Source organism: Mercurialis annua, linkage group LG3 (assembly GCF_937616625.2).
Source record: "Mercurialis annua linkage group LG3, ddMerAnnu1.2, whole genome shotgun sequence".
In the NCBI taxonomy this organism is placed as follows: Eukaryota; Viridiplantae; Streptophyta; class Magnoliopsida; order Malpighiales; family Euphorbiaceae; genus Mercurialis; species Mercurialis annua.
In genome coordinates this window covers 12,334,140-12,475,412 of record NC_065572.1, presented here as the reverse complement: position 1 = coordinate 12,475,412, position 141,273 = coordinate 12,334,140, and the positions used below count along the sequence as shown (strand labels likewise).

The following is a 141,273-nucleotide window of genomic DNA, read 5'->3' as shown; positions in this document are numbered from 1 at the left end:
CATCAGAAAGCTCCAACTTCTCCTCAGACTCTATGGGGTCCTTCACGCCTTCATTAATAATATCCGCTGGAAGGACTGGAGAAACAGGCGACCCGGCCTTCTTGGCAGCAACTTTGTCCGCAACCCTTTGACCCAAAGCTCGAAGATCGATTGATAGAAACTTGTTGATATCATAATCAGGGTAGTCTTCACGAACTATCTTAATCACTGAAGCGCAAAAGTCGGTTAAGAAGCCACTCATGTACACATTGGCATCTCGCTTATTGTTATGTTGCTCTTGGTTTAACTTCTCACAAGAAGCTTGGAGTTGCAACATAGCACCTTCACGATCAGTAACTTTTTTCTCCAAAATTTTGACTCGGTCCATGGCAGTCTTGTTCAGCTTGCATAAATTGACCCTCTCTGCAGACGTAGTCTCCCGAAGATTAGCCATCTCTTTCTCATGCTTTTGGGTCATAGACACCGTCTCCTCCAGTTGGCGACGAACCAGAGCATTTCCTTGCACAAGTTGGCGAAGACACAAGATAAGAAAATAAAAATTATAACAAAGTAGCATAAAGAAGTCACAGAGCAGAGTCTTGAAACACAAACCTGTAATAGAGTCGAATCAATTTTGTCGCAGACACTTGCACCCAAATAACTATCCCAAACCTCCATGTCTTTTGGAAATTGGACGAACTGGGAAAACAAAGAAGAAACCTCCGGAGAAGCAACAGACAACCCTTCCATAGTTTGCTCCAACCAATCTCTTCGATTGGGACAAGAGTCCAAATTCTTCTTGAGACGTTTGGCAGACCCCTGCCTAGTCCGTACACGGACATCCCGTGCTTTCTTCCCAGAAGAGGGAGGCAACATCACATCAGAAGACTTCTCAGTTTTGATAATTGGCTTACGAGGCAAAGACAACAACGCATGCTTGGACCCAGTAATCACGGCAACATCATCATCTAAGGTAAGGGTCAACTCATCAAGAAAATCGTCACCCATTCCTACAAAAAAGAAGAGGACAAATAAGGAAATGAACAAACGAAATACAACTCGCAAGAATAATAAACAAGAATCATACCCTGAGAAGCATCAGTCAAGTCTACAAAAGAGAGAGGTGGAGATGTATGGCAGGACTGTGACAGCGTACCATCACTTTCAAGAGGCCCCTCAGTCATAGTATGAGGAGGCAACTCAATATTTGGAAACTTACAACAGAGGTAATTATCCACTAAATCATAGCAATTGTACAATCGAGTTTTAGCATTATCTACTAAAGAATCTAGTACCTTTGAATCAGTGGTACAAAGAGGGGAAAAGGATAAAGACGCAGAATAATCAACCCACTCGGAGGCAAAACCAGCGAAAGCACTCTCATGACTCACAACAAAGAAAGATCGTTGCCAACATTTAGTATTCTTTGGGAGACCATCTATTAAACGTCTACACCGGTGAGCAGCCAAACGATGGTAAAACTCATTACTCCTACGAGTAATAAAATAAAGTTCATTAAGAAGACCTAACGAAGGCACTAAACCCCTATCACAGGCTAACTCGATAAGGCAACACAAGACACGGATCACATTGGGATGTATCTGACCCAAAGGAATCCCATAATACATGACGAAGGACTCAATTAGAGGGTCCAACGGAAAGCGCAATCCGCAGCGAAATTGTTCCTTGTAAACAACTACTTTTCCAATACCAACATTAGCATTAGCGGCCACACGGGAACCAAAAACAGAAAGGAAGTAAGAAATAGGAATGACATAATCATAACAGAGTTCATTTAACAAATCCCTATCAACATTAGTTGTTAAAGAACCTAAGGAATTGCGATAATCTACGGCATCGCCATAAGAAGGAAGCGACACAGGGGACCTAGTACGGGCCATAATCAAAACTAAAGATCAAGAAAAAAGAACAATAGAATTACCAGGAAAAGCACGAAGGAGAGGAAATCCAAAAGATACAAAGAATAGTTAAAATAAGTAAAGAGAGTGAGAATGATCAAGTAAAGAAAACTAAAAAAGGAAGAGAGAAGATGATATTTAAGAGAAAAGTCTAGAAAACCGTCCAGCGGTTACCAATTAGATACGTAGCACACGTCCAGGGGCACAGTTTAATGGAAGTTTAAATTGTGAAAAAAGAAGGAACCGAAGAGGCAACAAGTATCAACAGACACAAAGTAAGAAAAGAAAAGCAGGCTAGGCCCAATGTAAACCCAATAAGCAAACATAAATGCTTGATAGACATAATTTCGTTGGGAGGGACTAATGATGGATACTACACCGAAAGTAATACCAGGAGATGATAAGAAGACGCAAGTCACTGACTTAAAGACTAACCAGCATGTCCCTGACCCAATACCCAGTAATAACCGTATGAGTATAAAAGATTAGCTCGTTATCCCAAGAAATCAGGGATAACAACGAAAGATAACCCATCTTAACAAGAATATGACTTCAAAACGAGAAGGAGACTTCTAACACGTTACAATGACTACTGATATATATACAAATGGACCAAAGTCAGGTAAACTTTAACTTTACTCATATTCATTAAATTGATCATCAATCCAATCTATCTGACTTAGGCATCGGAGGGCGTTCGAGCCAACACCAGCTCGAATCCTTCTAACCTATTTTTCCTTGTAGGTTGGATCAGACTCAGACCGACAGTTCAAGAACCATTAGGTCTTGTGTACTATTTTGGAGCTGTATCCATCATTAGTCCCTCCCAATAAAAATATTCCTATCAATCATTTATGTTTGTTTCATTATTTCTATGGATTGTGTTTGTGACCTTTTGTCTTGTATTTTGAAATGTTGCTCCCCTCGTACTGTGTCTTCTTATCGAGCTTTCTTTGGGCTCGGCCCACTTTATTTCTTTGTTTTGTTCTTCATGTTACATTTTGTTTGCTTGATTTCTTACTTGTTTTCTCCTTTATTGCAGAGATGGGTGATGATTTTCTTGATGACTTGACTCTCTTTTTTATTTTTGTTTCTCATTATGTGTTTTCGCCAACATATGCAAGGAAATGCTCTGGTTCGTCGCAAAAGGGTGGAAATGAAGTCCGTGATTCAGAAGCACGAGAAGGAGGTGGCTAATCTTTGGGAGAATGCGTCTGCGGAGAGAGTCAAGTTATCAAAGCTAAAGCAGACCGCTATGGATCGAATCAAGATTTTGGAGAAGAAGGTTGCTGATCGCAAAAATGCTATGTTGCAGCTCAAATCTTCATGCGAGAAATTATCTCAAGTACTAAAGAACAATAAACGAGACACCAATGTATATGTGAGCGGCTACTTAACTGACTTCTGCTCTATTGTGATCAAGATCGTTCATGAGGACTACCCCAATTATGACATTAACAAGTTTTTGTCGATTGATCTCCGTGCTCTAGGTTAGGGGGTTATGACAAAGGTTGCATCTAAGAAAGTTTGCCTATTTCTCCGGTTTTCACTTCGGACGTTGCTAATGATGGCGTGAAGGACGCCATAAATCTTAGGAGGACAAAGAGCTTGCTGATACTATTGCCAAAGATGACAAGGAACTTTTGTCTCCTTTGGGACTATTGACGATGTTCGAGACAATTTCAACTATTATTAAAGATATGCAAGACTCGGAGGCTGGAACTTCGGAGGTTCCCAAGCATGATTCTGTTTTCCTCGACTCAGTCGAGGAATTTGCTAAGGAGAAAGATTCAGGTGGTCCAAAGGAGAGAGCGACCCATCCAGAGGAAAAAGTGTAGGCCATATGTTTGGCCTGTAGCTAGCTTTCTTTTGCTTTGTTTTGGTGCTACCTTGTGATGTAGTACTTCTTTTGTTTTTACTTTTCTTTAGGTGGGTCTTTGTGGTAGACTCCCCCTTTTTGGATTTCTGAACAATTACGTGCTTTTTATGAATGTGTGTTGCTTTTTCTTTATCTACAAAGAATCATACTATTGACTATTTCATGCATCTGTGTCATAGGTCTGCGACTAGCTTCTACTAGAGGCATCAAACCAAAAAATGACAAAGTTTGAAGATTCTCCTGATGAAGAGAAACTCAGTGTGTTTGATGTTGTCAGTCCAAAGAAGGGAGAAAAGGAGAACATCGTCTTGGCTCGTAGCCATTTTACTTCGTGTTTGTTTTGTTGTTGTCCCTTGGGACAATCGTTTGCTTGTTCATACCTTTTCTGGGTTGACGATTTGGCCTTCTCATTTCTGAACAATTTGTTTTGTTTTATATTCCATAATTTCTTGCGGTGAAATGCTTTGTTTATTTTGTGGATGTTTTACAATCCAAATTGATCCTGTGTAGAGATCTGTATCTGCCATACTTCGAGTAAGATGGTCTTTTTGGTGGAGTTTTTTCTAGTAGAATAGTCTTCAAATGGGATGGTTCTTTTAATGGAGCAATCCTTCAGATGGGGTGGTCCTTCAGGTGGAACCGTTCTTCTAGTAGAATAGTCCTTCAAATGGGACGGTTCTTTTGATGGACCTTCAGGTGGGATGGTCCTTCAAGTGGAACCGTTCTTTTAGTAGAATAGTCCTTCAAGTGGGACGGTTCTTTCGATGGATCAATCCTTCAATGGATCGGGTATTGTGGTACTTAGTCGTTTGCCTTCGATGTGCTTTGGTTTCGATCTTCATATGGTGCCTTTAATTGTCATGCTTAGATATCTGCCTCTGGTACACTATGACTCTGAGGAATGTCTTTTGCTTGAAACTGTCCTAAAACTTGCTTGGGCGAGTTGTGGATTTTTGATTTCCACTTATGTTGCTGCATGTTCGTTAGTATTCTTCTATATAAAGTTTCATTTTTAATTGAAAGAATAGCCTATATACCTTTAACGTCTTTTGCAGCTCGTACTTGACACCATGTTCTACTAATTGAATAGGTCAACCTCCATGATGTCTCACGGTGATGTAGTGCTTTCTTGTATGGCTTTTAATGTCTTCGGCGAGCTTTCTTTCCTCTTATATCACTGATGTATCGTCTGGGCAGACATTCAGCTTGTGGAATCTTATTATCCTAATAATACTTGTGGTGTTAGCTTTCATGACTCTTTTGATCTCTTCTCCTTATGTCAAGGTGGGCTTCTATTCTTTTGCGGCAATGATGTTGTTCTTTCTTTCGCGAGTAGAGATGAAGCCTTTTCTTCGTGTTCAATTGTTTTTCTTTTGTTTGGCTACTTCTCGGGCGACCCAATTCAGTGGTCTTGAAAATTATTGGTACTCTTCATCATCGCCTTATAATAAAGCGGTGGTAATTGGGGCTCATTCAAATATATATATATATATATATATATATATATATATATATATATGTTGGAGTTATAGGCGTAATTGTTCCCTCCGTGTCTAGGATCATTCGCACTCCTAGTGTTTACATTTGTGTCTAGGATCGGTCGTCGTCCCGACGATTCCACTATGCATCTGAGTCGATAGTACTCATCCATCAGTTGTTTCCATGAAACCTCTATGTCTGCGTCTGGGATTACTCGTCCATCTACGTCTGGGACTGTTTGTCCATTGGTTGTTCATTGATGTGCATTTCTATCTAGGACCGTTATTTTTATTGTTGTACGTCTTTGTCTCGAATTGTTCGTTGCTAGGTTTTTTCTACAACACCTTTGCGTTTGGGACCATTCGTCCTCTAGTTCTACGTCTGGAATTGTTTGTCCTCCAGTTTTTATCCCAGCATTTATGCACCTGGGTTGTTCTTCCTCCGGTCATTGTTTTCCCAGCACCTCTGCGTCTGGGTTGTTCTTCCTCCGGTCGTTGTTTTCCCAGCACCTCTGCGTCTGGATTATTCGTCCTCCATTCGTTGTTGTCCCAGCACCTCTGCATTTTGATTGTTCGTCCTCCGGTCATTGTTTTCCCATCACCTCTGCACCAGGATTGTTTGTCCTCCAGTCGTTCTTGTCCCAGCACCTCTCCGTTTGGGTTGTTCGTCCTCCCATCGTTGTTGTCCCAGCACCTCTGCGTCTGGATTGTTCGTCCTCCATTCGTTGTTGTCCCAGCACCTCTGCATCTAGGTTATTCGTCCTCCGGTCGTTGTTGTCCCAGTACCTTTGCCTCTGGATTGTTCGTCCTCTGGTCATTGTTGTCCCAACACCTATGCGTCTGGGTTGTTCGTCTTTCGGTCGTTTTCTATTTCACCATTGATTTTGTTTGTCATTTGTTTATTTCTACAGTACCTCTGCTACCATGGTTTCTCTACTTACTGGTACAATAGTTGTTCTATTGAATGGTACAACAGTTTCTTCTCCGAAACTCTATAACGCAGCCTTTCAATCGTTGCAAGCTTCAATAAAAATGATTCAGCCAGTAAAATTTAATATTGCTTCAATAAAGTAATGTTTTCTTTCAATTCGATATTTCAATTTTTATTATTCAGTATATCTATAATATTACTATGACTAATCGTGATTTTACAAGTGTAATATGACGACCACTCTGAATCATAGTGATATAAAATAAGAAACTTATCTGTTTTTCTCAAAGTCGTATTGTTGCTTGGTGGGATGGTACAGCCACAGTAATCTTTCCTTCATAGCCGCTTCTACTATTTTTCGTCAATTTGCCCCTGTGACATTTTGGATCTCATGTCCCATCAAAAGAATCAAAGTTTGGTAATTAAAATCGTGAAGGAAATATTACCAATTGCATTTCTGTTTTGAGGGGAGAATTTTCGTCCTCTTCCTTTCATTCCTTTCAAAACTTCTTCGTGGCATTGTTGTTTTTCTCATCAATATAGATTTGCTCCTCTGCTTCTTTCCTTATGTTATAGGAGTGGCTCTTTGTATCTTTTTTCTGGGTTTTCTTCTTTTTTTTTCCTCCTGAAGAGACTCCTTTGGATTCTTTCCCATCGTCAATATGGATCCGATTGCTTTTCGGAATTTCTGTGTCTGTACCCTTCTCTCTGGCCTCTAGAGCATTGTTCTTTCATGGTAGAGGGGCGGTTCCAGTAGCTTTGTCTAGTGCGTTATTCTTTCTCCGGGGTGTAGGCTCGGACTGGCCTTTCGTGGAGGTTCATCTCCGGTTTTCTTTTTTTGCCCTAGAGCCTCTTGTCTACATCTGTCTTCCAAGTCTTTGTTATGCGTCTATCTTCCAAATGTATACGGCACTCCGGTTGTTGCAAGTGGTACGATGTTGGTTCCTGGTTCAGCCGCTCTGATTACACTGGCGAGGGATGCATGTGAGGGGATTGGACCGTTGTTCGGGGGTAATGCTCCCGTTGTTGCGACCCCTCTTGGTGGCAGTGGTTCTTCCTCATTATTCATTCTGGCCACGAAACCAAAATTGAACTTTTATATCAGAAAGCGAATTAATCGTTTCCCACAGATGGCGCCAAATGCTGGTTCTTGACGTGGCCGTTCTGAGTTTGATCTTCAACCTACACAAAAAGATAGGTTAGAAGGATTCGAGACGGTGTTGGCTCGAACACCCTCCGATATCTAAGTCAGATAGATTGAACTGATAAGGGTTTTGAGTGAGTATGAGTAAAAGTGTCCTTTACCTGACCTAGGTCCATCAATATATAATTGATAGTCATTGTGTTGTAGTATGAGTCTTGTTAGTGATTTGAGTTCATCTTCTTGTTGAGCTAAGTTAAAATTCATCCTTATCCCTGATTTCACGGAATAATGACACTATCTGATCTTCTATATGTTTATGCGGTTATGCATTCTAAGTTAGGGACTCATAAGTTTGTCTTTGAGTCAGTGACCAACACCACCTGTGTGGGTCTTGTGTACTATTTTGGTGATGTATCCATCACATCCTAAAAAAAGTATTTACAATAGAAAGTATATCATTATTACTAGGGCAAATTACGCTAAAGTCTTTAAGATATAGCATAATTAACAGTTTGATACCCTTTATTTTAAAAGTCTATTTAATGGTCCTCCGGTTTCAATTTCATTAACTATTAAGTCCCTCCATTAATTTCGACACTTACTTTCAAACGTTTTGGTACTCTACCTTTAATTTTGTGAACGATTTGGTCCCTCACTTTTAATCTTATCAAACGATTTAATTCTTTACTTTTAAATAATTTGATATCTCACTTTCAATTTCGTTAAACGATTTGGTCCCCTTAATTAATGGAAGGACCTTTCAGTTATCAAAATTAAAATTAAAAAATTATTAAATAAATTTTTAAAATAAAAAAATAACAAATTGTTAATTATAATATATGTTAGTAACTTCAGCATAATTTGCTCCGATTACTATCAACTGTAACATTTATCACCTTAATAATTCACTCATTTTCTCCCAGCTAGCAATGCAATTTTTGGTCTAACAAACATATTTCTTACATTGACTTTTTAGGCAAAAGTTTATATTCATGTGAAATAATTCAACCACTTTTTAAATATTTTTAATGCCTATTGGCGCAAAACAATTCAAAAATTTATATATTATTGCATTATAAACCAAACTTTGTGATTTTTTTAATATTATTATAATTTGCAATTCTATTTGATATTTTTTAATCAATATCTTAATTTTCAGCTAAATTTATATACTAATTCCATAATTATCAAAAAAAAAAAATTATTTTTAATATAAAAAATAAAATAACGTTAAAATCTAATTTTAAACTTCCAATTTTTTATTTTTTATTTTGAAACTAAAAAAAAGTAAAAAGAAAATTTAAATAACGTGACCTGGTACTATACTAAGATAAAAGATTGATGAAACAAACGGGTCGTTCTAGAGTACCACTTAAGTTTAGATACTAATGAGATTTTAAACGATTAGATTATTTTGATTTAATTGAGACCATTGATTATTCTACTTATTACTTGTTTAGCCGGTAAAATATATAAGTAGTGAATTCCAAACTTATTTTGACAAAAAAAATCTCTAAATTTATTGCCACAGCATCACACCCAATTCTACATTACATCAATGGTGTTGTGGGTTTAAAAGCAATATTACTACAACAAACAATGATGAGTTATTCTAAAAAGAAAGAACAACTTAAAACACAAATTCAAATAGATATTTTTAAATTTTAGGGGGTTGATTTTCTTTTTTATTTTATTGAAGAAATTAGGGGTTTGATTTCTGCATCTGCATTTCAACAGTAAACCTTTTCACGAACAGTTAATTTTTAATGGAATAAACAGAGTAGAATCAAGTGGATTGGGTGTGAGCTTGGACAATTCAGAATAAACTCATGAAATTCGTTCTTCCAAGACCCAACCAGAGGTACTAATTTTCTTTCTTTTTCCCTTTTTTGTTGTCTTTTTCAATTTTTCAAATTCTGGGTTTTGTTGGGTTTCAAATTTTAAGAATTGGGTGTGGTTTGTTTACTTGTTCTGATTATGTTTATCTTGAGCCAAGAATTACTGTTGGTAAATTGCTTAATATCAAAAGTTTCATGGTTTGCTCTGATTATGGTTTGTTTATTTGTCGTCACTATGTTTATTTTAGAACGACAATTCCGGTGAACCTTTTTAAAAAAATTAAGCGGATGGAAATTAGATTGTGATTCTTACTGTGTTGAGGAGTGTTTCATTTTAATTATTTTTTATTAGAAGTCTTTTGTATTAATGAGAATGATAGGATTTTTTTGGTTTAAAATTGCTTCATAAATTGCTATGTTGTGTAAAAGCTAAACTTGAAATTTGTTTCTTTAATCTGTTCTTCTTTGAGTACAACTTTTGTGTATTTCTTTAATTCCGGTATTGTTTCTTAACATATTTTTTCTCTTTCTCTCGCGAAGAAGTTGTTTGGATAGTGAGAAAACTCAAAGGAAAATACAAATATTTTTTTCTTTGTTTAAGTTAGCGGTGGAAATGGCCTTTAATAATTGCCATTGCTACGGCTACTGGAAATGAGAAAATATTTTATAATCTCTTTTTTGAAACATTTTCCTGCATTTTCTCCGGAAATAAACCGACAATTTAGACTAATGTTCCTTAAAAATTAAAAAATGATACTACATTGCACGATCGAATTTTTAATACAATTAATAACACTTTTTATCCAAGCCCTAGCATTTTTTTTTCCTTATTCTTCTTGACCTTTTTTTTGTTTTCAGCTAACTTTAAGCATCATGATCAATAATTCAGAAGCTTTAAGTATAGCTGATCAAGTGATGAGTTCTTCAATATCTTCAGGTACTAAACTGAAATTTTTTCCATTACCACAGTTCATTTTTAAAGCTCTTTTAATATTTTTGGACTAACAATTTAAATTTATAGAAGATTCGGGATCTGAAAAGAAATTTTACATTGTACTCATGATTGTGATGCTTACAATAGTTTTGGGTGTAATAGTGGCTCTGCTTGTTCTCAATGGGAAAAAAGGTATTATAAACAAACTTAAAAATTCCCACAAAAAACCTATAATTTTTTAACTATTAGCATATGTTACTATAAATTGTATATGTTACAATTTTAATTGTAGGTTCATCGTATCACGGCGGAAATGACTGCTATGATGCTTGCACGTATGCGTGCCGGGGTGAAGCAACTTTATGTTCTATTGATTGCATATGTAAATGTTGCTTTAAAAATTGCAGTCCAGATTGTCCATAAATTAATGAAAAATATTTAAATGCAATTTAATTATCATATGAATTGGTTCTATTTTCTAGTAATTTTGACATTTTGTTTTCTATAGAATTTTTGTCATCTTAATTACTCGTTGATATCCAATTTTTAACATCGATAATTTTATCGATTTGTTTTTGAGTTGTTTAACTAATAGTCAAATAAATAAAAGAGAAAACTAAACAAAAAAAATACATTCAAGGGACTAAACTAAATAAATTGTTGAGTTGTTCAATCATTTTTTAAACCTCAGGGATCAAACCAAACTTTTACTAAAGGGGAAAATCCGCCATTTCTTTTAACTTCAGGGACTAAACAGGATTTAGCTGAGGAATCGCTCTAGTATCTTCTTTTATCAGGGCTAAATTGACAGCATTTCTTCTACAGGGACCCAATTGGACTGTGTATAAAATAGAAGGATTAAAATGGATCATTTTACAATTTTTTTTGTGGCACTATTTACTGCAAGCTAAAGCATGTTTATGGATTGCAAAATCTGTTTAAAATTATAAAATCAATCTTACGTCTAATTAAATCATATTAAGCATAATTAATCACATTTTTTTTATTTACAAAATTTCCAGTGTCAGTGCTATACAGTCCCCATTTCATTGGAAAATAACCACTCGAGAAAATACATAGCAATATGCCCATAAATTCTCTCTAATCACTTCCTAAAGTTATCTTTAACAATTAGGATGCCCATTGTCATTCAATTTCACACCATTATTTTGTCAATAATCTTTTATCACCATTTAACAAATCCCTTATTCTTTTACCAAATTGCCATTTAATTTGTCCATTCAGTTCTTTTTTTCTCCTTCCAAATATACCACTTTCGAATTACGCGGATTTTAATCTCGTTTATTGTGTATGTAGGCCTCTCGGTATATTAAATTCTGAGATCAAATCACCTATCCAAATTTTTATAAATAGTCATATTCGATATTTCTTGTTTCGTAATCTATATATTTGGGAGTAAGGTATGCAAGTATTGAAATTAAATATCAAAACCAAATATAAATAATTTTAATATTTTATTAAATTTCCCTTATACAAATATTGTTTAATTTACTTATTTATCTCGTCCAAAATCCAAAGTTTTGATTCTACTATCGTCCTTTCCGATTCTCTGTCATTTTGTCTTTCTTTTTCAAGTCTAAATTTTGAACTACGCAGACTTTAATTCCATCTATAAGGTACGTTGTCCTCTCGGTGCAACGAGTCACGAGATCGACTTCACCAATTTAAATTTTTATAAATAGTTACCTTTGACATATTCCATTTTGCACTCCATATACCTAGGGTTGAGGTATATACGTGTCAAAATTAAATCTTGAAGACAAATAAATAATTTTAATATTTCTATTAATTTTCGCATCCAACTAGTATTCAATATACCACTTTCGAACTTCCTCTCAAAAACAAATATACCACTTTCAAACTATGCGGGCTTCGGTTCTATTTATTAGATAAGTAGGCCTCTCAATGTATCTGTTATTGAAGAACAACTGTGAATCTGTTCTAGAAGAACAGACTCAGAACAGATCTGAACTTGTTCTTAAAGAACAAAGGGTTTTCAGAGATGACAACCGACGGCAGGCGGCGGCGACGATGGTAGTTGACCAGATGGTTTGGTTGGATTTAGTGTGGTTAGGTGGGTTGTTTAATTAGATTAAGTTTGGTTTGATTTTGGTTTGGTAAAATGTTTTTAAGGATGTCTTGGATTTTTTTAAATATTTTTGGATTTATAATAATATGGCATCGTCAAATTATTTTTTTGCGCTGCTAGCCTACACTATTTTTCTTTCCCTTTCTTCCACATTATTAGTTGTTTGTAATTATTGTTACTAAAGATATGAATATTTAATAAAATTTTAAATATAAAAACTATATATATTTTTATCTATACAATATTAAAAAAATTAAAATTATTGTTATAATTATTGTAAAATTAATATTTCTTCTAATATTTATATAATACCTTATTTTTTCAGAAAATAATTACAACAACATTGTATTGTAGGCTACTCTTTTACAATTTCTTTCGCTACCCGTTTTAGTAAGTTAACTTCAAAAACGACCTTACAATTTTGAAAACTCTCAGATTTATTCCAAAATATTGCTTGAAATTTGAGAATCTAGATTGGGTTTTCAAGAGGAGAATGGTGAATCTCATTTCAAAGAAGGGAACTTGGCGTTCATTGCGGTGGTTGTGGTGGTTGTTGCTCTGATGGAGGCCGGAGAAAAGAGGCTGCGGGAGGTGGAGAGTGTCGAAACGTCTGTCTTTGTCCGCCGCGGTGGTTGTCGGTTTTTCTAAATCGACGATAAAAAAACTCCAATTCTTTATTTTACGATGTGTTTGAGCTGACTTAATCTTGTCCTAATGGAAGTTTGAGTTGTTAAATTTAAGTTTCTAAAATTGTTTAATTGCAGGTAGCTTTAAATGCCAAAGTTCATGTTTGGGATGACTTTATCTTGCTGGGTTAATTGTTTGATGTTGTGTTGTTATCTTGGTTCTCAGTAGCTTCCAATGCGTGTTCAAGGTATTTCGATTTAGTGTTTGATAATTTATTAAAGTGGAACTGTAGAAATCTTATTGTGTTCTAAGTTGAACTATGAATTTGTGTTAGAAGAAGGTAAATTTGGTATTACATTCGGTTTAATTTTGATATACTTTCAGTTTAATTTTGATATTTTTTGGTATAATTTGGGTTTAAATTTGGAATACTTTCGGTTTAATTTTGATATATTTTCGGTTTATTAATGGAATATCAGGTCATTGCTGGATGTTTTTCATGGCAGAAAATGCAATGTGAGCAGGAGTTCCAGCTCTATATCATGTCTTGTTGTATTTGCATTCATTTAGAGGCAACTAAACTCTTTGTTGAACATTTCGGCCTAGTAATTTCTTTATTTCCTTGTCTGTGTTCTCACTGTTGACTCTCTGGTCCACCTGGCATGCAAATTTAAGATGTTTTCTTTGTGTTTCATTTATTTAAATAACATGTCAAGTTATTCTTTTGCTTTTCATGAAAATTTCATGCTAATGAAATTTTTCATTTTAGTTCTTCTTCTTTCAGTCTAGTAACATTCAGTTTCTTCATTCTAATTTTTGGTTTAAGTTGGTTGATCAACTCTTTTTTTTTGTATTTGCCTATGATGTTATTTTCTTTTTTCAGTTGGTGATCTTTATTTTACATGTAGCTTCAAATCTTGTGTGGCTTATAATTGGATTGAAAATTACAAAAGTTAATTGAAACGACTGTAATTGTTGAGTATGAATAGCACTGCTCCAATATCTTAATATGTGAATTACAAATCCACAAATGCCAAAAGAAAATTTAATTACGAAACATATGCAATAGAAGCTTTTGACTGGCAGAAGAAGTATAGGGCTGAATGTATTGTATTTGAGATTCTCAATAACTTAGTTTGCATCTATGCATATCTTTTTAAGATTACTTCTTGCTTGAGTTTCTTACATACTTATGAATGCAGGAGTTTATAATTCTTCATGTTGAATCATCTTCATTCAAAGAGGCCATGAAGATGGTTTCTGAAGTATACCATCATTGAAGGTTGGTGATTTCTCACTTTGCTTGACCTCTTTATTGACATTTTGCTAGCTTTTTGTTTCTTTCATGATATTTTGTTGATGCCGATTCAATTCAACAACAAGATGAAATCATTAAAATTATCCATGGCGTTTTATCAAAAATTAATTACTAGTTGTACTTAGGACTATGGCCTTTAGACAATGAATCTTGTTGTGCTATACGTTCCTTTTCTGTGTTTTTTTGGTGTTCCTTAGGTGTATTTTTTGTGTTTCTTACGTGCATTATCAAATTTTATTAATGTTAGATGAGTCTAATACACAACTGAGCTTCATGCATGCTACATATTACATATTATATATTATATATGATTTTTGATTTTTGATTTTTCCCTTTTTGCTTAGAACAGCTTATAAATGTTCAAGGGAAGTCTAGAACAGCAAAGGTTAGAAGGTTGTGGTTTAGTGCTGTAGTGTATCACATTTGGTATGCTAGAAATGAGCTAATTTTCAATCAGAAGTCCATTACTGCTGATCAAGTGTTCATTAGAATAAGTATAGCAATAGATGCTAAGCTTGGGAGATAGCTGATGGGTTGTTGCTTGGACTAGTGCTTTAGCTGTTTTCTGCTTTTGCTTTGTTTCTGTGTTTTGCTTTTCTGGCCTGTGTGCTAGTCTTTGAGATTGTGGATCTGGCCTGAGTGCTAGTCTTTGAGGTTGTGGGGCTTGCCCCTTTGTATTGTTGGGTCTCTTTTCTAGCAACATATTGCTTGCTTTTGGTGATTTGACCAAAAAAAAAAAGCTTATAGATGTTCATGTTTAGATCGATGGACATTGAGGACTAGTTTATTTTAACGGTATCATGGATGAAGGGCTGGGCGATAACATGGATGCGGCCAAGGGAGCTCACCTCAGTAGTAAAGAGAATGAATGAATATTCCCTTAAACTACTTGGAAGTTCGAACAAGTTGGAATCTCATGAGATGATTACATACAGTCAAGGTGCGTATACTTAGAGTTCATTTCATGTACTTGGAGATATTTTGGATGCTAAGAATGTAAATGAGTGGGATTCTTGTAGATGCATCTGAACAGCCGTGCGTTAGCCCTCGGTTTATGGATGATGGCGGGAATATAATGGAAGAATTGACAGTGAGGAATTATGATAGTTCAAACTTAGCTATAGTTGGAAACTCAGCTGACACTCTTTCATAGTATGGAGCTTGACAATACTGGATTTTGAAACTCGAGTCTTGAATAAATAGTTTAATGAAGATGCATATTGTTTTCAGTTTTGGTATATTTTTGGTGTATTTGTGGTGTTCTGTTTAGCGTTTTCGGTGTTTTATGAGTGTTTTTATGTGTATTTTAAGAGTTTTTTCAGTTTCATGAGTGTTTTTTAAAGTGTTTTTTTAGGTGTATTTTAAGTGTATCAAAATCAAGCTAATGGATGTCATTATGCATACACACAAGAACTAGAGGAATCAGCAGGAAGTCATAAATCACCGAAGAATTAAATGATATCAGTCGGTCTAAATTAGGTTTATAGGGAAGTGGTCTTATTTACGGTTGTCACTTGTTACGCGGAAACAGAAACGCTCAAACATAAAACAGTTAAATCGAAAACGTACAAACTATATCTTTTACAAGAATATATTATAAATACAAAACTTTATGTGCAAAGGTACAACACAGAATCCCTCTTTATATACTACTTTGTCATACATTATACTGAAGAATATTACGGGAACAAAATATATAACTGCTAGAAAGCTGTAAAAGCAAAGAAAGCTTTTGGTTGCATGCTTGTGCTCCTTATCAAGGGACAAAAAATTACTAGCTAGTAAAACGTGACTTTGAAGGTTATCACAATTTGCATTTTTGATTTAGAGATGATGTATTTAATGAGTGACTATATATCAATTTTGTTACTATGTTTGATTGTGAAATAGTATCAGTTACTACAAGAGTAATGAGAAAATTCCCAATGATAGGTAGTAAATTTACTGCAATTTTAAGTGGGTAACAGTTGACATTGCCGAGAGTTTTGAGTTCAAGTTAAGTTAGTGAGTAATGGCTTGATGATTTTGTATTGTATATAAGTTTCTCTTTTTATGATAGACCAGTTGGCTTTTTGTTAGTGATTCATGGATGAAAATTTGAAGGTTAATGATATTGTTTGTATTATAAATGTATTTTTGGTGTATTTTTTAGGTGTATTATAAATGTATTTTTATGTGTATCAAAATCAAGCTAATGGAAGGTTGTACTGATTATGCATATTAGGATAATGCTTGTGCTGATAGTGTTTTCAACTAAACTTGGAACTAGGTTTAAGAGCATTTATATTTAAGAGCTTCAATAACGTATAATCTTTGTGCCTTGTTGCAGTGCATGGATTGTGAAACCATTGCAACACAGAATGGAAAATCATTGATTGTTTTCAATGAGACTGATCTTGCACCCAAAGCGCTCAGTATCAAGTGAAAATTGCACGTTCAGATCTACCACCCTTGTAAGAAGTGACTCTGGATGTTTCTTTTTCTTTATATCATAATAGTAATAAGTGTTAATTTTCGTTTTTTAGTTTTTTTTTCTTTCAAAAGTAGACCATTTTAATTTTGATTTACATTTTAGTCTCTTTCCTGTATCTTTACTGAAAGTGGCGATTCACGTGCCATGTTGTAATCTTTTTCTCAATTTACGAAGTTTTTTCCGATCGATTATGGCTGGACTCATCAGAAAATTCTTTCTGATATTTCTCTTATAAATTTCAGCAAAACTTCTCTGCATCCAGCTACGAGAAAGATTCTATACAATCTAAATTTTCAGAGACCCTACATGGTGTTTTCATGAAGGCAAGCGCTGGGATGTTAGAAAAGTTGCAAAATGTGTAGCCGTATGTTACATTTCGGTAGGATAGAGAAAATTACACATCTTACTCCTTTTTGTACATTCGTTACAAACACACCTTCTTATATGTTTTATTATCAAGCGTACCTATTTTTAACTTTTTCATCTCAAAATTACGCTTTTTCTCAAACCCATATATATGTCCTTTTATTTATTTATTAGCTGAAATTGTTAAAAGTAATTTCTTCTCATTTTATGCTTCCACTAAATTTAGTTTGTCAATTTATTTTAATTTTGTCAAACCAATGTGCTGCTTGTCTTTTCTGTGCTAATTTTTTTATTTATTATAAATGTTTATAATTCTTAATTTTATTTTTGTCAAATCATTTTTTTATTATATTTATTTTCTTATTAATATATATCTTTTTATCTTTTGTTTGCTAGTAATTTTTTATCCTTATTTTTTTTTTTTTATATAATTTCAATTTTCATATTTTTGTTTATTTTTTTATTTTGTATCGACATGATAAATATGTAATTTGATTCATCCTTAATAAATTTAAATTAAGTAAATTGTTACATGATTAATAATATTAAATTTTAAATTTTATCGTTGTAAACATATTTTTTTATAGTTAAATATTATTTAATCTTTTTTTTTTGCGAAAGTTAGAGTTATATAATTAGACTAACTCGTTAGGATTCTACTATTTACAACGACTATTAATTACAAATTACAATTATAGCGTCGACTTGCAATTACATCACTTCACGGATACACGTCACTTTGACAGAATGATGCTTGCGTCCGACAACCAATCTCAAACTATCTTTGTTCTTTGTGACCTTCTGTCTTCAATTTTTAAGTGTATAGGTAGGGCTTGAAATTTCCTACACGACACGACACGAAGTTAAGCGGATTCAGGTTGAGTTTCAATAAGTTTGGGTCATAAACGGGTTAATTCATTATGACACAGTTAAATAGCGGATTAAATTGGTAAAACCTGCCTAACCTGTCTAAGCCTTCTTTTGTTAGGGTTTCATTTGCTTGCAGGATTTGCAGCTGGTTTAGAACCTTTAATGTCATATTTCTCTTTTGGTTGCTTTCGACAAGGTTCTTTCTTTTTGGCAAACTTGGGATACATACATATATATATATATATATATATATATATATATATATATATGTTATATGTAATTAAAAATGATTAATTTTCATAAGTGGTTGTTAAACAAGAACGAAACAAATGATTTACGGTGAAGATGAATAAAGAGCGGCTAATGATCAACCAACAAACAACTAACGAGTAATAAGAACACACGATATATAGATGTTATAGACTTAGGAAATCAAGATGGTAATACTATTATAAAATACGTGTTATCTATTGAAGGTAAAAAGATTACTTATGGTAAAAAAATACCACTACTATCTGGATTTGAGAGCGATGTATTTTCTGCAAATTTACATCTTTGAAAGTTTACAAACAAATATGTTGTCTGGTTGATATAGCACAAGCAGGTGCACAATGTTGAATACGCGTGCTATTGCTTTTTTGATATGAGTGTTGGTACTACATTGTATGTTATAAGGAAGGTTAGCTACGGGTGTTGGTACTACATTACCCATGCCCTAGCGCCGGTCACGATTCATGAAAATGGGTCGTGACATTATGCCAAACGTTACGAAACAAATCCAAACGTTTCCCTTTTCTAGTGAATTAAGCCAAACGTTTACAAACGTTATGAAACAAAACCAAATGTTTAAAAAGTTACGAAACAAATCCAAACGTTTCACATTTTTAGCGATTTAAGCCAAACCTTTACAAACTTTACGAAACAAAACCAAGTGTTTCACCTTTTTAGCAATTTATGCCAAACATTTATAAACGTTACGAAAAAAATCCAAGCGTTTCACCTTTTTAGCAATTTAAGCCAAATATTTACAAACATTCCGAAACATATCCAAGCGTTTCACCTTGTTAGAAATTTAAGCGAAACGTTTACAAACTTAGGAGACAAATCCAAGCGTTTCACCTTTTTTGCAATTTAAGCCAAACGTTTACAAACGTTACAAAACAAATCCAAACATTTCAGTTTTTTAGCAATTTAAGCCAAATGCAATCAATAGACAATCTGGCTACCTCCCCTCTCTAATGCAATCAATAGACAATCTCTTAGTAATCAATAGGCTTATATGACTACACATTGTTCCAATTATATTAATTGATAACAACAATTTTATCATTATAAATGTTAAAGATGTATTATCCAATATTTGCTTACGTGATATATTTGGTGAGTGCTTACATGCTGTATTACTGCAATATTTCCAGTATAAACAAAAATAGTTGGAATTCAGCTTCTTTACTTATCACGTTGCTTTCATTAAAATTTGTGCATTGTGTTCAAGTATAAATATCAGTCGGTCATAGAAATAAAAATAACATACAAAAAGTAATCAGCGAGCAACTAACGAGCAACCAACAAGAAACCATCGAGCAAGCAACGAGAAACCAACAAGCAACTAATGAGTAATTAAAAATGAAATAAAATCAAATTTATTGCAGACTCTTTTTCACTTATTATTTAAATATGTATCCCATAAACCGTTACTTTTGAAATAATTTATAAATTTTATCTTTTAGTTGATCTATTTTTTTAATTTATATCCTATAAACTGTTACTTTTGAAATAATTTATAATTTTATCTTTTAGTTTATCTATAGATATTTAGTTATACTAAGATTTTTTTTAAACTACATGCATTCATAATAGAGTTAGTATTCATTCATAATATATACAAAATTCAATTTCAAGATATTTTCATTCTAGTAATACTACTACTGAAAATAGAAAAAATAAAAAATATTTTTTTAATGATCCAAGTTTTTTTTATTACTCTCTTGTTTTAATTTTTAAATTGTTATTTTTTAAGTAAAAAATTATATTTTCAATTTTGAAAAATAATAGATGATTTGAAACAAGTTGAAAATTGAAGAAGAAGAAATAATATGAAAACTTAAAAAGTAAAGGCTAAAAGAAGAAGAATATAGAATTTTAAAATAACTAAACTTATAGTTGTAAAAATTTAAAAGAAAAATAAATATACCAAAGACAAACCAACTTTAGCTTTGTTAATGGCAAGAAAAATCCAAACCTTTACGACTTGTTGCAATTATATCCAAATCTTTTAATTTTTATAATAATATCCAAATTGCATTATTTTATTGTAATAATATCCAAATTGCACTTTTTATGTGATTTTTTTTTGAGTTTTTTGCCATTTTTTGAGACTTTTACTATATTATTATACAATAAAACATAATAATAACCTAATATCTTAATTGAAAACAACAATTTTAGCCATCAATTTGGCTATTATTGCTACAAAAAATGCAATTTGGATATTATTGCAACAAAAAAAATACAATTTAGATATTATTGTAAAAATTAAAAGATTTAGATATAATTACAACAAATTGTAAAGGTTTGGGTTTTTTTTATCATTAAACCTTGTTAAAAGAAGTGAAGCTTTCTAAAAAAAAAGAAAAGAAGTGAAGCATATTTGAAAATACAAATTACCAAAAAGCGGATATTTGCTAATTGTTATCTGATAGAATATAATTATAAGGCTTATCCCCTTAAAATCCCTCCATCTTTTACCCTCAATTCATTTGCACCCTCACGTTGTAAAACCACCAAATATACACAAATTACGACCTTTCACTTTCAATTGCACCCTCAAATATTAAATTGACCTCTTTTCACTTAAAAATATTCAAATTAATACTTTAAATTTTAGCATATATTTTAAAATAGGACTTAATATTTTATTTAAAACAAAAATAAACCTATTTTTTCAAGTGAAAAGAGATCAATTTAATGTTTAAGGGTGCAATTGAAAGTGAAAGGTCGTAATTTAGGTATATTTGGTGGTTTTGCAATGTGAGGGTACAAACGAATTGGGGGTAAAAGGTGAGGTGTTTTTAAGGGGATAAGCCTAATTACAAAGTTCTAATCAAAATCAAGTATATGTGAAAGAAGCTCTTATATTTTCACAACTTTAACGTATAACAAGCCTAAATTTTATCTATCATGGTAAGAAAGTTTTAGAAAGAGAAATCCTAAATGATTTAAGGATCGATTCCTCCCTTATAATAGGAAAAAAAGATGCAAAATCTTAATGAAATTTCATGGAGCCCATAGCACTTAGAAAAAAGAGCGAACGAACCTTTATCTATACTCGTATTGTAACCTTCTAAAATAATAGATTTTTTTAAAAAAAAAACCACTGGTAAACTCATCCTAACCGAAGTGACAATAGTCACATTAAACCCTCGAATATGTTAAGAGTGTGTTTGGATACATGGATTTGAATTTGAAATTTGGATTTCAAATTTTACATTTCAAATCCTACATTTCAAATCCATAAATTTTAAATTTATTGTTTGGATAAACAAAAAAATTTGAACTCTCAATATATGTAATATTTAACTAATAATTAATTTTCTATTTCCTATTTTAAAAATAAATAAATATTTTTTTAAATAATAATTCAAAAAATATATCTTTTTTTTACATCGAACCAAACCAATAGAATCAAAATTTTGAAAGTAATAATTTTTTTCAACAAATCTTGAACCGGTTAATTTTTTTATTTTCGTTTATATTATAATGTAACTAAATTTTGTATGTTCAAAATCGAACCAAAAAATAAATTTTTTATAAAATTAAATTTATCCGAACAATTCTGTTTCCATTTTTTTAAAATAAAACAAAACCAAAATTTTGAAAGAAATAATTTTTCAACACGAAAATATTCCAATTTTTTAAATTATTTTTAAATATTTTTTAAAATTAATCTGAATAATTTAAAGTTTAATAAAATTTCAAAAAAAAAAATTTCCCGAAAAAAGGAGCTTGCTCCTCCTCTTCAAAGGTATTTTCCGCCGCCCTCCGACGAAATCTTTTTTCCTCAAGAGGAACCTGATCCTTCTCTTCCGAGGTATTCGCCGCTGTCCTCTAACGGATTTTTTTTTTCAAAAATTTTGTAATTACTTTTTAGAAAAAATTATAAAAATAAAAAATTTGTGCCGGGGGATGGCGGCGGATATCTCAAAATCTCCTCCTCTAAAAACAATTTCGTCCGACGGCTGCAATAGGTACCTCAAAAGAGGAGCAGCCAAATCCTCTGGGAAAAAAAATTCAGAAACAATCTGTGGATTAAAAAATTTCGGAAAAAAATTTTAGTCCGATGGCGACAGCGGATACCTCGAAATAGGAGTCTAATCCTCAAGAAAAAAAATTCGTTGAAAAATTTGTCGAAAAAAAATTTCTGTCGAACGGCCATAGTGGGTACCTCGGAAGAGAAGGAGCCTGATCCTTTGAAGAAAAAAAGATCGGAAATTTTTTTTCCAAAAAATATGTGGATTAAAAAAATTGTCGAAAAACAATTTCTGGTCGGACGCCGACAACGGGTACCTCGGAAGAGGAGGAGTCTGATCCTAAAAAAATCAGAAAAAAAATTTCAGAAAAATATGTGGATTAAAAAAATGGAAAACAATTGTCGGAAAAAAAATTTCGTCGAACGCCGGCAGCGGTTATCTCGAAAGAGGAGGAACCTAATCTTTAACAAAAATCGGAAAAAAATTACCGTCGAAAACGTTTTTCGAAAAAATCGATAAAAAATTCCAGAAATAATATAGCGATTTCGGAAAAAATTTCCGCCAGACGGCAGCGGCGGGTACCTCGAAAGAGAATGAGCCTGATCCTTTAGAAGAAAAAAATTCCGGAAAAAATTACTGTCGGACAGCGGCGGCAGGTATCTCGGAAAAGTAGAAACGTGCTCTTTCTCCAGGATAATTTTTTTTTTGAAAAAATAATTCGAAAAAAATATTGACCGTATAAAAATTTCTACTTTTTCTTCATTCGAATCGGGTTATAGTCGATTTTCGACTGAATTAAATTCAATCGATTAATTTTAATATAATAAAGATTATGAGATTATTTGAAATCCATAGGTTATAGTAATTATTTCAAATCCTCAATTCTGTATGTGTTGAAATTAATTTGGATTTGACTCAAATCTAAATCCAACAAATTTTCCAATCCAAACAGAGGTTTTGGCTCAAATTCAAATTCAAATCCAAATCCACCCTTATCCAGACACACCCTAAAGAAATTCAAAATGATCTTCAGGTAGAATTCACAAAACTTCATTTCCATCTAAAATTGAATGAAGATTTTAGTGTTTAATTGCGAATAAATGATCCGTTCACCCTCTCAACTTGGTACGAAATATCAAAAAAGTCATTTTGCACATTTTTGAATCAAACAGCCCCGCAACTTGCGTTTTTCGGTCAAAAAACCCCTTCCCCACTCTCAGCTAAGCAAGTGTGTTACATTTTCCGGAAAAAAAATGGATTTTTTTTTAAAAAAACCCTCAATATTTTATTTATCACTTAAAAAAATACTTAATAATTTTAATTTTCAATTACATCTTTTAATTTTTAATAATTTAATAAGTAATTTAATTTTTAATAAAAAAAATAAAAGGATATTTTCATACTTTTTTCCTTCTCCTTCCTTTCCCCCTTTTTGTTTCTTCTTCTTCTTCCCTTCTTCTTTCCGACCACTGTCCGCTTCCGTACCCCACCACCTCCTCAGGCAACTTAATCCCCTATCATCTCTCACCTCCTCGCCCAAGGAGCAGCAAATCTGCTCCTAAGAGCAGATCTGCAATTTATGGCAAGGAGCAGAGCTCCTCGCTGTTGTTCCTCATTTTCGAGGAGCAGATCTGTTCATGCTGTGACAAGGTGGGGTTAGGCAGTTTCAGGTTAGAATTTTAATTGTGTTTAATTAAGGTTGTAATTGTGATTTATTAGAATTATTTAGTTTAATTAGCAATCTCACTCTCCTTTAGCTGTGTTTTTGTGTCAGATGGGCTGATTTGAGCCAAAAACACAAGTTGTGGGCCTATCTGACCTAAAAACATCTAAAATGACTCATTTGATATTTTATATTAAGTTGAGGGGGTGAATTGATCCTTTGTTTGTTTAATTGCAGGAATTGAATTTGATTGTTGGCCAGCGGTGGTTACAAACCTTTCCGTGTTGCTCTAATTGGTAAATGCATAAAACGGATCGCTCTAATTGATCCTTTGCTCAGATTAAAAATGAAATGCCCCTTTTGTTCATTTGTTGTTATCAAACAAAACATCATTTCACCTCCTCAACTTAGGATAAAATATCAAATAAGTATAAATTTGCAAAAGTTGATCAATTCAAACTAGAACTATGCCAAATAGTTTAAAATATCTATTTCATTTTTCAATTAGCATTTAATAATTTTTAAATATCAGTTTAATCCTTATTATCGTAAAAGTTCATATCATATTAAATTATAGAATAAAATTATACTACATTAGCTCTTATTTAACAGAAAATACCAATGATTTTTTGAAAATTGATTAAAGAAAGTAAAATATCAATTTTATGGTATTTTTCTCTTTTGTTTCAGCAGGTATACTGAAACTTTGTTGTTATATTACCAAATGACCAGAGATCATGCTAACTTATTTTAATTATAGCTGGGAAAATTCATGGGACACTGAAAAAGTCTGATCTTTACAGTCTCACAGTCTCATACTAATTGGATCTTAATTTTCTTCAAAATAATTTAATTTGACAAATCTGTTCTTTACAGTCTCACAGTAAAACACTCTATTAAAAATAGTAAACAGTATAAAATATCAATTTATAAATTATTTAAATATTCACTATCACTAAGAATTTTTCTTCACTTTTTCTATAATCAAATTTTAGAATTTCTAATTGGAATCTTAGTTTTCTTCAAAATAATTTAACTTACAAAATACAAAAACATAAATTTAAAAAAAAATTAGGTTGCCTCAGAATTGCAGAATTAACAGCAAGGCCCATGGGCCATTCAGTCCCGAAAGATGGTAATTGGTGTATGATTGATTTCCTCATTGGCAACGAAAAAAAGATTAAAATAGAATTGGATGTAGGTACTCATGGCCAGTCCCAAATTGTAATTGCAGCAACGCCGCTACACAAGGCAATGGAATATGAGACCTTTCCGTTAAGTAACGGACGGAGACCGAAGCCTCGACGCCCATCACAAGGAATTGATTTCTGACGTTTTACTTTTTGGATTATACAAACATTTCAAACGTTTGCTCCAATTCTTAGAGTTAGGGATTTTGGTTGAACCCCCGTCAGATTTAAGAAAACGCATTAAAATCAAAAAATAAAAAATTTGTTTCAAATTTCGAATTTAATTTTTTAAAGGAAAATTTAGAAGAAGAAAAAAAGTGAAATGGAATTAGTTGAAGGTGAGAAGATTATATAGAGTAAGAAGGGGGCGGCTAGAGAAAAGTAGAAGAGGGGGACAATGAAAATTAGGGTTGGCGTGTTAGGTTTTATTATTGGATTGGGCTTTTCTAGTCTAATGGGCGGGTTATGTTTTGTATTTTCTTGAGGAATCTACACTCTCTACGCTTATTTGTTATTTTTTGTCAAAAGAACTCTCTCAAAGATTATATCGGCAAGCGTACTTTCTTTTTAATTGTTTCTTTTCAAATATACTCCTTTTTCCATGCTGTGTGACCCTGCCGTGGTCAACACAATTAATTTGTTACCGACTATTACTTGTAAGAGGTAATATCTCTTATTACTCATGCACCCACTAAATATATTTTCTTCTTATTCATTTTAATTTTGTCTTTTTCTTCACACACTAAAATTCATTTTAATTTTGTCAAATCAACTTTTATTTTCTTTCTAAATTTTTTATTTATTATAAATGTTTGTTATTCTTAATTATCATTTTTATCAAATTAATATTTTCATTTTTTATTTTCAGTTTGTTGTTTATATATTTCTATGCTATTTTATTAGTAGTACTTTTATTTTTTCTATTTTCTAGTTTTTTTATTTTAATCACTGGTTTTTATTTCATTTTATTCTACAAATTTTAATTTTAAATTTTTAAATGCATCTATTTATTATTTATTTTTTATGAATATGATAGATATTTAAAAAATTATGCTTGATAAATTTATATTAACAAATTGTTATATGATTAATGATTAATGATAGTAATTATATCTTAGTATTGTACATATATCTTTAACAATTAAATATATTTTTTATTTGGACACTTGTTATCTAATGTTAGACACATGTCTTTAAAAGTTAAACATGTGTGCTTTCAATTGTTCTTAATTTAGACATTTCTTTCCTATAGTTGAACTTATTATTTTTATTTTTTATTTTATTAATTTAGATACTTTATTTTTAAAATTTGTATATTTGATATTTCGTTAATTCGGTGACACCCAAAAGGAATAAAATTCCGCCGGTGCAAATTCCAACGGTCATAATTTCAGGGATGTCAAATTTCTGCACTGTTTGATTTAGCCACAGTTGCAATTGATTTCATGGGTTGAACTGGCATTGAGACGCTGTAGATAGCATTGATGATAATATTGTATATATGCCGGTGAAGATCAAGCCATAAACAAGTTGAGATGATTGGCTAGTGTTGATGCTAATTATATGGCTAAGTGCCTAAATTTCCCATTGCGCCATTCAACTTTACCCATTTTGACATGAAGGTTAAATTTTGTTTTAATTTATGATATTTGTTGTGGAGTTTTAGAGGTGTTATTTGTAGGTGGAGCTGAAAAACTTTTTAATATTAGCAAGTGTATGACTCATTTTTATTTTCACTAATTTGTTCTTTTTTTTATTGATGTAGGTTGTTTTTCGTCGTTGATTGCTTTTTGGTTGCTCTTGAGTTGCTCGATGCTCGTTGGTTTCTTTATGATTGTTCGTTGGTTGCTTTATGATTGCTCGTTGGTTGTTTTATGATAGCTCGTTGTATAAGTATTAGTTGCTATTACTAACTAACATTATAAGTCCATTTAAATGATAAATGAAAATATTATTTTTATTATTTTTATTTGATAAAAATATCTAAATAAATAAAACAGATAATATTTAAAAATAAAAAATACTATATTATGACAAGTGTAGGATTAATGGCTTAATAAAATATGATAAATAGTAAATAGTAAAAAATTAAAAAAATTAAAATGACAGGTGTTTAAATATAAAAGACAAATATTTGAATGTAAGAGACAAGTTTTTAATATAAAAGACAAGTGTTCACATATAAAATAAATTTAATATTCAAAATAAACAAGTATCATAATATAGTTATGGTGTATTTTTATAAAATAAATAATACAAAAAACATAAAAGCATTAATATAAAATTCATATACAATACACTATCTACATTCAAATTATATATGAGTAATTAATTACAGCAGTAAAGTGATAGTGCGTGAGTTGGTCAATACAAAAAGAGTAACTTTGTAAGGTTAATAATCTAAAAGGCGTACGCTTGCAATTATTTCTTTAATAATTTATGAATGATAATACTTTCACCAGATCAAGCATATTTGTATAAATCATTACGTACTATAAAAGTAATAAAATATAAAAGAGACTATTTTATTGACAAGTGTAATATTAGATGAAAAGTGACAATATATAATAATTTAATAAACTAATGACAAAATATTGATTAGAGAAAAGTTGAAAAATTTAAACGACAAAAATTCAAATGTATAAAATAAATGTTTGTATATAAAAAATCAAATATTAAAAAATAAACAGATATCATATAACTATAAGTAAATTTATTAGTTATTTAGTACGTCATTAATAGCATAAATGATATAATAATGGTGTGTTTGAAACAAATTGGAAAATCAAAGACTATGTTCAGTGGAATGAGTGGACCAATACAAATGAAAAAGCGCAGCTTTGCAAGGTTTATAATACAAAAAGCGTAAAAATGTTAATGTTTTATTCAGAGAGTATAAATGCATAAGAGTTGACTAAAAAGAGTAATCATGCAAGAAGCCCTATTTTCTTAAGAGAAAATTAGCCCTTTTACTGTGTTGAGCAAACTTAATTTGAAATTTACGGTCATCAAATTTATTTTATATTTTTACCGTTAACATTTTTTTTTGAAATAACAACTTTTCAATTACACAAATATATTTTTTTAAATTAAACAAATACTATGCCGTTATTTTTGATAACTCCCACAATCTGCATGCATATCTCTTTTCAAATATATCTTCTCTAAATTCTCTCCTTCAATCTTTAACTCCTATCATTAAGAAAATATTCCAAATTTGAATATAAATTAGGCTGTATTTTTCTCTAGAAAATTGCAAAAACAGGGGCTACTAACACACAACCACCGAGGCACCGACCGAGAAATCTCAAACAAAGAAAAACATACGATGGCGGTCGTGGAAGAGATGGAAGATTCGATGGCGGACGTGGAGGTCGGCGGGAGATCGTGGCGGTGGTAGGTTATTTTTCTTCTTCTACAATTTATTTTTAAGAATCCTTACTTTTTTTAAACCACTATATATTACTATTTATTTTACCGTTTTTATTGTGAAAAAATAAATTAGAACCCTAACCTACGTGTAATTATTAAGATTCCATACCCCGTTACAAAATTAAATACACTCATTATTCTTAATTCAATAATAAAATTTAATATTCATTATTATTTTTTTGAGATACCTTTATATGTCATCATTATGATATATACTCTTACTTTCATTCCTTTTTCAGTAGGTTTCTTATTTTCTTATCTTGTTTACTATAAAAAAACACAATTTTTAAAATGTTCTAATGTGTTCTTTTTTATTCTATTATTAAAATATTAGACTTTAATTCATCATTTTTATGCAGATATTAAAAAGACTTACTTAATATGAAGGGTAAAATCATGAGGTTTATCACTAGATTTCTTTCTCATGCTCCAAAATTTTAATTTTTATTTTTTGTTCTGATTAAGTTATAAAATTATCAATTTATAATTACAAATTTACATATCTCTAATTAATAACTTATTTGTAACTATAAATAGAGGTGAGTATCAGTGGGTTCGGTTCGGTTCCAGAATTCCCATAACCAGTCTTACCGAAAATAACTTAACTAGGCACCTAACCGTTTAGTTTTTGACCAATAACCGAAATATTTTTTACTTGAAAAAGTCGGTCGGTTCGGTATCGGTTATAAAAATCGGTTTGGGCCTTGAAAAAAGCCCATCAAATTCAAGGGCCAATTTTGTTAAAAACCTTCAAAAAAAAATTGAATGCATAAATAATAGAAGCATTCATTCTCATTCATCCATAAATTGAAGGCACACATACAAGTATAAATATATAAAGTTACAATTCAAAGTGATCTAAGCAAACTAATAAATAAATTACAGACCCTTCAAATTTTTCTAAACACAAACTGAAACAGAAATATTACAACTTACAAGGCAAATTACAGATCCTTGAATCAATAACTAAACATTTATATATTACAATCATCCAATTTTGAATTTAATAAAAAAACTAAGTTAAAGATTACATTCATCCAAAAATCAAATTAATGTTTAAAAGTTAGCAAAAATGTATAACTAAAAAATTGTGCCACTGCCAATTATAACTTTCAAAAAAGAGCCATTTGCAGCAGATTGGGAGCATTAATGATGAATCACAGAATTCATAATCGTTTCCTGAATTGAAACCAATTTAAAGTAATTGGAAAACTGAAAGTTGAAGCAGTGTAATTAACAAACTTGAACTTTTAAAATACAGCAAGTAAAGTATCATTTTAAAGTCGGAAAATGATTTTGTTAAAAAAACAAGGGCTCAGATTTAATGTTTTTAAATTTTTATAAGGCGATGTAATCCGTACGGTGGCTAACAAAGAGCCTCATCATGCAAATATGTCAAGGCATTATGTTTCAGATTTTTGAAGTGGTGAAAGCTTCATCATAGCCCAAAAACGCAAACTTTAAAGCAAATAAAAAGTTGAAACCAAAACAGTCAGTTTATCATCATATTGAAATGTTAAAAACCTTTAAATGGATAGTTTTGAAGCAATGTACAAGTTAAACAACAAAGTAAAACATTTTGATGTTAGAAAGCAATTTAAATTTCAAACTAAAACACTGCAATACTGGTTAAAATGAATGTAAATGTCAAAGTTAAGTCAAAACCTTTATGCTTCCACCACCATGTTTTTCTGGTTAGAGACAGGGACAGTCCAGGCAACATTAGGCATTTAGCAACAGGCAGCACTAGGCAACAGACATCATTAAGCAACATCAGCAAAATTTGGCTTCTACACCATGTTGCCACATAAAAGCAAAAAGCAGTAAGAGTCCAACTTCTTAGTGGGGAAACTCTGTAGTAAGAACAAACACAACATATATTATTATTAGATAGTTTGAAATATAGAAAGAAAACATGTGAATTAAAGAAAAAAGCAAAGTTGAAGCACATAACCTTGCTCAAATGGTTCCAATTCATCCAGGCACTCTTGAATCACCAAAGGGCAAGATTCTGCTCTAAGCCAATCCTGAGTGCACACCAGCGCTTCCACCAATCTTGAAGTTAAAGAACTCCTAAAGCAGTCTAGTACTCTTCCAGAAGTACTAAAAGCTGATTCAGAGGCAACAGTAGAGATAGGGACAACAAGAATATCTCGAGCCATCCTCGAAAGGATTGGAAATCGCCTTGAGTTTAGCTTCCACCACTTCTAAATATTGAATGCATCATCATTCTCAACCGTAGCTTCACTCAGGTACACTTCCAGCTCAGATTTCCTACTGCCACTTTCCATACCCTTATTCTGAATATCAAATTTGGCCTTCGTAAGGGACATATGCTTCTTTGCATGTGGTGGAAGGTTTGGTGTTTGAGCAGAAACATCCTCTGCAGATTGACTAAGACTAACATAGGCAGATGAAGTAGCATTCACAGAGGCCATTTGATACTCAACAAATAGACTTGTTAACTTATCATTCACAGTTTCAAACAATTCGGACCTTGATCAGAACCAAATAAACTAGATAGAGCAAACAACATATGTTTCATTTTGTTGTAGGATCAAAGACATGTGAAAAAAATCAAAACATTCATCTTCTGAGGATCACCCCAGTATTTGTTAAACTTATCCCTCATTTTTCTTCCCATTTGCAGAATTCCTATGTCCTCATTAACAAGCATTTCATCCAACATAATAGAAAGGTTACAAATTTCTTGAAAATGCATGTTGGATGTGACATATAAAGAACCAGAAATTCTTAGAGTTGTGACATAGAAATAGGAAAGACAAGTAGCAAATTTCTTAACAGTTTCCCAATCAAAAAAATTAGGAATGCTTTCAATCATATCAGACCTAAAATTCTCATCAGATGCTTCATAACTCTAAAAAACAGACTGAAATAAGCAAGCAGTGTCAAGCATAAAGTAAGTGGAGTTCCACTTGGTTGCCACATCAAGACAGAGGGACTTTTTGGTGCCAAGTTTAGCATCAGCAATAAGGTCTTTAAATTTCTTAAGTCTAGATGGACTGTTCCTAATGTAACAGACACAATCTCTAACTTTCTTAACAGAGCTACTCATTTCTTTCAAGCCATCAGATACAACCAAATTAATGACATGTGCAGTACATCTCATATGCAAATATTCACATCTTGACACATCAGTCCCCCAAGACATCAGTTTTTTCTTAAATGCAGCAATTGCAGTGTTATTATTACCAGCATTATCCATAGTGACTGTAAAAATATTTTTAAGACCCCAACCTAGCAAGCAATTCTCAAGTGTTTTACTTATGTAGTCCCCTTTATGCCCACAAACAAGTACAAGATTAATGATTCTTTTATGAAGCAGCCAGTCATTATCTATCCAATGGCTGGTTACACACATATAATTAACACATTGAATACTAGTCCATGTGTCTGTTGTGATACTAACTCTTTGGCTTCCACTTTTCAAAGTATTTTTCAAATTCAACCTTTCATTAAGAAACATTTGATAGCAGTCTCTATTAACAGTCCATCTAGAAGGAATATGAAACCTAGGGCATGCAACACTCATTAGTTTCTTAAACCCCATACCCTCAAAAAACTTAAAAGGTAGCTCATCCATGATTAGCATATAAGACAATGCTTTCTTAATGTCTTCCTGATTAAATTTCTAAGTCCCCAATTGTCCCTTTCCCTCATTTTCAGCAGGACATGCAGCAACCGGTTGTAGAGTTAAAAAGGCCTGTCTAGTATCTTTACTATGATGGTTCTTAAGACATGAAAGAATATGGAATCTAAGGGTAGAAGTCCCATTAATTTTAGTATCAGAGTTATAAGTCTTTGCACAATACAAACATTTAGACAAAATCAATTTTCCATTTTCATCAACTATGCGCTCAAAATGATCCCAAACTTTAGATCTAGCATTAACTTGCTTACGTTTTTTATCGACTGGTTTAGCTCCAGTAGCATCAGCATCAACAACTTCTTGTTGCTGCTGAGAAGGCTCAGATGAGCCCTCACCAGCAGCAAACCAGCAGCAACAAGTTGCTGCTGTTGAGTTGAAGGGGGTAACTCAGGATTTGAGCCAACAACCCCCTCAACACCAACACCAGCAACTTATTGTTGGTCAAGGTTCAACATCTGTGTGGGCAAAGGATGACATTTAATCAATAAATCAGTTACACAATTAGAGTGCAAACAAATAGCTTTGAAACCACTTTAAAGTTTCAAGTTTTTAGCATTTGATTCATCAAATAATCATTTACAGTGAGGCACATAACCATACATTGGCATTTAATCTATACAGAGGCATCAAGAAACAGGCAACAACATGCTAAATAGCTTCCAAACCACTTTATAGTTTTAGGTTTTTACCATTTGATTCATCAAATAATCATTTACAGTGAGGCATAGCACCAAAGATTGCCATTTCATCCATAGATAGGCATCAAGAAACAGGCAACAAAATGCATAAAAAAAGCTCCCAAACCAAGCATACAAACCAACATATTCAAATTCAGATTACAAAACATTTCACCAAATCAATCCATAATAACCAATCCAACATGCATATACAAACCAAACCAACCAATTTGCCTTAAATAAAAAGAACAAATGAAGAACATACTCGCAGATGAAAACCACACAGCATGTAAGCAAATTAGGTTATAAATTTTGGATCAGTTAAGTCTCAGTCTCAGATTGGATCACTCATTCACTTAGTGAGTGATTCAAGGGTCCAGACTCCAGGGGCTTCCACCACAAAAGATTCACTCATTCACTAAGTGAGTGAATCTTTTAAATTGTCCAGAAACATGCTATGAAGACAAAACAACAGAAATAATTTATCAGTTTACATTCAGATAGTAAGAACATAAAACATAACAACAAGATTAAAAATTAAAACTCTAAAATGTAATTACCTGTTCTTGTAAAATCAAAGCCAAAGCCGAAAGCCAAAAGAGTTTTCAGAAATCCCCAGTTTAGGACATGGATGGAAGAAAGAAATACACCAATCAGTTACAGTATAACGAAGAAATCATAACAAACAGTAAGAACAAGAATAAAATGAAAAAGGGATATGTATTATTTATCTGATAATCGCATGCAAATCGATAAATCCCACGTTTTGAACATGAAAAAGGAAAAAACGATTATCAAATAGGGCAGAAATCAAAACCCTAAAAATTAAAAATTGAAATTAAACCTCTAAAACAGAGGATAATCGAAGATATACTCACGTAATCATTGATAAACTCAGTGAGATACTGAGACTTTAAGAGATTATCAGATTAATCGAATCGAAGGTTCAAATCCTTCATTTCCTTCGATTCAAATCACAAAATAGTTGATGAATATAGATTAGGACTAAACGAAGATTGTATTGTGTAAGACCTAAGTTTCAATCGGTGAGAAACTAAGAGAATAAGAGATAATTTGAGATTTAGGGTTAGGGTTTTCAGGGGAACTTGAGAGAGTTTTAGAGAGAGAGAGCAAGTTTGAGTGAGAGAGAGGGCTGCGCAGCAAATGAGGGAATCAGAGAGTATTAGGGTTAGAAATTTTTGAAGGGTAGTTTATATATGCTGACCCATGCGCTGCCGTTTTAGGGGAGAATGGGGGGGAGTAAAACGACGTAGTTTAGGGAAATTCGGTTGGATCGGTTATTCGATCGGTTCGGTTTTTGAAACCCTCAAACCAAATCATTAACCGAAATCCAAACTTCCCCTCTTTTAAAACCAAACCAATCCGAAATGACCAAACAACCGAGAACCACACTGAATTTCGGTTCGGTTTGGTCCGGTTTTCCGGTTTGGTTCGGTTTTTGCTCACCCCTAATTGGACCTTTAATTTGTTGTTAAAAAATTTAAATTAAAGAATTTGAAAATTTTTAAAAAATTATTCAAAAATGCTCTTATTTAGTTTGATCAAACGTTATAGGAAAAAATTTATACTTTTGAAAATGTAAGGAGATTTAGTTATTTTAACCTTGACTTTTCATAATTCTCTCTTTCATTAATTATTCACTAGCCTTAGAAGTTGGTTAATCTCATGATCATTATTTAATGTCTTACTTGCTGAATTAGGGCAGAGTTGCCATCAAGCATTCATGCTTGCTGTGATAAACTATAATTTCTATTTCTTAGCAGAATCACTCCTCTTTACCATGATTGAATAGCATCAATCATTGTTTAGTTACAGAATTGTTTCTGTACATACTTTAAAATGTTTCCTTTGCTTCTAAGACAGAATTGCTTTGTAGCAATCTATTATAAACTAAGTAGCAATTGGTGTGAAATTGAATTGAGCAGATAGAAGAGAGCATAACGCGAAGGCCACGAATGCTAGGAATGACAATATCACAGATGATTTTGCCATTGATGGAAACTTGTCTTTACCCCAGTTGGATTCCCAGTCTTCAACTCGGAAAGCAGCCGATGAAGAGGCCGATAGGAGAAGATATGTCAATACCTGCAACATCAAATTATTCCACATTATGTGATTGGATAACAAAGAAAAACTGTAAAAAAAAATAAGCATTCTCGAACACACCCTCTCTGGCCGCTCCATCGTCAAATTGCAAAATTTAAGAGGGAAGGCTTTTAAGCATCTTATCCTATTTTGCACGGATATTTACTGAATCTTATGTTTTGGCATTTCGTTCGCATTTTTAGAAAGGCTTCTCAAACTCAGAAACTACTTACACTCTATTTTTATAAAAAGAACAGTTTCTCCGTTTTCCGTTTCAGCGTTTTTGTTTCTGTACTACGTAGCATATCACACCTTAAAATGCAGATATTAAAATGCTCTAGAGTTTTGGTACTAATTCATTTTAGTACATATTTTATGCTGTAATCCAGGCATTATAGTGAATCAGTAAAAGATAACTTTATTCCTCACTTTACTTTAGTTGCATCAACATTGCTTGCACATTACGCAACTTATCGCCTCAAACTAGTGACAATGATAGTGATACAGTAAACATAAATGTTGAAATAGGAAACCTTGAAAATGGAAATGTTACGGAGTTTTAAATATAAAGTTTTGGGGGTTTAGAAGTCTTACCGGAAACGAATATGCATACAAGAATCTTTTAAATTGGAAAAGTTTTGGAGTTTTAAAAATATAGTTTTAGAGTTTTAAAAGTCTTTATGGAATCCGATACATGACTCTTTTAAACCAAAAACATTTTGGACTTTAAACTTTTAAATATATAATTTTAAGGTTCTAGAAGTATATCCGAAACAAAAAAAGTTGCCGAAATGTATATCTCGATACGTTTCCGTGCAATATACTAACACTCACTAGCAAAAAGGCCCAACTCACAATATCAATACTAGCCACTCATAGTAGAAATCCAGAAAGTAAAAGGAAGCATCATTCTGGGAAAAAGTAGATGAAAAGTTGCAAAAATAGTCCACCATCCATGATAACACAACACATAGTTGGCCCCAATAGCAAATTCTAACCTAAGCAACTCAATCAATATGCAGCAATGACCCACAAAACAGAACACCTAAATTTGATTAGAAAACATGACATGAGCTAATAGAGGCTAATCCACCATCCATGGCCCCTAATAGTATAATTTGTGGTCCCTATGGTTAGGTAGATCAATTAGTGAATCAGTGACACAAAGAAAAAGACTTCTATAAATTGAGTTTTTTTTTAATCAATTTAACTCATTTTAACATACTAATAACTAGTATTATCCGAGGTGAGCAACATGAACCAAATAGATATAAAAATAGGATAAATTGATTAATTAAAGCCAAAGTTTACAAATAGATTGACCATATATGCATTTATGACCATCGTTTCAAAGTTGATTGATCAAATTGCCACTTTAATCATACATTTAGTTTTTTTTTTTAATCGATTTGACTCATTTTTCACATAATAATTATTATCAAAGATGAGCAACACGAACCAAATCAGACGTAAAACTGAAATAAACTGATTAATTAAAGCCAAAAATTTAGGACTAAATTTTTATACGAATTGTCCATCGCTTAAAAGTTAAGGGGGCAAATTGTGACTTAAGTCGAAACGAAAATGAAGACTTGCCTGATCGAGAGTGAAATCGACTAAACACCGGAAGTTAGCCGGAATAAATCTTCCGGTGACCAGAGAAAAGGCAAGACTACATGCTTGCAGACCTGAGTAGACAAAACAAATAACATTCACCGACAAACAATACCTGCAACCACATAAAATCAAGAATCAAACCCAACACTAATAGAAAAAATTCAAGATTTTAAACAAATGAAACAATAAAGAAACAAACCTAAACTCTTTGTATTGATAGAATGAGTCAATAGCCCAACCTTGATTCTTATCAGCAGCCATAACAGAAAAAGAAACCAAACAACAAATGAACCCAAGAATTCTACAACCCAGTAATGTTTTTCTCTTTAAAGCCTCATTATTTCTCCCAAGAACTGATCTTTTCTTGATTCCCGCTTCTGGGTCTTGATTTTTAGACCCGGGTTTGGAAGCGGGTATAGATGGCGGCGGCGGCGGTGATGGTGGCTTGGCTGATTTGATATTATCCGGCGAAGAAGGGGAGTAAACATAAGAGTGATCTGGTGGAGGCGATTGATAAGTTGTTGAGTGGTTAAGTGCTTCAGGTGGAGAGAATACATAGCCGTGAGAAGAAGTAGAGCTCATGGTTATGGTGTGATTATGCTGCTGTTCTTGATTTTCATGTAATTCTTGTTTGTGGGTATTTTGTGGTTCTTGAATGTGTTGTTGGGGGTCATTTTCTTGTTCTTGAATGCGTTGGGGTTGCTGTGTAAGGTCATTTTCTTGATTATTTATGTGTTTTTGCTGGTCGTTTTTCATGGTTGGTGTCTGATTTGGGTTCAGTTCAGTGGTTTAAATTTTTAGTTTATAAAAGGAGGGAAAAATCTTGGAGGAAGAGATGAAATGTTGAAGATTGAAGAGGGGTTTTTTCTTGAAATTTTTTATTTTATTTGATTGAAAATGGAGAATTCTATTCTTTTAGTCGACGAAAATGGAGAATTATTGAAGCTAGACGCCAGGAAAAAGTGGCATTTTTCAGTGTTCAAGAGATTTTTCGAACTATTTGTGGTGTTGTGTTGGTAAAGAAGTTGACGTTTTTTTAAATAATTTTTTTTTCATTTATTAATTTTAATTAATAGAAGATACTTTGATTCAAATTTTATTATATAATACAATGTACTATTTTGGATATACATTTAAAAAGTTGAAAAAATATATATAGTTTTTAAATCAATCAATTAATTATAATAAAATATGATGCAAAAAGCTAAAAATAAAATAAAAAATTAAGAGTGTCAATAGGCCTAAAAGCCCGAATTAGGTCAAATTCGAAATGGGTTTAAATGTGTTATATAAGTTTGAAGTTTGAACCCTAATTTGAACTCAAGTGGGCAAGTTCGAACAATATCTGAACTATCTCAACTACTCAAGCCATATTCGAATTCAATAAAATAAAATTAATTATTAACAAATCATCATACTTGAGTATAATTAAACCAATTAATATAATATACTTCTACATTTATAGATATTAAAAAACTAATTTAATAATAAAAATATCATTATGCTATGTGTCAGAGACCCGTTTAGGCTTTTAGGAGCTTCTTTAATCCATACTCGAGCTAACTCGAGATAAAACTTAAGCAGCTCGAGCTTTAAACTTTTGAGCCAAGCTTAAATTTTTTCAAAAACTCACAAACAACCTAAATCAGCCTAACTCGCTTACACCCTGACTGTAATCAGTTCAACATTGGAGAAACACTTCTAATTGAGCTCTAAATTAGGTTTTTCATAATGGAAAGTTTCAGCAAGGTCACAACTTTTCTGCAGGCAGCTAGGGCTAGCCATTTGACAATACTCTGCCCATGTTCACTTGCCAGATACGAACAGAAAAAATTTCATTTTCACATACCATTCATCAGTCTCCACTAAAATTGATAAAGAAGCATAGGAAAATGGCAACAAGGAGTATGCATTATACAAATCAAATACAACAGTACTCCGTTAGCTATATTCTATAGTTTTTGACAGATGAAATTTCAGTGTTATCAGAAGGCATTACACTAACTTTACTAATGTGCTACGACTGAGAAAAGAATTCATGCGCTTCCTCGTACTGTTGTATAACCACATTGTATATAGGATGGGTGGGTTCCAACAGATTGGAGTAAGGACCCAAAACCGCCCTTGGTGGAGGCGGAGAGTTCTCGTCCCTAGACCAGCTATATTGACTTACCGAGAGACCACTTAGACAATAACATGTGTGATAGAAATCCCTCCCCTTCCCAGGCTTGTCTCTAAATCCGCCATCTTGTTCCTGCATGCATTAAGCACCAAGACATTGAAAATGTCGGCATATTTTATATATTACAAGCAAAAACAAATCTGAATAAAAACATATTACTTTTTTTTTCTCAGTTAAGAACATTTTTTTCTTTTTTGCTCATTAAAGTTTATTTCCGTCATTCCGTGCAATCAAATTAAAACTATGGGCTATTCCAAAACAAACTCTAAAGTAATAAGTGATCAAGCAAACAAAGCAAGTTTAATAAGAAAGATCTTTCGTTTTTGGATACAGAAGTAACTTTCTAATTATACCTGTGAGCATAGAATGATGTATTGCTGCAAGGCCGAGCTATGAAAAAGAGGTACCGTCTCTTTGTGACCTGCTGAAAAGAAGCCACAAAAAATGTAAAAACAGACCCTTTGATGTATTGTGGTTGTAGCCATATTACAAAAGAGCAGAAATGATCAACAGCAATGTCTATGGGTGTGCAAAAATTGAACATAATCAAATAACCAAACTGAACCAATAATTCGGTTCAGTTTGACATTACAAAAAGATTTGATTTTAGCTTTGATTTTAGTTTCTGAAGGTAAAAAAATTCAGTTCACTTTTGATACAAACCAAACAAAAACATTTCAGTTTGGTTTTGAAAAAAATTATTTAGTTCCCTTCGAAGCGAAACCCCATCAAAATCTCATATTAGATGAAAATGGGAACAATACCCTAACCCTTTCAAAATCAACTTACCTCCCTGCTTAAAATGGCAAGTTACATCGACATCAGATGAATCTTCATCTGTGCCTTCTTCAGATTCAGAATTGCTCTCAATAGCACTATGTACCGCTTCCTTATCAGAATTCACTGCGTGTTCACCATCAATTAAATGGTATCTTTGTAATAGTGCAAATACTCCTCCCTGATCAAATCCATTTCTTATCAAATATCATAAATAAGAAGAACAGCAACTACCAGTATATAGGAAATAATATCACCTGCCAGAAGGAGTAACAACCATCAACCAATTTGTTTGTTCTCCCCTGAAATCCACACTCTACTCCTTGTCGAAATACTACCCAATTCTAATACAAAATCCAACAATCAAAGTTCCCGTATGAGACATTCATGGAATAATTACAGCAAAAAAAATAATATTCCAACTTATGAAATCATCACAGTGAAAAAAAAGAAAATCAGATCTTAGGTTATATTCAATAAGTGAAAGCAAGAGAACATTTAATTTGTAAGTGATTAGACAAGTAAAAATATTTTCCTTACAAGTAAATTGGACAAGTCCAAACGGTTGACCTCATCGATCAAAATCATGGTAGCCAATCCACAAAAGGTGTATCTGATGACCAAAAATCAAGTACTTAAGGCTTTGCATCAGAAAAGGAACACAATCCTTCATTGAAGTCCACATGGTTATGGGAAAAGAAAACTAGAGAAACTTACCCACCATGAGCTTCAGAACCAGGTTCTCCTGCAATGCCGCCTTCATAAGTTTGGCAGCTGCAATGTGATTATCAGACATGGAAATTTTTAGTTGCCAACATATGAAACAGGCAACTCCTAACAGCTTGCCAAATAAAAGGCAACACATACCAAGGTAAAATGCATCATTTTACTGATAAGAATACCTACAGAATATAGTAACTCATAAAAATACAAACTACCTTTAAAAATGCATGTCTGACTATATTATACCAAGTGCAGAACTTATTGCATAAGCCATTGTCACTTGTTGATCCCAAAAAAATAACTCAAAGAATTATTTAACATGTCTCTTCCGGTCAAGTACAAAGAAGGTTGCCTCACAAATATTTCAAGCATCTGCATGTCACTTAACCAGAGCTATGGCAAAGTGACATGTTCCTCATGAACTATCTATCCACGGCCAATTTTGTTTGAAGCAGTACTTTACTAATTCTATTTATTTATAATCTTATCTTTTTGTGTGGTATCTTCCCTTGTGTGTTGATCTTTCAACAGTCCAATAAAGCTAATATTGTTAAAGCTGGTCAACACAGCAGCATGCCAGATAATTTATAGTTTTCTGGATAGTGACCAACAATCATGGCAAAGAGTTGCAGGTAGTTTCGAATGTTGACATTTTGAAAGCTAATGTAATCAAATCTCAATGATAACAAAACAATAAACATCGTCCAAAGTTCAGCCCTTCCCTAACTGCCACTGAGGTGGAGGATGAGATGACTGAACATTGTCCACAAGCATTCTAGTGAATTTAAGCAGCCCATAAGCATATGAATCACTCAAATTCATGGAAACACAAGATGAACCTTTCAATTAATTTTTTCCTCAGCAGGACCAAGCTAAATGTTCCAAAAAAATATCCTTGGGAGCTATGACCAACCCATTCAATACTTTCTGCTTCTAAAGAAAAAGAAGAGCCACCAATTTTGCAGCAAAGAGCACACGAGAATCAAAAGCAAACCCAAAACCGAGAGGCTGAGTAAGATTCTTTTCTTTTTTCACAATGAGACAAAACAACTTGATGACCAAATTGGACAGTAGCTTTACCATAGAAAACAAAGGGCAAGATGCATGATAAGAAAAAACAACATAGTAACAGTAACGCTCTTTAAGACACTATAGGAGCAACAAAAGCAGTATTGAGAAAACCAATGGAAATAAGCACATACTATAGAAGCAAAAACAATTTTTCTTCTCTTATTCCTTTCACAATAATAACAATGTAACTTCAAATCAGACATTTGGATGTCAGGTTTTATGCTACCATCAGTATACGGAAAAGACTCCATAATCAAGTTTGAACATGCATGTTGGAGTGTTTAGATTACAAACATTTAATACTATTACAGTTTGTGACCATGGCGCTTTTGTGCATCTAAAAAATTTAATCTACACATTAACTCTGGCCCAAAAATCTCTCATTGTGACAAAATATGACGCAGGCCCAAGAAGATAAACTAAACAAGTGTAAAATAAAAAGAACACAAATGAAATACGAATGCTTCCACAATAAATACAGAGACGGAGAGACCAACCTTAAAATGTAATTACCAACATCCTTAATCAGCTCATCATCCAAAATGTTGAGGATACTCGCAACCTGGTTGGAAAATTTTGCATAATGCAAAATTTTAAGCAGAGTGCAGAAGACAAAATAAAATAAAACTGAAAAAACAGAGAGAAAGAGAGAGATATAGAGAGGGCTTAAAAGCGAAACTAATGAACTTTCATAAAATTTATTCATGCCTAGTGTCTACTCTAGCTACGGCACAAATACAACACTTTCAAGCAGGCAACTTATGCAAAGCATTAGAAGATCAGCAAAGCAAACTGAAGAATAGAGGAGAATCATAAAGTTCTTAGACATCTCAGATAAACAGATTGCATTATGGATAGCCCTTTTTCGAGTAATGCAAATAAACCAAATGCTACCTTCAATATTAACTAAAGTACTTTAAATAGTATAACAGATTTCAAGAATCAGCCTACAGTACAAAATGTTAGAGATAAAGGAATCAAGGGCATTACTCTTACTTATGACCAACAATTTACAGCATATGTGCATGATGCATTCCTATGAACATAGTTAGAGAAAATTGACTTACTGAAATAGCTGTGTAGCAAGCCCGCACATCGATTTCCCCAGCATCATGCATCCTGTGATTAAAAGAAGGGCGGATTTAGGTTTACCATAAACAAATATTCCCAATTCATTTGACAGAAAGTTACACAAATCATCAAAAGAAAATATTCATATGAAGAAAAATGTAAACTGTGAGATCTGTAAATAACAGCTTTTGAGATTAACACAAACAAAGATAGTGGAGTATGGAAAAGGACATCAATCTATAATGGATTCACAGTTTAATCATATCAAATTTCCCTGGTTTTACACATAAGTAGGATGCCTCAGGCATGCATGCAAGTTTGTACATAGTAGATGCAAAGGCAGTTGAAACTGCAGAAAGGTAAAGTATACCTGAATGCCCCGCTTGAATCTTTCATTCGCCTTAAAAACGCGTACAGCTTACCTCTGAAATAAACAATAAAATCAATTTTGAAAAGTATAAATCATATTACTAAGAAAACTGAACAAATTACTTGGAAGCTTAAAAAACTGACCACCTATTGATAGATGATAATGCTCTCTGTCCCCCCAAAGTAACAAGAGAGTTAACTGCAGCATAAGTAGTTGCAAGATGAGGCAACTGAGACAGAAACACTTAGATGTTAATCCTGACAGGACAGCAGATTTTTTTTTTTAATGGAAATAACGATCAATTTCAAAAGGAAAATAGAATGAGAAGTGATCCTAAAGAACTTTCTGATATAAGAAACAATTACTGGTAGACCAATGAAAATTCAAGAAGGCTACTAAGATACATTTAGTAAAATTGCATCAAGAGAGAATATTGTCTATGACAGTCCGAAAGCAGCCTGACAGGATTAAAGCTTGCCCATAATTTTCAGAAAAACACATGGACAATGTTGATGAAAGTTATAATGGAAATAGCTATGTATGAAATTCCATAGGCTACATGGTCTTTCGTACTATGTTAGTCACATTTCATATTACTACTAGTCACAATTTGGAACGAGAAAACAGACGAGAGCAGAGAAGGTAGCACATTCATGGTTCAAGTTATCTAACTACAGTATACATTTAACTATTACAATATAAAGAAAATATCCAAAAACATAATAAGATGCGAGCCACTTGCCTGTCCAGGTCCACCACAGTATCCGCCATTAGGATCCTGTCAGCAACAAACACAAATCATAACAAAAAGAATTTATTAGCTCAATTAAGCCACAACACTCTGCACAATAAATAAATAAATAAAAAAGATAGTAGAGAAATTAATTAGACTATGTCAGCTGATATATAAATAAATGTTCAAATCCTAAAAGTAAGCTTGAAGTTCAAAGATGCAAAACAAAAGGCGATTTTGCATTGTTTTCACAAGCCCATAGTATAGAGTATGGCAATGCAAACATCTAGAAAGAAACATTTTTTTTCTGAACCAACGCAAAGATACATATATGCTATTATAATTATTATGAAAATGTTTAGTGCAACTTAATATTGGCAACACTTGAACTTGAGTTTTTAATGGTAGTATTAACTAATGCAAACTCTAAATATAATCAATTAAAACTCAATACCTGGCAACGGTTAAGAAAATCGATTGCATTATATTCAAGCTCGTAATCAACAGACTCTCCCAATAAAGCAATTGAGTGAAAGATCCAGTAGCAAAGCCAAGGTCGACTGCACCGAGCAATTAAAACTTAATACTGAACCCATAAAGTGATAGTAAGCCTACTTGCTAGAACTATTGGCTATAATCAGCAGAATTTTCATATTGAATCTGTGATTCGCCTTATTTCGAACAAAAATATTTGCATAAATTCAATTAAACCTATTCTGCATGATAAATTTGCAAAACAAATTGCAGAAATAAAGAGACTTACTTAGCATCCAACACAACAAATGAAGAACCTAATTGATGGAGTCCATTAGTTAAGTACTCCATATGCTTGTCACGCTGAAGCTCTAACCTATAACAAATTGAAATAAAAATGCCATAAAATTAACTTCAAACTGCATAACAAAGAAAAAAAAAATTGTAAATTTAATTATTAAAAGTTACTATTACATTAGGGTTTGAGCCTTGTGAGGAATATTAGCAAAGAGATCATAGATTTGGAACACACGAGATTGGACAGTCCATTGCTCATGCTGACTCACTGTCGCTCGAGGTCGACTCGACGATTCCACCGAGTCCATGTCTTCTGGTAATAATTTTGTTCAAAACAAACTACTTGAGTCTTAATGACTCAAAAATTAAAAATAAGCTAAAATTGAAGATCTTTCATTTTTGAGTCATTAAAGTTAAAACTACACTAATAATGTGGAGTGTTGAGGCTTAATGACTCAAAAATGAAAGATCTTCAATTTTAGCTTATTTTTAATTTTTCACTTTCAGTTAAAACCAATTATCTAATTGAAAAAAAAATTCAAATTTGTTAATTCATATTATTTAAATTTACATTTTTATTTTAATAAATTTTAAATATAAAATATATGAGAAATTTTATTTGAAATTTTTTTCCACTCCAATTTAAATCATTAGCTACAATTGAAAGTGAAAATTAAAAAATAGTAAAAATTGAAGATTTTAAAAGATGTAGTTATAACCAAAAAATTGCAAAAAAAATACGATATTTTTGAGTAATTATACCTATTCTAAAGCTAAATTTTTACATTGTTAAAATAGTGTTTTTTTTTACCGTTCATTTGGTAATGAATAGTGTATATAGGGGTGAGTAAGGACCGAACCAGATCGAAAAATTGAATCAAAATGAATTGCTTCATTTATTCGGTGAAAATGGTTGGTTCGATTTCTATTTTAGGTAAAATTTGGTGTTGGGTGTTCAGTTTGATTTGAGTGTTTTGAAAATTGAAAAACCAAATAAACTGAATGAACCGAGTTTTAATATAAAATATATAACTTTTTAGAGAATAAAATACTTATACATACATATTTATATATATTTTTTGTCTTTATTTCTTAATGATTGTTTGATATATGAATTAATAATTTTTATACTACATATGTAGAAGTATGTTAAATTTTAATTTTTAAATTAATTTTAATAAAAAAATAAAAAAATAATTAAATTCCATTTTAATCAAACTAAACTGTACCGAACCAAAATTTTTGGTTCAGTACGATTTGGAAATTTTTCAAATTCCGGTTGATTGGTTTTGAAAAATTCCAAAACAAACCGACCGAACCAAACTGATGCTCAGCTTTAAATGTATATTCATTAACCCTCAAGTTAAAATGAATTAGACGAAATTCCAGCCCTATAAAATATATTTCAAATTTTTTTATTTATAATTAATATTTTGATAATTATATAATACCTACTAATTACTTTTAATACTGAGATATTTTACAAACTTGTCAAATACAATTAAGCTAATGTATATCCAATACTTTAATTAAAAAATAACGAGTTCAGAAAATAGAAGGCGAAGAGAAGTTGGCCACGTCATTGAATCCAGTATAAAATAAGGTCTTGTCATAGAGAATTAGTACACATAAAAAACAAAGCAAAGCAGCTCCAAATTTCACTTCCTTTCTTGAAAAATAACGCCTCTGTATGCTTCATCTTCTTCTTAATTTACTCAAACAATGGCGATGAAGAGAGCTTCTACCTCCGCAATTCGAGCTCTTGCTGCTTCTTCTTCTTCAACTTTCTTCCGACACCTCCATGTAAGCTACCAAATCGCTTTCTTACGGCTAACACGGATACTTCATTCAATTAACGAGTCTCGTTTAAACTACCGAAAATCACTTTCTTTTCAGTTAACACGGAAAATTCATTCAATCAACGTGTTTTATGTCAAAAACATTTCGAACATGAAATTTCGTATTTCTTACTTTTTTTACAAAAATAACACAGTTTCGCCATGTCGGTGTTGAGTATTCCATTTTTTTGTGCGCGTCCACCTCGATCATGTGTAATCATCTCTGCTGATCATTGATTCATCTTGATAACTTGTTGATCACTGTTTTTTTAATTCATTAAATCGAATATGAAATAGTTACATTTTAAAAAATTCGAAATAATTTAAAAATAAAATCTAATGATCTAACATATAACAGATAACATACTTTCTGATTCGCAGATCACAGATTCTATTTGTTATTTTGTGATCATTGTTATTTTTCTCACAATTTAAACGGTGTGGATGGAGTGTTAAATTAAATTGATTTTAATATTTGATGAACAGTGTAGTAATAAGTGGGTGGATAGAGCGACACCTTCACGTGAGAAACGGACGGGTATCATGTTTTATTGTTTGTGGTCCCCACTCACTCATCCAACGGTGACGAGAGAGTCCTCGATTATTAGATAATTTGTGATTTTTATATCGGTTACATAATTTAGGATTATCTGAACTTTATTAAACATGCCAAAACTTTTGTCAACCACTGAAATGTACTTTTTGGTCATGACAAGTTTGAGATTAGATAAGCAAGAACTCAATTTTTTTAATTCTTTATTGTAAAAAGTGAAGGAATTGTTAATTTTTACAATTGATTTTCTATGTGAAATTCTTTTATAATGAATTTTTTTTGTTGGGGTTTGTGAACCGAATAGAACCCATGACCTAGCAGATTGCGTAACGCTTATACCATCATTTGCTGAAACATAACAAAATTATGGCAATTAATTGTGTAATGCAGTGTATTAGATAAGCTCCTGGGTATTCTTTTTCTTTTATTTTTGATTGAAAGCTCCTGAGTATTCTAATTGTTTTCAATAGTTGCAAACTTGAAAGTAATAAATAGATAAACATAAGCATGGAAGTTTAATAAGTATATTAATGCCATATGTGATAGTTTGATGTCATATATATGTTTGTGTGGTGATATAGGCTTCTCCAGAGAGCAAAAAGATAGTTGGAGTGTTCTACAAGGCAAATGAGTATGCTTCAATGAATCCCAACTTTGTGGGATGTGCAGAGGGAGCTTTGGGCATTCGCGACTGGCTCGAATCACAAGGCCACCAATACATTGTCACTGATGATAAAGAAGGACCTCATTGTGGTATGTGATGAGCTTTTATGTATGTATGTGACCCTTTATGCATATGTGTCAAAGAAGTGCATTTGATGGCTTGTGTGATTGCTTCTACATTAGAAAATAGTTTATTCTCTGTTATGTAAATAAAGTAACACTGATTTTCGTAATGCCGTTAATTGATGTATTAGACTTCGATGCGAATTAAGGTTAAAATATCTGAATTCTGTTTTAATAAATCTGATATGGATTCATTGACCTATTTATGGCACAAATCTGTTTATATCAAACTCAAATCCGCTTAACTTTATGTCGTGTCGTTTATTTGTGTGGTGTCGGAGATTGGTAGGTGTATGTGCCAATATGCTTATCTTGATTTTCTATCGGTTGAAATGGGTTTGTATTTTTAGCAGATGTACCAAAGATACTAATGGCAAGACTAGTTTTGATTTTTCTCTTGCTTTTCGTAACTTCTTGTTGCAGAACTTGAGAAGCATATATCTGATCTCCATGTCCTCATAACAACCCCCTTCCACCCAGCTTATGTTACGGCGGAAAGAATTAAAAAGGCCAAAAACCTGCAATTGCTTCTTACAGCTGGAATTGGCTCTGACCATATAGATTTAACGGCTGCAGCTGAAGCCGGGTTGACTGTTGCAGAAGTTACAGGAAGCAATGTTGTGTCGGTTGCTGAAGATGAACTTATGAGAATTCTTATTCTTGTCCGAAATTTCTTACCTGGATACCATCAGGTTATTAATGGGGATTGGAATGTAGCAGGTATTGCATATAGAGCCTATGATCTTGAAGATAAGACAGTGGGAACTGTCGGAGCTGGGCGCATTGGTAAGCTTTTGCTCCAACGTTTGAAACCTTTCAATTGTAATCTTCTCTATCATGACCGGCTTAAGATGGATCCCGAGTTGGAGAATGAGATTGGGGCAAAATATGAGGAGGATCTTGATGCAATGCTTCCAAAATGTGACATAGTTGTCATCAACACCCCTCTTACAGAGAAAACAAGGTATATTATTTATCACCTTATATAATTCTAGAGTAGTGGTGTAATCAAGACGAGTCGAATTACTGTCAAACTCGAGCTCGACTCTGGTCGACTTGATTATCATATTGAGATTCAAGCTCGACAATATTTAGACCGTGTAGCATATGTTGGTATTTTAGATTTGCAAATGATTTCAATCTCATCAGATAATTTGCCATTTTGTTTAAGGGGACTGTTTAACAAAGATCGAATAGCAAAGTTGAAGAAAGGAGTGCTTATTGTTAACAATGCTCGAGGAGCAATCATGGATACCCAGGCAGTTGTTGATGCTTGCTCCAGTGGACATATTGCAGGTAACAAAACAGTTAGCCAAATCTCATAGCCAGCAAATAGGATAACCGAACGGAATCAAAAAATTTAGCTCGATTTGGTTCCATACTAGAATTTTTATTAATATTTCTGTTCGGTTTTATAATTAAAAAAGGTTCAGTTCAGTTTGGAATAAACTGAACCAGAAAAACAACCAGACCGATTAATGTATTTCAGATTGAAAGATTTTAAATATTTATAAATTCGGTGCAGTTTGGTTTGGACCCAATGCACACCCTAATTGAAACTTCCCTCGAAAAAAAACAATGTGGGAACCAGTTCGTGTTTCCAATTTTCGACGTTGTGTGGCTGAAAAAGAAAACGTTTAATTTGATATGTAATTGTAATGCAGGTTACAGTGGGGATGTTTGGAATCCGCAGCCAGCTCCAAAGGACCATCCATGGCGATATATGCCAAATCAAGCAATGACCCCTCATATTTCTGGAACCACCATTGATGCACAAGTAAGTTTTTGCTTTTTAATTGCCGTGACTTCAGTGAACTTTTTCTTTTTTTATAATTCACACTGAATGTAAATGATGCAGTTGCGTTACGCTGCGGGAGTTAAGGACATGCTTGAGAGATACTTTAAGGGAGAAGAATTTCCATTACAGCATTACATTGTCAGGGAAGGCAAACTTGCAAGTCAATACCAATGAGTGCCTGTAAGTGCACATGTAACCTTACTGTGGTTATATTCTATCTATAACCTTATGAGCTATATATGTAATGTGACGGTCTATTATGATATTGTATCCTATGTTAAATGTTGCTGTTGAAATAAAAATGCTGTTTGTGCTTCTTTGTCAAGTTTTTCTTCTTGCACCATAAAGCTGCTCGTTTATGTGGATTTCATTTTTTTTTTGTACGAGTGAATCCTTGTTATGATAGCTGTAAGCTGCCATAATATATTCCTATATCTTAGCTTAAATTAAATATTTAATTAGTAAATAAATATAAGTCTTAGACTTATTTAGAAAGTAGTTTAATTTATTTCTTATCTAGTAGTAGTATATGTTTTATTATTAGAATAGGATTCTTTTAGATACGTATTCTAATTAGGAATCTTTTAGATTACCTATTGTAATCACGAAAGGATTCTTCTCTATTTAAAGAGAAGGAATTTAAAATAATAAATCAATCAATAATTTCAGTTAAAATTTGAAAAGAGAAAGTCTCTTGTTCATTAGAAATAGGTCGCTCGAATAAAGGAGGAAACAAAGGAAATCTAGCAGATTTCCCGGCGAACAGACCCGTGACGAGATCCAATTTGCGGGACCATAACAATTTGGTATCAGAGCCGGTCGTCATGGCTGATTAGAACCAATTAGCAAGCAAAGTGAAAGATTTAGAACAGAGAGTGAGTCAGGAGATTCGCGAATTACGCGAGAGTGTCAAGGCAATACAACAGATGTTGGAGTTACAATTTTCAGTCAAAGAAAAGGGGCAGATTAGTGAGGCTGGGTCAGGTTGCAATATCCAAAAGATAAGTGGAGAAGAACAGCCAGCAAATCACTGTGGAACAACAATTGTTCCAAAATACTCCAAGCTGGAATTTCCTTCAGATAATGGAGCAGATAAACCTTTGATTTATGTGAAGATACAAGATCCCCCAAATCTGGTTGTGGCTGTGAATTTAGCGCGAGCTAGTGAAAGAAAAATACAATTCAACTATGGAAGCATCAGTGTAGCGCGATCTCCAATCGCATGGGCAGCCCCATCTTCATCAACTTGCCAAGAAAAAAAAACACAAGGCGAGAATTTTGAATCAGCTCCCAACATAGGAAGTGAGATTGTTACTCCACCAATTAAGCTTTTGACGAAAGTTGAGATGTCAAATCGAAGAGCAAGAGGACGATGTTTTAAATGTGATGCACTTTACTCTTCAGGAAACATTTTTACCTTTTATTATACGACCCGGAGGAAGAGGAAACCACCTGATTGGTTAGATCAGAGCTTGAGGACAAGCTCTTAGTCCAAGAAGGGAGTAATGTTATGATAGCTGTAAGCTGCCATAATATATTCCTATATCTTAGCTTAAATTAAATATTTAATTAGTAAATAAATATAAGTTTTAGACTTATTCAGGAAGTAGTTTAATTTATTTCTTATCTAGTAGTAGTATATGTTTTATTATTAGAATAGGATTCTTTTAGATACGTATTCTAATTAGGACTCTTTTAGATTACCTATTGTAACCACGAAAGGATTCTTCTCTATTTAAAGAGAAGGAATTTAGAATAATAAATCAATCAATAATTTCAGTTAAAGTTTGAAAAGAGAAAGTCTCTTGTTCATTAGAAATAGGTCGCTCGAAGAAAGGAGGAAACAAAGGAAATCTAGCAGATTTCCCGGCGAACAGACCCGTGACGAGATCCTATTTGCGGGACCATAACAATCCTCTGATGTATTTCTCTCATTGCATGTAATATGGGATAAGCGATTCTAGAAGTTCGTAAAATGGATAAAAGTTGATAATTAATTGTTAAATTAAATAAATAAAACGGACTAAATCAGAAATGGCTTGATAGTTTGTCTTCAAAGGTCAGTAAATGGAAATTCCTTTTGATGATTAGCTCAGACAGATAAAACTCATAAACAGAAAGGAAAAGAACAAACCTAGCATTTAATTTACAAATAGAAATAACTCGAGTAAGAAGAAAACGAAAAGATGATTCTATTAGTTATATCAGCAGTGTAACAAGAATGCTCCAGGAGAAGAAGCAAAAAGAAAAAGAATCGATTGTCGAACTTCTTTTTGAGAAAATTATCCTTTGTCATGTCCTGACAATGGTAATGAGGTTTACGACGCCTCTTTTCACACCCTTTCTGAGTAGTACAGCATACGATATGGCATTTAAGGCGACATAAGTAACAAAACTCCAGGCACTCATCGGTAGGCACTCACCCAGAAGTTACAGCAGCTGTATTACCAATTATGTTTTTCATTTTAGGTATCTCTATTTTGTTGAAGGAATTCTAGGTCTTTCCTTTGCATCTTTGCAGCGTCTTTTGGCAAGTTCCTCGGCTCAGGAACATTTATTTCATCAGTACCTTCAGCCACTTTCTTTGCCTTGTCTTCTACCATCCTTTTTATTTCTGGCTGCTCGACCGATGGGAAAACAGCACACAGCATTTGAAATAACAACCTCTCATCTTCCTTTTCTATAAGGTCCTTTCCGAAGCAGCAGATGTGAATTGCCTCAAGCGCCTTTTGGGCTCGTGCCACCATCGGGATAGTAGGGGCCGCAACATTTAGTTTTGCCCGTTTCTAAAGTTTGAATACATCGTCAGCAAGACTCTCCTTGATAACAACTCAAAATGCCTTACAAGTAAATCATGTCCACTTTCAAGCATAGATGAAAATGGTGAATAACAGTAAATTGGTCGGAATTAAATTCCTTAAAAATCGGTAGCAAATAACACAAACTCTTCTCATACCCTAAGTACTCGATAAGAATAAAATTTAATCTATCACATGAAATCTGCAACCAACTATATTCGATCATTTTAGGTACTTTTATGTAGTTATTTTCTAATCAAATATTGTCGAAATTTAATCAATCTAAATGCAACTATTACCTCCTTGTTAGTTTAAACTGTTTGAAGTGGGTACTCATGCACGTAATTTATGATCATAATGCATCAATTGATGTAAAAGTCATGCATCCGTATAGATACAAGTTACCAATACTAATTTCAAACAGCCATTTGTACCGTGCATGGAAGTTCAATCTTTGACAAGTGCTTCCGAGATTCTAATTTCTAAATATTTAATAGTTATAACTTAAGGCTTGTATAGGTTAGTTATTTGATTAAGCATGTAACATGGGAATCTCAGTATCAAGTATACTTTACCAAAATGAATGAAATATTAACAATATAGGATTAAAGAAGATAGGCCAACCTTTTTTGCCTCGTTCATCGCTTGAATAAAATTCTGTTCTTCGAACTCAATATCATCTGATAATCGAAGCCTTGCTACCCCTTCCAAAATTTCTTCAGATTTGAGGAGACCAGCACCAGTAGCTGCTAGCCAACAGCATAGTAGAACATACAGAGGATCCCCTGCCTACCCACAAACAAATTTTCAATAGCTTATCAAATATGCTAAAACACACAACATTCTATGGCCACGTTTAGTATGTAATTGATAATAAATAGAATAGCTATCCTTTGCTTTGGCTCACATTTTAAATGAAAAGTAGTAATTGTATTCCACATATACTCTATTCCGCGAACCAAATATGGTCCAAAGTTCTTATAAATTAAAAAGGGATATAATAGTAGGAAAATGTGACACAGCACCACTTTTAACTTGGTAATAATCAAGTAAACACTACATCCTGAAGAAAAAAAATAACAGATTAAAAACAACAAATGTAGTCACTAACAAGACCAATTTCAACAATTTAAGGTTGATTAGAACATTCTTACAAGTTATGCACTAAATTCAATTTCACAAAATCATGATTCACATGAACAAGACCAATTTCATTAGTTTAAGGTAATCAGAAAATCCTTCAAAGTTAAGCCTGAACCAGAAAACAGCAAAATGGATTCTTGTACAAGAAATGATTATAACATGAAGTTTTCCCAAGTTTCATAAGCATTTCCGAAAAATGAAAACTAGAACTCCAAACACCGGACTTGGCAAGTTTCCGTGCAACATAGTTCTCCAATAAATTAAATTTCACAAAACCATGATTGACACATATAAAAAAGGCTTAATTGCTTTAAAAATCGCGAACTTTAGCGTCTTTTACAAATTTAACACGAACTTCTAATTTTTACAATGTCGGCCACCATCTTTCAAATTTCCGCAATTTGAAACATCGAGCAATTTTCCATACACCGGAACAGTGTATATTCCGGTGGCCACATCATCATTTTTTTACGGAAAATTACTCAATTTAAATTACCAAAATTAAAAATTCGTGTTAAAATTGCAAAACACGTCAAAGTTCGTGAATTTTTAAAGCAACTAAGCCTAAAACAAACAAAGACAATGCAAGATAAATCAAATTACCTTGCCTCTCCTATCTTGGAACTCATAAAAAGCACTAGACTCATTAATAGTACACTGTTTGCCAACTCTTCTCCTAAACTCAGCAAAATCAATAGTATCCCCACCAACACCACCCTCATCACTAAAAATTCTAGCAAACAGCCCAACAACAGGGAGTGAACCAACTATTTTGTTTGCCAAATTGGCAATGGAATTTGGTTCCTCCATGTAAGCTGAAATTGACAGGTACCCATTAGAGCTATGCAGCTTTGGATTAGTGGGTACTTTGTAATTAGTGTAGAATTGGTGGAAATGTTTGAGAATTGGTGAAATTGAATTGCAGGAAGTTAGGGTTTGAGGTAGTGCTGTTACCACTACCATGGCTGGTAGTTAATTAGTTAATGTCTGTTTTTGGATATCAACCTCACATTTATATATGTTATCTTGCTGGGTTTTGATTCCCTGCTTCGTCTTGTATGCTAAAAATGGTGTTCTCTAAATTCTTTTTCTAATTGTTTATGTTTTAGGAGAAAATAGATTTCAATAGATCCAATCATAAGTAGTCACAAAACTCAGAAAAATAACTAAAAGACTCCTGAAATAGAACGAATATTTTGTGTTATAACATACGCGGTCTGGTTCGCACACAAAAAAATATGAACAAAGGGTCAACGCGCCTTCTAAACTTGTGTCACGGGGTCACCTAATCCAATTTATATTTTTTTGAGCAACTAACCCTAAAACTCTTCATTTTCGGATCAAGTAACCCCATAATTGTATTTTCAAAACGCGTAAAATACAAATCGGAGGTGAGAGATGCAAAAATATAATTAGATACTTCTCTTATTATTGCGATATAATTATCCTAAATTTGTTTTTTAAAATAAAAATATAAATTATAAGGTCAAACCCAAAAGTGAAGAGTTTTGGGGTTAGTTGCTCAAAAAAGTATAAATTGAGTAAGATGATTCCGTGTCACAAGTTTAGGAGGCGCGTTGACCCTTTGTTAAAAAAAATATCAATATTATAAAACTGGTTAGCTAAAAATAAACAGTTTTCCACCAACATCTCCGGCTTCATAAGATTAGAATTGCGAAGCTCCAAAATGAATCGAGTTAGAATCGCATGCCACTTACTGAATTTTTTTTATAGCTTAATATTTCAAATTTGTCTTAAAAAGCCCTTGGATCATCAAAAGTCTAAATTTAAAGGCTGAACAAACAAACAAAATAGTCTTGAATAATTCAATTTAACACATGTAATCTAAATTTAAACTAAAAAACTATCACATCAAACTAAAATAAACTTCAGACTAAAGAAGAATTATTGAAGAAAATAAGATACAAAAATAGAACACTATATAATAATGCTGACGGATAGATAGATGTAGCTTTTTATTTAAACTTCGAGCATCTAAATAAAAAATATGTTTAAAAATAAAGTGAGAGCAAATTTTTGAAAAAGAGCCTTTCTTCTTGCCATATGCTAGTAACTTGTAAAAAAATGATACAATCTGATTCCATATATATGATCAAATACAAACTTTCAGATTTACTTAATCCTAACAAAATATTTTCTCCTAATCATGAATCGTATATTATTGGTAGATCCAATCGACAAAAGTTCATACTTCATTCATGTATCCGATTCCAATTGAACAAAACAAAGATATCTTATAAATTATTATTTTTCTTTACTTAAACGGACTAGCATGTCTAAATTATTTGCGGGGTAAACCAACTCATATGATCTGGAAAGTCGACAGTAGGAAAACACCGTGTAATCCGGCCATCATCGTCGAGACAGCAAATGCCGGAGTCATGAGTTACAAATGGAAGAATCTTGCTACTCGGATCGGCACAATGATCATCCAAAAAGTAAATATAATTTCCTTTTACCCCTTCTTTAAAATACTTTACAGATAGAGATGGTGCTCCTCCGTCCAAGAATATAATTTGATCATTTTTCAACTTACACTCATCACTACTAATTCTACCATCCTTTATCTTATAAATCACAAATTTTGTTGTTTTCATATAATCAAATGATGCATCATCGTCATCGTCATCTTCATCATCATCGTCGTCATCTTGCGTAAAAATATCAAAAATCCTATCAACCCTAAACAGTTCGCCATCACATTGTACCAAATAGACAGACATGGCAGTTTGTTTAAAAACATTAAACCCATTGGCTTCAACTACTTCAACGGCTAACCTATGGCGAAAAAGATAATCATCAATTGGTTTAATAGTAATTCCACAAAATTCTGATAATTCTAAACTAACAGGCAAAACCATGTCGTCGTCTTCTTCCTCGTCGTTACCGTAAAAAATACGTAAAACATAGAGGATCCCGTCGAAAAAACAAAAGTCGTCGTAAATGAAGACCCCGTCTTCGGCTTCAGAAACCGTAGTCCAATCCTCGTCCCCAGCTCGACAAATTGCCAAGATCTTATTGTTAAAAATTGCTGAAACTATACAATCATCTTCAGATAAGAAAAACAGTTCTAATCCAGTGACACATTCTCTGACAGAACTGAACGAAGCCTCGAATTCGTCGATAGGAGGAAGTTCAATGATTTGTCCTGAAACTGGATTCAACATGGAAATTTCAGGTCCATCATTATATTTTTCTTTAGTAGCAATCAATAGCCAGCCTTTTGAAGAACCGAAACACCATCCTTTTCTTCGAACAATAGATTTAGGAAGATTATATCGGTACATTAAAGATCGACAGGCGTCGAAGAATCGAATATGTGTGCAATTAATGTGATGAGGGAGCATCAACAATGGAAATTGATGGACTGGAATGTTTTTCTGCATGGCAAGCCGACTCCATGACTTGCATACTCCGGACAACATCATACGATCAGTTACATCCAACCGTTTAATGATTTCGATCATCAAATCATTCGGAAGCTTACGCCAATCAACCCGTTCATCGTTGGCTTCATCGGAAAATATAGCACCGGCTTTCTCATCTTCGTCGGCAGGAACAGAAAATCTAGCACCCATCAGAAAGATGTGCCAGCAGTTAAACAGTATTTAGTGTTGTTAAAAGAGTAATTATCTATAGCGCTCTCAATAATTCTCATCAAATAGAACATTCTCATTAGTTCCCATCTTTTTTAAAACTCATTTTAATTTTAAATTTATAGAATATGATTCCTAAATTAAATCAACTTCCTCAAAACAAGTAATCTTAATTGAATTTTTTACATCATCTTTCTCTCTTCTCCAATCCATAACATATTGGTTATTTCTTCGAATAATTGAGTTTCTTTAACAACAACTTCCTAATTACAATTAACCTCATTCCTTTTCTACTGTTTCATCAATTTTTTAATCTAATTACAAACAAAAAGTTTCTTGATCTGTTTCTATTATGGCACCATGTACAAGGACTATAATCTCAACAAATCCAGGTGAGAGTTAATGAATGTCTACTATTTTATGTTAAGCAAACAACCAAACTATTTGTTCTTTGATCTTTGCCCGTGATAAATGGAAATAATCAACTGATATAATTTAGACGAGTTTATGTAAATGGAAACCAAATGAAACTCAGGGAGACAATAATAGATTCAATGGATTAGAGCTCTCTAATTTGGACAATTTCTTTAAATTTATATTTTGACTAAATTAAAATACAATGTATTTGTTTTTCAATTGAATTAGTTTGTTGTATCATTTTTATATTACATTAACCGACTAAAATGATTATACAATTATATACTTTAAAAACCTTAATCATTCGTTTATTGTCGGTTTGTTATTGTTCGAATTTAATTAGGTCAATTTTAATGTATAGAAAAATCATATTACTATGTCTAATTGCACCAGAATACAAGTGCCAACAGTTTTCTAATGTCACTAAACTACTTATATTCATAACGAATGCTTATTTTTATAGTTTTAACTTTTTTAAATCTCAATTTATAGATAAAGAACTTGCAAGTTGTAAGGAAAATATCAGTTGACATAACAAGGGAAAAGTTGAAAAATACTTGATTTTATTAAAATAATCTCAAAAATATTTATGTTCGTTTTTATTTGCGGACAATACTTACAAAAGAAAATAAATTGCACCTATCACTTGATTTAATAAAAACATTAAACCTAACACTTAAAATCTTATTTCTCTAAACCCTAAACCCTAAATCATAATAAACTCTAAACCCTAAAACATGCTAAACCCTAAAACATGCTAAATCCTAAACCCTAAATTCTAAATCTTAAACCCTAAACCCTAAATCATGCTAAACTCTAAACCCTAAATCATGCTAAACCCTGTATCCTAAATCTTAAACCCTAAATCTTAAATCATGCTAAACCCTAAATCATGCTAAACCCTAACCCTAAAATCATAAACCCTAAACCCCTAAAATCCTAAAATCTAATTTCTAAGTCTTAAAAAAATGGAGTTAAATGTTGGATGAATAAAAAAATGAAGTTAAATGTTGGACGAAATAAAAAAGTTGGGTTAAGTGTTGGATGAAATAAAAAGGTGAAATCAAGTGCTGGATGAAATAAAAAGGTGGAATCAAGTGCTAGATGAAATAAAAAGGTGGGATCAAGTGTTGACAGAAAAAAAAAAGATGCTCAAGTATTTTTGGAATTATTTTTGATAATCAAATGCTGAGTCTAATTTCCTCTAAAAACAATTCTAATGAAAAAAAGGGATACGCGCATAGCCAGTAAATAATATAGGTAAGATCTTGAACTATTTATGTATTGTAAATGTGTGTATATATGTATATTATTCATTTGCATAACTTGCTCTATTAGGCTTTTTATATTTTTCTCGCACATTTATCTGCAATTACTTTTTATATTGGTACTTCATATATTTTTATACCAAAATTAAAAGTTTGTCTTAAATACCAAAAACACGCGATTGTTCGTGATTTTTGGAGCATTTAAGTCAATTTTTAAAAATAATTATAAATAGGTGACTTTCATTAGTTTTTAAAATTGTATAAAGCATCTGTTTATCATTTCATAAATTTTAAAATATCAACTTTTAACTATTATTTGTAAAAAAATATTTTTAAAATATGATTATTAATTAGATTCCGTGCAAATGCACGGGTTTACGACTAGTATATAGAAATTGGAGAAGAGTTAAATAAGTAATCATGATAGGTATTGGATTATGGTTTTGTTGCGGATTATAATAAATCCTTTGATTAATATTAATAACTTTATATCAAGATATTTGGATTTTCAATTTGTTTTTTAGGTTTTTAAATGATATACAAATTAAACTCGTTAAAACGTTTAAATCTCTGATGACGTGGCTTTTCTCTCTGAAATTCTCTCGGCGCCAGTTAGTCTTTTCAAGTTAACGTACGCCGTTTCTCTGCAATGGGGAAGAAAGTGAAGAAGGGGAACAATCTTCAGAGTAAGAAAGTTTTAAATCTGAAATTACAATTAATTGATGAGGTTCTTGAGAAGGAAGTACAAGAAGAGGATGACATAGGGACAGCTTTAGAGGCAGATCCAGTTTCTGAAGAGGTGACTGAGTTGAATAACGCAGTTAGGGCAGGAATGATTGAAAATGGAATTGATAGAACGGGATATGATTCTGGTAGAGAAGGGGTTGAGAGTGTTAAATCGGTGGTGAGTGAAAGGAGTATGGGTAGTGCTCCTAAGATTCTTGCAACAAGAGTGAGTAATGAGGAAACCCTAGTTTTAACTGAGGAGGAGGATGAAGTTCCGACAGTGGGAGGTGAGAACAAAAGTTGGAGATCATTGTTTGCTACGAATAGATCTAAAGATAGTGGGACAAAGCTGCAATACCAACCTCCCTCTCTGAGCGATGGTGTTAGAGTGGTCAAGTTTCATTCATCTGAGATGAAGGAAGAGGAGAACAAGTGGAGGTATGCCTTGATATGCTCTGTGGTAGGTCTTGAACCACGATTCTATAGATTGCAGGGATATGTTATGAGTAGATGGAGTAGCTGTGGGTTACTTGAAGTCATACAGATTAATCCGAAGATGTTTCTTCTGAATTTCCAAGATGATGAAGGGAAGATGAAAGCTCTGGCAGAAGGACCTCTGTTCTTTGATAAGAGACCCATGATTTTTAAAGAATGGCAGAAGAGGATGACCTTTGAAATGGATGAATTCATGAAGATTCCAATCTGGGTGCATTTTCCTAAGCTGCCATGGGAGTTCTGGTCAGCTGTGATGCTGGGGAGGATAGCTAGTATGTGTGGTCGTCCCATGTACACTGATCAGTGCACTAGTGATTTGTCAAGATTAGCATATGCAAGGGTTCTAGTGGAGATGGAGATCTTTGGGGACTTTCCTGAAGAGATAATATTAGAAGATGAAAACAATGTGAAGTTTAAGCAGAAGGTGGTTTATGAATGGAGACCCCCAGCATGTACCAAGTGTAAAACTATGGGGCATATAGCTCAATATTGCAAAGTAGTGGATCAAAAAGCATGGGTGCCAAAGAGCAAACCTGCTGAAGGAAAGGAGGATGCAGAAGAAAAAGGAGAAGATAGTAGAGAGGTGGAAGGAAGTGGCCAGTCTGAGAAAACGCCTTACAAAGCTACTAACAAGGTGGTTGATGTTCAGAAGCAAACTAAAGTAGTAGGGAGCACCATGGGAGCTGTAGTGCCCAAAGGAAAAGGTAAGATACCTTCTAACTCTGCACAACTTATTGTTGGTGGGGATAGAAATGATATTGCTGGTAGCTCTAGAGTTGGGATCATTGGTGATAAGAGGGTGAAGAAGGCAAGCATACCCCCTGATAGGGGTAAATGATCGGAGTGTGGAATATTAGGGGTCTGAATGACCCTATTAAGCATTCAGAGGTGAGGAAGTGGATTGTTAATCATAAACTATCTCTGATTGCTATTGTAGAAACTAGAGTGAGGAATATAAATATTGATAAAGTTTGGAGAAGTCTGAATTTGAAGGGATGGAAAATGATAAGTAACTATGAGTTTAATGAGTTGGGGAGAATTTGGGTTGTTTTTAAGATTGATGTTATGGTAAATTGCTTGATAAAATCCAGTCAACTGATGCATTGTGAGATTTCTGGAGAAGGGAGAACTTTTAAAGTGACCTTTATTTATGGTATGAATGACTCTGGAAGTAGAAAGGAGATGTGGAAAGACATTCTGAGCATTGCTAATACTACAAATGAGCCTTGGGTAGTTTTAGGAGACTTTAATGCCATTTTAAAGGATTCTGAAAGATGTGGAGGTAATGTTGCAAACCAGAGTGACTGTCTGGAGTTTCAGGAGTGTCTAGATGCTGCAAAACTCTCTGAACTGAAGTGGAAGGGTAATTTATACACATGGACTAATAATCAACATGGAGAGAGTAGAGTGTGGAGAAGAATTGATAGAGTTCTGGTCTCTGAGAGGTGGATTCATTCTATTGATGCTGAAGCATTAGTATTGAATCAGGGGATTTCAGACCATTCTCCCCTTGTGGTTATCTTTAATGAGACTGTAAAAGTGAACTATAAGCCTTTTAGATTTTTTAACATTTGGACTGAAAGTCCAAAGTTTATGGAGATAGTGGAAAACAACTGGAGCATACCAGTGGAGGGTTTTAAGATGTATCAAGTCAGTCAAAAGCTAACCAGGCTTAAAAGAGTGCTTAGAGATCTGAACAGAGAGAGTTTCCATGATATATCAAGGCAAGTGGAAGACACTAGAAAAATGTTAGACAGAATCCAGGGTCAAATTCAGAATGATCTTATGAATCCTGAGCTGCTACAAGAAGAACATGACACAGTTATCAAGTTGAAGGAATTACTGAGATGGGAAGAGAACTTTTACAGACAAAAATCAAGAGTTCAGTGGATTGATTTAGGAGACCTCAACACAAGATTCTTTCATAATTCTTTGAAGCAGAGACAAGCTAGAAATAGAATATCCCACTTGAAGGTGAATGGTGCATTGATTAGTGACCAGAATATGATAACCAACAACATAATTCAATACTATCAAAACTTATTTGGGAAGAAGAAGATCAGAGAGAGTAGTGTTGATTATGAAGTGTTGGCTAGAGGGGAATATGTGTCTGAAGAGGATAAGATAAAACTATGCTTGCCTGTTACTGATAGTGAGATAAAGAAGGCCATGTTTGATATAGGATCTGATAAAGCCCCTGGTGCTGATGGGTATGGGAGCTTATTTTTTAAGAAGAGCTGGCCAATTGTTGGATATGATGTGTGTGAGGCTGTGAAAGACTTTTTTCTATCTGGGAAACTCTTGAAGCAGGTAAACACTACTATAATCACTATAATCCCTAAAACTGATAATGCAGAACAGTTAAGTGATTTTAGGCCCATTTCCTGTTGCAATGTTATTTACAAGTGTATTACTAAGATAATTGCTAATAGGTTGAGAGAATGTTTGAGATATATTGTAGACCATTCCCAGTCTGCCTTTGTCCCTGGGAGGAAGATTAGTGATAATGTACTCTTAGCTCATGAATTAGTTTTCAACTACCATAGATCTAAGGGGAGAAATGATTGTGCAATGAAAATTGATATTAGAAAGGCCTATGATTCTGTGCAATGGGATTGTATTGAGGAAGTTCTTCTTGGCCTTAGATTTCCTAATGATTTCATTAAGTGGATTATGGTGTGTGTTAGATCCCCAATTTTCTCTGTGATGATTAATGGTAAGCCTGAAGGATTCTTTAAGGGAGCTTGTGGAATTAGGCAAGGGGATCCTATGTCCCCTTTATTGTTTGTTTTGGTGATGGAATACTTGTCTAGAGCTTTAAAGACTATGTGTGATGGAAACTTTGCCTACCATTCTGGATGCAAAAATTTAAAGATTAAACATATGAGCTTTGCAGATGATCTGTTTATTTTCTGCAAGAGTGAGATTGGGAGTATTAGGCAAATTGCTAGAGTTCTGCAGCATTTCTATGAAGTTTCTGGTTTGCAGATTAATGAGCAGAAAAGTTGCATATACTTCAGTGGGGTGCAGGAGAGTGTGAAGAGCATCATTCTGGAGGAGATGGGGTTTATTGAGGGTACATTACCTATTAAATATTTAGGTGTCCCTTTGATCAGTAAGAAGCTAAGTAAAGAAGACTGCAATGGTTTAATAGAGAAGATCACAAAAAGAATTTCTCACTGGACAGTGAGGCATCTCAGCTATGCAGGTAGACTTCAACTGGTGAATGCAATACTGTTTAGCATGCAGGTATATTGGTGTTCAATGTTCATACTTCCTGTTTCTGTATCCAAAGGAGTTGAGAAGTTATGCAGAAACTTTCTGTGGAAAGGGTCTGCTGATTATAAGTATGGTAACTTGGTAGCATGGAAGGAAGTCTGTAAATTGAAGAGAGAAGGAGGTCTTGGTGTGAAGGATATTGTTTTATGGAACAAAATTGCTGTGATGAAGCATATTTGGGAGCTGATTGTTGTCAAGAATTCTCTTTGGGCTCAGTGGGTTATAAAGAATAAGCTTAAGCTGCTGAGTTTCTGGGGCATCACAAAGCCTTTAAATGCTAGTTGGAGTTGGAGAAATCTTGTCAAGCTGAGACAAGATATTAAAGGATGCTTTGAGTATTCTTTAGGGAAAGGAGAGCTATCGTTTTGGCATGATCCATGGGTGAAGGGGCAGGCTATTATTGAAGTCTTTCCTGACATATCTATTGATGACTCTGACATTCCAAAATGTGCTAAAGTGAAGGATGTTTGGCATAGGGGTGAATGGAAACTTCCTGATCCTATTGACACACAAACTGAAAATGCTTGGAATGTTATAAGGGAGCAGTTCAGAATCAATCCTGAAAAGGATGACAATATTACTTGGAAGCCTGATTCTAAGGGGCTCTTTTCAATTAAATCTGCTTGGAAAACACTTAGAACAATGCATTCTGAAGTCACTTGGTGGAGAACTCTTTGGAGCCCTGGGCATGTACCTAGACATAGTTTCATTGCATGGCTAGCAATCAAGAGAAAGCTGAGAACTAGGGATAAACTGAAGCAGTGGGGGTGTATTGATGGTGATGAATGTGTGCTTTGTAAAGAGGAAACAGAGTCCCTGGACCACCTGTTCTTTAATTGCAGGGTATCTTCTGAGGTGATGAAGAAAACACTTCTGAACTGTATGATAAACAGAGAGGTGAGGCAGTGGAGAAGAGAATGGTCATGGTTTAGCAGGAAAACACAGGGAAAAAGTGTGCTTGCGAAGGTTAGAAGAATTGCTTTTGTGGCAACCATTTATCATATATGGAGAGGAAGAAATAGAGCAATCTTTGAAGATGTGACAGTCAATGAGAAAGACATTCAAAGGGCGATAAGGAATGATGTTCTGCTGAAGCTCTTCTCCAGAAGAAACAACACAGGAATTTTTGTGCAGCTATACAATAGATGGCAGCATATAGATATAGCAGATTAGCTTATTACTTGTAAAGCTTTTGGCTTCTTGTTTTTGCTTGTGTGAATAGTTGTTTGATCTTAATATAATCTCGGTACTTTTACCAAAAAAAAAATTAAACTCGTTATTTTGTTAATTTGCATCATAAAAGACAAATAGGTAGAGACTGGACTTTGAACTTTGAAAAAAGACCATATAAACAAAAGGCCTGATGTCTTAAAAAACCCTGACATTTCATCCCCTTTTTAATCCTATCATGACGTTGCAAATTAGTCAATTTTACCCTATTTTGTATTTTTTTTCATTTTAATTGTACCTTAAAGCATAAAACTGATCTTTTTTTTATTAAGCAAAATTCTCTAAAATATATCAAAAATAATTTTAATATTTAAAATATTTACCAAAACTTTGAGGGGGTAAGTGTCCCAAAAATAAATTAAAATAATTTCTTAAATAAACAAATTTTCAGATTATTTTTTAAGAAATTATTTTAAATTTAGAAAACAAAAACCAACAACAAAAATAGAAAAAGAAAACAACATAAGTTTTTATGTAGGATCCATAAATTGAGAAGGTAAAATTTTACACTTCAAGAGCTTGATGAGGATTAGAAAGTTACATTTTTTTTTATGAATACATTTCCAGTTTTATATATATATCTTAAGATACAATTATTGGCCTCATCAATTAAAAAAAAAAACTAAAACAAGCTCAATAACATTAGAAAATCAAAGTATTCATAGACAGATTTCTTCAGAGAAACAATTACAAAACAAATCCATGTTCAGAAACAATCAGGTATCAGTATACACTAGAAAGCCAAAAAAAACATCTAGGTAGCTTGAGCTTCAAGTTATCTCATCCCCTAGTCTTTGATCAAATTAAAATTTGTACCTATAAGCATCAGGAAGAAGATCAAGGCCAGTATAGAAGTCATCAACGTAATGGTCATCGACCACTCGCATTGAGCCATGTGCTGAAGATGAGGGCTGCATCGGCGCGATGGCTGCAACCACTGGCTGGGGGTATATACTAATGCTGGTGAAGTTGTTGAACGGACCGAAATTCTTGTCCTCGTCTTTGTGTCTGTAAGAGGGAGCAATGTCCATGGATAAACTCACAACTTCTTCTTGCTGTTCTTCATGTTTTAGCTGTTCAATCAGTAGTTCCAATGATGCTTCTTCTTCTTCTCTAGCTTGGTATGTATGCGGTATGTATATGTAGTTATGATTCATGGAGTGTTGTTCGTCTGATTTTTGTTTTTCGGCCTTCTCGACGGAGAAATACTGATCCCTCACATTAAACCAATAATTGAAGGAATCAATAAGAAGTGGAATGGAAAGATTGATATTTGATCATATAAAGGCTAATAAATAAACATGTATAAATCTTGATGTGGACATGTTACAAAATATAATTTCCAACAGATGAGCTCCTGGTTGAAACAAATTTGTAAGCAATTTCATTCAATTGCTACAAGAAAAGAGACTGAAAATAAACTTTTGGTTTCTTGATGCAACATTTATTGGAGTTTCCACACTTTTCCATGGTAAGGTCAAGTATATATAGCCTCACCGAAAGGGAAATGGCGAAACAGAAAACGGGCAAAAGGACAGTTTTCTATAAGAATAAGTTATAAATATAGAGTTTTAGAGTTTCAGAAGCATTTTAATGAACGAACTAAATGCTGAAACGTCGGAATCAAGAACTCTAGCATGTTGCTTCCTAGCATTATATGGTTGGCAGTTCAATTTTTGATAACTAATGGGCTAAGCCTAATATATGGAGACTTTCGATTTCCAAATTTATAATGTTAAACATGAAGTTAAATGTTAGTACTATATAGTTGTAATAGGAGGAAGATGAGATAAACTCACGAGTTTCTTGTTCTCATCCTCGTAGAGTGTAAGGGAATCGCCGATCCCCATCCCATTTTGCTTTACGAATTCTCCTGTAGAGATTAAAATAGTAATGAAAATAAACTCGAAAGAGAAGTAAAATTCAGAAGGTTTGTTTTTGAATCACTCACCTGTGTTTTCAAGAACATACATTCTACTTTTGTTGTTAGACCAATACCTATGTCATAGATCAATGGTTATCATAGTCTGAAAGTCGCAGAATTATAAAACAAAAACATGTGTAAGCAAATCAAGGGAAATTCTTACTTGAACTTCAAGCTCCATTCTTTGTTAGAGTTCACATCTCTGATTGAAACTAAAATTCCTTCTTTATCAGACAGAACAGGCAGATTTTCCTCTGCTTCTCTCTGGATTGGCATGCAAACACCACACAATAGATCAGCTTATGATATCATGGTTTCTTACTAACAACAATTAAAGTGGTTGTCCTAAAAGTGGACTTGTGAATGAATCAATAAAACTTCACCTTTGGAAGAATAATCCTCCCAAGAGACCCAACATCACTTGTTTTTAATTCCTTTCTCAGCAACAACCTTAGTTTCTGCAAACACATTAGAAAACAATCTAAAAACACATAAAAAACAGAAACCAAATTCCATAAAATTTGGCAGAAACTGACCTTGTTGTCGGGGGTGCAGAATTTATAAAGATCTCTATTGATACTACTCTGGCCAGATTGCAGATTGAAGGTCAATCTCCGGGCATCGAGAAGTGAATGAGCAGCAGAATTAGAATGCTTGGTAAGGGTCCTTTGGCGAGCCAGCTTTCGCTTATTTCGAGCAACTTTAGTCGTATATGCATCAACAACTCTCCTTTCTGACGCCCCATTTGGCTGCAAAACCCGCGGCCTTTGAATCTCACTCACATTCCAGAGAGGATGATACAAAGAAAATGCTGAGGCTGAGTACTGACCAGCCTGGTCTATAGGATGAAACTGAAAAGGATTCGGTATGCTGTCTTCTTCTGGTGAAGAATTAGTAGATGTTGAAGGGTAGCTCACTGGTTTACTGGTGTTAGTGGAGATAAGATTCTCCATCAATCAGAACGGCAAACAAGGGAAAATTCTATGTTTTTGTGTTGTTTTGGGGATGTGGGTGTTTGCTCATTTGGTAGTAAGTGCAAATAAATCTGATGGTGGAGGAAAAGTTGTGGCAGTAGATGAAAACCAGGTGTTGAAAAAGCAAAGAGAAACGCGTCATGATGGAAAGAAAAAGAAGACTCATTTGGACGAATGGGAGAGTGAGGCCACAAGGGCCAATGGAGAGTGAACGGTGATGACAAGTGGCCGGAGAGAGGTGGTTTTGGGATACTCAATTCACCAGTCAGGAGTGAAGGCCAGTAAAGCATCATGTTTCAAACTTGGCGCCACCTTTGGTTTAAATATAGCAACCGATTTGGCCTAATATGGACACAACATCATACTACCATATATGATAGCAAGACAATTATTTCTAGTTAACCTCGTTAACTTAGTACTCACCCAACTCAACCCACGGGTATGAGAAATTATTGTATAAATTTAGTTCAGCACATTATCTGTAAACTCAAACAATCACATTATAACATGTTGTTAAAATGATAACATTGTTATAATTTTATTTGTTATTTTGCACTTTTTAATAGTGATATTATAAGAATACCAATTTTAATGACGGGTTACAATTTGATTGGTTATGTACACGAATGACGTAACTAGGTCTATCTAATAATTTCTCCACCAATATAGTCATTTAATGACATGTAAAAATCCCTAATATAAAAAAAGGAAGTTTATTTGGGGTTGTTTCTTAAACAGATTTTCTTTTAAAAATAGTTATCTCAAGCAAGCATTTTTTAAGAAAAAATTATAGAAAAAAAATCAAAAAATGGTAAACAAATTTCAAAAATGCGCTTTTTTGAAAAACATTCACTTAGAAAGTGATAATCCAGTACGGGCGAGGCAATCTCTGAGAATCCATATATGACTCTCTCTAGTATAATGGAGTTAAACAGATTTATAAACTCATGTGAGTTTCAATCTCGGTTGAACACTCTTTCAATCTGGAATTGCCTTGTGTCCCATCCCGGATCACCAAAAGCATTGCCAGGGTTGAGGCACAAAGGACAATACTACGTGCAAAGAAAGAAATGAAGGCCATGTTAGTCGGGGGAACCATTAAAGATTTTCCGACAGGAGTACCGTACCATACGCGCTCCACACACCAAAATAACTAAAAAGGCTTGTTCAGTCTACAATAGAGAGGGACACCTCAACACATGAAGCATGAGGGAAGAAGAAGAAGTAAACTATATAAACCACTTTATCCTAATTAAGGGACTCCTCTTCTTACTTTACTCTTTTTCTTCACTAAATACTTACTTGATCGTCGGAGCGAGTGCACGAAATTCTCTTATGGCGTTCTTTCTGGAGTACACGGATACATTGAAAGTAATAACTTTCCACTACTAGAAAAGCTGAAATTAGCAACGGATTTAGCGACGGATTTTGAAATCTATCATTAAGTCTCATGAGTTAGTCGTTTTCTCAATTGATTCGGCTGATTCTCTTGAGCTGGACGTAGATTCACCTGTTTGGGGATAAATCTTGCTTTTTGGAATGAACCATTGGAGGTTAATTTTTTGAGAGAGATTTGGTGGTGAGCCCATTTGGGGGTTTAATTTTCCTTATTTAGGGTTTGTAGTTCCGTTTTAATCTACTTTCTTTATAATAACTCAGTTTTCTCTAATTGGGTAAAGGATTGGTTATTGGCGTAAAGCTTTTGCAACACTTTTCCATATATAAAGTTGTTGACAGTATCTCATTTTGTTAATGTATGCTTTCATTGATATTGTGATTGTAAATACTTACTTCCGGTTGTATTTAATTTTATTTCGATAAACATTCTTATGTTGCCTTTCCTAGCTTTATAATGAAGTGTTATTTTGATTTTCTTATTTGAACATTGTTCTGGAACTTGCACCTTCCATAGATGTTTTTGTTGTTCCGGTCTTGTCTTGTTGTATTTTTCTGATCTTTTGTTTGATTTATTTTCTAAGTTTGTGCCTTTTATGACTTTTTTGTATTGTCGAGCTTACGCCACATGTGTTTTTCCTTTAGTTTTGTTTTATTTCTTATGAGTATTGTTTCCGGTTTTACTTTATGAAGTTTCACAGTGTGAGGTTGCTTCGCCCCTATCAGGTTTTTGCTCATGAATTAATATCCTAAAGAGGGTTTTGTTTCTTTCATTCTTACCGGTGTTGCGGCTTTTTCTTGTAAGATTTGCATCTTTTACAAGTTTAATTTTTCCATCTTTTATAAGTAGGGTTTTCTACCCTTTATTTGTTTTTACCACCATATTTCTTTTATGAGAATCGTGGTTCTTGCCGACATGATTTGTCTTTTGCAAATTGTATGTCTATTTGGTTATGTTATGATGCTAACTTCTGTTGGACGGGTTTACGCCTCTTATGCCTTGTTTCTATGGCTGAATGCCATTGCTAATATGTTGGGCTTATGCCTCCCATATTTTATTTCTTACAGCTTCATTTCCGTTTCTTTTCAAAAATGTTTAGCTTATGCTTTATACATTTTCTCATGTCGGCTTTCACCCTTGTATTATTTATTCTAGACTTGCACCACTCGATGTTGTCATTATTTTATGCCATGCCATTTATAGTTTTATGATAAGAATTAAGCCATTTTGTACTCCATGTCGGGTTTACGCTACTTATGCTTCTTATGTCGGGCTTATACCTATCCATTGTCGGGCTTACGCCACTAACGCTTCCATTCCCGGGCTTACGCCACTTATGCTTTCATTGTCGGGTTTATGCCACTTATGCTTCCATTATCGGGTTTATGCCACTTATGCTTTCAATATCGGGCTTATCTCATTTACGCTTCCAGTACTAGGCTTACTCCACTTACGCTTCCAGTATTTTTTTAATTTCCCCTTTATTTAAGGACTATACTAGTTCTATTTTTAGGAGTATAAACACGCCTATTTAAGTTGAGCTCGAGCTCAAATAAATTTAAATTCTCAATTTCGAGCTCGAATAATATTAAACTACTCGAGTTCGAACTCGACTCAAGGTTAATAAAAATTAAACTACTACAAAAATATAATCATATTTAATGTACTTTAATTTTTTTACTATAAACTATGTAATTTTACCAATCAATATGAAATACATCTAAATTTAAAGGTATAAAAATTAAAAGAATTAAATTTAAATCACAAACATCTTTAATTGATAGTACAATTTGACTCAAAATGTAATTGAAGTAACTCGGATTTTTTGAGTTGAGTTTGAACTCTTTTCGAGTCGATTTGAATAATTCATGAATAGCAATTCGTTTACACTCATACCGGTGTTCTACATTTTATACTAGATTTTAGTTATGAGAAAATTACACATCATACTAGTTTAACTCAACTTAATCTCATAAGTATGTGGTCAACTTTTCTTTTTGAAAAGTACAGTGGCTAACTTATAATTAGCAAATTTAACTTTTCTTTTACCACTTTTATACTTTCTTAATCTCAAAAATATGGTTTCTCAATTTGGAAATTTTTTACATGTCTTATTTGAATTTCAATATAGAAGATTCAGGAGAGATTTTTGGCGATTAACACTCCATCTTTTTCAACTGTTTCTCATCTTGTCAAACCTTCTCCAATTAGTTTCTTTTTTTTACCATTCTAATTTTGAAAAGATGGTGAAAACTAGGTCGTATTCTGCTACAGCCGTTAACCACTCTCAAGCCTGCCGCTATCAAGATGCCGCCGTCGTAAGCCCGCCGCCACCACTGCCATTTTTACAAGGTACCGCTATCATAAGCCCCCATCGTCGCAAGCCTCCACCACAACCTGTTCATAGCAACATCTCATTTTTTAGATCCGGTTCCACCTCTGTTTTTTTTTCATAATCACCGCCGTTCTTCTCTTTTTCAAATCTAAGATCAAATCTGAAGATTAGGAGCGATTGTTCATTTATGAAAAACCATCCTTCTTTCCAGCGTCGTCGCCCCTTAGAAGTGGAAACGCCGCCGTTCTTCCCGCGACCTTCATTCACCATCAGCAGCGGCATCACTGCACTATTGATTTTTTAAAAAAATACTTATGTGTATCTGTAATATTATTTTTGGGTGTTGGTTAACCAATGGTTAACATTGGGTAAACCGTTGGTTAACTTGTAATAAATTTATTTTGATTATATCATTAATAAATCGTTAAAACTGGTGATGTGGTTACCCTTGGATAAACCATTACTTGTCCTACAATGATGCTCTTGTCGTTTTTATTGTAATTGGGATATTAGCAATGATGTAAAAATAATTAAGGTTAACTATATGCTTTCTAATGGTTAATTAATAGTTAACGAACTTTGTATGATTTTTTATATAAAACATGAATATATATTGATAATTTTTTTAATTACAGTTAACTAATATGTGACTAATAGTTAACTAACAGTTATTTTTATACGTATGATTAGTATTAAAATAATTGAAATTTGATGTTCAATTGTTTTTTTGTTATATATAATTTTGAAAATAATTAGGGGGTAATTATATGTTTCCTAACGGTTAACTATTAGTTAACTATACTTGTGTTGTTATCTAAAACATGAATACATAATGTTAATTATCTTTTTTTATTAGTTAAAGTTAATTAATAAGTGACTACTGTTTAATTGACAGTTCACTAATTTGGTGTACTGTTAATTTTAGGATATATTATTGTTAGATTTATCTAAAAATGATTTTATGATGTTAATAGTTTTTTTTATTAAATTTAATTTATTAATGGTTAATCACATGTAAACTGACAGTATATCAGTTTTTTTTATAAATAAATGAATTTATATTGTGTATTCATATTTGTTGATTGTTTATGATGAGTTGATGAATTTTTTGTTTTGCTGGATTTTTTCTGTTTCTTAAATGCTTGTTGTTTTCATTTTTTTTAATCATTTTATTTTTTTGGTTTCCCTTTTACCGTTTATGGCATATAATTCAAATTATCAGTTATTATAATTAGGGATTATTAAAAATTCTTAAATATTAATTACTATATATTTATGCTTTGAGATTTTGTAGGAGATTTTAATTCTTGTAACCACTTCCTTTATTTTTTATAGTTGACAGTAATCTTCAAATATCATAAAGTTATTTGTGCAATTTGGAAACTTAAAAAATACGTCATCAATTTTTTTTTGTCAACGTAAAAATCTAATTAAGTATACCCATGCAGGGTACTTATTTAAAGAAGCCTTTAATTATTTTAATTTTCTAATTTATTTTATATTTAAGATATTCTTGTCTCAATTATATAACTTTTGAATTGGTTTTAATTTTTCTTTTTTTAATTTTGGAGTATTTTACTTATCCGAGAATTATAGAATTTAATACCAAATATATATATATATATACTATATATAAAAGCACGGATGGGGGGGGGGGGGGACAGGCACATTTACCTTATAACCCTTTTTAATTTTTAGCTAATTGATCACTTAAATTAAGGTTTTATAGTAATTTGTTTAATTAATTTTAATATTAGTTTTTAATATTAGTATTGGAAAACTTCTCCCGTTGAAATTGTAACATATAATAAACTGATATTCAACAATATCATGCCAACCAGGAAAACTTTCCTTGGATTTGATGGCTCATTAAAGAACAAACTAAATGTTCATGAACATTATTCACGATCAATCTCTCCCTATGGTCACATGAAAAATAAATAGGCTAATCCATTTAACTACTACTAATTAACTTGGATAATCTCTATTCCCTTCTTCGGACCACTTGATTTCAAGTTAATTAATTAATTACTATTCTGGTAATCCAATTTCATGAACTCCACCGATGAAGTTAACAGACATTGTTGAATATTAAAACTAAAATTTGCAATTAATTTCATGACATAATTTACAAATGTATGGACTCTTTAAGATCAAAGTTCGAGTAGGAGTATTATTAAGATGATAGAAGTAAAAATAAATTAAAACTCCTAATACAATCTAGGTATGGACTCTTTAAATAAGAGTTCGAAATAAATTAAAACTCCTAATATAATCAAGATAACTTAATTTTCTCTATATATATAGAATATAGAATATAGAATATTTTACTTACATATTTCATTATTTTCTTCTTATTCTCTTCTCTGCATAACTATATTTTTATCTATTGCATTCAACATATAATGTCGTCTTCTTCTTCCGCTGATACTATGTCATCTTCTTCAATTAACAATGAAAGTAAATATTTATATTTTTCTTATTGATAATTTTTTTATTCATACCAAATATTATGGATTATATAATGAATTTTTTTTACAGCTACAATTAATTCTCTTGAAGTCGGTGATAAAGAGTGTGGAGCATTAAATTTTTAATTCTTCGTATATGTGATGTTGAAACATTCAAAAATAACAAACAAGCCAGAAAAATAATCTTGATTGATACGAAGGTAATACATTTTATTGTTTGTTTGCATATCGGATAGTGGTTGTCCTTCTCATCTAGCATTCATCTGCTCTATATTAAAATGCATACAATTCTAACTTCCACGTATAACCAAGGTTTTTGGAATATTTTAAACATAATCAGATTAGGTTATTATTATAATGCATTGCATGGGCACCAATTTATTGATGAGCATTGAATCACGCTGCATGCGAACCATCATATGCTCCTAATAAATTATTTTATCTTCCTACATAAGCTATTCACATATTAATTCCCAAAACTGTTGATCACCTTCTCATCTAGCCTCTATATTTTTTATATATATATTGTTGGGAATTTAATTTTAATTTATTTGAATTTCAATTCAGGGAATTAAAATTATGAATATACTGTGGGAAACAACAATCGAGAGATTTAATTTTGAAGTGGGAAAAACATACGGTTCAGTTGGAAGTATCAATCCTTTTTATTTAAATGTGCATGAAAAATATGAACTCACATTGACAGCATATAGTTCATATAATGAACATGACATAAGTATATCTAAAGAAATCGTGGTATATAATTTTAAATCTTATAAGGACGTGAAAGAATATGCCAAGAAACCACAAAAAGAAAATATATTAGGTATGTTTCTTAATTTTTCTACATTACTTATATATTTGTAAATATGAATATTATGTTTATAATTTTTTTTTGAATAGATTTTTTAGGTGTTGTAATGCACGTCAAACCCGCTTATCCTACCCAATTAAATGGTCATATGAAAAGAGAAATTACAATTGTATCCGAAAGGTAAGAATTTTTAATTTTTTAAAATAAAATAATTATTATAACTGAAAATTAATTTTTACTTTAAATATAGCTTCGAAAAATTACCTCTTGTCTTGTGGGAAGACTTAGCTGAAAATGAAGGTGCGACTATTGAAGAATTATTTAATAATGATGATGAAAAGCCAATAATTTCTCTATCAAATGTCAGAGCTCATATTTATAATGGTATGAAAAAATTCTTTTAATAAATATATATGTATATTATACTATATTTTTTTTATTTTATTCAGCTTATTTATACATTAATAGGGGAGATTCAACTATCGACGATCAAAATTAGTTTGGTGCAAGTAAATCCAAATACATTAGAAGTGAATGAATTGCGCAACATGTAAGTTAATCATTCAAATTTTTAATTTTAATATTTGTATTATCATTAAATTATTATACTGTACTAATATATAGTAAAATTATTCTAGCTATAATGACAAGATGTTGGACAATGGTGATACATGTTTCTTATCAAATATGAAAAGATATAAACAAGTACCTGAAGTTACTCTACACCAAGCAATGAATAAAGAATTTAAGGTGATTTATGATTTAAGTAAATTATTTATTTTTATTTTAAATTTAATAAATACTCATAAGTATAATTTATTTATTATAGGGGTTTGAATGTTATTTCAAAGCAACAATTGAAGAGATCGAAAATAAACGATCTGGTTGGTATAGTTCTTGTAAAAGATGCACGAGTATGGTTTTTCCGACTGCAATTGAGGACAAACATAAGTGCTCTAAATGTAATAATGATGATGCCAAATTTATTGATAGGCAATATAAATAAATAAATTTTTTTAATCTTAGCTTATTCATTGTTTTTATATTTATTAATATTAAGTGATTAAACAAATACTTTTTTTAGGTATATGTTGAAGTTTCGAGTGAGCGATGGAGATAATAAAGTGCGAATCACTATATTTGAAAATAGTGAAATATTATTAGGATGTTCAGTGAGCCAATATAAAAATTCAATAAAGGTATATGTTATTTCATTGATTATAAAATTGTCAAATTGTTAACTTTTTTATTAATTAATTTTTTTTATTGTAGGAAAAAAGAGAGGACTGTAAATACTATAAAAAATTGGCCGAGATGAAAGAAAAGGAATATTACTTTCTTATTCGATTGAGCAATAATGATAAACAAAAGACACATTTGAGAGCTTTTATCGCTGTGGAAATACAAGAAATTGATAAAATTGAAAAGATAATCAATATTGAAGATGAAGATGAAGATGAAGAGGCACATGAACAACCAAAACTTTTAAAGAAAATAAAAGTCGAAAAAAATTAAAATAGCTTATATGTAATTTATATTAAATTGCTCATAATTTTTGTTTAATTTTTTTTCGGTGTAATGAATTTAATTTATAATTACTCAGTTTTAATGAATTTTTTTTCAGTTCAATTTTTGTCTTTAATATAGATTTATTGGCTCATAGCCTCTCCTAAGGCAGATTGCAGAAGTGGCGGTGAGCTTTGTATCTTCAAGCAACACTCCAAAAGGGTACATCCCTCATCTTCTGCAATGTTTTCTAAAGCAGAACATGTCAGTTTTTCCTTGGAGAGATTAGTTATGATTGATAGAGAGGCTGATCAACAAGATCCTATGAGCTTTTCTTCAATGGATGTCTCTTCGTCAATCGAAAGAAGTAAAAGCGATAAACCGAAGAAACGGGTCACCTTTAAATTGCCTGATGAGGCTGATAAGATTATATTCTACTCTCCAAATTAGGGGAGTCGATAGACATGGGTAGGACATCCTTTTCACTTCATTTTGAATCCTTCATTTTAAGGATTACGAGTTTAAATATTTAAATTTCACTTCATTTTGAATCCTTTAGTTTTAAGGATTACGAGTTCAACTATATATAGGACATCCTTTTCAGGAAAATATTAGGAGAACCTCTTTCATTAAAAATCTATAACTTAAAAGGACTTTTAATTTAATTTTCCAATCGCATTGTATCTCTATATAAAGGACTATTAACTTAGATTTTATTCTCATCATTCAAAAAATAAATTCTTCTTAATATTTGTTCAAATTGAAGCTTTATAATATTCATAAGAAAGTAATTCAGGTTTTCTTTTTCTTCTCTTCAAAACCACTCATACTTTCTTATATTTCAATTAATTATGATTGAATTTATCTTATTGGATTTGTCCTCTAAAATTTAACTCTTTCTTTTGTCCTTATGTTCGGTTTAATATTATTAAGTGTTTCAGTGCTGTGTAATGCTTTTATGGATTAAATATTATACATGTTTTTATTTATCTTTTCCCCCTTTTTTCCTAAAAAAATTATGGAAGGATTTTTCATTTTGCTGTAGTATTTGGGTTAGTTCTAGCAGCAGTAACAATTAATATAAAAGAGACCATAATTTTTTTTAACTATTTTGCTGACTTAACTGGAAATTGGATTTCAGTTTGAATGTCTTTTGAATTTGATTGAACAGATTTTGTTAAATAATTTTTTGGTCGTCTGTTAGTTTCCTCCTTTCCTTTGGATTCTGTTAGTTTCCTCCTTTCCTTTGGATTCATTTGATAATTTATACTATTTTTGGCTTTTCAATTTAGGGATACGTTTCTTTTATTCCCTGCTGCTTTAACTATTTCAAAGATTTAAAGTGTTATATTTTAGTTTATAAGTATTACTATAATTTTAAAAATAAACTAAGTGCACTATTGACACAAATTCCAGATAATATTTATAGAAATACAAAGTTTTGAAATTGAAAGTTCAAAGATACTATTGTTTAAATTTGGCCATTAATAAAAAACCAGTAAACACTGGTCCGTTATTTTTTTTAAATTTAGTATTAGGTTTTATTTTTAATATTAAAAACGAAAAAAAAATATTTAGATTGTTTGGCCCTTCATCTCTTAATCTCTTTTAAAGAAAAACAAACAACTATTGTCGTTTTTTAACCTACAATGTGGAACATCAGTTGTGGATTTATAGTTTTAATGTTTTATTATGATGTTTTTATACAGATGCGGAAACTTTATAATCGCATGTCTGACAATCAAAAAACAATTGACAATCAAAGGAGATCGGAGCGGCGAAAAAATAAAAAGATGGAACAAAATCAAGATCAAAACGAAACCAACAAAAAACAGCGAGTGGATTGGTTATGTAGAGCTCTCCTAGAACCCAGTCAAGAAGAAGGTAAATTTATTTTTTCAATTATATTTGAAAAACTAATTTAAATACTTAAAAAATTTTATTCATAGTTTTGAATGAGTATAGACGCATAACACTTTAAATCACCTTTTAAACAGATCAAATTATTCACCATCCATTTTTCTCGCCTTTACATGAGCTGAAAAATGTACCTTCATGCACGTATTGCGGAGCAAAGAAATTTGAATACGAGACGCCAAGCTTCTGCTGCCAAAGTGGAAAGATCAAGCTGCAAACAACACGTCCCCCACAAGAATTATTTGAACTACTAACGTCAGAATCAGAAGACGCTATGGAATTTCAAAAAATTATCAGACTCTATAACAACGTCTTCGCATTCACCTCATTTGGAGCACGCATCGACAGAGAATTGACATCAAATAAATATGGGGTTTACACTGTGCGAATCCAAGGACAAGTGTACCATTACTTACCTCAGATAACACCTACAGATGAAACCCCAAGGTATTTCCAATTGTATTTTTATGACAGCATTAACGAAATACAACACAGGTTGAATGCAGCAGGACCCATTAAGTTGTGCGAGTCTGTGATGTCAAAGTTGAGAACAATTTTAGCAGACAATCCATATGCTAAAGTTTTCAAAAAGATAAACAATTACGAATCAATAGAAAATCTTAGTATATGGATTAAAAAAAACAACTCATCACAAAATAGACAATACAACGCTCCAACAGAAGATGATGTGGCAGGTATATGGGTGGAAGGAAATAATCCAGTCATCCCTTCAAAAAGAGAAATTGTAATACAGTCACATTCAGGAAAAGATTACAGGGTAATGCATTTTTTTGGATGTTATGACCCATTGGCATATCCGATTCTTTGCCCAAAAGGAGAGAGTGGATGACATCAAAACATAAGGATGCGTCATACACCAAACGACTCCGACATCGAGTCAGACATCGACTCAGACAATGAAGAGGATGGTTCTAATTTGCAAACAGCAACCTCGGCGGAAGGTATTCTACAGCATGAGGACAAAGGTAAATACACTAAACAATTTATTAAAATGACAATTTAAATTTAACACAATTTCCAATAAAATATTAACACTATTCAAATTTAATTGCTTTTAGGTGTCAAAAAGCCGAATCCAAAAAAGGTATCATGTCGGGAGTACTACTGCTACAATTGTCAAATTAGAGAAAATGGAAATTCTCTACTACTATTGACACAAAGACTGATGCAACAATTTGTGGTGGACATGTACATAAAGATAGAATCAACAAGGCTAGACTTCTTGCGAAATAAGCAGTCTCAAATACGATGTGAATTGTACCAAGGCATTGTAGACTGTGTAAAATCAGGAGAGACGAGAGGAATGCAGGTGGGAAAAGATCTTATTCTCCCGGCGTCCTTCATTGGAGGACCACGAGACATGCGCCGCAGATATCTTGACGCAATGGCTCTGGTACAAACTTATGGAAAGCCAAACCTCTTCATCACGATTACATGCAATCCAGACTGGAAAGAAATAAAAGAAGAGCTGCAATTGAATCAAACTGCACAAAATAGACCAGACTTGACTTCAAGGGTATTCCGAGCAAAGCTACAAGATTTAAAAGATCAACTTTATAAAAAGACAATATTCGGAAGAGTAGCGGCCCACGTACATGTCATAGAATTTCAAAAAAGAGGATTGTCGCATGCACACATGCTGATCATACTAAAACCTGGTCATAAAATAACCAGTCCAGACCAATTTGACAAGTTCGTCAGTGCAGAAATTCCAGATAAATATGAAAAAGAATTACATTCTTTGGTGGCAAAGCACATGATGCACGGACCTTGCGGAGAGGAAAATAAAAGTTCTCCCTGTATGATTGAAGGAAAATGCAGATTCAAATATCCAAGGACTTACTCTTCAAAAACAAGTCAAGGAAAAGATGGATATCCGGTCTACAAAAGAACAAACAACGGACGTGAGGTAATACTAATAAAATAAAAATAAAAATATAAAATAAAATGTATATTTAGATATAATATATTTGATGCATATTTACTATTTTACAGGTCACAAAAAAATATAAGAAGCTAGACAACAGATGGGTTGTGCCTTATAATCCTTACTTACTGACGAGATACGACTGCCATGTCAACGTAGAGGTACGCTTTAAACTATTACAAAAGTATAATTTTAATGCAAATAGAGAAAGTACTATGTATCAATTTTTAATTTAAAAACGAAAAGGCAAATTTAAGCTTAACTTTGGCTCACGGCTCAGGTATAAAATTTTCTGTAAAATTTGATTATCTTGGTGCACTTAAAAACTATACATAACCTATTAGTCTGTAATCGAAGGAATTTATTTATGTTGCTTATTTTAGTAACATTTCATCAATTGGTTGATTACAATTAATAGAGCTAAATAAGAAATGGGTGTTCATAATGTTATGAGTACTCATTAAGAATATTGCATGAGTTATCAAGTAGCATTAAGTTGGTTATTTGAGTGGTAGGACAAATTAGTCAAAATGATATTCTAACTTTCTTAGGAAAAGGTCATGTTTAGACATCATAGAGATTTCTGCTGCAAATAGGTTAACTCATAGACACATACCATAATATTTGCAAATAGGCCATCCCACACTTTTGCTGCGGAATAACCATTTAATAATAATTATTGATTGGCTATTTAATAACAGGTTATATGGTCATTTATAATTTAATAATTTCTACACTATAGATTTTAATAATATATGGAAACTTAAAAGAATAACTAAATAAGACAAAAAGAACATGCTAGACAGCAAGGCATAAGACAGAAATAAATAATTATGAAAAATGGGCTGCAGGAATTTCTATAGAAACAATTTCGATCGGCTAAAACATTAAAATGGGTTCAAATTATATTGTCTTTATATAACAATTATCGATAACTAAATTTTCAAATACTTAATAATATAAAATAATTGCAGATTTGTTCAGGTATGAAGGCGGTGAAATACCTATACAAATATATCTACAAAGGACACGATAAGGTTGCTGTATATATTGCTCCAGAAGATAAAAACGACAGAGGTATAGACGAAATACGACAATTTCAAGATGCAAGATGGGTATCAGCGCAGGAAGCTATGTGGAGGATATTTGAGTTCGACCTCAACGAGATACAACCAGCGGTCGTGAACCTACAGCTACACCTACCCAACAAACAAATGGTCTCATACTGGAAACATCAAAATCTAGAAAATTTAGTTGTTTGGGATGACGCCACAAAGACTATGCTGACGCAGTTTTTCAAAAAATGCTCTGAAGACGAGCACGCTGAGGGATTGCTCTACAGAGAATTTCCACAACATTATGTATGGAACAAAATGTATAAAATGTGGGAAAGAAGGAAAAAGGGAAATGTCATCGGTCGGGTAAATGCAGCAAATCCAATTGAAGGTGAAAGGTATTATATGAGGCTCCTATTAAGCCACGTCAAAGGACCAAAATCATTTGAAGATCTGCTTACAGTGGATGGCGCCAAATGCAATTCGTTCAAAGAGTCCGCAATCAAGAGAAATTTGCTCGAATCAGATCAAAGTGCATCAGAATGCATGAGCGAGGCGGTGGCTTTCCAAATGCCTACGGAGCTGAGAAGACTGTTTGCAATTTTATTGGTATACTGCGAGCCAACAGACGTCAGGCAGCTATGGGATGATTACATTGAAGACATGTGTGAAGATTTCAAACGGCTCCATGAAGATTCAGTGGAAACACAAATATCATTGACTATAAATAGCATTCAAAAGCACTTGCAGAGCATGGGAAAGGATATACAGAATTACGATTTGCCAAGAATTCCAGAAAATCAAGCACAACACCGGTCAAAAAATATAAGAGAGATAGAAGAAGAATTGGCAGTTGAAATACCAGCTGAAGATATTGATGCGGCAAATAACCTAAACAGGGAGCAAACATATGCATACAACACTATACTAGATAGAGCCAAATCTAACACAAGTGGAGTATTCTTTGTGGATGGGCCTGGAGGAACTGGAAAAACATTCTTATACAAGGCAATACTGGCGAAGATCAGATCAAGCGGTATGATAGCTTTAGCCACAGCAACTTCGGGAGTAGCAGCTGCAATCATGCCCGGAGGAAGGACAGCCCATTCCCGTTTCAGCATCCCTCTCAATGCAACAGAGACAACGGTGTGCGGCATATCAAAGCAAAGTGGAAAAGCAGAACTTTTAAGAAGAGCTAAGTTAATCATTTGGGATGAGGCGCCGATGGCCAAAAAATTTGCAATTGAAACAGTCGACCGAACCCTAAGGGACATAATGAGCTGTAATGACCCTTTTGGAGGAAAGATCATCGTATTTGGTGGAGATTTCAGGCAAGTGCTACCCGTGGTACCAAAAGGAACAAGAGAACAGACAGTTACTGCAAGCCTTGTCAGATCATATCTTTGGAATAAAATGGAAAAACTCAAACTAAGTACTAACATGAGAGCAAGATCGGATTTATCTTTTAGTCAATTTTTACTTAGAGTGGGCAACGGAGAAGAGCCAACAACAGAAGAAGATAATATAAGACTCCCAAATAAGATGATAATACCATACAATGCTAAAGAAGACAACGAGACGGCCTTGATTAATGCAGTATTTCCTAATCTGAAGGATAATTCATCATCACCGGAATACATGATGAACAGGGCAATACTGGCCACAAGGAATGAATTTGTTGACACCCTGAATCGAAAGATGATAGACTTATTTCCCGGCGAAACACAAATATATAATAGCTATGATCAGGCTGTGGATGATACAAATAACTACTATCAGGAAGAATTCTTAAATACTCTGCTACCCAATGGTCTTCCACCACATAGACTTGAGCTGAAAATTAACTGCCCGATAATACTACCGAGGAATTTAGACGCGGCGAACGGTCTGTGCAATGGAACAAGAATGGTATGCAAAAAGTTCGACAAAAATGTTATACATGCAGAAATAACGGTCGGCCAGCATGGAGGAAAACAAGTTTTATTACCAAGAATTCCTTTATCGCCGGCAGAAAATGAAGGATACCCATTTCACTTCAAAAGAAAGCAATTCCCAATAACATTATGCTTTGCAATGACGATCAACAAGGCACAAGGACAAACCATACCAAACGTCGGAGTTTACTTGCCGCAGGATGTATTCTCGCATGGACAGCTTTATGTGGCATTATCAAGAGGAGTGTCAGCATCGACCACTAAAATATTGGTCAAGACGGATAAGCCAAATAAAAAGAAAGACACGTATATAAAAAATGTGGTCTACAAAGAAATTTTCAACTCTGAAAGGTAAAATTCTCTTAAAAAATAAACGTCCTTTGATTTATACATTAAAATATACAAATGTTAATATTCTAATTTTCAATTTTTTTATTCTTGCAGTGAGCTGGTGTACTAATAAAGAAGATGTACCTTATAAAACTAATAATTATTAGCTTTTATATTGTTTATTTAAATTTTGTAAATTTTTTTAAATTATTACAATTTAAAATTTCCATCAAATTCTCGAGGAAAATCAGTAGCTCCTCATTGCATCACCATCTATAAATAAAAGCATAAACATAGCAGGACATCCAAATAAAAATGCCAGGATTATAATAAAAGAAAAATTTCAAATTCACTATATCTACCCTATCCACTTTAAATTAAACATTAAAAAAAAATTGACGAGTCACATTACGAGCCACGTGTGTAGCACTTAAGGCGATACTAGTTAAATATAAAAGAATGAATTTTTGTGGAGATTGAATCGAGATTTTGAATTTCATTATATCTCACTGTATATTTTAGCGGCACCAAAACTTAGTGTGTTTCCACTTGTTAAAATTATAGAATTTGAGAAGAATTTCACAGAGATTCCTCCTTTTTTTAAACCACTATCTACCCATTACCAAACTCTCTTCTTTTTGCTCTCTCTGCAACAAAAATGGGAGCTTTTTGCAACCAAGACAACTCTTTTACACCACTAAATGGATTCCCTGTATCCCCTAATCCCAGATTACTCAAACATGTTCATGATAATGTCCATGGCAACATCTATCTCGATCCTGTATGTGGTTTTTTTTTTTAAACTTTTTGAGGGAATTTTGTTTCTGGGGTTTTTAAATTTTGATTGGTAGTCATTTATATGTTAATTTTGAGTGTTTTGTTGTTAATGTTTTTGTTGGTTTTGCAGCTTTCTTTGAAGTTTATGGATACTGAGCAGTTTCAAAGGCAAGTTTTGTTCATAAGTTTACTGGTTTTTCTTTGCAATTCTATGTATTATGTGTTGATATGTGACTTTTGTTTTGCATTACAGGCTTCGTGAGCTCAAACAGTTAGGTGAGTTTTGTTGCTCCTTGGTTTTATTTTAAGTATTAGAAAGAAAGTTAAGTTTACATACTTGTTACAAGTTTATACCTTATGTATCTTTCTCTTTCGGTGTGTCTGTTGGAAACTCGAATTAATGATTACTGTGAAGTCTAGCAACGTGTATTTACCGCCTTGTGGAAATGATATCGAATGTAAAACTTTGCTCAATTCTTCATGCCATTCTTGTTGACTGATATCATGTTATTAGTTACAAGGATTGAACTTTAGCAACTACGGCCTTTTGAATGTTATAATTGATTGAGTAAGGTTTGATTTTTTCATGTCTAGATTAGGGTTATGCTGCATCAACTAGTTCATATAAAACATGGTAAAACGATAAAAGTATGTGGAAGTTAATCGGGCTTTTGGCTGTTTTAATGTATTGGGTTTATTTGTTTTCTTTTGCATGTATCGTTCATGGTATAATGTGATATCTTTGACATCTATCTTACTCATAAGCACTCATGATTTAAACAGCTTAATGTATCATACCTCATGAACTTACACTGTACATAAAGTTAGATTACGTAAATTAAATATGTTTTTGTTGGGGTTTAGGTGCAACCCACCTGGTTTATCCTGGGGCAACACATTCCAGATTTGAGCATTCTCTTGGTGTTTATTGGCTTGCTGGTGGAGCTGTGGAAAGGCTGAAAACTTACCAGGTGCGAACCTGTTGTCTTTTTTACATGTTCTGATCCTTCTAACTGTTACGGTTCACCTAATTAGGGGAAAAAAATTAACTGCAGCAGTTTTATTTCATTTTTTCTCGCACTTATATCCTTATATTTACATGTAATTCTTCAATTAATTATAGGGTTTGGAGCTAGGTATTGATCACTTTGATGTCCAGACAGTGAAGCTTGCAGGTCAATTATTGTCTTTAACTTAAAGTTGATTGTGATTCTGTTTGAAGTCAGCTATTCTTTTTAATAGTTCTATAATCTGTTATTCCATTTTGTAGGACTTCTGCATGATGTGGGCCATGGTCCGTTCAGTCACTTGTTTGAACGTGAGTTTCTCCCCAGAGTTACCAATGGTGCAAAATGGTATGCTTTATGTCTTAGATGGTCTTAATTAGACCACTTCATTGACATATGAAACATTAGCATCCAATCTGATAGTATGTCCTTCTTTGCGAACATTATGTTTTCCTAGCAAACTGGTGCTTATGCGATGAACATAAAAAAACTATGATGATTACTGGCTCTTCTTATTATTTTCCTGTAGATTTATTTTGAGACAGGTTTCTGTACTTCTGCATGTGTGTTTGTGTTTTCATCATGCTGCTACTTATTCATTAGGTGCCATGTAATTTAAGAGGTTTTTTCTTTTAGCTAATTACCTTGGGCAGACTTTGTGTTTTCGTTTGTTGTTTTTCCTAGTGAACTTTACTTCCAAGTTTTAACGAGTTTGTAGGTTTCTTGCTTATCTAATTTTAGTGTAACTATATTTCTTAGGTGTCACGAACAAATGTCTGCAAGAATGGTTGACTACATTGTTGATGAGCACCATATTGATGTTGAGTCGGAAATGATGAGAAGAGTTAAGGTATAACATTCTGTTCGATCACTTCTATTGAACAGTAGTGATTGTTATGGGAGTTATAGATGCACACAATTGTGTAGGTGCTGCCACAATCTTTTCCAATTGAAGTTTGAATAGAATAACAGAGGAAAAATGATCATTTCCATGCAAAGTACATTACAAACTTGAAAATATTTCCACCAACTGGTTCCTTTAGGAGTTTTTGGTGTGTTCATGCTTGGAAGCCTAAGACTTGTTTCATTCTAATTCTTCATGCCACAATAGTATCAGTAACAAGAGTACAGTAAAACTCTTATATTTTTGGAATAAATCATTGAATGACTCGTATGTAGATGATGAGCAGCTTCATCATGTTCTTTTATTTTTTTATATATCATTCACAATTCAGTATCTGTAAATGTTTAACTTATATTTACTGTTCTATGTTTTGTCTCTCTCCCATGTATGTGTGTGAGTATAGTTTTTTTTTCCTTCTAAGTTTATGATGTGGCTTACTACTTAACATTGTTAATGTAGTCTTATTTGTTTTCAGGATATGATATTAGCTAGCTCGGAGTTTGCACAGACAAAAGTAAGGACTTTTTCCTAGGCTCTTTTCTCACATACTACATTTGGTGAATGTAACATGTTTATTCTGTACTGAATTTATGATTCTCATTATATAAGATTTATAGTATTTTCTTTAAAATACAGGAAACAAAGGAGAAGCGCTTCTTATATGATATTGTTGCAAATGGTCGAAATGGAATCGATGTAGACAAGTGAGGTTTATAGGTTCTTCCAGTAATAACCTCATGATTTAAATTTCTTACTTGAAGCTTCATTATAATGCTTGCGATGGGATTCTAACTGAAGGTTTTGTTGTCATAGGTTTGATTACATTTCCCGTGATTGCAGAGCTTGTGGTATAGGATGCAGTTTTGAGTTTCCAAGGTTATCATTAACGTCCTCCGGTTGAGTTTATTTTGCTACTGGTCATAATAATGTTTCACAACCTAGCAAACAATAAATGAATTTGACAGAAAAGTCTTCTTGGTTTGTTACATTGTAGGTTGATGGAGACAATGCGGGTAATGGGTGATGAAATTTGCTATCGTGCTAAGGATTGTTAGTATTGCTATATATTTCAAAATCATTTAGATCTGATCTTCATTATCTCTTTCCTAATGCTGCTGACTATTTTGTTAGATCTTTCCATCTACAAGTTGTTTGTCACTCGTGCTGACCTTTATCGGACTGTTTATACTCATCCAAAAGTAAAGGTAAAGCCAGGACGAGTTCTTTGCTAGTATAATATTCTTGGTGCATACTGACATGTAATTGTTAGCCAATTTAGTTCCATTTATTTCCTTATGAAATTGAACCATCATTTGAACTATTGTTTTTCATTGATATTTACTTGCTTAAAATTATTGGGACCCTATTTCAGGCAATCGAGCTTATGCTAGTTGATGCCTTGTTGAAGGCAAATGATTATCTGCAAATATCATCTTATATTGAAGATCCTTCTGAATATTGGAAGGTAACAATGATCTTTCTGATATAATATTATTATAAAAGATTTAATTTCTTTTACTTGATTATGCTTTATTGCTGGAATTGCAGCTAGATGACACAATAATCAAAACTATCGAGACAGCTCCTGATGTAGAACTGAGGGAGTCTAGGGATTTGCTTCTGCGGATACGTCGGAGAAACTTGTACCAGGTAGAGCAGCTTGCTAACATTTCAGTTTCTCTTGTATTAAAATAATTTGCCCCTTGTCTTTTATCTTGCAACTGGTTAATATGGTCAACATTGTAAATTCTGATTCTTTTGTGTATACTGTATGTTATCATTTTAAGCTAAATACTCTATATGATTCGAAAAACTGAAGAGTATTTTTTTTTGGTTTCATTTTTATCTATGGCAGTTCTGTAATGAGTATGCTGTTCCTAAGGACAAAGTGGAAAACTTCAAAGATGTCACAGCAAAAGACATTGTTTGTTCGCAGGTTTTCACATAATTCTTGCCATTAAAATTTCCGCTGGAATGCTGTTAAAATGTTTTCTCTTTCTACGGAAAGAATTTACTGCTAAGGAACACTTTTAATTTGCAGAAAAATGGTGGTGTTTTACTGAAGGAAGACGATGTTGTAGTAAGCAATGTTAGGATTGATTTGACTTGTGGAAGACATAATCCTCTTGAAAGGTACTTCAATTATGAGCCATCTACATTACATTTGAATAATGTCTCTCTTATCCTTGTAACTTTGGGCTGAATAGTTCACTCCACTGACTATTTCCGTCTCTGTTTTCTATTTCTCCTGGATCCATATCCTCTCCAGAATCAATTTTTTCCAGGTACTTGACTCACTATCTTGATTTAAGTATACACATATTTCAGTTTCGATTCTCAGAATTAACTGGCTACATAAATAACTTTGTTTGGTTCGATGTTCGTAGAATGGAACAATTAGAAATTCTTGAAAGAATGACTGTAGTAATGGATTTGCAGTGTTATGAATTGATTGTGTTTAGTCGTAGTCTTTAGAATAAGCAATTTATATTATCTAAACAATATGATGTAACTTGCCCTTTTTGTTGCATATTTTTGATGTAAACTATAAATTTTTCTTCTTATGATGATCACGAACTAGACTTTGCTGATGGTTTATTTAAACAGCAGGATGTTAACAGTTTTCCAACAAGCAACCTAAACATATGATCTTTGTACAATGTCTTGATTATTTTGATGCTGTAATACATTCAGGATTATGCGAGTGATGAGAAATTTCCGATATCTGATGATCGCATCAGTCACTTGCTACCAGCGTCTTATCAAGATATGATAGTGAGGGTCTACTCGAAAAAGCCTGAAATGGTGCGCCAACTCATTTAAAATTACGCAGGAAACATCTTGTCTGACTTTATTCTGCACCTGTCTAACTTGTGTTGCGTAATACCATTTTTCAGGTAGCAGCAGTATCCGAGGCTTTTGAAAATTTCCAGTTGAAAACTTATGGGATAAAGGCACAAGTACATGCAACTCCGGAGAAGAAGAAACGCCGTATTTGAGGTTTCTAAACTGTAATTATTTATAATCCTTTTACTTTATATAGAAAATCAACATAATATGACATGGTTGCCACAGAACAAACCAATACAGTTTTGATATCATATGATATGCAAGAGTAAGTTTATTTCACGACGCCTTCTCTTCTGTCAGAGTTGTTCCTGAACCTTGAATTTGAACGGCATTTAGTCATTTTATTAAGTAAAATTGTAGAGTTGAAGGGACTGAATTTTTTTCCTCCATTGACTGGCAAATGCCTACAATTTTGTAAAGTCAAATTGTCTTTTAGTTTTTGTAATTTCTATCGATTCGAAAAGGTTGTATTATATTTTTGATTATCAGAAAAGATTGAGCTGAGCGGACCTCCGGTTCCTAATTGAGCCGGTTGAAACAGCCGGTGCAATTTGGTTCTTAAGTCAATGATATTTATCACTCAAACAAATGCAGTTGTGTTTGGATTGGAGTAGAAAAGATATTTGTTTGAGAGAATTAGCTAATTACCTATATTAGAAAAATATTAGCATTTGGTAACCCTAAAATTCTAACTTGATTTACATACCCCAAGCGTGTCAGCCACTTATGTTTTTACTCTGCGTTTTATTTTTTATACTCCACTTATACCTAACATGTTTTATTCATAGTTTCTTCTTCTTCTTCTCTTCTTCATCTCATTTAAAGTGAAAAAAATAATAACAAATCAACAATTAAATTCAAAATCTTCAACTTATAACAATTCAACAAATTGATTTTTCTAATTCTATCATTATTTTTTAAAAATTTATTGTGATTTTCAAATTTAATTTCGATCTGCTCGAATTTTTAATTCGTAATCAAATAGTTTCAAATTTCACTTCGAATTCAAATCTAACGATCATAACTTTCTCCAAAAATAAAGAAAACTATAAATTATTAATTTACTTGTTCTCATTAAAAATCTATTAAAAACGGTTTCAAACACAGTTTCAATTGCAGTTTCAAACCGTTTACAAAAGTTTCAAACAGTTTAATACAGTTTCTAAAAAACGCTTTCAAACAGTCTAAAAAATAACAGTTTCAAAAAACAGTTTCAAACCGTTTACAAAAATTTCGAACAGTATAAAACAGTTTCAAACCGTTTACAAAGGTCTCGAACAGTCTAAAAAGTTTCTAAAAAACACTTTCAAACAGTTTAAACAATAACAGTTTCAAACAGTATAAAACAGTTTCAAACCGTTTACAAAGTTTTCGAACAGTATAAAACAGTTTCGAGAAAACAGTTTCAAACGATTTCTAAAATTAATTTAAAACATTTGAAAACCAGGTCAAAATATCATTAATGAAGAACATTACGATTTTTTCAAAAGAAGTTGTAAAAAATTCCAAAAAACGATGCTACAATAATTTAAAACAACATAGAAAAAAAATAGAAGAAGAAGAAGAAGAAGAATTTTCTCATCTATCACCATCATATTATCTCTTAGACTCTTTTTTTATTCAAATTTTTTGTCTTATAATTCATTTGTATAATGTGTAAAATAGAAAAAGCAGATTCGAAAAAAAACGAAGAAAAAAAGTTGCAGAGGAAAGAAGAAGAAGAAGAGAGAAAAAGAAGAGAGAGAAAAAGGGAAAAATGAGAAGGAAGAAAGAGAAAAAGGAGAGAGAAAAGAAAAAATTAAAAAAAAAGGAGAAAGAGGAAAGAGAAAAAAGAGAGAGAAAACGAGGAGAGAGAAAAAATGAGATATGCATGTGTTTTTAGAAAAAGGAGAGTAAAAAACAAATAAGTTATTGAGAAAATCACATTTTTACCACATTAATTAATCAGTATTTCACAAAATACCACCTAACTCTCCTATTTTACATTACTACCAAAAACAATCAAAACTTTTCACCACCACCATCCCTATCATATGATGCCACGTGTAATAGATAGCTCATTACTGTTAGTGAGAATCTACCACGGGATCCGCGCCTTATTTGTTGTTGCATTCTCTTAAAACACGGGTTTCTTTCCTAGCTGATTCAAATAACACTTGATTTTTTCCTTTTTTAAAAGATATCAAATCAAAAACACATCACAAATACACAAAATATACCATCGTCTTCTTCCTCAAAAATAGCATCGTCTTCTTCCTCAAATCTTTTATCTCAAATATTGTATCATCATGGAATCTATTCCAGTGATGATACAACACAAAGGCAATTGGATTGAAGCAAATCAATATGCAGATTTTGAAGTTATTGGTGTCATGATTCCTCAAAATTCTACATATTTGGATCTTCTACACATAATAGCACAAGAAATACAAGTAAATTTGGAAAAACAGAATATTGAGATAAAATATCAAGTAAAGATTCAGTATCCACCACTCAAAATCAGTGATGATTCAAGCTTCAGATTTTACTTAGAAATCAAGAAAAAGGAAATCGACTTCACTATGTATCCTCTCTGCATAGTAGTTATCAGTGATACTAGCCAGATACAGACAATTCTTCCAGATGCAGCAGCAAGTATTTCAACAGCTATTTCAGAATCAAACAGAGACCAAGATACCATATCGATACACGATAGATACATGTTTGATACATTCGACGAAATAGGTCAGTATACAAAACTTCTTGCAATTGATACAATAGACTGTAACGATGATCAAAATCAAGAATCAGTATCAGATCCACTACAAGATATAGATCTGACAGTTGGAAAAACTTTCAAAGATAAAGCTACTCTTCAAGCATGCTTACGACTTCATGCAATCAATAATCACTACCAACAAAAGACAGTTAAATCATGCCAAAAGAACATTTTTGTAAAATGTATCGATGATACATGTCAATGGTATCTGAAAGCGTCAATTAATGTTCACACAAAACAGTTCATCATTCGTAAACAAGACATGAACCACACATGCCCGATAGAGACCAGATTCAGCAATCAAAAACAAGCATCAGCATCACACATAGCGGCATCCATCAAAATGAAGTATCTCAATGTCAAAGCAACATACACACCAGTAGATATAAGGAATGATATGCAGACTTTACATGGAGTCAAGATCAGTTATATGATGGCTTGGAGATCAAGAGAATTGGCCTTTGAAATGTTAAGAGGAAAGCCTTGTGAATCTTACAAATCGCTGCCTACTTTTTTATATATGCTTGGAACTAGAAACCCGGGATCTAGCATAGACATACAATTGAGAGATGACAGCACATTTTTGTATGTATTTACAGCATTAAAAGCTTCAATTACAGGATGGCAGTATTGCAAACCAATAATTGTAGTTGATGCTACATTCTTAAAGGCAACATTTGGTGGCACACTTCTTGTTGCAACAGCTCAAGATGCAGCTGGAAAGCTGTTTCCTCTAGCATTTTCTGCTGTGGATTCAGAAAATGATGACTCATGGCATTATTTCTTCACTAAAATAAAACAGGCCTTTGGAACAAGAGAAGGTATCTGCATTGTATCAGATAGACATCTCAGCATAGAGTCAGCTATTAAAAGGATTTATCCTGAAGCTACTCATGGCGTATGCATGTTTCACCTTCTCAATAACCTCAAGACAAATTTCAAGAGAAATGCCAAGAAACTTAAAGAACCTTTCTTTGCAGCAGCAAGAGCATACACTGAGGTTGAATTTGACTACCACATGAAAGTGTTGGACAGCTTAGATGCTCGAGTAAGACCATTTCTTCAGCAAATCAAATATGAAAGGTGGTCAAGGGTACATTCTCTCAAAAACAGGTATAAAACTATGACATCTAATTTAGCTGAATCATTAAACGCAGCAATATTACATGCAAGAGAACTGCCGATCACAGCCTTATTTATGCACCTACATGACCTCCAACAAGAGTACTCATACAAACACAGAAAAATTGCTATCGATACAGTCACAACACTTTCAACCATCCATGAAGATATACTTCTGCAAAATTACATTAATTCACTGAAACTACAGGTATGTAAAACTCATATTAGATAGTACAGCACTATTTTATGTTGTATATATTATATATCTGCTTTTCTGTGAAGTTCATAAATTTCTGTCTTTTTTAATGTATCAAATATGTATATAAACGGTATCTTGCTATTGTTTTTATTATACTAGGTGAAACCATCTTCAGATGATATCATAACAGTTCTCGAGAATGGTAAAAAGTACACAGTCAACATGGTCGAGAGAACATGTACATGCAAAAAGTTTGATATCGATGAAATTCCTTGTAAACATGCCATAGCATTTCTAGCCGACAAGAAGATTGAACCTTATGCGTACTGCTCAAGATACTATACAAATGCAGCTATGTTAGCGACATATTCTGAAACTGTATATCCATTGGAGAAGGAAGAAGAATGGATTATTCCAGAACATATCAAGAACATGATTGTCAAACCACCCCAACATAGAACACGAACTGGAAGGCCTAAAAAGGGTAGGTACCAGTCAAAGTGGGGAAATCCGAAAAACGATCCAAATCAAGGGCAATGTGGAAAATGCGGACACGCTGGACATAATAGGAAGACATGCCGAAACAAGCCAAAAGATACCTAGATTATTCATTTCTTTCAGTGTTTTTTATTATAGTTTAAACTTCCAAGTATTATATACAATTCTGATACATTAAAGAGTGATGTATGTCAATTTCTAATTGCGTAGAACATACATATCTGATATTATATTAAATGTCAGATACATATATTATACAGGTTTGATACATATATGATACACAAAATAATACATACAGCATCACAAAAACAATTACATATGTATATCTGGTAACATGTTAAATTCAGATACATATATTATACCTGTAAGATACATAAATGATACATTCAACTTAAAAAAAAGTGCAAGTGTGAATAAAAAGGAATATTAAAGTAAAAGATTACTTCATTAATTCAAACAAAAAACATTGTTTACTTCATTAATTCAAACAAAAAACAGTGTTCAAACAAACCTAAAAAATAAAACACACAAAAAGCATAAAAAAACATTGTTCATTCAAAATAACAACTACAGTTTCAGTTTTCCAGCTCGAATCTTGTATCTTTTTGCTTTCACATTCCCATCCTTTTGGTTCTTGTCCTGATAACTCTCTGATTCACTGACAACATGAAACATATTCTTCCATTTTCCATACTTATAAAGACAAAAAGCCAAACGCTTTCGATGGGAATTCACATCAAATTCTTTTGTAAGCTCTTGCTCTCTCCCATGCACAATATATTCAGCAAAAGAGAATGCAAAAACTCCACAATCACTGCATAAAAAAAACACAAAATACATGTCAGATACAATATATATATAAAATAAATAAAATTACAAAAACTATACTTACTTGAACTGTTGTTCTGGCAGGTCATATTTAACAATCAACTGAAAAGAATCTTCTAATCCTTGACTTGTATAGAACGGTGAACGCAAGTCAGAAAAGGGATTATCTTTGAACACATCTAACTTGGAAAGAAATAAAGGAAGATAAGAGGCATAATTATTCCCAATCAGTCTAGTTGACGAAGCACTCAAAGTTGAACGCATGGAATTATAGATTGTGATCGTCCTGAGCTTAAAATCCAGTACTGCAAGGGCCCAATGATTATTTGAAGACACATGGAAAGGGATCAGCACAAATTCACACTCAGCCCATGGAGTATTCGCAATCATACGTTTGCCACGTATATACTGAGAAATTGGATGATCTTCATAAATCAGGTCTCGGTCTCCGGTATCCTTGAAAAGCCTCACAAAAGATTGAAAAGTTTGATCGAAATAATTGTCAGTTGTTGTGAACTTCATTTGTATGCTACTGTTATATTTTCCTTTCTTCCTCAGATAGTAAAATAAGATATCCATGTGCTGCATTAACAAAATGTATTGTAAGTGTACTAAAATTATCTTTAAGTAAAATACATGTATCAAATGTGTATCATATGTGTATCACAACTAAATAATAAACAACAATTACCCGTGTATTCAATGACTGTCCACCATACTCCAGAACGAAAAAGAAATCTTTCGCATCAATGACATCAACACCAAAATTGAAAGGAGGATTGATAGAATTTTCTGTTTCCTTAATAAATCTTCCTCTGCAAACAAAAGATATCAAAAACTATAAAATATCAATAAAAAAAGCTTAAATCTAAACAAAAAAGAGCTTACTCTTTGGCCTTGGGATATCTCAAATGTCCTTTACCAATCCAGTCATGATACTCCGGATATTCATCGCACATTAAAACATCTCCTAAATTATTGTCCAATGGACACAATTTAGGAACAACAAAAGTAGCATTCTCTATGCGGTATTCGTTGTTTCCAGAACTGAATTCAGCCAAGTATGGAGATTTCAATAAAATACTTGGCTTGATATTCCGTTTGTTATCCATAGGAGTAGTAAAATTCTTCTTCTCAGAAAATAGAACCTCATCAGCAACCATTTTCACATCAGCTTCACTTGCTCTCCCCATAGAAAACTAAAATTTAGAAAAAAACAATTATAACATAAATATACATAACTGATACATATTTGATACCATATTGATACAAAACATACCTCGCCAGCAGCCATTTTCACATCAGCCATTTCCAAACCAACCTGACTTACATTCTCAACAGGGGCCTAAAAATTAAAATACAAATAAAAAATAAAAAATTAAGCATGAAAAAATTAATTTCAGGAAAGTAACAATTATAACATAAATATACTTAAATGATACATATTCAATACAGGATTGATACACAACATACCTCCCCAGCAGCTGTTTCTAAACCAACCTGATTTACATCCTCAACAGGGACCTAAAATTAAAAAAAATTAAAATATAGATATAAAATGAAATTAAGCATGAAGAAATTAAATTATACCTCAACATGCATCGATCTACCATCACCGCCATCATCATCTTTCTTATTACCACCACCAACACCACCATCATCATCTTTCTTATTACCACCACCAACACCACCATCATCATTTCTATCATTATCCTTCTCATCTTCTACATTTTTTTGCTCATCCTCTTTGTCCTCCTCAGCCTCATCTTCTTTCTCCTCAGACTCATCTTTTTTATTCTCAGCCTCATTTTTGTCCTTCTCAGCCTCATCTTCTTTCTCCTCAGCCTCATCTTTTTTATCCTCAGCCTCATCTTTTTTATCCTCAGCCTCATCTTTGTCCTCTTCTTCATTTTTCTCATCCTCATCTTTGTTCTCTTCTTCATTTTTCTCATACTCATCATCACCGTCCTCGCCATTATCAGCATCATCTTTATATCCAGTTTGAAAATTGTAATCAGAAACCTGAAATACAGTTTAAATACACAAAATGATATACAGTTTGTATGATACATAAAATATACAGTTTTGATACACGCCATGATACATTAAAATATAAAATAAAAACCCCTTACCCCCATATTATCATCATCATTGGGAACTTCATTTACAGCAACAGACTTAGGAAACTATAAAAAATAGATAAATTAGCTTAAACAAAAACATTAAAGATATTCAAAAAACTATAATTAATAATAAAAGATACCTTAGGCATGCTTAAGCCAAAATGATCGCCAATCACCGTCATACAGTCATAAATGACTCTCACCTCCGTCTTCAAAGAAGAAAATTCAGATTTTATTTTCAGTTGACTTGATTCGATACCATTAAGTCGACTCTTCAACAGATTAAATGTTTTTCTTCGTCTCGAAGACTCAACTTGTTTACATTTGAGGTAATCAGCAAGAATAGCGTCATCATCAGTTGAAAAATCCAAATCTTCAACTATTTTCTTCTTTCCAGTTTGGAAAAAACCAGATATATCAAGAGACATTTTTTCTTGAGCTGTAGGAACAATATTCTTCAGCATCAACTGACAAAAAGAAAACAAAAATACAGTTAAGATACATGAATTATACATAAATGATTCATAAAAGTAACAGAAATTAAATTTCTGTTAAAAAAACAGCATACCTGCTCACGCGTCTGATCAAAAAATGCCTCATTCAGATATTTGATTGTTAATTTGTCCTGACTCTTGAGCCATTTTAGCATTCGAGGAACTAACATTGGTTTAGTAACAGGAAAACATATCTTATTAGTAGCAAAAGGGCAGACTTCATAGAACCAGATTTGCAAAGCCAAAGGGAAACTGTTAAGCCTATAAAACTTGAGTCGTCTTCTTGTAGCAAACCTCTTCTTCATATCAGCAATGGTAGATCGAAAAACCATTATCCCCCAAGGATATGAGTTATAGTCCCCACTATCAACCATATCCATAAAAAAGCGACTTACATTTTGAAATTTAATCTCATTTGAGCACAAATAGCACTCAAACAAGTAAATTACGGCCAATTTAACCGCATCTTCATCCGACTTGAAAACCTTGTTCAGAAATATGACACCCAATCCATCTCGAGTAACTTCACTATTTGGGAAATAGGTATCAATCAACTGATTCTGTAATGGAGCATAAGAAACAGGATTGAAATCACCAACACAATTTAACCCCGTAATCACAGCAAATTCATCAATACTAAACCGCAGTTTATGTCCAGAAACTTTAAACCACAATTCCCTATTATTTGGATGCTTCACTTCTCGCAGCAACAAAGAATGTATAAGCTGAGGCTGATTACACAACGGCGACAAGTCTAAAAAATGACCAAGAAATGTCTTCTTGAAAAGTTCCAGCTGAGTATCAGAAAGAGTTTTCTTGATGTCCTCAATATATTTGAAATTTAAAGGTATAGTCACTCTACAAGTGTAACGATCTTCCGCATCTAACAAGTAGTCCCAGTTCTACAAATATACACAAATGATACACAAAAAATACATAATTAGTAAATCTAAAATACAATATTTGTATACAAAATAATTTTACATGAAAAAAAACATATAAGATGCATATATAACATTTACAAAAACACAGATCTTAGAGCCTACTAATGTAAACTTAAAATGAAAAACACAAATCTTAGAGCCTAAAAAAACACAGATCTAAGATACATATAATATACATAAATGATACAAGGATTAATAAACTTATTTTATAAACTAATCTTAAAATGGAACATGACATTACATATCAAAATATATCTCTTATACATGAAAAATACAGATATAAAAAAAATTACCTGAACCAAACGAGTTGGTTCTTCAATATGCAAGGATTTCTGAACTTTCTGATGATCAGGTACAGCATCAAAAGCCAAACGCCTTTTTTTCAAACCAGTTTCATCCACCTTTTTTCCCTTTACTTTGACATTCTCAGAGGCAGAAGCAACACCACTTCCTTCAACATCTTTTTCAGCTTTTTTTACTAATTTCCGCTTCATTTTTACAGGAACAACAAAATCCTTCTTCTCTTTTGTAGGAGTTGATCTTGTAGAAACCATGTTGCTATTTATAGATAAAATGCAGTTAATAGCAAATGTGGAGCCTAAAACCTAAATGCACGTTACACACTACATTGATAATGGCTAAAAAATAGGAAGTAAAAAGAAAACTGTAAATGAAGAAGGATAAACGATTGAAATCATGAGAGATCGTGTGCGAGAGGGAAGAAGAAAAGAGAGGAATCAGCATAAGTTTGAAAAAACGGTAAAAAGAGCAATAAAGAAGAGAAGAAGTTGAAAATTAACAGAGCACGATACATGTGTGTTTTGCTAGACACGTGTAGGCTTGGGATGAAGGGAGGAAGGTGGTGCTGGCTGAAAACTATTAAAAGGAGCTGGTAATTTGTGAAATTAATGTGGTAAGAAAGAAAAACAATTAATTAACATTGTATTGTCCGAAAATAGAAGGCTTTTTCTTGGCTTTTCTGTTATTTTCTCTAAGTTATTTTGCTAATTGAGGTACAACTAAAAACAATAAAAAAATAGAGTAAAAAAGTAAATTTTTAAAATTGAGGTATTTAAAACAAATAAATTAAAAAAAAAGTGTTTTGTGCAAATTCCTCTATTTGTTTTGGCTCTCGGGGAGTGAGAAAGGCCATGAAATAGTAGTCCACATAATTATTGGCAAAATGCATATTGAATTTGTATATTATTATATTTTTTGAACTGAATCCCTCTATTTTTATTTGCTATGATTGAGTTTCTACATTTTTAATTTTGTAAAAATTAGGCGTCTCCATGAAAAAAAAGTGTGTACTTCACACGCTATTAGTGTGACCAAAATAACTTTTATTTTCATTTTTTCACATTGCATGTTTTTGAATCGGATACATACATTTTTATTTTTTTGTTGAAATTAAATCCCTCAATCAATTTACTTTTTTAGTCTGACTTGATACTATTAATACTTTTTGCAACGAAAGGACCTAACAATAGGTACTATGTTTTTTTTTTTGACAAAGATAACCTACAATTTTAGTCTCAATTTGTTATTTATTAGTTACGGAAGCAAGATTTGAATCCATGACCTCTTAATGCACTTCGAGACGTTTTAATAGAGGGATCCAAAAATACATTTTAGCAAAATTATTCATATAAACACAATAGTGTCTTACATTAGTAACCACCATATGGCATTTCCTTCTCGAGAAACTGAAAATATATGTAGGTGAAGCTTTTGTTGTCTTTCGAAGGGAAGAGGTCAAAAAATGTAGGCAATTCACGGGCATTTGGATGAGTGCACCAAAATTGTTGTTATGGTCATGGGAAATATATTAATTTTTAAGCCTAATGTCACACTTTCACACATTTAACTTCATAAGTATTATCTTTCAACATTAATTTTTTCTTTTAACTATTTGTGTTAATTACAATGGCTATATTGTTTGCATGTGACCAAGTTTTCAAACCACTTTATGAATTTATTGATGCTTCGTTATATATTATAGGCTTATAGGTGATAATTTTTTTTGACTTTTGAAAATCAAAATAATTAAATTAAAACATCGTTGGAATTAAAAAAAATTAAAATCAATTGATTTTACTAAATTTATAAATTTAAAATTAATATAATGTGAAATTCATGAATTTATAAATTTCATCGTTTGAAATGTGTATAAAATCTATAGATTTATAAAGATATATTTAGAATAATTAAATGGTAAAACAATCCATAACTCATAATAAATGATGAATTTTAACTTTCTCACTTTTTAGGTAAATGATGAACATTAATTTTCTCACCTTTTAGGTGGGAATTTAAATGAGAAATTTTAGAAAATGAGTGAATTTTAAAATTTATGGATTGCCATGTCATTTTTTCGTCTTAAACAATAAATTTTGATCAAATCCATGGATTTTGTTCCTTCAAAATCCCTCAATCCAAACGGTGACTTAAAAAATTATAAATCTATCCAAATTTGACAAATTCGCTGATAATTTATCTATTTGTCCAAAATTGATTTAATTATGTTTATAATTATAGTAATTAAATATGTAATGTTTTTTTAATTAAAAAGAAAAAAAATTGTCAGATGAATTAATTATGAAAAATATGAAATCAATTTTTTAAAAAAGGATAGATGTATAGCACGCCCCGCGCGTTCTGCTCGCAACAATCCAATTAGTTATCCGGGTGAAAAAAGCGAATTGGTCAAATTATAATAAATTTATAACTTTTAAAAAGTTTTAATAAATTTTTAAAAAGTAAAAAAGGCTTGATTTTTTTAATATTATTAAACTTATATTAATTTCAATAACATATAAGTATAATATTAGTGTTTTTGAAAAAATTGCAAAATAATATAATTTGAATAAATGTTTAGAATAAATAAGTAATAAGTTCGTGAGAAACAAATACTGTAGAAAAGCCGAATAATTGATAAAACAGTAAATGCACAACTATTTGAGTAAATTCTAATGAGTTATAACTCAAATGATATAAGCGTTAAACAAATTGTTAGGTTGTGGATTCAATTTTTTCCACAAGCGCCTCCTCCATTCTTATTATATATAAAAAAAAAATCTAAAATTCGAACATACATTTACAACTTACAATGGAAAATAAAATCAGTGTTTATGTATATGGTTGTTGGATGCTAATTCCACGTACATTCACTCTCTCCAATAACACTAAATGTATCACTAACTTTAACCAAGAGTTTTTATAAATTTACACAAAATTTAAGATATTTTAAACTAATTTCAAATTATGCTATTATTTAAAATGTTTAAATCCTCTAATGTTTTCAAAACTCACATCAAAACTTACAAAAGGGCTTTCAGAGACTTACACTAAAATCTTTACCGTCAGTGTTTATACTAAGAGAAATTTAGGAAAAATACTCCATCTTTTAAAATATTTATAAATTTTACCTCACTGTTAAAAAGTTAACAAAAATACTCTCGCATATTTTCATTTTATATTTTTACTCTAAAATATTTATAATTTATTTATTTACTCTTAATAGTTCGCTGCAATACTCTATAATTCTTTTATCTTTTGTTTTCTACTCTAATTCATTCTTCTAGGATCTCTCATCTGCTTTCAAGGATCTTACAATTACCGACACAGCAGCAGCACTATGGCCGTCCTTCTGTTTACAGCAACCCTTACAATGATCCAACTGATACTGGGAGCCGTTCTGGATCGCTATTTTCCCCTTCAATCCTTCGTCGGAGCAACCTGATTCATCATCTCCTCTACGGTTATCCACCGCCGCCGCTCATTACAGCTTGCTGTAGCTGCGCCGTCTCTTCCTGTGCACTAGCGTTTGATTATTCATTTGTGCTTCATTTAGGGAGAGAGTCAGAGATGATAATCTCGTTCTCGTTCTCGCCAAGAATAGAAAAGTAAGAGCAAACCTTCTCCTTTTCCTTCTCTTTATTCTATCTCTAAATAAGGTTGTTTAAAATAGACATTTGTATTCCTCTATTGTGATTAATTAAACCATATGATCTTGGACTTTGATATGATTTAATTTGGATTAAGATAATTTTTGAAATGGTCAGTCAATTGAATTGCCAATTTTGTGCTGGTTCACTAGTAATAAGTCTTGGCCTGCATATTTATTTGGAACACTCAGCTAGCTTTGTTTGATACAAGCTAATTCTAAAAGATAGTTTATAATCATTTTGGATTAGTTAATAAAGACCGTCCACAGTGCTAAATTGCTATGCATTTGCTTGAGATTTTGCAGCAGCTAACCGAATGACGAAGCAACTATTTTTTTCATGACATGTACAGATTAGTTTCTGTGTAAGAATTAAATTTTTGCTTTCTTTTTTATCAATTTCATTCGTTGGTTTACCTATTTGGATCTAAAGTGGTAATTATTTGTTTTATTTGATGTTGATTTTGCAATTAAATGAGACGCTGACTACTCAGTCGGGATTTCCAACTGCAGGAGGAAGTGAAGGTGCGAAGGAGTTTGGTAGTGATTACGGAACGTATGAAAGAGGTCGGTTTGATAAGATTGATTATGAGTATAACATTCGGCTTAATCAATTTTTGGGATATATCATTGCGGGGAAAGTTGATTTTACTGCGGTGGAGAATCAAAGTCAACAAATTTGGTCATTAACTTTTTTGTTTTTGAATTCAGTACTGTTACAATGTTGTTATATGTAATTTAGCTATTAATGTAGTGATTTTATTTATCATAATAATCATCTCGTTATTATAATATAATCATATGATACCGAAATGATAATATATTATTGTACCTAAATGATAATGTTATACAATGACATGATAATATTTATGATAATATTATGATAAAACATTTTCTGATTATCATGTCAGTATCACTGTATTATCATGTCGTTATCATAACAATCTAGTGTGATAATGTTACGATAACTATATGATAATGAAGTATGATAAGATTATGATAACGCACGTAAAAAAATTATAGAAGGATTTCATGATAATAGAATGATAATGTTATGCAGTTTTTGATTGTCATGTTAGTATCATTATGATAACAGAATGATAATGTTATGTAGCGTCTGATTATCATATCAGTATCACTACATTTTCATGCCGTTATGATAACTAGATGATAATGAAGTATAATAAGATTATGATAATTGGATGATAACGTACGTGAAAATATAATTACAAAAAGATTCATGATATCAGTGATAACCAGATGATAATTAAATAATAAAGTTATGATAACAGTATGCTAATATGATATTGATATGGAAAAAAATTACATAAAAATTATGATAACGAGATGATAATGTGAAGAAAATAGTATGATAATGTTCATATAGATAATAAAATGATAATAGTATGATAATATGGCATGGAAAAAAAATTACAGAAAAAATTATGATAACGAGATGATAATAATCTGCTATATACGATAATGATAGTTGCATGATAATAAGATGACAATGCAATATGATACACTGATAATTACATGCTAAGGTGAAGCTGTGATAATCATATGATAAGGTGATACAGTGATAATCATATGATAATGTGATTTTGTATAATATTATCCAGTATTATCATCACATTATCATATAATAATATGTTATATAAGATACTGATAATGACATGATAACGTAATGATTATATTACGATAATGTGATAATATGTATGGTAAGTTTATGATAATATTTATGATCTACTTGAGTTAATATATAAGTTGAGGGACTACAATGACTATTTGCTCAATGAATAATCTCAACAACACCAAAAACGGCGTCGTCTCACTATCGGGCGTTGCCTAGTTTCCCCTCCTACAAGAAAAAGAATCACAAAATAATATTATTTTAATTTTCAAATAGTAGCACATACTTTAAAATTAACAGAAATATTTGATATTTTAATTAAAAAAATTTATTTATAATTAATTTAAAAAACGAAAGATATTTAAACAAATAAAAAAAATATTAATAGGTAATTCAAAAAAGAACAAATAAATTCCAACGATAATTTAAAAAAGAATAAAAAATGCCAACAGGTGATTTTCAAAAAAACAAAAGATTAATAAAAAAAAGGAAGAAAGGAAATGTTATCTGTACAAAAGAAATATGTCATGTGCAATCTATCGGGGAGAGAGAAAAAAAAGAAAAAGAGAAAAAGAGAGAGGAGAGAGAGAAAAAGAGAGAGTGAACATATGTTATTTATCAAGGTAAAATCATAAATATTAAGACATTGAGAGTATAATTCTAAGAGAGCAAAAATTATGATGTATTTTTGTTAACTTTTTTTTATTGAGGTATAAAGTCCTATTATTTTTATATTTTAGATAAATTCCTAAATCTCTCTTATACTAACTCATTATTTGTGCGGAATGTTTCTCCTAAGTTCAAGTCCGCACAACCAAACTCGTGCACGGTATTTATTTTAGGTATAATCACTTAAAAATTCCGTATTTAGCTTCTTTGCAAATATAGCTCGACATAAGAATTTTTTCAATTATACCGTAATTGCCTTTTTACATTTCAATTGTACCCAGCATTAAACTGATCTCTTTTTACTAGAAAAAAGTTTAAAATAATTCTTTATTTTTAGCCTATATTTCAATTAGACCCTAATATTATAAATAATATAAAAGATAAAAGATTATTTTAAATTTTTTTTATAAATAAAAAGAGTCCAATTTAATATTTTAAGGTACAATTGAAATATAAAAAGGCAAATTAGAATAAAATTGAAGAAATTCATACGTCAGAGTATATATGAAAATAGGCTAAAGGTGGGGGATTTTGAGTTATTAAGCCTTTATTTTATTCAGCAAGTTCAAAGTTTGTCCCTGATAATTTAAATGGCGACCCAATCAAACACCACCAGCAGAAGAAGGCAAAGACCCAATCGCCGAAGATAAAGAAGTAAAGAAAAGAGCAACGGAAGAATGGACAGGAGAAGTCGAACCCACAACCAAGGGCGAAATAGGAGACACAACCCCGAAAGAACGAGAAGCACTAACCGGTGCCTCAACCGCAGACTTCTGAACATTTAAAGCAGAGAGACACTGATCATGAAATTGGACCAGACCAACATAAAGGAAGGAGAGATCCGCCATCAGGTACTCCCTCAAAATTACCGATCTAATAGACATACGGTAAACCTGAAACATCAGCGGAACCACCCCCAATAGCCTCCTCCAACTGATTCTCCAGAACTTGGCTGTGCAACTCCAAACGGGATTGCTCCGCCTCCACCTCCGCCCGATCCAAACAGATGTTGTTCAAAGTGGCCTCAAGATCCGCAACATGATTCTCCTACAGCCGAGAAGAATTCTGTAGAAACTCCACCGGTGGGTCTGCATATTTAAAAAAAATTAATTTTTATTTAATTTTTTAATATAAAAAAATTGTTTTCCGGCGATGGACGGTGGTGGCCGGAAATGGTCTGATTTAATTAGGTGGATTGATAATTTAGGTATGATTTGGTTGGATGAATGAGTTATGTATGATTTGGTTGGGTGGGTGACTTTAAATTTGGTAAGATTGGATTGGCTTGATTTTTCTTATGGACGTTAGGGGTATTTTGGGCATTTTTAAGAAAATAAGGGGTTTGGGGCGGTTTTTTGGGCGGTTTTGGGATAAAAGTGCCATAGGTGATCATTAAGTGAAGTTTAGGGAATTTAGCGGGCTAAAAATTAGTTTAAGAGTCTTGATTAGTCAAATGTCTTAGTTGAAGTGCCATAGGTGATTATAAACCTGGAAAATGCTTTATAACCCACCTATTTAACCCACCTTCAATAACCCACCTTACGTGGCAAGATTTCATTCGTCCAATACCCACCCAAAAATGTATATCTCAAAAAATAAAATTTAATGCATCCACTCTTTAACTGACACGTCAGGCGGTACAAAAAGGTGGATTAAAAGAGTTGGGTTATATAGCATTACTCTATAAACCTAAAAGTGATATTCATTAATTTTTATGGACAACTATTTAACAAGAAAATAGGAGACTGGTTCCTTTAAAAAATATAACCATCAAATTTTTCGTAATGGCTTTGAGATGGATTGATTATGGAGTTCAATTAGGGCTTTGTTTAGTTTTAGGATTCAATTTGAGTGTTAAAATTTAGAGTTTAAATTAATGGTTCAAGTTTAGATTTATGATTAAGGGTTCATAAGAGAAAACATTGAGGTCAAATGAGAAAATAATGAACAAAATTGAGAAAGATCGAATTTGTTTTAGAATTACCTGAAATGATAACATTTATTAATTGAAAAAAAAAATTGTTTTGTGTAAAATAATGTTTTTTATGTGTTTTTTTTAAACGACAACATATGAGTAGGGTTGTAAATGAACCGAGCCGAGTCGAGCTTTGGAGTGTTCATGTTCGGCTCGTTTAGCGAATAAGGTGTTCATATTCGGTTCATGTTCAGTCGAGTTTTGAACCGAGTGTTCATGTTCGGTTCGTTTAAATTTTATAGTGTTCATGTTCGGTTCGTGTTCAGCTCGTGTTCGTTCGTTTAGTGCTAAACGAACAAGTTCGCGAACGAGCTCATAAACGAGTTCGATAAGTACTAAACGAGCTCGTTCACGAACAAGCTCGCGAACGAACTCGATAAGTACTAAACGAGCTCGTTCGTGAGCCCGCTCGTTTAGCGGATAAACGAACGAACACGAACTTTTAGACGAACAAACATGATTATGAGCTCAATAAATTAAAAACAATCTAATCGAACTCGTTCACGAACATGAGCTGAACAAATTAGAAACATAATTATACAAATTAATCTAAATATGAATTAGTTCGCGAACACCTAATCGAGTTTCTAAACGAGCTTGTTCGTGAACTAGATACGAGCTTGTTCACGAACTTTTTACGAACTCTTAATCGAGTTCGAGCTCGTTCATGAGCTTGTTCACGAACTTGTTCATGAACTCTTATTCGAGCTGTTTGCGAACATAAACGAGCCGAACACCACTATGTTCATGTTCGACTCGTTTATATCAACGAACATAAAATCAAGTTCGAGCTCGGTTTGTTTAGAATACGAACAAACATGAACCGAGCTTTTATCGAGCCGAACACCGAGCTGCTCGCGAACAACTCGGTTCATTTACACCCCAACATATGAGAGGACGTCACGCTATAAATGACATAGCGTGCAATTTCCACTCTAGTTTGCCACATAAGATTTAAATTACCGCAAAACAAGATTAGGCTACACAACATTAAATTAAAAATAAAAAGTGTGATACAACTTCTTAAACGTTCTGCTTAAATTGCTACAAACGCAAAAGATTAAAATTTCATATATAAATACATAACCCAAATTAAAAAAATGATTTTTTATTGACTATTTTACTATTGTCATTCTTAGTTTGTTTATTTAAACAAATATCTCGCCTCTAGCTAAAATTATTTGAAATAAAAGCAGTAAGCAAGTTGTAGTAAAAGTATGAGTGTAAGACCTCCCCTACTAATAAACTAGCACAAGAAGCAGACAGTTCTAACTAGATACCACCTCTCTGCTCTACAACATTTAATATTTGGCAATATATAACATCATCCTCATCATTTTCAACACCACCACCGCAACCACCGTCCTCATCACAAACTACAGACACTCCGGCGAAGAAAAAACTGCACTAAAATGAAGGAGAAGAGTGAGAGTGGAGGAGGCTATGTGAGAGCAGATCAAATAGATCTGAAAAGCTTAGATGAGCAGCTGCAGAGGCATCTGAGTAGAGCATGGACTATGGAGAAGAACAGCAACAGAAAAGATAGTGAAGAATCGGCCATTAGTCAAAGACCTTTGAGCAGCAATAACAGTAGTGTTACTAGGCAAGAATGGGAGATTGATCCTTCTAAACTTGTTATCAAAGGTGTTATTGCTCGTGGTACTTTTGGTACTGTTCATCGTGGTATCTATGATGGCCAAGATGTTGCTGGTAACTATATATTAATTTCCTAAGATAACTCATCTAATTCTTGATAGCACGGACAGTTCATTCAATCAATGTGTCCCGATTCGGAAACATTTCGAACACTTTTTTTGTTGGAAACTTCTTTTTTACATAGGAAACCTTAAAATAATACCATTTTGCTGTGTCTGTGTCCAAGTGTTCTGTTTCCCCGTGTCCGTGTGTGTGCTACCTAGCTCGTTTCTTTAAATTCTTTGTTTCTTAACAATTTTTGATTCTTGCATTTAACATTTTATCTTTTATAATGTATGGATAATTTGGGAGTTCTTTACTTATTAGCATTCTTATTTATGATAGAAGTTGACATTTTAGGATGTATTGTAGTAGTTAGTTCCGCCATTGATTTGTGTGAAACATAGTTTGAACTGTGTTATCTGAGAGAAAATATTGTATCTGCATACTAACCAGAACATATGATCAGTGTAAGTTTCTTTCTGTAACGGCTTGCTTTTTTTTATCACTAGCGTTTGTGGGAGAAATTGAACCCACAATCTAGCATAATGCTGCTTAGAGTCTATACCATTTGAGCTATAGCTTACTATAGCTTGCGTTTCTTCGTTCTCGTCTTAATATTTTTCGGTTTCCAATGCTTCTATGTTGTTTCCGGATGGTGAAGGGATTACATTTATGTCAAGTAGTTTAATGACCAATTTCCTTTTAACAAATTCTAAAACGGTTACTTTTGTTAGCTGAAAATTTAAGCAATGCCATTAATTGCTCTGCAGTCCAAACATTGGATTTTTTTAATTTTTAGTTTTTATCTTTGTTTCTTTCTCTTTAACAAATGAATCTTGTTGTGTGTGAAGTGGTTACTCATTGACTCTTGTTGCATAAATCTTGTGATCTCACGAGATTGAATGACTTGGCAGCTAGCTGCAGCAGATGCTTTTCCTTTCACCTAAACTTTCATGTGTCTATTGCTTGCATGTCACTTTTTGGAAATATGAAATTTTGAGAAGTAAATGGATTCTTATAATTTGAAATTTTAAGCATTATATGCAAACTAATCTATTAGTGTTAATTTTTGATATGTTTAGCTTAATGCAAAAGATTTTCCTAGCTATTAACTATTGATATTTGTCGCGTCTTCTTGTTTTAATTTTTGATTTTTCGGGTTGATCTCAGTTAAACTTCTTGATTGGGGGGAGGAGGGTCACAGATCAGATGCTGAAATAGCTTCACTTAGAGCAGCTTTTACACAAGAAGTTGCTGTGTGGCATAAACTTAGTCATCCAAATGTAACTAAGGTAACATTTATTGTTGCAACTCTTTTCTTGAACTCTGCAAGATGCATGTGAGCAGGACTGCCTTTACGCAGTCGAATTGTTTAATAATTTAAGACAAAACCTTTCTAGCAATTATAATGGTTTCATCATAAACGTATATTCATATTATTTGATCTTTTTGAGTAATAAATATTTGACTTTAAAGTAGTGGTCCTAACTTTGGTTCAGATCAGTACTTGTAGGACTACTCTTTGTTAAGTTTGACATAGTTTGAACGTTGTTTGAACTGTTCAATGACCTCAGTTAATTTCTTTAGTTTGAGGGATGATATGTAGCACGGGAACGGGGATGAAGAAGCTCTATTTCTTATAAGAATATGTTACAAATATATAGTTTTGGAGTGTTAGAATCATTTTCTAAAATAGAGACGAAATTAAACATTAAAACATAGGATTCAGCAAGTTTCCGTGCAACACAGATGAAGTATCGTCTAAGTTCTAAACTAACTAGTTCATGTAGTATTTTCGACGCAAAATGACACCCTTGCTACACTTTTTTATGTTTCCCAAGAAGTACATATATTGTTACTTGTTTTGTTGTTTACGTTCTTCTCTTTGAGGATGATGATCATCCCATATTTTTCTGCAGTTTATTGGGGCAACTATAGGGTCATCGGACTTGAACATACAGACAGAGAATGGTCATATTGGGATGCCAAGTAATATTTGTTGTGTTGTTGTCGAATATTGTCCCGGAGGAGCTTTAAAATCTTACCTCATAAAGAACAGGAGGCGGAAGCTGGCGTTTAAAGTGGTTCATCAACTAGCACTTGATCTTGCTCGAGGGTCAAATTCTCTTGCCCCATCTGTGTTTTATGTGATCTTCAAATCTGCTGAATCTAAAACTTATTATTCCTATGATTTTTTCCGGTTTTAGTAATTGAAGTAGACAAGGTAAGTGTATTAAAGTCACTGTTTGGATTTGTTAATAGGTTGAGCTATCTCCATTCTAAGAAGATTGTCCATAGAGATGTAAAAACAGAAAATATGCTTTTGGACAAAACACGGACAGTGAAAATAGCCGACTTTGGTGTTGCTCGCATGGAAGCATCAAATCCTAATGACATGACAGGAGAAACCGGAACGCTTGGATATATGGCACCTGAGGCACGCAACTTATGCACTTATAGTTTAGATAACTTCAATGTGTTGAAAATGTCTAGTGTCATGTTGCTTTGTCCTATCTTGGTTTTTTTTTCTTATTTATCAACTATTGTGGATAACTTGCAATGGGGACAGGTTCTCAACGGAAATCCGTACAATAGAAAGTGCGATGTCTACAGTTTTGGTATCTGCTTATGGGAGATATACTGCTGCGACATGCCTTATCCAGATCTCAGTTTTTCAGAAGTCACGTCGGCTGTTGTCCGACAGGTAGGTGAAGTATTTCAATTTGTTATTCACTAGTAATTTATGATAATCACTATGTTCAATCTGGAGATAATAATGTGAAAGAGAGAACAAACTTGTGTGTGAAACAACAGAATCTCAGACCAGAAATACCGCGATGTTGTCCAAGCTCCATAGCAAATGTAATGAAGAGATGCTGGGATGCCAATCCCGACAGGCGGCCAGAGATGGAAGAGGTTGTGATATTGTTAGAGGCCATCGACACCTCAAAGGGTGGAGGTATGATACCTGGTGATCAACCTCAAGGTTGTCTTTGTTTCCGTAGGAACCGAGGGCCATAAATGTTGCAAGGATTATCGGATGCTGAGTTCTGAGATCAATATCGAGTATCTTAATTTCGTTGAAGACATCGGATTAAAAAGCTACCGCGGAGGCTATAGGTTTAGGAGGGAGCCCTGCGGTATGCACTTCTGTAAAGCTCTTGTTTCAATTTTAACGTTGTTGTTGTTCTGTTTTGTAAGAACTCTCTGCATCTAATTTGAGTGGCCATTCATAGTTTGGATGGGCTGAAGACATTAGGAGAGTGCATTCAGTATAATGACCCCTTCATATCAGATTTTATAAATACTTTATTTTGATGACGATGAGACCTAATGTCTATAAAATTAGGGCTAATAGTCTTAAAAAAAACCTCCATCTTTTAGCCCGTTTTCGTTTGCACCATGACGTTGTAAAATCGCCGATTACACCCAAATCTACACCTTTCATTTTCAGTTCCATCCTAACCTAAAAAAGTATAATAGTACATAAATCTAAATATGTGCTTTGCCATTGGAATATGCTAATGCTGCTTGCTTCAAAAGAATCAAGCTCAAAACATTTTCAAGAGTTTAAATATTTTAAATGAACATGAGATTTAATGCCAAGGTGACAAAATAAGAACCTTATCAAACATAAATGAATCGATGCAGGAGTAATCAAGTACATTCTCAGTTCACATTTATGATTTATACAAAAAAAATAGAGCGAAATGAACATAAATCCAACGTAAAATCATGAATATTCTTCCCCAATAGTTGACTAAATGATGAAGTTGAAATCAACACGACATATTTTAACCCCATCATGTCTATTGCTGGTAGAGGTCGAAAAACTCATTTTCATGATTTAATGACCGAAAATGCATCGCCTACCCAGCAATCTTGTAACTCGGGTTCACTAAATTTTCTAACCCAGAAACGACTTGCGCCGACTCTATGACATCACCCACCTTAAGATCAGCCAAATAAATCTCATTTTCTGTTATATAACCAAACACTGCATATCGACCATCCAATATATTCGCATTGCTGGGAGTAAGCTCACTTTCTTTTAGTAGCCAAAATACCTGACTTGAAGCTGAGTTGTTCTCAAACTCCTGTCAAATATTAAGAAAATTATGTATCTTAAAAACAGAAATTTGAATTATCTTCAGAAAATTAAAGAAAGAAGATAAAAGAGATTAGCAAATTCAAATGCAGTTCTCACATCTCTAGCCATTGCCATTGTTCCAAATGCATTGAATGGAAGCCTAGTCTGAGCCTTGTACAAACCAAGCTCCTGTCAAGTCATATGAATTAATAAATCAGCAAATCGCAAATATTAGCTGCAAAATACAAAGAGGATTTCAGAAGCATTTCTCAATCCTATGCTAGATTTTGCAAGGACATACCAACCAAATAATGATATAACATAAGCTAAAGCAGGGGATGGAGATACTTGATTTTATAAACACCATAATTTATCAATCTAGGAGGTCCCATCTTGACCACAATGCATCAAAAAATTGAATTTGATTTTTAACTAGTTAATTCATTTAACTGTACCTATATTACACTTGTTCAGTCATTAAATGATTGCTAAAATGCAAAACTTAAAAGAGCTGGGATCCTATATATGCCTTGTGAAGACGGAGTTGGAAAGAGTCGAGATGAAAACCCCATTTAACAGTTTTTTATGTTCAATATTAATGAGAGAGAAGCTTACTTCCAGAGTTTCCCCATAAAAAGGCGCCTTCTCCCCTTCTGCCATGATTTCTAACGGTATTGTTCGAGTTTTCTCTGTACTAGGATCAATAAAACCCTCTGCAGGACCTTCAGGATCTCCCGTTTGGACAACAAAGCCATCGGCTGCAATACGTGTGAAGGAAGCCTGTCAGTTACATTTACATCTGCCAAACATGATTTTAACTAGAGATCACTTGTTTTAGTATGTGGAGAGATTATAGTGGAAACAGGCAAAAAACAGTACCAGAAAGACCAGGTACTGTGTATCCTATTATTACCTACACAAATCCAAGTTACAGGAGGCACACGCCACCAAAAAAACCCAAGTCATTTTGATCTCAACTCTTTCGTAAGTTGCAAAATGAGAGAAAAACAGAGGCAAAGAAGAATTATATGAAATTGCTACCAGTGTCTGACTTTACCTCTCTGGATTTCCATGCCATCATAGAAGTGCCTCTCGACCAAGTCCACAAAATTCCCAGCTGTTACTGGAGCATTATAACCGTCTAGGACAATGTGGAACACGTACTCATCTACGTTGGGATTGTCTTTAACCTTGACCTTCATATCCACAGCTGCTCTCCCCTTCAAAAGAGGCATATTTTGATATTCTTCAGGAACGTCGTAAGGGAAGCCGTCCACCATATCCTCTTCAACACTGCAGAAACCCAATGCCCCAGGAACATCTCAGCTGCAGTCAATGACAAGGGTATGTATGAGAACGGTTTCTCTTAGAGGATCAGCTTTACTAAATCCTCAACTTTTATGCCACAGCCAGGACATATTGACAGAGTAAGTGTGATAACAACATGCTGTCGTTATTGATCCATACCCCCGTGGAAGTGGAGCAGTAATTATGACGAGACTGTAATGTAACCTTAGCATTTTAAATTACATTTGACGAACTACAACGACAGTAATCACTCCATTGTCACAGTTTAAAGGTGAGCACCTTACTAGGTTGGAAAAACTGATGTATAACCCAAGACAAAGAAGTGGGAAACTAAATAATGATTGGTAGGATTTAGCAAGATCATATTAAGGATAAGAATTTTTAGTAAGAAGCACCAAAGAAAGACTGCATAAAGTTCTTCATTTCTTATCTTCTTCGTCTTAAAAGGAAAATGAAGCTCAATCTACGCTAGAAAACTTACCCGCCAACATAATTGAGCAGCTCCTTTTGTTTAGGTGCCACGGCATCTCTGTTCCTATCTTCAACAATCTGTTGAAGCTCATCCATTCCAACTTCTAGCTTGTCAAGCAATTCTACTCCATGCTCTTTCTTTGATTCAGCTAATCCTGCGATAACTAAACTCTTCCCTTGCTTAAGGGACCTAGACGCCTGCTTCAGATTCTACTTTTCACCAAAAATAAGTCCCCAATTACAATTTTCCAAAACACCTTTAAAATAAATGTAAAAGTACACATCTCTTACAACTATAGTATTAAAACAATAATTTACACCGAGAAGAAAAAAGCTGAGGGGTCTTACTCTCTCGACAGAATCGAGTGCCTTTACTCCAGAAACTTTGAGACTTTCTGTGATATCTTCAAGTGGTTTTTGAACTTCCCTTATAGCTTTATTGTCAATAGGAAGAGCATATCTTAACAAAGCTCCCGGGTCCTTAATGGGTGGTCCGGATATTAAAACTGCAAGATCAGGCAATGCAGGAGTAGCTGCATATGCATTATAGCTACACAAATCCAATGAAGGAACTCCTGTAATTAACCCAACCGCCAATGCAAGCGAAATCGCACATTCCTTTATCGAAAATGACTTCGCTTTCTGCTCAACAATTACAACAAACCAACTATGAGAAAAACCTAAATAAAATATAGCTACTTTTTATAACTTACCCAACAGAAACTACCAAGAACACTAATTCAAAACCCGCATTTCCACACAAAAATTGTCAATAAATCCATGGCAATAAATTCTCAATGAAAGTCATAAATTCCCAATTGATGTTAAAGCTAATCAAAAATGCCAATTTTCATGACATTGAACTACTCACTAGCTATCTACATAAACAAAAACGATACCCATTACGAGTTTGTTGAAAATAACAGCAAAATCAGCGGCGGACTTCTTATTAAGTCCAATTTGTTATTACCTGTTGAGAATGATGAGAATTTTTGATAGAGAATTTTCTGGGTACCATCCGCCCACCCGGCAAAACAGCAGCATTGTTGTGTGAAGTGTTTCTAAAGCCAAATTGGTCAGTGGGTTTGGTTAAGAAATTGGAATTGGTAGCAAGAGAAGAGCAGTAATGGCATTGGATTATTGATGCCATAGCTAGAAAAGCTAAAGGTAGCCAGAAGAAGATAACAAATAATATTTTGTAGTAGAAAATTGAATGTGTGTTTGAAAGAGAGTTAATTAGATAAGGTTTTGTTTGAGGGAAATCAGGTCAATGTCATCCCCAAGCTCTGGATAAGATACATTTTCTTTCCTTTTTTTGTTTTTGTTAGTGGGGTGGGCTGCTATCTGGACTAGGAGAAACGTTGAAGCCCAAGTTCAACGGAAGAAGTTAAATAAAAAAAAAGTACAAAAAAACCCTTGTAGTTTTTTCAAAAGTACAAAAAAAACCCTCCTAATTTAAAAGTTTAAAATATCCTTAATATTTAAATATATTTTACATTGATAATATTTAAATATATACTACATTGATCCTTCAAAAAAATTATTGATAAACAATTTAAACTAGGGACCCTTTCCTCAAAGAGAACAAACGACCTTCGTCTGTTCTCTCATAATAGACCTTCGTCTGTTCCGACGAAAGTCTGTTTTGAGAGAACAACCAGCCTCTAACGTGTTGACGAAGGTTCGCTTGTTTCCAGAAAAGTCTAGAGACAGTTGTTCAATTTCTTCAATTAAAATTTAATTACATTTTAATTATATTAAATTTGATTTTAATTGGATTTTTGTTAAGTTTAATTGGTTTTTGATTTATTCAATTAAGTATCAATAGATTTAATTGAATTTTGGTTGGTTAAGTTTAATTGGTTGATTGGTCTAATTAGGATTTAATTTATTTTAATAAAAAATTAATTAATTAGAGTTAATTAGGAAGAAGGGGGTGAAATAATATTAAGAAATTTGTAAATATAAAATTGGTAAATATTTTAAACATTAAGATTATTTTTGAAATTTTTTTTCTATAAATTTATGAGTGACACATCAGCAATTAACGTTGGTGGCTAACTTTGTTGGACGAAAGAGATTTTTTGTTCAATTTAAAATGCATGAGGGCTTAATTGTGTTTAAAAGGACTTTAAGGACTAAATTATACTTTTGGAGAAATTACAAGGGTTTTTTATAATTTTTACCTTAAACAAATAAAGAAAAGTTTAATATTTACCTAAGAATAAATATTGCATTTTTTTACCTCAACACACTTAAATAAAAAAAAATACCTCATATTTTTTCAACTTTATGTTTTTACTGTTGGAATTTAAAAATTTATGATTTTACTCTGTTATCATATCGGTATCATTATCTTTCTATAAAATTAATTTACTTACTTTATCATACTATTATCATAACAGTGTCATAAATACTTTATCATGGCAGTGTCATAAATATTATTAATAACATTATCATAACTTGTTATCATACTATTATCAATAACCTTATTATAATCTTGCTATACTATTATCATAATCTTTTCATACCGTTATCATAACTTTATTATTATATGAAAATATTATGATACTAATATGATAATATTATTATACCTATATCATAATCAAAAGCGTGTGGAAAATCGTTTTTTTTTATAGAAAATCATCTTTTATGTATATTTTTATATCTAAAACTAAAAACAATCATTTTTAATTAATTCCAAACTGAAACAAATATCAAAAATCAATATCAAAATTGATTTTATTGATTTGTCTTTAAAATCACGATTTAGAATAAATATTTTAGAGAGAGAAAGAGAAATTAAAATTGTACAATTAAATTTTAGAGCAATGTTTTTAGATCTAAAAAAATAAAATCATCAAGCAAATTGAAACTAGAGAAAATCACAATTTCGGGAAAGCAGTTGAGGAAGAACAACGAAAAAATAAAGAAACATAGTAATAAAATAACCATCAAGAAAAGACATATCCTTTATTTATATTTTTTTTTTATCGTCTTCACAAAAACAAATTTCATATACTACCTTTTCCTTTTTCCTTCAGCTTATTTTCATATATCAATATGAATCGGAAAGCCACTAAAGATGGAAATATTAATATTAATTCCAATTAAAATCATGAAATCTCACCCCCAATATTTAATCTCTGATGATTTTTCCATGTTTACCAATAATTCATAATTTGGTTTTTCAATTTCAACGAGAACTAATAAGAGATCGCGTAGTGGTAAGTTTACGATTGAAGAGGATCTTCATATTGTGTCATCATGGCTTATTATCCGTATTGATGCTTTGCAAGAAAATGAACAAAAGTACAGGACATATTGGAAACGATTGTGGGATAACTTTCACAAATATAGACGTTTTGAATCCGAACCTATGCAAATTTCATTGATGAATTGTTGGTCAACAATTAAATCAGCTGCAAACAAATTTTGTGGATGCTATTCTCAAATTGAATCAAGAAATCAAAGTGGAATTAATGAACAAGATAAGGTACACACCAATTGATTTTATGGATATAATTTTGATTGGATAATGTTAATTGTTTTCTTTTCAGATTGCTAATGCAAAACTTTTATATTAATAATTTAATACAGGCAAATTTCAATTTGAGCATTGCTGGAAGGCTTAAATGCACCAAAAATCATCAATTTTCGCGTGTTTTTGGTATTTAATATAATCTTTTAATTTTGGCATATTTAACATGAACTTTCCATTTTTTTGCAATTAAGACCACGTGTGTATTTTCTTTGAAAATATTTTCTTTGAAAATAGTGTCATTTTACATCCAAAACGGTGTCGTTTTAATCTAAAACGGTAACGTTTTACATCCAAAACGGTGTCGGTGTCTTTTATTGCAAATTTTTGAAAGTTTATGTACTTTTTTTGCCGAAATTAAAAGATTATGCAAAATTTCAAAAACACGCGAAAATTGGTGATTTTTGGTGCATTTAAGCCTTGTTAGAATATATTAAGATTCAAGCCAAAATGGTTAAAAGACTGTAAAAAGAAAAAACCAAAGAGAAAGAAAGACAAAATTCATGTTTATACTACTTCAGAGACTAAGTTGAAATTAGGAGATGCCGATATCAGAGATATAATCTTTATCGATCTAGAAAGACCTCCAGGAAGAAAAACTGAAAAGAAAAAAAAGTACAAAGATGTGAAAAATGATTTATCTGATTCATATATCAATATACTGAAGCAAATACGAGAGGAAAAGAAGCAATTTAATGGAAAAAAAAATTAGATTATCATGAAAAGGTGTATGTTCAAGGTCAAGAGAACTTATTTACGAGCAAGAAAAACTGCAATTAGAACAACTAAAAGAAGATGAACGGATAATGGAAATAGACACAATTAGAATGCCTGAAGTGCTTGCAGATTTTTATGTTCGGTGTCAAAGCGAGATCATCGAAAAAAAGTCTAAAAATTAGTAAATATTTAATTTTTGTACTAGTTTTTTGTTTATTCTATAATTCAGTTTTATTGGTTACGTTTCAGATTTTATAATAGGTTTCTTCTTTCTTATATAAATATTCAAAAATTGTTCTCAATTCTTTTTAATATATACAGTTTTTTTTTTTTATTTGTTTTTTATTTATTTCTTAAAATTTTATAATGTTGATTCTAGTTTAATCCTACTTTACTAATGTGCAGTACTCGAGTTCCTGTTTGAAATATGTCTTAATATTGTTGCTTTTGCAATTAATATTATGTTTATTTATATTTTTGCTATCATGTGTTTTGCTTTGAGGTTAGCTATATGCTATCTTGCTACCGGTTTAACCTTTTAGGTTTGAGGTTGATATTTCATGTTGTTACTTGTTTGTTTAATGCTTATTGAGGGTTGTTTAATGCATATCCATTATATGTGTGTGGTTCATAACTTGTGTTTTAAAGGAAACTTAATCGTCCTGTGGTGTTTAACCTGTGGAACAAATCCACAAAAACCATGGTTTTTCCATTTATCATTATAAAAAGGTATCGGTTGATGACTATTGAAATAGCAATTTTAAATGCAACTTAATATATGGATTTAGTTGTCTTTCCATGCCTATTTTGATCCAGCTTAATCTTAATTCATTGAGCAGGAAATAGAAACTTCAAAAGCAACATGCAAGGAGAACAGATCAAGAAATATGAATTAGTCTAGCATTAAAAGAAACATACGTTCCTCGGTCTTTTTAGAAACGGCCAACTCCCCATACTCGAATTACACCATTAGTATAGTCATCGAATAAAGTGTTTCCATTTGCATTCCAGTTCAAACTTGTGTAGTAAATGTTCTACAAATCAATAAAAAAAATCATTACACTTCTTCATGGAAACGGGCTAGAGGACTGCAACAATAAAACATCATACAATCATCTAAAACTATTTCAAATAAAAATTAAGATGTAAAAGTCGGAGTAAAGTATGGAAAAATAATAAAAAGACATCAGTTATTGTCCAACTCATCAAGGCCAGTAAATACATCAATTATGAATTAGACACGAGTAAGAATATCCCCCATAACATCACCGATGTTTTTGCTCTGAACTTCTTTAAGTTTTCGCTCTTTTTCCTTGTAAGGTTAAGTTGGTAGTCATTTCGATTGTAAACCTAATATAATATTAAAAAATGGATGAAAGTTCACCAAGTTATAACACCAGAAGCTACACAAAACTAACATCTACCACTGATAGGAGTAGAACTACTCTTATTCTACCGTTGTTTTGTGACTCATTTATGATTGTTTGGTTATTGTATTTGAGCATTTCGAGCCTTATTGTTGTGTTGAATATTTCAAGTTAAATGCATGCAAATCGATGAGTTTTGGGTTTAATTTGAACATTCTAAATGTTTCCGAAGGAAACTGACGCGCAGAGTACATTTGCATACATAAGAATTTGACCACTCTATAATTGACAATTTTGAAATATTTAAAGACTTCAATTAACTTTATGTTCTTCAAAATAAATAAAATAGACATCCTAAGCTTACTAGGAATTCCAGAATCAACTCATTTAGAGGTGTCTACATCGAGTTATACAATTTTGAAATTGGTGGTCATATAGTGAAAGTTAGAACCTAACGGTACAGTTGGGACCGTACGGTCCCAACTCCATTTGAATAACAGAAAGTTCTGTTGAGCTCGGGAATGAACGGTTCGTTTAGGACCATACGTTCCGACATGGGCTGGTCTGAAAATACACCTTTTCAAGGCTTAGTTTGATAAAGTTTTTTTAATTGGTTTTGGTTGATTTTATTACTCTACAACATCAAACACTATAGATACCACTTTGTAAATAAGTTTTAGGATTTGAAAATTATTAGTTTCATAGCTTCTATTTAGAATTTTCAATACTTTCTCTGTAGTTCAAGAATTTTGTATTAAAAAATTATTTTTATTATTGAAAATTAATTTTCCAAAACTGACAATTACGGGTAATTATATTTTCATTATTCTTAATTCTTCTTCTCAATTATTGGTTGTTAGTTTAATTATTATGAGTAGTTAAACTCTTTGTTCGAAGAATAATATGGACATATAATTTATCAATGCATTGGATTTGAATGAATTGACATTTTCAACATGTTTTAATTGTTAGACTTGATGCGTGTTTTAGATTGGCCACCTAAATCATGATTTGTGTTTAACTAATGAATTGAGAGATTATTAATTGAATAGATCTAATAATTAAAAATCTAAACTATAATATCGTGAGAGCGATTTAGAATTTAGATAATCATTGAGTTTGCCCAATGATTGTTTATAAATTGATTAATTGATGTTTAATTTGTGAAAACAAGTTAGGTATTAATTAATTGGTTAATTAGTGATTTTATCGTTCTTATCTTGAGAGGGAGGGATTTAATGTTTTAGAATAGCTCGTTTCTTGTTACTTTGCCAAGAAAGTCAATATCCATAAAATTAATGATTATATGAAAGTATCAACCATGGAGCGTTTTAATCTTATTGTTTTAAACCTCATTTTAATATTAGCTTTGAATTTAATGATTTTAGTTAAATTAAGTTTACTTATTAGTTTGGTTTGATTTTATTGGTTAATTCTAGATAGTTATAAATACATTCTAAAAATTTATTTGCTAAATGATAAAACATATAAACCAAAATCGGTGATTAAGTCCGTTGTCTCGGTAGGACTGATATTCGTACTTCCGGATTATATTTCTTGCGCAATACGGTCCCTTGCGGTTTTTGCTAACAACCGCTTGAAACAACAAAATAAATAATTCTAGAATCATGACTTATTCATAAACTGATAATAAACTTTCAATATACTTACTTGCAAGTCCCACACCTGAAGCAATATCCAGAAATATTGCTATTTAGTAATGACTTTCATGTGTGTTCCATATGTGCTCTATGAGATCTTGTTGAAGTTGAAAGTGAATATCTCTCTAATTCACCGTTGATATTGAACAAATTCTAAAAACAGCTCTAAACGCTCATGTGAGACTGATATATCAGGAATAACATCAAATGCATGATAATTATAATTATAATTGGAATTGAAATTTTTAACATGTCTTTCATATTCAACAATCATATTATGTAATATAAATAATCTTTCATAATGCTTTTGAGAGTTTCACAATGCCAAAAACGAGATGGTCCACGAACGATGGAAAATCATGCTTGCAACACTACAAATGCTCGTTCAACATCTCTCTTGCCGACTTTTAGGTTGTAGCAAATTGTTTATACTTATTATATTGTGGTAGTGAAATTGTTTTCACAAATATTGACCATAGAGCATATATACCATCAACAAGATAGTATCTCATTGTATATCCATGACCATTAATTGGATAGTTAGCCGGGAGGCTCATCCTTCGACAAGTTCTGTAAATAAAAACGATTTCTCCAATACATTAATATCATTATGCGATCCCGGTAGTCCAAAAAATGCAATGCCATATCCAAAGATAATATGGAGCAATAGCTTTAAGAACTAGTGTTGGTTCATAAACATGACCAACATATATCCCTTTTCAAGCAATCAGACAATTTTTCCATTTACAAGCATACACTCAATACTTCCTAACATTCTAGGAAACTCACGACTATTGTCTTCTTTTAACAATCTATTTGTATCAGTTTTGGTAGGTGATCTCATATACAATTCTGAAAAAATTGAAATTATTGTTTCAGTAAATTTTCTAAGACTTTCAATTGTAGTGCTTTCACTAATCCTAACATATTCATCGACATAATTAGTTGCAACTCCATATGCAAGAATTCTTAATGCAGCAATTGTTTTTTGGCAGAGAAGACAAGCCTAAAAAACTTGCAATATTTTTTTTTTGAACAAAATATGGGTCATGAGACTCTATGGCAGACTATATACGAAGAAAAAGAGATTGACTCATTCGAAATCTTCTTTGAAATAAACACGGAGAATAAAGAGGATTTTCTCCAAAGTAATCATGATAAAACTTGTAATCATGTACTCTATTACGCCATATATATGTACGACTATAAACTGAAATGCGGTATAACAATGTCCTTTTGTATTTATTGACCGACTCTCTTATACTAGATATTGTCATTTCTAAATCATCGTCAGAATCAGAATCATCAAAAATAATCTTCATAAAGCTTGAAGAAAGCCTGTCGTAGTAGAAAAACCAAAAAAAATTGAAGATGATATTGGATGTGAAAAATATGACTTAAACTAAAATGATAATAAATGGAACTGATATCTTTTGTCAATTCGATGAATTCTTAAGACTTTTAGTTGTCGTCTACCTACAATCATGTCCAATCTGATTCCTCAATTATAGTAAGATTTATTTCTCTCTTTATCAATTGGTACTTAATTAAAGATCAGGATATCTTTACCTCCAGAAAAGGCAAAACTTACTCAGCAGCAACAAATCCAGTGAGCATTAGTTGTTGGCTAGCTTATGGTGTTGGCAACAATATGGAATCTGATCAAGGTTTATGGCTGCGGTGATCTGAAATCAAATAATCGTCAATTTTTGTTGTATTAAGATGTTTAATTTCTTTAGAACATGTGTTATGGGTGATGCAGTTCTGGTTAAGAAGAAGCAAATGGTGAAGAATAAAAGTTGACAACAACAGCAAAAAAGAAAAAACGAGGAAAAGTGAAAATAGAAAGCAGAGAGAAAGTCAAATAATTTAAAGAGTGCATTAAACAAAAATTAAAGGGTTAATGTCATAAAAATTCACCAACTTTACACGTTTTCTCATTTTAATCACATAGTTTAATTTTTTTCATTTTCATACACGAACTGCCATTTTTTCTCAAATTCATGCACGGTGCTGAGATGTCACGACTCCATTGGTGTAATTAGCTGAGGTGGAGGTCATTTTACACCAATCAATGAGTGCCACCTCAACACCATGCATGAATTTGAGAAAAAGTGGTAGTTCGTGCATGAAAATAAGAAAATTTAAATTACGTGATTAAAATGAGAAAACATGTAAAGTTCATGATTTTTTTAAGGTCTAATTACTTAAAAAAAACCCCATCTTGTAACATTTTTTCGTTTATACCTTCACGTAGGAAAAAGTTCATTTGTACCATTTTTTTGATTTTTCATTTTCATCTATACCCTAAAATTTAAATTTTTGAAAATTAAATTAATTGAAGGATAAAAAAATTATAAATGATTAATAATATTAATGTTTAATTAGAATATAAGCTAAATATAAAGGATCATTTTGAATATTTTTCCAAATAAAAAGAGGTCAAATTAGCTCTTTAGGGTAGAGACGAAAATGAAAAATCAAAAAAAAGGGTACAAATGAACTTTTTCCTAGGTCAGGGTATAAACGAATAAATGTTATAAGGTGAGGGTTTTTTAAATTAGGCCTTTTTTTTAACATTAACCCAAAATTAAATTTCCAATCTCTATTTTGAAAGATGCTCTTTATTTATTTAAAGATGTTCTTTTTTTTTTATTTAAAAATACTCTTTAAAATAAAGAGTATTATTGGAGTTGCTCTTAAAACTGTGTAAAGGTACGAAAGTGAAAAAATATTAAAATTGATCTATTTACTAAGAGATTAATAACTATTTAAAAAAAAATTATTATATTTTAAAATTTTGAAGATAAAATAATTAAATAGAAAAATTAAAATATATTAAATTTAAAAATTAAATCTAAATTAAATTATAATTATCATTAGGCCAAATAAAAAAGGTCAAAACTTTTATAAAAGTTTCACAAAAGTACAAATCTTTCAATTTTATCCAATTTATCCTGCAATGCATGATTTCATTTCAATTTTGTCCAACTCACAATTTTACTTATACGGCGCTGATGTGTGGCATGCCACATCAGCGCCACGTAGGCGATACATGGGCAAAATTATATAATTAGATAAAATTGAAACGAAATTATGTCTTTCATGACAAATTGGATAAAATTGAAAAATTTAGACTTTTTTAAAAAATTTATGAAAAATTTGGCCTTTTTTAATTATTTGGCTTTATTATTGTTGTTTGAAAATAATGATATTTTTACTAAAAAAACATAATGTTTTTCTAAGTTTGGTTTCCGGTTTTTTAATATTTAAACCAAACTAAATTTTTTAAAAAAAATTGTGAAACATAAATTAATCCGATCATTTTCAATTTGATTGAGTTTGATTTTTTTTAATTAATTCGGTTCCATACACACCCCTAATTGTAATGGCACCGGTTAGTTATGCATGAAAAAACTTCTCTTCAGTTTGAGCTGGATGTTATTGTTCTATCTCTCGAATTTGTAATTATTTTTCTATTAGTGTTTATCAAAAAGGTATATTTTGTTTGTAAATGTTCAAATGTTTGCTGCGTTTGCCAATTTAAAGCTCCTCTATTTGATACATTATTTTATATAGTATTTTAAAATAAGTAAAGAATTTATGTTATGATATTTTCAGATAGTCAGTTCAGATATGATTCTTTTCAAGAAAATGTCAAATGTCGTTCTGAGAATAAGGAAAAATCTACCAACACTGAGTAAGAAAAAAAATTCAAACTGCCGCTTACTCCTGTCAATAGCTCCTTCTGTTGATTCGGTTTGGTTTGAAATTCGCCAAAATCGATCAACCGAAAATTATTAAATTTTCAAATCAAACCAAATCAAATAATAAATTCGAATTATGCCAATTTAAATTGAAAAGCTCGGTACAGTTGAAAAACTAAACTTTTTTATTTTTTGATCTTTATTAGCGTATTGTACCAACTATTTTCTTTATCAATATTGTACCAACTACAATAACAGAATCATGACCAAAAGAGTATAATTGTAGGTATTGATTTTTTTTTTATCCAGTCTCATTCTTTTGATTTTTTTAGTTTTATAAATTACCAAGCTAAACCAAACACTTTAATATAATTACAAATCGAAGCAAACCATATTTACTAATAGTTACAATTTGGTTTAGAATTGATTTTACGGTCCGGTTCGACTTTGTGCAATCCTACTTGTAATTAGAGTGAAAAAAACAGAAGATAAAATATAATGCCAATATCAAAAACAATTAGTCCAAAAATCATTGCCATCGGCAACTGGATTATCCTCATAACATAAACCCTAAAACCCAATTTACAATATTCTCAAAATTTATCCCAAAACTAGAAATTGGATGCATAAAACCAAAAAAATAAAAAAAACTAGCAAAATCACACCAAAATTTGTCTATCCTACTAAACTGAAATAATAAAAATAAAAATTAAACTACTGAAAATCTAAAAAAACAGAGTAAAACTGGAAATTTGAAGTTGGATCAGACTGGATTTGCAGTAGAAAGCTGAATCCCAGCAGGCTTCACAATTTTACCATCAGCATCACCTCTATGTTTATACGGGTACCAGATTCTGTACCAGCAGTACAGACCCAGTTGAGCCAACCCGCCCAAAGCTCCGAGTCCATTGCTAATCTGCATCAACCAAAAAAAAAACAATTACAAATCATATCACCAACTTATTTTCACTACAATCCAGTCCAATAAATTTGACTTACCAATATGAAAATATCAAGTTTGAGGAGTCCATATATAAACCAGCAAGCCCCATTCAAGAAATTAGCCAGTGATAGATAGAAGGGCATAAATTCCACACTCTTAGTCTTGTAAACTTTTTTCTGTTTCAAATTCAACCCACAAACAATCAATTTTCAACCAAATCATACCCAATTGAACTCGAAATTAATCAATTGAGTCCAAGCTTACCATGATGAGAAGCGGCGAAAAGTACATCATCACGTTCAGAATATCACAAAAAATCCCAACAACAAGACCCCTTGTTTTAATCCTGGGAATGGCTAACATGGCTACGGCGATTATCACCACCATAAAAACCACCTCGCCGGCGAGAAGTGTAAACACCCGCTTCTGAATTAACGAACCCAGATGTTAATTAATTATTAATATCTAATCAAATACGATTAATTAATTAAATGAACGATTATACCGACCCTGCCACGGTTGTGTTTGTCGTAGAAGAGGAACACGGACAAGTAAACGAGCTCAATGAAAAGACCAATGGCGTTGATGATGACGACCAGAATATTATCTTTGGTCACATACGGCAGACCGTAGAAAATCCAGAGCATGCAGTTCAGTACAGTGGCTACGTAAGGGTAAAACTGAAACTCCTCCACGTCTTTCTTCTTGAAAATACGGTAGAACGTAGGTCTAATAATCAAGAAATCAGTTAATAATTATTCAGCCATTGATCTAAATATGAAAAACAAGTTTCGGATTCAGTATTTTTGCTTACATTGGCGAGAGGAAAAGACCGAAGGAGATGACATTCCCTAGAGAAAAAACAACAACGGATTAATTAATTAATGAATATCGTAAAAAAAAACAAAAACGAACGGACTCACGAACGAGCTTAACGTACCGATAATGCCGACGACGGAATGAAGGCTGACCATGTTGGGATTATTATTATTATGAGAAAGTTGGAGAGATTGAAATTGTGATATGAAAAGAGTGAGGGATATAGAGAGGGTATTTATAGAAGATGATACCCTAAAAATCCATTAGAGTTGGATTAGTATGAGTATTAGTATTAGTATTAGGATTAAATTATCTAACTTTTTGATCGTAGAATCCCGTTTTTGACTCTCTTCTTTTTTACTTTTACTTGGATTTCTACTCTTCTTCAACATCTAAATATCTTCTCTCATTTATCCATTCAAGTTTACACCTGCTATATATATATATATTTAATTATCTAAAATTATATATAAATTTCGATCATTACAATAAATTTGTTAATTTAAAGATATTTACATCAAAATCAAACTCATGACTTAACCAATATCGGCCATTCGTTCACGGTTGAATTGCTATAATTACCGGCTGAATCGCTTCAATAAAAATAAATATTTTATATAATGTAATAGTATATAATATATATAATTTCTTTTAGAAGAATAACAAAATATAATTATACTAAATGTGGATTTTTATAACTTTAAAAAGAACTTGTAATTAAAATTTGAACCGACCATTTTTATGGTTTAATACGTTTAATGATTCGGATCACGTATGCTTTTGTTTCAAATTCAAACCAATTAATCCAAATTTTTAGCGTTTTTAATAAAATCATAGCAAACCGAGCTGATTTTTAATTTGTAATTCATTATCAAATATGACAGTCTAAATTTTATTTTTTTAATTTACACTGCATAATGAGCTCGGTGTAAATAGTACTCGTCTAAATTTCAATATTTTATATAATTAAATCTCCTTAAATTAAAAAATGAGGATTATTAATTAATTAATTACCATAATAATGAATAATTACTGAATTTGTAAAATTTGACAACCAAGATAAATATCAAATCGCTGTCAATATTTTCTCTGTTCGTTTGACGTTTTCATGTCAGAGATAAGCGCAGTAGCACTGCGCTGTGTGCATGGCAAACCGCGGTCGAGTTTGTTATTTTCGTTACCAATTTCGTACTGTTTTCTGCCTTATTTACGCTTGTGCCACTGAACGTTTTTTTTTACGCGATTGGCGTGCGTGTTTATTTTTCGTTTTCCTTTTTTTGGTTAAGTGTTTACGTTTGATTTACGAAAGTGCCACTAGAGTTATGGAATTGGAGTCATAATTATTGATTCATTAATTAGTTAGTTATCTGCCATCACTAAAACGTTTCCCATTTTATCTGGATTTTGATGACTAATTATTCCGTAAATCTGATGTGTAATATTACATGTACAACTCATTAATAAAATATTTACAGCTGGCTTGGTAAAAAATACTTTTATGGTTATTATATAAAATATTTCATAACGTTGTCAAAAAAATATATCTAAATTTCAATTATTGGTGGCAAAATGGTCTAAAAATAATCTATTTTTTAGTCTCTTTTCAATTCTATTTTGACTTAATATATAAAATTGTTAGTTTTATCCTATTTATATTTTTCACTTTATGTTCTACCTTAAATTTTCAATTTAATAGTGCGATTCATTTATTCAAGAGACGAAACCATTCAAAAAAAAATATTTTTTTCATTTTAAAAAAATTAAATAAGTCCTTCATTTTTAAATCTAACTTAAAATTATAATAAACTTAAAAATTTAATTAAATCCGAATAAATTTATTACAAATATAATTAATTTTTAAATTTTTTTTAAATAAATTAAAAACTGTTATATTCACTCCAACATTCCAACCACAATAGCCCCGATGTGATTCGTCTTGAGGAAGACGAACTCTAATTCATGTTCCTATATGGAAGAAAACCAACTCTGATTAGTCTCCCTCGTGGAAAACGAACTAGAATTGTTTCGTGTTTTGCTAGATGAACCTATATTAGGTTTTGAGTTCATTTTGAGAAAGAAGATCGGCGTGTTGGACGGCGGAAACAGGGATAAATGAGGGAGGTGGCGGAATCGGATGAGGGCGGCGACATATTCGAAGGCGTTTAAATATGATAATTATTAGTTTTTGAATTTGTGGGACAACATTAAAGGCTATTTAGAATATATGTTAAATATGAAGGATTTATTTGAATTTTTTTCAAGAGAAAAAGAGATAAATTTAATATTTTAGAGTGCAATTATAAGTGCAAAATATAATATAAACAATATTTTTCATTAGTATTCTCATGGACACCTCTCTCTTTTCTTTCTCGAGCTTTTTTCTTATTTTTTTCTCGGCGGTTGTTAATGGTTTGATTTTGTTATTGACGGTAGCCATCCTCTTATCTCTTCACTCATTACCTTTTGAGTATAAATAATCTGGTGAAAATTTGATCTAACTATAAATTAAATCCAAATCTTTGTGGGTTGTTGCAACTTTATTTAAAATTTTAAGCTTTTATCATAATAGCTTAATTTCGACATTCCGTTGTAATTTTAGCAATTCTTTTCAGTCAATTCAATTTTTTTTAATTTTTCACCTCAATACAATACCTATTAACTTCGTTTGTTTTTTCCGATCATTTTTAGCTTCAAATTTGTTTTTTTAATCATCGAAAAAGTTAATGAATTTATAACTGAATTTTAACGTTATTTTGTATTTTTTTAATATTAGAAGTTCAATTTTAAAATTATGAGAAATAAGTTTTATCATTACGGAGTTAATTTATAACTTTTTTTGGTAAGCCCATCCGGTTTTCAGAGTTTCGCCCTGACTAATCCGGATCCGACCCGCATCGCGCACCTGGCATGGTGGGTGAGTCTTCAAGTGGGGATTTTCTACATTTACAAGACTCGAACCCGAGACCTTCTTTAAGCAATATCAAGCCGCTCACCACTTGGACCAACCCCATTGATAGTTAATTTATAACTTTAACTGAAAATTGGAACAAGTATATTGATGGGAAATAATTAGTTAAAATTACAATAAAATGTTAAAATTAGGCTGGTATTATATAAATTAAAAAATTTAGATAAAATCGCTATAATCAGTAATGTTTTGAATTTATTTTACTATTAATCCTTTAGTTATACGTTTTCAGTGGTGGCAGTTCAATCAATTTTTTTTCTAAAAGGAACTTATTGAGAAAAAAACTTATTGAAAATACTAGCCAGATTTCTGGTTATCACTCTATTACAATAAGTATTAGTGTAAAGATGATAAATTATGATAACAAAAATTCTAAATACAAAATCGCTTCATATAACTATTGTAAGAAAAATGGGCGATGGTTGAAAAAAATTACAAAAAACAACTATCGAAAATATACCGTTCAAGCCAACAACTTGAGTTTAATTATTTATTTTTGTTGAATTTTTAAAATTAATTTGAGCTGTAAAAATTTTCAGATATTAAAATCCATCATTTTTTTGTAATTTTGATTTCATTAATGAACATTTGTTTTTGTCGTTTATGAACATAATTATTTGTCGAATCACGTAAATTTTTCGTGCTTTTATTTTTCTTGAAAAGATTATTATTTTTTCGCTCATGAACTATTTCTACTATAATATTATATTTATGTATATGCTTACAATTTATTTTTTTTAACAAAAACTAAAATTTCCAAATAATTCTTTCCAAGTAAAATAAAAGAAAATTATACTTTAAGAGTGGAACAGAGATCTTATTGCCACATCATTAGTATGAATATTAGAATAAAGAGTTGATACGTTAAATCTTTAACTACTTCTTATCATCGAATTTGTATATTACATTTGTCAATTGTTTTGCTGCGTATCTAATTATCTTCCATAATCATAACCATTTTTTAATATTCCATTTGGCTTTAGCAATGATCTGTGAGTTTGATTTATTACAGCACTTGTTATTCTGCTTCTTTATTCTTCTTCCAATTTCATTTTTATCATCAAGAATATTACTTTTTTATTGTTATCCATCCAATCTAATCACTGTATACATACTTTTAAATTATTTAACCATGACTAAATGTTGAAGGTATTCATTTTAGAATTATAAAAATATTCATCTTGTCAATATCATAAATAGTTATAAAACTTAATATATAGTTCTACTGACATATAAAATAAGATGTTTGACAGTTTGAGTAAATATACGTGAACATAGATTGTAGAATGTGTTTTTATCTAGACAAAATATATTTGCTATTAAAAACTATAAATCATTTTTCATCTATATCATATACTAAAATGATAATCAATCTGAGTTGGAGTTTATGTGAATCGTGCTAAAAATATCTACATGCTGGTCAAAAAGTTTAATTAATAAAAATAAAATATAATTGAATCTCTTCACTTACTTTTACAATTAATTAATCCACAAATAAAAAAGAAATTTTTGTCTAAAATATCTCGTTTTATAGTCCATTTACCTCTCTATCCCGTTTTTTGACATGTTTATAACTCATATTTTTTTCATTTATAATAATTACTTTTTTTAGTTTTTTAATTATAAAAATATTTTTTTACTTTCTAACTTTAACGTTTTTTCATCCATTTTTTTTATTTTTGGTTGTGTATTTTATATGGTGTTTTAATAGTTATTTTTATAGTATATTTATGGTGTTCTTGCTATTAGAAAACAACATTTTAGAAAAGCTGAAATGGTGTTGCTAAATCAATTTTCTGTTGCTAAAAAGGTTGGAATCCGGCGCTAAATCAGGATTTTTCCGTCGGTAATTTGTTATTTTCTAGTACTGTCTTATCTTGTTTTTATGATGCCTCATGATATGTTTATAGTGTTTTCTTTATGAAATTTTTAGAGTAAATGTATCAGTACTTGGTGTATTTATAATACAATTTTTATAAGAAAACTATAAATCAATTCGTTGCATACAAAGTCAGTAGCATGAAAATAAATTGGGATATAAGATAGTTACATGAGATTTAAAATAATAATAGATTATATGAACCAAAAAACAAGAGATCTAAAACAATAATCTGTATATAAAAAAAACTAGATTACAGTCTTATTAAAATATAAACATCATAAAAACGACGGAGTAAAAGACAACGACGATGAAAATTTAGTGAACACCATCGGAAGAAAGACGACACCAGTGGAGAAAAAACAACGACGATGGATTTTTCTTGAACACAAACCACCGAAAGAAAGACGACGATGGTGAACGTTTCTAATGCAATCAACGACGGTTTTTTGTGCTTGTAGATCTAAAAGACGGTGACTTGTCCTCGTAGATCTAAAAAAAGAAAAAAAAATTGAGTTTTGAGAGAAAATAAAAAGGTGGAGATTTGAAATTTGAGAGAAAGAGAATAACCAAATTTTTGAATTTTTATTTTATTTTTTAAAATTTTTCCTCATAATTTTCCGGTTTTAACGGAACCAGCCAAATTAATCAATCTATCCTGTTAGTTCGGTTTTCAAATTTATTTTCCTTTCTAATTCGGTGGATTCGGTTTTGGTTCAAAAACCTTATTCGGTCGGTTCGGTTAAGACTATTCGGTCGAATGGTTAATTCGGTTAAAGGAGTGTCAGTTCGGTTTTGACCGAACCGACCGAATGCTCACCCCTATCCAAAAGTATATATGCTTCCAATTTTACCTTAAATTGATTCACTCGTTTATTATCACGTCAGGTGGTACAATAAGGTGGATTAGATTTGTTGGTTTAATAACATTATTCATGATATAATATAGATGTTATGCGTATTATTACCATATATATATGATTTTGTTATTTAGGTGTTTTGTGTTTAATATTTTTAATTTTTTGATAAATACTGGTATCGCTGAACATATTATGCATGTAATTTGTAACATGATATATTAATATAAAAAAATTTCAAATGTATTATTTTAAATTTCTTTTTATGTAGGTATTTTTACAATTATAATTTTCAAAAATTAAACCTCTAATGCCAAATTTTATATAAAAATTAAATAATTTTTTCATATGTAATTTAAAGTAGTACATAAAAAATGACATCTTATTAAGAAAAGCTAGAGTACAAAAGGTAAGATTGATTCCTTGTTGCTTTTTGACTCTTTTTTGTTTCCCTTTCCCTTCTCAGTTCAATGGATCATAAAGTTTGTATATTCTTTAAATTTTACATCACAGTAATAAAAAAAACCATAAACAAATAATCAAATGGTTAATTTAAACACTCTATTTAAATGGGGTGAGGTGAAATATAAGTAATGGAAGGGTATGTGTAGGAAAGAAAGAGAAATGTAAATACTTATTTTTCCTTTCGAGAGAGAATTAAAAGAGTGTAAGATAAAAGAAAGTTAAATATAACTGTACAAAAAAGTAGTTGATTTTTCATACAGTACTTTTTCTATGAAAAAATAACATGCAGTACAATTTTTTTTTTAAAAATACCATTTTATGCATATTATGAGTTTATGACGTCGTCATACCTGCTGACGCATGAACATGTGCACCAGCTGTGTTGGTGCACATGCTCCACTAACCCGCAGGTGATGCGAGAATAGCTAACTTATTTTTTTTTTGATTTTTTTATTAAATCAAAAACTTTATTTACTTACTTATTTAATATTTAAATTTTACCTCATATTTAAATGAAATGGTTTATCTAATTTTTGTTATCTAACCTATTTTTTTTACTTATTTAATATTTAAATGTCAAAATACTAATATTTTAATAAATTTCAAAATACTAATATTTATTTATTTATTTAATTTTAATTTTAAATTTTAAAAATAAAAATATAAAAAATACACAAAAAATATATTTCCCGTCTCATAAAAATAGACACTTTTTTGTCATATAAAAATAAATAAAGTAGCCACATTTATTATTAATTAAAAATAAAATTATCCAAATGCCCTCATGATTCTATTATGTATAAATTATGTATCTATTAACTATATTTTAAAAAAAATATCATGTATAAATGATGTATTAACAATTTATCTATTTAATACATTTTTAAAATATATTTATTATGTATAACTTATGTAATAAATATGTATTGAAAACGTAGTAAATATGTACCGGTTGTGTATTAAAAATGTTTACGAAATATATATATATGTAAAACATGTATTAAGATTTTCGATAAGTTTCTGAGATGTATAATAATATTGGCTTAATCACTCAAAAACCCCCCACCTTTAACCTTTTTTTCAATTGCACCCTGACGTAGGAAAATCCTCTCAGACTCCCCCCCCCCCCCCTCTCCCACCTTTAGATTCTTTTTCAATTGTACCCCAAAGTGTTAAATTGACTTCTTTTCACATGAATTTTTTTTTAAAATAATCTTTTATTTTTAATATGTATTCTAATTAAACACTAGTATTATTAATAATGTAAAAAATTATTTTTCCTAAAATTATATCCAATAACTTTTTAAAATTAAAACTATAAAAAATTTCAATTTAGGGTACAATTGAAAAAAAAATCTAAAGATGGAGGGATTTTCCTACATCGGGGTGCAATCGGAGTGGAATTTAAAGGTGAGAGGTTTTTGAGAAAGTTTTTCAACGTCAGGGTGTAATTGAAAAAAAAGTTTAAAGTTGGAGGGCTTTTGAGTGATTAGGCCTAAAAATATTAGTAGTATAACTTATAAAAAGACATAAAAAATAAGAAAAAGGTTTCATACAACGAATATGTATCAAATACTCCCTCCGTCCTAAATTGATAGACACTATTTTAAGTTTTTTTTTTATCTCAAATTATAGGCAGTCATTTATTGCTAAAATGATAAAATGACATAAATATCCTTATTAATTATACTATATTACATTAAAAAGAGATGAAACGTTTCGAGAGATATCATTGCCCGTTAGAGGAAATGATTTGAAAATCAAAGCATTTGACGGATTATCGGTGGCAGTTATCAATGGATGGTATTCCAGTTCGTGGGTGGACGACGTGATCATAGATATATGGGTGATGAAAGAGTATATTAGTGGTGAATGGGTGAAATTAGGAAGAGTTGGATCGACAGGAGGAGAAGATCAGGTGGTTGCGTTTAGAGATAATGGTGAAGTATTGGTTTGGTTTGACGAAATAGGAACAGGCATAGCCTCATGTAATATAAGGAATTGATGGTTTCTATGGCAAGAAGAGCGTACGTTCTAGGGTTTCAATTCTGCTTCATGAACATGCAGTAAGGGGTGTGAAAAAACAAATCAGAATCAAATCGAATCAAACCTAAAAAGCAAACCAAACCAAATTGTAAGAATGATTTGGTCTGGTCTAATTCTATTGATATTCTTCAAAAGGAAAAGGAATTACGAGAGTATTTAATTGTTAAAATAACTAGATAAATTAAAAATATTCATAACATAGAAAATTCCATAGACTGTCTAATGTTCGAATATTATGAAAATTTGGTATTTAACCAGAAGCTGTATGCTGAATGGGGGATTCTGAACCACCACCAGCATGTTGACTTGGGACTCCAGAGGCGGCAGCAGTAGCAAGTTGGATTCGGACTCCACCGGCAGCAGCATGTTCACCATGGTCTTCAGCATCAATATATTCATTGTGGTCTTAACCATATGAATTAATGGATTAGCAATCCAGACAAACAAAACTAAAACAGAAAATGTCGATGATCAAATATTACCTCCAAACATACGAGGGGCTACTAAAGCAAGAGCCGATGGACGTGGATTCCGAGTTAGAGCATCTCTACTGCCACCTCGATTATCATTGGCGATACGGTACTCCAAATATTTCAGTAGCTCGTGAAATCCGTTGTATCGCAATACCTCCTTTAGCCTAGAAATAGGCGAGCTTTCAACAAGTTCAGCTCCTTGTAACTGAGTCACGAGATACCTCGTTCGAATTGAAATTCGATGTTTCAATTCATTGATATGCATCGTGAGACCATAAAGGATTAACAATTTATAAACCTCATCATATCTAATAAACAAACAACAAAAAAGAAGTGTAAAAATTGCAAATAAGAAAATGAATGTAAAATACTGTTAGTCTCAGTGCTTACTCATCAATTTGAACTCCATTTTTAAACGCCTTCAACACCCTTGGAGGCAGTGGAGGTTCGAGAGAACCATCCAGATATTCAGGATTACACGCAGCCACTACCCATCTCTCATAGGACATTCGATCCTTTAGCTCTGCAAGGGTTTTGCGCATGCCAGCGTATTTCAAAGCTCTCTCTAGCAGAACATCAACATCAGTGTCCGGAGTCCTCAGTAGACGCGTAGGTACTTGGCCACTCCAGCACATGTGTAAACTAATTCTTTTTTTTAATTCTGTCACATGCTCGGGGAGACCGAAATAAGATAGCCTCTCGTACAAATGATTGAACCTGATAAGGAATAGCAAAGACACTTAATTAAAAACACATTTGTACATAGTAGAAGGGAACCAATAAAATTATAATTTATAACTAAAAGCAAAATAAACAACATAATGTACTATATTTGATATCGTTGGAAAAAGACAATAAATCAAATTCAAAAAAGGACAACCTAACATACTGATCTAATCATTTAATAGCAATTATTCCTTAAGTGCAACATTTGACAACATATTATCACAAAATTACTCAATCACAGCTAGACTAATAAAAGAAATTAGAGAACTACAAAATTCCAAATCATCTAATCATTTAAAACAAATTATTCCTGAACTGCAGCATTTGATTTATCACAAAATCACTCACAGCTAATCTAATTAGAGAGCCACAAACTTACGAACTGATCTAATCATTAGATAGCAGTCATTATCAGATAAAAGCACAAATTATTCTGTAACTGCAACATTTGACAATATATTATCACAAAATCAATCACGCACGGCTATTTTAATAAAAGAAATTAGAGAATTACAAAATTCCAAACTGATCTAATCATTTGATAGCAGTCATTATCGGTAAAAGCACAAATTATTCCGTAACTGCAGCATTTGACAACATATTATCACAAAATCGATCGCTCGCAGCTAGTCCAAATTCCAAACTGATCAAATCGTATGGTAGTAGTCATAATTGAATAAAAGCACAAATTATTCCTTAACTGCAGCATTTGACAACATATTATCACAAAATCACTTACAGCTAGTCAAATTAGAGAAATGATCTAATTATATTATAGCAGTCATTATCGGGTAAAAGCACAACTGAAAGGACTCACAGCTAGCGTAATTAAAGAAACTAGAGAGCTACAAAATTCCAAACTGATGTAATCATTATATAGCAGTCATTATTGGATAAAAGCACAGATTATTCCTTAATTGCAACATTTGATTCGGCAACATATATCACTCACAGAACTAAAATTCCAAACTGATCTAATCATTTGATAGCAGTCTAAAATCACAAATAATTTCTTAACAGCAACATTTGAACATATTATCACAAAATCGCTCACAGAACTATACAATTTCAAACTGCAAATGCATGAAATTCTAAGTTTCAGATGATTAGAGGGTAGGGTTATGGATTCAGATTAATACCTATTATTTTTGTATATAATGCCCAAATAACTTGATAAGCACGTCGTATATGGAAGTCGACATACCTATGAAATAAAATTAGTAAAACTTTTATATAGATTTGGGATTGAAATTGAAAGAATTGACCTGCAGAGTTGCCGATATTCAGCGCAGTGTTGAAGAAATTGGGGGTCCTTGGTAATCATGAAGTGCCATGCTTTGCAAACGCTTCTGAATTGCATCAAAGAGTCGAGAGGTAATCGCACAAGTATCTCCACAATTAATTCATAAGGAATATTTGGCATCATTCAGGCTTCGGTAGGCTTAAGCCCCACCTCAAATCCAAGAAACGAAGGACGGAGGCACGGTGTGGTGAAATAGCAAGGTCAAGCCATGGCTGCCGACTACATGGGGAAGAAAGAATTCTTTTTTTTTAGGTTTAAAGGGACGGACGACATGTCGTTCGGTCCCTTTTAAAAAAATAAAATGGGCCAACTACTTGTCTTTTGGGCTTGGCTACAGTTACTTTGTTTTAAAACAAAATAACTTACTTTGTTTTTCTAACCAATATAAATATGCCATGTAATATTATTTTTTTATTTTGTTTAAAGAGTTAACTTGTTGACCTGTAGAATGGGTTAAAATAGGATAATTATCTATTTTAGTCACTCAATTTTTATAGAAAGTTGGTAAAAGAATTGGACAATTTAAAATTTACGCGAAATGTGCCTCAATTTACGTGAAATGTACCCAAATTTCCGCGAAGTTGATTTTTAAGCGAAAAAACATAATGAATCTAATGCTTTTTAAAAAATACCGTTAATACGTTTTTCGTAAGGCGATAACCGTCCGTCGAAATTTTTAGAAAAATTGTGAAATTAGGTTATTGTAACGGTTTTGGTAGAGTTTTAACATCATTAAGATTTTTTTTATTTTAGGTAAAAATTAGGACAATTTAAAATTTATGCGAAATGTGCCTCAATTTACGTGAATGAAATGTGCCCAAATTTCCGCAAAATTGATTTTTGAGCAAAAAACAAAAGGAACCTATTGATTTGTAAAAAATATCGTTAATACATTTTTTGTAGTTTGAAAACTGTCCGTCCAAAATTTAAGAAAAATTATGAAACTAGCTTATTATAACGGTTTTGGTAGAGTTTTAGCATCGATAAGCATTTTTTTTATTTTGGGTAAAAATTAGGACAACTTAAAATTTTACGCCAAATGTGCCTCAATTTATGCGAAATGTGCCCAAAATTACGCGAAGTTGATTTTTGAGCAAAAAACACAAAGAACCTAATAATTTGTAAAAAATATCGTTAATACGTTTTTCGTAATGTGAAAACCGTCCGTCCAAAATTTAAGAAAAATTGTGAAACTAGCTTATTATAACGGTTTTGGTAGAGTTTTAGCATCAATAAGCATTTTTTTTTATTTTGAGTAAAAATTATAACAACTCTTAATTTACGCGAAATGTGCCTCAATTTACGCGAAATGTGCCCCAATTTCCGCGAAGTTGATTTTTGAGCAAAAAAATACAAGGAACCTAATGATTCGTAAAAAATACCATAAATATGTTTTTCGTAGTGTGAATGAAAACCGTCCGTTTAAAATTTAAGAAATATTGTGAAACTAGCTTATTATAACGGTTTCGGTAGAGTTTTAGCATCGATAAGCATTTTTTTTATTTTAGGTAAAAAAAAAGAACAATTTCAAATTTACGCGAAATGTTCCTTAATTTACGCAAAATGTGCGCCGATTTCCGCTAAGTTGATTTTTGAGCAAACAAACACAAGGAACCTAATGATTTGTAAAAAAAGACCGTTAATACGTTTTTCGTAGTGTGAGAACCGTCCGTCAAAAAATTAAGAAAAATTGTGAAACTAGGTTATTGTAACGATTTTGGTAGAGTTTTAACATCGATAAGTAAAATTTTTATTTTGGGTAAAAATTAGGACAACTTAAAATTTATGCGAAATGTGCCTCAATTTACGTGAAATGTGCCCAAATTTCCGTGAAATTGATTTTTGAGCAAAAAACACAAGGAATCTATTGATTTGTAAAAAATACTCTTAATACGTTTTTCGTAGTTTGAAAACCGTCCGTCCAAAATTTAAGGAAAATTGTGAAACTAGCTTATTATAACGGTTTTGGTAGAGTTTTAGCATCGATAAACATTTTTTTATTTTGGGTAAAAATTAGGACAACTTACAATTTTACGCGAAATGTACCTCAATTTGCGCAAAATGTGCCTCAATTTACGTGAAATGTACGTCAATTTACGTGAAATGTGCCCAAATTACGTGAAATGTCCCTCAATTTACGTGAAATGTATCTTAATGCGGGTTTCATAATTCAATCCGATCGTGAAAATTTGCAGAAATATTACAAAATTAGCTCTTTCTAATGATTTTATGGAGTTAAAGCATTCAGCGGTGAAATTTAAAACTTTGGGTAATCAATTAGGAAAAATTTAAATTTATGTGAAATGTGCCCCAATTTACGTGAATGTGCTCCAATTTACGTGAACTATGCCATAATTTCCGTAGAGTTGATTTATGAGCAAAAAATCGCAAAAAAACCCAATGCTATATGAAAAAAGCAACTTTAATGTGTTTTTTATATGTCAATCAGATCGTGAAAAATTGCGGGAATATCACAAAATTAGCTCTTTTTAACAATGTTTATAGAGTTTAAGCATTCATTAATAAAATTTACAATTTTACGAAATAAATTTGAAAAAATTCAAATTTACGTGAAATACGCCACAATTTACGTGAAATGTGCCCCATTTACATGAAATGTGCCCCAATTTACGTGAAATGTGCCCCAATTTACATTCCGTTGATTTATGAGTAAAAAATCGAAAAGAATCCAATGCTATATGAAAAAAGCATCTTTAATGCGTTTTTTATATTTCAATCAGATCGTGAGAAACTGCTGGAATATTACAAAATTAGCTCTTTCTTATGATTTTTATTGTGTTTAAACATTCATTAATAAAATTTACAACTTTGGGTAACAAATTAGAAAAATTCAAATTTACGTGAAATATGCCTCAATTTACGTGAAATGTGTCCCAGTTTATGTTAAATGTGCCCCAATTTACGTGAAGTTGCTCAATTTTACGTGAAATGTGCCATAATTTACGTGAAGTTGATTTTTCACTTAAAAGTAACTCACTCTCAAATAAAGCATGAAAAATAGCGGGAATATTACAAAATAAACTCATTTTAACGATTTTTAAAAATTAAAAGCATTGAATAATAACATCTTATACTCCGGATAACTATATAGAAATTTTAAAATTTACGTGAAAAGTGTCCTAATTTGCGTGAATTATGCTTAAATTTACGTGAAGTTGATTTTTCATTAAAAACAACTCACTCTCAAATAAAACATGAGAAATAGCGGGAATATTACTAAATAAACTCAAAGCATTAAATAATACTAACATTTTAAACACCGGATAACTAAATAGGAAATTTAAAAATTTACGTGAAAAGTGCCCTAATTTATGTGAAATATGTCCTAATTTACGTGAATTATACTTAAATTTACGTGAGGTAAATTTTTCACGAAATAAAATTCAGAATCTCGAGCAAAGCACTAGAACTAGCGTGAATATTACAAAAGAAACTCATTTTAACGATTTTTTGAAAAGTAAAAACATTGAATAATAACATCTTACCCTCCGGATAACTAAATAGGAAATTTTATAATTTACGTGGAAAGTGCCCTAATTTACGTAAATTATGCATAAATTTACGTGAATTGTGCCTAAATTTACGTGAAGTTGATTTTTCACTGAAAAACAACTCATGCTCTCAAATAAAACATGAAAAATGGCAAAAATATTACAAAATAAACTCATTTTATGGATTATTATAAAGTAAAAGTATTTAATAATAACATCTTATACTCCGGATAACCGAATAGAAAATTTTAAAATTTACGTGAAAGTGCCTTATTTTACATGAATTGTGCCTAAATTTACGTGAATTATGCCTAAATTTACGAATTATGTCTAAATTTACGTAAAATTGATTTTCCACTGAGAAACAACCCACACTCTCAAATAAAACATAAAAAATAGCGGAAATATTTTTAATGATTTTTAAGAAGGGAAAACATTGAATAATAACATCTTATACTCTGGGTTGCTAAATAGAAAATTGTAAAATTTACATGAAAAGTTCCCTAATTTATGTGAATTATGCCTAAATTTACATGAATTATACCTAAATTTATGGAAAGTTTAGATGAAAAACAACTCACACTCTCAAAATAAAACATGAAAAATAGTGAGAATATTACAAAGTAAACTCATTTTAACAATTTTTAAAAAATAAAAACATTAAAAAATAACATCTTATACCCTGGGTAACAATAAAAATTTTAAAATTTACGTGAAAAGTGTCATAATTTACGTGAAATATGTCCTAATTTACGTGAATTATGCCTAAATTTACGTGAAATTGATTTTTCACAAAAAAAACTTAGAATCTCGAATAAATCATGAAAATTAGCATGAGTATCACAAAATAAACTCATTTTAACAATTATTAAAAAGTAGAATCGTAGAATAGTAAAATTTTAGACTTAGGGTAACTAAATAGAAAATAATAAAATTTACATAAAAAATACCCTAGTTTACATGAGATATGTCATAATTTACGTGAATTATGCCTAAATTTACGTGAAGTTGATTTTTCACAAAAAAAAACTCAAAATCTCGAATAAAACATGGGAACTAACGGAAATATTACAAAATAAACACATTTTTACAATTTTAAAAAGTAAAATCATAGAATAATAACATCTTAAACTTCAGGTAACTAAATAGGAAAATTTAAAATTTACGTGAAAAGTGCTCCAATTTACGTGAAATATGTTCTAATTTAAATGAATTATGCCTAAATTTACGTGAAGTTGATTTTTTGCAAAAAAAACTCAAAATCTCGAATAAAA

At 32.1% G+C, this 141,273-nt stretch overlaps 17 protein-coding genes and 1 non-coding gene across 29 annotated transcripts; 6 read left to right on the top strand and 12 right to left on the bottom strand.

Moving 5' to 3' along the window:
• Positions 1–12,541: 12,541 nt before the first annotated feature.
• LOC126673295 (uncharacterized) lies at positions 12,542–17,105 on the top strand. 10 transcript variants are annotated; one of them, XM_050367381.2, is made up of 6 exons: positions 12,542–13,086; positions 14,042–14,121; positions 14,919–15,097; positions 15,177–15,309; positions 16,487–16,610; positions 16,873–17,105. In XM_050367381.2, exons 3-5 carry the CDS (start codon positions 14,962–14,964, stop codon positions 16,530–16,532), a joined length of 315 nt encoding a protein of 104 aa, XP_050223338.1. In that variant the 5' UTR covers positions 12,542–13,086; positions 14,042–14,121; positions 14,919–14,961; the 3' UTR covers positions 16,533–16,610; positions 16,873–17,105. The 10 variants fall into 10 exon arrangements, 3 of the variants coding, with proteins under 3 accessions (XP_050223338.1, XP_055961279.1, XP_055961278.1); XR_008790480.1 differs by lacking the exon at positions 15,177–15,309 and adding an exon at positions 13,319–13,355 and having other exon boundaries at positions 12,543–13,086; positions 14,968–15,097; XR_007639277.1 differs by lacking the exon at positions 15,177–15,309 and adding an exon at positions 13,319–13,355 and having other exon boundaries at positions 12,543–13,086.
• A 7,750-nt stretch (positions 17,106–24,855) lies between these two features.
• On the bottom strand, positions 24,856–24,948 carry LOC126675962 (small nucleolar RNA SNORD96 family). Its single transcript, XR_007640142.1, has one exon. It is a non-coding gene; the product is annotated as a small nucleolar RNA SNORD96 family (small nucleolar RNA).
• Positions 24,949–32,053: 7,105 nt separating this feature from the next.
• On the bottom strand, positions 32,054–32,824 carry LOC126672280 (uncharacterized). The gene is made up of 2 exons (XM_050366228.1): positions 32,788–32,824; positions 32,054–32,436 (listed from the first exon to the last, which is right to left on the bottom strand). Exons 1-2 carry the CDS (start codon positions 32,822–32,824, stop codon positions 32,054–32,056), a joined length of 420 nt encoding a protein of 139 aa, XP_050222185.1.
• A 1,672-nt stretch (positions 32,825–34,496) lies between these two features.
• Positions 34,497–37,464, bottom strand: LOC126673292 (CASP-like protein 4A1). The gene is made up of 3 exons (XM_050367378.2): positions 36,671–37,464; positions 36,451–36,583; positions 34,497–34,854 (listed from the first exon to the last, which is right to left on the bottom strand). Exons 1-3 carry the CDS (start codon positions 37,225–37,227, stop codon positions 34,660–34,662), a joined length of 885 nt encoding a protein of 294 aa, XP_050223335.1. The 5' UTR covers positions 37,228–37,464; the 3' UTR covers positions 34,497–34,659.
• A 900-nt stretch (positions 37,465–38,364) lies between these two features.
• On the bottom strand, positions 38,365–44,585 carry LOC126673289 (protein farnesyltransferase subunit beta). Of its 2 annotated transcripts, none has more exons than XM_050367373.2 (14): positions 44,347–44,585; positions 44,162–44,248; positions 43,853–43,958; positions 43,408–43,443; positions 42,812–42,894; positions 42,666–42,719; positions 42,292–42,343; positions 41,722–41,786; positions 40,148–40,204; positions 39,971–40,043; positions 39,688–39,774; positions 39,443–39,611; positions 39,007–39,077; positions 38,365–38,725 (listed from the first exon to the last, which is right to left on the bottom strand). In XM_050367373.2, exons 1-14 carry the CDS (start codon positions 44,475–44,477, stop codon positions 38,489–38,491), a joined length of 1,308 nt encoding a protein of 435 aa, XP_050223330.1. In that variant the 5' UTR covers positions 44,478–44,585; the 3' UTR covers positions 38,365–38,488. The 2 variants fall into 2 exon arrangements, with proteins under 2 accessions (XP_050223330.1, XP_050223331.1); XM_050367374.2 differs by having other exon boundaries at positions 39,007–39,074; positions 44,347–44,584.
• A 1,204-nt stretch (positions 44,586–45,789) lies between these two features.
• LOC126673291 (formate dehydrogenase, mitochondrial) lies at positions 45,790–49,469 on the top strand. The gene is made up of 6 exons (XM_050367376.2): positions 45,790–45,972; positions 47,142–47,313; positions 47,770–48,310; positions 48,518–48,642; positions 49,011–49,123; positions 49,205–49,469. The coding sequence occupies exons 1-6, from the start codon at positions 45,892–45,894 to the stop codon at positions 49,316–49,318; spliced, it is 1,146 nt and encodes a 381-aa protein (XP_050223333.1). The 5' UTR covers positions 45,790–45,891; the 3' UTR covers positions 49,319–49,469.
• A 1,843-nt stretch (positions 49,470–51,312) lies between these two features.
• Positions 51,313–54,085, bottom strand: LOC126673294 (photosystem I assembly factor PSA3, chloroplastic). Its single transcript, XM_050367379.2, has 3 exons — positions 53,689–54,085; positions 52,567–52,731; positions 51,313–51,930 (listed from the first exon to the last, which is right to left on the bottom strand). The coding sequence occupies exons 1-3, from the start codon at positions 54,046–54,048 to the stop codon at positions 51,610–51,612; spliced, it is 846 nt and encodes a 281-aa protein (XP_050223336.1). The 5' UTR covers positions 54,049–54,085; the 3' UTR covers positions 51,313–51,609.
• A 1,165-nt stretch (positions 54,086–55,250) lies between these two features.
• LOC126673290 (uncharacterized) lies at positions 55,251–56,687 on the bottom strand. The gene has a single exon (XM_050367375.2). The coding sequence runs from the start codon at positions 56,682–56,684 to the stop codon at positions 55,383–55,385; it is 1,302 nt and encodes a 433-aa protein (XP_050223332.1). The 5' UTR covers positions 56,685–56,687; the 3' UTR covers positions 55,251–55,382.
• Positions 56,688–64,804: 8,117 nt separating this feature from the next.
• LOC126672279 (B3 domain-containing transcription factor LEC2) lies at positions 64,805–66,994 on the bottom strand. Its single transcript, XM_050366227.2, has 6 exons — positions 66,578–66,994; positions 66,425–66,499; positions 66,205–66,305; positions 66,069–66,115; positions 65,917–65,990; positions 64,805–65,325 (listed from the first exon to the last, which is right to left on the bottom strand). The coding sequence occupies exons 1-6, from the start codon at positions 66,992–66,994 to the stop codon at positions 64,921–64,923; spliced, it is 1,119 nt and encodes a 372-aa protein (XP_050222184.1). The 3' UTR covers positions 64,805–64,920.
• Positions 66,995–77,575: 10,581 nt separating this feature from the next.
• On the top strand, positions 77,576–82,851 carry LOC126672278 (uncharacterized). Its single transcript, XM_050366226.2, has 5 exons — positions 77,576–78,440; positions 78,534–79,384; positions 79,471–79,563; positions 80,377–82,742; positions 82,836–82,851. Exons 1-5 carry the CDS (start codon positions 78,320–78,322, stop codon positions 82,849–82,851), a joined length of 3,447 nt encoding a protein of 1,148 aa, XP_050222183.1. The 5' UTR covers positions 77,576–78,319.
• Positions 82,852–83,204: 353 nt separating this feature from the next.
• On the top strand, positions 83,205–88,648 carry LOC126675178 (uncharacterized). The gene is made up of 19 exons (XM_050369779.2): positions 83,205–83,502; positions 83,629–83,666; positions 83,752–83,774; positions 84,363–84,469; positions 84,622–84,673; positions 84,769–84,853; positions 85,265–85,355; positions 85,885–85,923; positions 86,046–86,113; positions 86,223–86,285; positions 86,404–86,459; positions 86,541–86,614; positions 86,782–86,874; positions 86,958–87,059; positions 87,265–87,345; positions 87,451–87,542; positions 87,679–87,694; positions 88,104–88,214; positions 88,307–88,648. The coding sequence occupies exons 1-19, from the start codon at positions 83,380–83,382 to the stop codon at positions 88,406–88,408; spliced, it is 1,416 nt and encodes a 471-aa protein (XP_050225736.1). The 5' UTR covers positions 83,205–83,379; the 3' UTR covers positions 88,409–88,648.
• A 1,899-nt stretch (positions 88,649–90,547) lies between these two features.
• Positions 90,548–92,941, top strand: LOC126672277 (uncharacterized). Its single transcript, XM_050366225.2, has 2 exons — positions 90,548–92,347; positions 92,498–92,941. The coding sequence occupies exons 1-2, from the start codon at positions 90,548–90,550 to the stop codon at positions 92,939–92,941; spliced, it is 2,244 nt and encodes a 747-aa protein (XP_050222182.2).
• A 297-nt stretch (positions 92,942–93,238) lies between these two features.
• LOC126674628 (uncharacterized) lies at positions 93,239–95,005 on the bottom strand. Its single transcript, XM_050369108.2, has 5 exons — positions 94,944–95,005; positions 94,553–94,863; positions 94,356–94,479; positions 93,729–94,246; positions 93,239–93,650 (listed from the first exon to the last, which is right to left on the bottom strand). Exons 1-5 carry the CDS (start codon positions 94,971–94,973, stop codon positions 93,404–93,406), a joined length of 1,230 nt encoding a protein of 409 aa, XP_050225065.2. The 5' UTR covers positions 94,974–95,005; the 3' UTR covers positions 93,239–93,403.
• Positions 95,006–95,110: 105 nt separating this feature from the next.
• Positions 95,111–98,121, bottom strand: LOC130015245 (uncharacterized). Its single transcript, XM_056105011.1, has 6 exons — positions 97,519–98,121; positions 96,356–97,183; positions 95,928–96,254; positions 95,797–95,850; positions 95,255–95,686; positions 95,111–95,188 (listed from the first exon to the last, which is right to left on the bottom strand). The coding sequence occupies exons 1-6, from the start codon at positions 97,777–97,779 to the stop codon at positions 95,111–95,113; spliced, it is 1,980 nt and encodes a 659-aa protein (XP_055960986.1). The 5' UTR covers positions 97,780–98,121.
• Positions 98,122–106,640: 8,519 nt separating this feature from the next.
• Positions 106,641–110,467, top strand: LOC126672083 (serine/threonine-protein kinase STY13). The gene is made up of 6 exons (XM_050365984.2): positions 106,641–107,158; positions 108,317–108,438; positions 109,066–109,262; positions 109,409–109,583; positions 109,716–109,850; positions 109,961–110,467. The coding sequence occupies exons 1-6, from the start codon at positions 106,861–106,863 to the stop codon at positions 110,165–110,167; spliced, it is 1,134 nt and encodes a 377-aa protein (XP_050221941.1). The 5' UTR covers positions 106,641–106,860; the 3' UTR covers positions 110,168–110,467.
• A 287-nt stretch (positions 110,468–110,754) lies between these two features.
• On the bottom strand, positions 110,755–114,284 carry LOC126672082 (peptidyl-prolyl cis-trans isomerase, chloroplastic). The gene is made up of 7 exons (XM_050365983.2): positions 113,986–114,284; positions 113,364–113,657; positions 113,026–113,225; positions 112,294–112,529; positions 111,852–111,994; positions 111,354–111,425; positions 110,755–111,243 (listed from the first exon to the last, which is right to left on the bottom strand). The coding sequence occupies exons 1-7, from the start codon at positions 114,163–114,165 to the stop codon at positions 111,016–111,018; spliced, it is 1,353 nt and encodes a 450-aa protein (XP_050221940.1). The 5' UTR covers positions 114,166–114,284; the 3' UTR covers positions 110,755–111,015.
• Positions 114,285–124,525: 10,241 nt separating this feature from the next.
• Positions 124,526–126,036, bottom strand: LOC126671721 (bidirectional sugar transporter SWEET7b-like). The gene is made up of 6 exons (XM_050365507.2): positions 125,892–126,036; positions 125,766–125,802; positions 125,461–125,680; positions 125,216–125,377; positions 125,008–125,127; positions 124,526–124,924 (listed from the first exon to the last, which is right to left on the bottom strand). Exons 1-6 carry the CDS (start codon positions 125,923–125,925, stop codon positions 124,772–124,774), a joined length of 726 nt encoding a protein of 241 aa, XP_050221464.1. The 5' UTR covers positions 125,926–126,036; the 3' UTR covers positions 124,526–124,771.
• Positions 126,037–134,140: 8,104 nt separating this feature from the next.
• LOC126674868 (uncharacterized) lies at positions 134,141–136,737 on the bottom strand. 2 transcript variants are annotated; one of them, XM_050369395.2, is made up of 5 exons: positions 136,450–136,540; positions 136,324–136,388; positions 134,849–135,175; positions 134,468–134,766; positions 134,141–134,390 (listed from the first exon to the last, which is right to left on the bottom strand). In XM_050369395.2, exons 3-5 carry the CDS (start codon positions 135,091–135,093, stop codon positions 134,236–134,238), a joined length of 699 nt encoding a protein of 232 aa, XP_050225352.1. In that variant the 5' UTR covers positions 135,094–135,175; positions 136,324–136,388; positions 136,450–136,540; the 3' UTR covers positions 134,141–134,235. The 2 variants fall into 2 exon arrangements, with proteins under 2 accessions (XP_050225352.1, XP_050225351.1); XM_050369394.1 differs by lacking the exon at positions 136,324–136,388 and having other exon boundaries at positions 136,450–136,737.
• Between the last annotated feature and the right edge of the window lie 4,536 nt (positions 136,738–141,273).

Excerpts from the sequence above, each read along its gene's own strand:
- LOC126673295 (XM_050367381.2), top strand. The coding sequence starts at position 14,962 with ATGAAGGGCTGGGCGATAACATGGATGCGGCCAAGGGAGCTCACCTCA. Across the intron at positions 15,098-15,176 it reads GATGATTACATACAGTCAAG|ATGCATCTGAACAGCCGTGC; the intron begins GTGCGTATACTT and ends GGATTCTTGTAG. Across the intron at positions 15,310-16,486 it reads TCAGCTGACACTCTTTCATA|TGCATGGATTGTGAAACCAT; the intron begins GTATGGAGCTTG and ends GCCTTGTTGCAG.
- LOC126672280 (XM_050366228.1), bottom strand. The coding sequence starts at position 32,824 with ATGGATGAAATGGCAATCTTTGGTGCTATGCCTCACT. Across the intron at positions 32,437-32,787 it reads CTTTGGTGCTATGCCTCACT|CAGCAACTTGTTGCTGCTGG; the intron begins GTAAATGATTAT and ends TCAACTCAACAG.
- LOC126673292 (XM_050367378.2), bottom strand. The coding sequence starts at position 37,227 with ATGAAAAACGACCAGCAAAAACACATAAATAATCAAGAAAATGACCTT. Across the intron at positions 36,584-36,670 it reads TATCAATACAAAGAGTTTAG|GTATTGTTTGTCGGTGAATG; the intron begins GTTTGTTTCTTT and ends ATGTGGTTGCAG. Across the intron at positions 34,855-36,450 it reads TCGATTTCACTCTCGATCAG|GTATTGACATATCTTCTCCT; the intron begins GCAAGTCTTCAT and ends TTGATGTTGCAG.
- LOC126673289 (XM_050367373.2), bottom strand. The coding sequence starts at position 44,477 with ATGGACTCGGTGGAATCGTCGAGTCGACCTCGAGCGACAGTGAGTCAG. Across the intron at positions 41,787-42,291 it reads CTTGCTACACAGCTATTTCA|GTTGCGAGTATCCTCAACAT; the intron begins GTAAGTCAATTT and ends TTTTCCAACCAG. Across the intron at positions 39,775-39,970 it reads TGGACTTGTCCAATTTACTT|AATTGGGTAGTATTTCGACA; the intron begins GTAAGGAAAATA and ends ATTTTGTATTAG.
- LOC126673291 (XM_050367376.2), top strand. The coding sequence starts at position 45,892 with ATGGCGATGAAGAGAGCTTCTACCTCCGCAATTCGAGCTCTTGCTGCT. Across the intron at positions 47,314-47,769 it reads TAAAGAAGGACCTCATTGTG|AACTTGAGAAGCATATATCT; the intron begins GTATGTGATGAG and ends TTCTTGTTGCAG. Across the intron at positions 49,124-49,204 it reads GAACCACCATTGATGCACAA|TTGCGTTACGCTGCGGGAGT; the intron begins GTAAGTTTTTGC and ends TAAATGATGCAG.
- LOC126673294 (XM_050367379.2), bottom strand. The coding sequence starts at position 54,048 with ATGGTAGTGGTAACAGCACTACCTCAAACCCTAACTTCCTGCAATTCA. Across the intron at positions 52,732-53,688 it reads TCCAAGATAGGAGAGGCAAG|GCAGGGGATCCTCTGTATGT; the intron begins GTAATTTGATTT and ends GTTTGTGGGTAG. Across the intron at positions 51,931-52,566 it reads CGATGAACGAGGCAAAAAAG|AAACGGGCAAAACTAAATGT; the intron begins GTTGGCCTATCT and ends TTCAAACTTTAG.
- LOC126673290 (XM_050367375.2), bottom strand. The coding sequence starts at position 56,684 with ATGGGTGCTAGATTTTCTGTTCCTGCCGACGAAGATGAGAAAGCCGGT.
- LOC126672279 (XM_050366227.2), bottom strand. The coding sequence starts at position 66,994 with ATGGAGAATCTTATCTCCACTAACACCAGTAAACCAGTGAGCTACCCT. Across the intron at positions 66,500-66,577 it reads TCTGCACCCCCGACAACAAG|AAACTAAGGTTGTTGCTGAG; the intron begins GTCAGTTTCTGC and ends ATGTGTTTGCAG. Across the intron at positions 65,991-66,068 it reads GTATGTTCTTGAAAACACAG|GAGAATTCGTAAAGCAAAAT; the intron begins GTGAGTGATTCA and ends TAATCTCTACAG.
- LOC126672278 (XM_050366226.2), top strand. The coding sequence starts at position 78,320 with ATGCGTCATACACCAAACGACTCCGACATCGAGTCAGACATCGACTCA. Across the intron at positions 78,441-78,533 it reads TCTACAGCATGAGGACAAAG|GTGTCAAAAAGCCGAATCCA; the intron begins GTAAATACACTA and ends AATTGCTTTTAG. Across the intron at positions 79,385-79,470 it reads GAACAAACAACGGACGTGAG|GTCACAAAAAAATATAAGAA; the intron begins GTAATACTAATA and ends ACTATTTTACAG.
- LOC126675178 (XM_050369779.2), top strand. The coding sequence starts at position 83,380 with ATGGGAGCTTTTTGCAACCAAGACAACTCTTTTACACCACTAAATGGA. Across the intron at positions 84,470-84,621 it reads AAAGGCTGAAAACTTACCAG|GGTTTGGAGCTAGGTATTGA; the intron begins GTGCGAACCTGT and ends AATTAATTATAG. Across the intron at positions 87,346-87,450 it reads AAGACATTGTTTGTTCGCAG|AAAAATGGTGGTGTTTTACT; the intron begins GTTTTCACATAA and ends TTTAATTTGCAG.
- LOC126672277 (XM_050366225.2), top strand. The coding sequence starts at position 90,548 with ATGGAATCTATTCCAGTGATGATACAACACAAAGGCAATTGGATTGAA. Across the intron at positions 92,348-92,497 it reads TTAATTCACTGAAACTACAG|GTGAAACCATCTTCAGATGA; the intron begins GTATGTAAAACT and ends TTATTATACTAG.
- LOC126674628 (XM_050369108.2), bottom strand. The coding sequence starts at position 94,973 with ATGGCTGATGTGAAAATGGCTGCTGGCGAG. Across the intron at positions 94,480-94,552 it reads AGATATCCCAAGGCCAAAGA|AGGAAGATTTATTAAGGAAA; the intron begins GTAAGCTCTTTT and ends TTTTGTTTGCAG. Across the intron at positions 94,247-94,355 it reads GACAGTCATTGAATACACGG|CACATGGATATCTTATTTTA; the intron begins GTAATTGTTGTT and ends TTGTTAATGCAG.
- LOC130015245 (XM_056105011.1), bottom strand. The coding sequence starts at position 97,779 with ATGGTTTCTACAAGATCAACTCCTACAAAAGAGAAGAAGGATTTTGTT. Across the intron at positions 97,184-97,518 it reads AACCAACTCGTTTGGTTCAG|AACTGGGACTACTTGTTAGA; the intron begins GTAATTTTTTTT and ends GTATATTTGTAG. Across the intron at positions 95,189-95,254 it reads GTAGATCGATGCATGTTGAG|GTCCCTGTTGAGGATGTAAA; the intron begins GTATAATTTAAT and ends TTTTAATTTTAG.
- LOC126672083 (XM_050365984.2), top strand. The coding sequence starts at position 106,861 with ATGAAGGAGAAGAGTGAGAGTGGAGGAGGCTATGTGAGAGCAGATCAA. Across the intron at positions 107,159-108,316 it reads TGATGGCCAAGATGTTGCTG|TTAAACTTCTTGATTGGGGG; the intron begins GTAACTATATAT and ends GGTTGATCTCAG. Across the intron at positions 109,263-109,408 it reads GCACTTGATCTTGCTCGAGG|GTTGAGCTATCTCCATTCTA; the intron begins GTCAAATTCTCT and ends ATTTGTTAATAG.
- LOC126672082 (XM_050365983.2), bottom strand. The coding sequence starts at position 114,165 with ATGGCATCAATAATCCAATGCCATTACTGCTCTTCTCTTGCTACCAAT. Across the intron at positions 113,658-113,985 it reads ATTCTCATCATTCTCAACAG|AAAGCGAAGTCATTTTCGAT; the intron begins GTAATAACAAAT and ends ATTGTTGAGCAG. Across the intron at positions 112,530-113,025 it reads CTGCTCAATTATGTTGGCGG|TGTTGAAGAGGATATGGTGG; the intron begins GTAAGTTTTCTA and ends GGGTTTCTGCAG.
- LOC126671721 (XM_050365507.2), bottom strand. The coding sequence starts at position 125,925 with ATGGTCAGCCTTCATTCCGTCGTCGGCATTATCG. Across the intron at positions 125,378-125,460 it reads ACAAACACAACCGTGGCAGG|AAGCGGGTGTTTACACTTCT; the intron begins GTCGGTATAATC and ends TCGTTAATTCAG. Across the intron at positions 124,925-125,007 it reads AACTTGATATTTTCATATTG|ATTAGCAATGGACTCGGAGC; the intron begins GTAAGTCAAATT and ends TGGTTGATGCAG.
- LOC126674868 (XM_050369394.1), bottom strand. The coding sequence starts at position 136,610 with ATGATGCCAAATATTCCTTATGAATTAATTGTGGAGATACTTGTGCGA. Across the intron at positions 135,176-136,449 it reads GAATATCGGCAACTCTGCAG|GTTCAATCATTTGTACGAGA; the intron begins GTCAATTCTTTC and ends ATTCCTTATCAG. Across the intron at positions 134,767-134,848 it reads AATGGAGTTCAAATTGATGA|ATATGATGAGGTTTATAAAT; the intron begins GTAAGCACTGAG and ends TTTGTTTATTAG.